Source organism: Mesoplodon bidens (assembly GCF_964165515.1).
Source record: "Mesoplodon bidens genome assembly, chromosome: 9".
Lineage (NCBI taxonomy): Eukaryota > Metazoa > Chordata > Mammalia > Artiodactyla > Ziphiidae > Mesoplodon > Mesoplodon bidens.
In genome coordinates, this window is record NC_138166.1 from 23,118,534 (window position 1) to 23,262,712 (window position 144,179).

The 144,179-nt window shown below is 43.7% G+C and overlaps 2 protein-coding genes and 1 pseudogene across 3 annotated transcripts in view; 1 reads left to right on the forward strand and 2 right to left on the reverse strand.

The window, feature by feature from the left end:
• VOPP1 (VOPP1 WW domain binding protein) overlaps window positions 1-13,569 on the forward strand; it is a 65,153-nt gene extending 51,584 nt beyond the window's left edge. Inside the window, exons 4-5 of the mRNA XM_081244823.1 lie at window positions 1,419-1,555; window positions 10,972-13,569. Of these exons, the coding sequence (XP_081100949.1) occupies window positions 1,419-1,555; window positions 10,972-11,162 (328 nt within the window). The 3' untranslated portion in view covers window positions 11,163-13,569. The remainder of the gene's footprint in view (window positions 1-1,418; window positions 1,556-10,971) is intronic.
• Window positions 13,570-24,925: 11,356 nt separating this feature from the next.
• Window positions 24,926-85,753, reverse strand: LANCL2 (LanC like glutathione S-transferase 2). Its single transcript, XM_081244820.1, has 9 exons — window positions 85,332-85,753; window positions 67,566-67,683; window positions 49,680-49,887; window positions 48,449-48,596; window positions 46,943-47,089; window positions 43,613-43,795; window positions 32,948-33,124; window positions 30,104-30,176; window positions 24,926-27,456 (listed from the first exon to the last, which is right to left on the reverse strand). The coding sequence occupies exons 1-9, from the start codon at window positions 85,518-85,520 to the stop codon at window positions 27,341-27,343; spliced, it is 1,359 nt and encodes a 452-aa protein (XP_081100946.1). The 5' UTR covers window positions 85,521-85,753; the 3' UTR covers window positions 24,926-27,340.
• Window positions 85,754-101,247: 15,494 nt separating this feature from the next.
• LOC308623072 (mitochondrial intermembrane space import and assembly protein 40-like) lies at window positions 101,248-101,617 on the reverse strand (annotated as a pseudogene). Its single transcript has one exon. The product of its transcript is annotated as a mitochondrial intermembrane space import and assembly protein 40-like (transcript).
• Between the last annotated feature and the right edge of the window lie 42,562 nt (window positions 101,618-144,179).

Consider the following 144,179-nt stretch of genomic DNA (forward strand, 5'->3'; position numbering starts at 1 on the left):
TTGCATTGAATTGTACCCTTGAAATGATGAACACAATTGTGTGTTATGTATATTTTACCCGCCACTCCCACCCCAAACCTATGTTGTATCCTTGCTTTTCTTGCTTAGCGCTATCAGAGTTGTAAATAAACACTTTTGTTAATTTGTTCTTTACTGTCCCCCTCCCCTATGAGAACTCAAGTTCAGTGAGGGGGAGGCCCCACCTGTCTTACGCCCTGGAATGCACAGACTGGTGCTGGGAGCATGGCAGGTGCTTAAAAATTTTTTTGTTGAATGAATAATGAATTAGATGAGAGGTCAGAAAGCCACAATTTCAGTCCTTTCCTGAATCATTTCCTGTGTGGTGCCCCTGATCTTTGTTCCTGTTCAGGTTCCAGGGTTGTCCGGTAAACGCTTACTGACTGACTAATGGACTTAATTTAACCCTTAACATTATGTTAATTATTCTTGAAGGCTTTATTGTCTACTCTTTTCTTAAATTTCATTTGTGTGTGGACAGGTGCCTTTGACCATGACATGGCCAGCTCTGCTGTGTGTGCATCCTTCACAAGAGTGTGTGTGCGAGTTGAGTGAGGTTCTGGAAGGTTCTATGAGTCCTGTCATCATATCAGTTTAGAGATGGGAAAGTTTCTCAGTTAGGTCTGTGTGGAACAGACAACTTGGCCCTTCTCAGAATGACTCCCCCTGTTTCTAGAAAAACAGGTATAGTGCAAATGTGAAGTGGGAAGAGTCATTCATTCATTCATTATTTATTGAATGCCAGTGATGCATCTGAGAATTCTTAGGTGATGTGGACAAAGGTCCAATCCTTAGCAGTCTGCTCTGTGTCCGTTAGACTGTAGGGTCATGGTAGAAGGTTCAGCCATACTTAGAACCTAGAGACTTAAAAACAGCCTGTTTATTGATTGTGAGCATTTTCTCTATTCCTATAGTTTCTCTATAATTAAGATGTGCTCTAGGAAGGGCACTTAAAAAATTTTTTTTAGGGATGTTCATATAATAATGGAGAGAAAACTGCTAGAAAGGATCACGTGCTTACTCTTCTTGCTTTAACAGTAAAGAAAAATGGGGGAAATAGACAGTGAGGACCAGCAGTAGCGTTCAAACTGGATTGAAAAGGCATCTCCCGTTTTGACTAAAATATCGAGTTTAGGTCAGAGCCATGCACAGGAAGGTAATTGCACCAGCCCTTTGAAGCCAGCAGCCATTTGGAGCTTTTGAAGCAGAAAGCTCACTTCGAGAGCTTCTCAGCATGAGTGGCCTCCAACCAGGGGCACCCAGGGCTCTGCAAGCCAGCTGTCTCCCTGGTGTGCTCCACCGGGCCCGTCCCGGGGGAAGGTGGTCGGGGAGGACCAGCCAGGGAGCCCTGCCATGTGCCCGGGCCTCTGCCTGGGGCCTCACCCTGTGCTCTCGCCCAGGTTCCTTCTGATGATGGGCGTGCTCTTCTGCTGTGGAGCCGGCTTCTTCATCCGGAGGCGCATGTACCCCCCGCCGCTGATCGAGGAGCCGGCGTTCAACGTGTCCTACACCAGGCAGCCCCCGAACCCCACTCCAGGTCAGCCAAGCCCTCTGTCCTTGTCTCTCCTCCTTTCAGTTTACATGTTCTCTGTAAGCATGTTCTCTGCCACGGAATATGCTGGAAGACAAAATTCAGGCCATGTTTCTTCATTTAAGTTCTGACGATCAACCTTACTGTGCAGTTGTGCTGATAATAAATGCGGTGTCTGCTGTGTTGTATGTCTGTCACCTCTTATTCTTACCTAATTATTGGTGCATCTTTTATGCATGTTTATGCAGCACATTATTTGCTCTTTTTTTCTTAAAAATTACTTCATGTGTAAATTTTTATGTAGAAACTGTATTGTCCATGACATTCTTAATGCTTCTGGACTAAATATTAATCATGTTACTAAATGGTGATTTGCTTAGATGGTCTGTCCTTGCTGATCATTTGTTTCCTTTTGTTTTGCTTTTCATTCGTTCATTCAATAAGCGTTTGCTGAGCGTTTATGAGTATTGTGAGTACTTATTAATTGTGCTGCTATAGACATGTCTGCACAAGTTACATTTGGCCTATTTAGGGAACATTACCCAGAGTGGTGCCCCAGGGTCAGAAAGAATTTGTGGTTTCCTAATTCTTATAAAACACTGCTTTAACTACCTAAACCTCAGACATACTGTAGTGGGTGAATTCAAGTTTCCCTCGGGACACGGGCCCATTCCTTTTTTTGAAATTACGTGTGCAATGTTTCCCTTCCCTTTGGGGGCAGGGGGCGCCAGGGACTCTGCAGGGCTGGGGAGGCACTGCTCCTTGAGCTCCTGTCTTTGGGCCCGTGTGGTGGGCCGGGGGCTGCGTGGCTCCCTGCGTTCCACTCTGCCCCGTCATGCTTCCCACCTCCAGAGTGTGGGCAGGCTCCCTCTCTATTCATCACACACCACAGGGAGACAGTCGGAGATCTAGAGTTCTGTTCCAGTTTTTACAGAGTTCCAGTTCTGTAAGATAAGTCCTAAGACCTGCTGTACAGCATGGGGCCTATAGTTAGTAACGCTGTGTCGTATACTCACGCCTTTGCTGAGTGGAGGTCTTATGTTGTGTCATCACAAATTCAGAGGGCAGCAGGAAATGCTTGGAGGGGATGGATAGGTTTATGGCATATATTGTGGCGATGGCTTCACGGTGTATCTGTATTTCTAAACTCATCAAGTTGTAGACGTTACATATGTTCACCTTTTTTTTTTTTTTTTTTTGCGGTACGCGGGCCTCTCACTGCTGTGGCCTCTCCCGCTGCGGAGCACAGGCTCCGGATGCACAGGCTCAGCGGCCATGGCTCACGGGCCCAGCTGCTCCGCGGCATGTGGGATCTTCCCAGACCGGGGCACGAACCTGTGTCCCCTGCATCGGCAGGCGGACTCTCAACCACTGCGCCACCAAGGAAGCCCTGTTCACCTGTTTGTATGTCGATCACACCTCAAAGAAAAAAGAAAGAAGTTGGGGGATTGAGTGTGGGAAGAGCTCTCTCTCATCTGCCCTTTAGACACAGAGATGCAGAGATGGGCATTTGCTGGTCTGTTTTTTATAGTTTTATTGCACCAAACACTCTGCCATGTTTTCTTTTATTATTTTTTAAAACGCTGCTAAAGATCTAAATATGTATTTTCCACAACAGTTCTGAGGTTGCTGTAACTTAAACTTTCTCTCAGGGTTAGTACCACTTTTCGTGCATAAGTGGATTTTTATTCTTTCATATTTGGAAAGATTTGAACAGCTTCAAATCTATGCTCCAGCCTAGGGCAAAGTGAAAATTTTCAGTTAAAATGGGAGGCCAAACCTAGATTTTATCTGGCTTACTCTGAGTTTTCAGTCCTTTGATTTTTTCTTTTTTTTTTTTTTTCAAGAAACAGACAGTAGATCAGAGAAATGGGTAAAAGACTAATGAATTTCCTTTTCCTTCTGTCTTCATGACATGGATTTTTAGTGTCCCGTGTGGCCACAGATGCAAGATGCCGTGTGTGCTTGGCCCACAGCGTCAGGCCTGGGCTGGGGCCCGGGCGCTGAGCTGCCTGCACACAGACCCTGCTGAAAGTCTGCAGCCTCTCAATATTGTGAAACAAGAACGCCCTGCATCCCCTGTCACCCTCTCTCCCTCACCCCCACCTCTTTTTTTCATCCCAGTGCACACATCTTTCTAACTGGAATCCTCGGCCCCCTTATAATAAATAGGGCATCAATCCTACAAGCCTTACTTCAGACTCTTACTCACCCCTGAGCAATGCCTGCTAAAAGCTTTCCCAGTCACTTGTCTCTGCCAGCTCTTCTCTGTCTTCCATGTTGCCACCAGAAAGTTCTTTGGGGGAAAAAAAAAAAGCACCTAGGTCATGTTGTTCTCCTGCTTAAGGGTCTCTGCCGTGTCAGTTTGCTCCCAGCAAGTCCAGACTCCTTAGCCAAGGACCCAGAGCTCTGTCCTTGCCCCTCCTGTGCCCCGTGTGAGCAGCCCGCTCCCCAAGCTGTGCCACCTCACACCTCACTGGGCCTAGCCCATGCCCTCCCTTTGTCCCAGGCCATTTCCTTTCATTCTCTTTCTCTCCTGGATTCTCTCTGCCAAGTACTTTAACTGTGTTTATTACGGTGATTTTTGTTGTTGTTTATTTTTTTATTGAGGTAACATCAGTTTATAACATTATATGTTTCATGTGTGCAACTTTCTATTTCTATTGCTGTATACCCTACAGTGCCCTTACCACAAAAAGTTTACATTCCATCCATCACCATACAGTTGATCCCCTTTACACATTTTACCTGCCCTTCCTTCACCCCTTCCCCACCCCCCCCCCATAACCACTACTCTCTTCTCTATATCTATGTGTTTGTTTTGGCTTGTTCATTGATTTTGTTTTTTATATTCCAAATATGAGTGAAATCATATAAATTTGTCTGTCTGACTTTCACTTAGCATAGTGCCCTCTAGAGCCATCCATGTTGTCACAAATGCTAGGATTTCGTTCTTTGTTTATGGCTGAGTAATATTCCATTCTGTATATTGACCACATCTTCTTTATTCATTCATCCACTGATGGACACTTAGGTTGCTTCTTATCTTGGCTTTTGTGAATAATGCTGCTATGAACATTGGGGTGCGTGTATCTTTTCAAATGAGTGTTTTCATATTCTTTGGAAAAATACCCAGAAGTGGGACTGCTGGATCATACAGTGGTTCTGTCTTAATTTTTGAGGCACTTCCATACTGTTTTCCACAGTGGGTGCACCAATTTACATTCCTAATGATAGTGCACAGGAGTGCTGTTTTCTCCACATCCTTGCCAGCGCTTGTTATTTCTTACCTTTTTGGTAATGGCCACTCTGACAGATGTGAGGTGATAGCTCATTGTGGTTTTTAATTGTCATTTCCCTGGTGATTAGTGGTGTTGGGCATCTTTTCTTGTATCTGTTGGTCATCTGATGTCTTCTTTGGGAAAATGTCTGTTCAGATCCTCCACCTATTTTTTAATCAGGTTTGTTGTTGTTGTTGAGTTGTATGAGTTCTTTATATACTTTGGATATTAACCCCTTAACAGATATATGATTTGCAAGTATTTTCTCCCAGTCAGAAGGTTGCCTTTTCGTTTTGATGATGGTTTCCTTCGCTGTGCAAAGACTACTACTACTATGACGTAGTCCATTTGTTTATCTTTCCTTTTGTTTCCCTTGCCTGAGGAGACATGTCCAGAAAGATATTGCTAAGACCAATGACAAAGAGCTTACTGTCTATATTTTTTTCTAGAAGTTTTATATTTTCAGGTCTTACAATCAAGTCTTTAATCCATGCTGAGTAAATTTTTATGTGTGGTATATGATAGTGGTCTAGTCTGATTCTTTTCCATGTGATTGTTCAGTTTTCCCAGCTCCATTTGTTGAAGAAACTGTTCTTTCTTCATTGTATGTTTTTTGCTCTTTTCTTGTAAATTAGTTCTTCATGTATGTGTGAATTTATTTCTGAGCTCTCAGTTCTGTACCATTGATCTGTGTGTCTGTTTTTCTGCCAGTACCATGCTGTTTTGATTACTATAGCTTTGTGGTATCATTTGAAGTCAAGGGGTGTGATACCTCCAGGTTTGTTCTTTTTTTCTCAGGATTGCTTTGGCTATTTGGGGTCTTTGTAGTTCCATATAAATTTGAGAATTTTTTTTTCTATTTCTGTGAAAAAAATGTCATTGGGATTCTGGTAGTGATTGCATTGAATTTGAAGATTGCTGTAGGTAATATGGACATTTTAACAATGTTATTCTTCTAATCCATGAGTTTGGAATATCTTTCAATTTCTTTGTGTCATCTTCAATTTCTTCCATCAGTGTCTTAACAGTTTTTCAGTGTATAGGCCTTTCACCTCCTTGGTTAAATGTATTCCTGGGTATTTTATTCTTTTTGTTGTAATTATAAATGGGATTGTTTTCTTAGTTTCTCTTTCTGTGAGCTCATTGTTAGTGTATAGAAACAACAGATTTTTGAGTATTGATTTTGTACCCGGCCACTTTACTGTATTTGTCTACTATTTCTAATAGTTTTTTTTGGTGGAGTCTTTAGGATTTTCTGTATATCATGGTGAGTCTTAATCCCTACGTATATTTTGGGTTCCCCACTGGGCTGAGTGCTTTCGCAGGACTCACATCTCAAGCACCAAGCAGACTTACATCTGCCAGCTGAGTGAACGGTAAACCTGGGGTAGGGATTTACCATGGCCACACTTGGAGCGTCACTTGACCCATATTTCACACCTGCTAAGGTGCTGCAGGTACTTGGGACACTGGAATGCAGCCTGGGTTCCAGCCCTCACTCACCCCCTTGTGCATTGCATGGTTTGCACAACCTTGTGTTGGAGCACTGTGTCATTGCACAAGTTACTGTACAGTCACCAACCATGTTGAGACGTACGTGGAAAAAGTTCAGGATGCTGGGAAGCCATGTAAGCGGGAAACTCATCCATACATCAAGTTGTATGGATGGAGGGGGCAGGAGAGTTTGTAAGTATATTTAAGTGGAAGTGAGGGCATGAGGGGTGGGGGACTGAGGAGCAGCCAGCGAGGCTCCTGTGTCTTCCTTTGCTGCCTGCCTTTCACACGCCTGCCCACCGAGACTCCTGAGCTGCAGAGGCCAAGCAGCTGCTGTCAGTCCCACAGCTATGGCGTCAACGGCAGGCGCTGTTGTAGGCATCTAGGGCAGCAGAGATGCCACATCAACTATATTGAGCCTCTCTGTGAACAGTGGAGACTGGGGGTTCTCCCACGACTAGGGTAGTGTGGTTTGACCCGATTCGGTTCTACCCTGCGTTTGGGGGCGTTCAGAGAAATGGGGGCTGTTTATTTTCTTCCAAGCCCTCTCCTAATGCAGTCACCAGTGGGGCCTGTGAAAAAGAGCCCGCTCACCTTCTGTTGGGAGACTCTGATGTGGGTATCCTCAGCTCTCTGCAGAGAGTCACAGCTGCTGCTTAATTTACCATCCTCCTCCATTTGTACCCTTCTTACAGGCCTGTAAAGTATGAAATGGTCAGTCCCCGACACACCAGAGCATCATATGAAGGCTTGCTTTGTTCCATGGGCGTATACATAATTTCACCACAAAATCCAGGATTGTGTCATTAATTAACAGCACTATGATTGGGAAGAATTTAATTACTTTGACTTTTTAGAATTAGTAATAATGAAGAAAAATAGGGTCTATTGGTTTCTCCATGATTTCGGCCTGGAGACCTGCCTCTTTCTGTGGGTGGGATTCACGCCCCTGCGGCTGCTTGCTGAGACCCTGTAGTGCTCAGGCCTGTGCCCATGGGGTGTGTGTGTATGTGTAAGGGAAGGCCGGGGGCCAGGCAGTCTGGGAAGGGAACAGGGTGCGCTGACCCTACGTGGTAGGTCCTCGGGCCCAGGAGGAGCCTTGCTGGTGCGGAGGGAGAGACAATACCTACGAATCGCGGGCAGCGCTTGCCCGTCTGCCAGGTGGCTCCGTTTTCCCTCTACTGCTGATCTGGAGGAGGGGAAGTGGATTCGGGTGAGTTTTGCTTATTCATGAAGAAGAAAGGGCAGGTTTTAAAGAATCAATACTCTTGCCCTGGAGGGCTGGGGAAGCGCGGCACTCGAGCCCGGTATGCAGAAGGGTACGCAGTGGTGTCCAGCTGGGACCAGCTCCCCAGCCCAGCAAGGCTTGAGTGCAGAAGAGCAGAGGCCTGCACATTATGAAGATGCTCAAAACTGGGTGGGGTGCCTGGCAGCATCACGGGTCTAGGGCACTGGTGTGGGTTGGAGCAGGACTGGGGGGAAGAGGCCAGCACAGTAGGCATGGAAGCTGAGGTTCAGAGGTGGGGCTCCAAGCCTGCCCAGGAACCAAAAGAAACAAGGGCTGAAGCTGCCGGTCAAAGGCCGTGGCTGAGAGCCAGCTCCCTTGGGCCTGTGCAGGGAAGTACCAGCACGGAGAGTGCAGAGAAGCTGGTCTGGGGACCGAGGAGAGGCACCTGGGCCGGGAGTCAGGAGGCCTGAGGTCTGTGGGCCCTGGGGTGGGCACTGTCTCTTCTGAGCCTCTGCATCTTATTGGCAAAATGAAAGTATATGAAGAAAGGCAGTCTCAATGATAGTCTTTATGTCCAGCGGTGGCCAGAGTAACTAAGTGCCTCAGCCTCCCCCGTCCTACCCGACACACCGCTGGCAGGGCCCTGGTTATGCCCTCCTCGGTAGAGAGGAAAGACAGACTTTGTTCGTTCAGAAAACAGCGGCTGGCTGGCTGCAGCACTGTGTTCACGCATTAGGAGGGTGTGAGGGATACGTGCTCACTGCCCTGCAAGAACTTGGAGAAAGGGGGCGATCGGTGTAGGGACAGTGGGTGCTAAGGTGTCAAACTTCCAGTTATAAGATACATAAGTCCTGGGGATGTCATGTACAGCATGGTGACCACAGGTAACTTTATATTTGAAAGCTGGTAAGAGAGTAGATCTTTTTTTTGCAGTACGCGGGCCTCTCACTGTTGCAGCCTCTCCTGTTGTGGAGCACAGGCTACGGACGCGCAGGCTCGGTGGCCATGGCTCACGGGCCCAGCCGCCCCGCGGCATGTGGGATCCCCCTGGACCGGGGCACGAACCCGTGTCCCCTGCATCGGCAGGCGGACTCTCAACCACTGTGCCACTAGGGAAGCCCGAGAGTAGATCTTAAAAGTTCTCATCACAAGGGAAAAAAATGTGGAACTATGTGCAACTATGAGGTGGTGGATGATAGCTCACTGTGGTGAGTATTTCATGGTGTGTGTATATCAAATCACCATGCCATACACTGTTATATGTCAGCTACAGCTCAGTAACACTGGAGAACTTTTAGAACGGGGAAGAATATAAAACCTTGGCTACAGCAGAGCTGTGAGTCTGGAGGAGAGTGGGGCTGGATTTCAGGGCTCTCTGAGCAGGGCCTCACTAAACTTGTGCACTTGAGGCTGAGTGTGGGGAGGGGGCTCGGGGCCACAAGGGAAAAGATGATGACATTATGGTCTCTCTTCTTTATGACGTATTATGTCGCGCTCAAGTTGATAGTCAAGGTCAAGGTCGTGTAACTGGCAGGACACGTGTGAAGCTGTATTTAGGGAAGGGGCGGGCTGCTGTGTTACAGCGTGGTCGTGAGTCTGACTGTGTGATCACACAGGTGCACAGAGACTGGAGAGAACAGTTGGTAGTGACATCTGAGATGTTAACATGATTTAAAGTGTCTTTAAAAATGGTTTCCTTTCATGTGACTAATACTGATTTTCAAAAAATAAAATAGAAGTAGATGGAGTATTCCCATTGGGAGATACATTTTTTTTTGTGTGTGTGTGTGTGGTACGCGGGCCTCTCACCGCTGTGGCCCCTCCCGTTGAGGAGCACAGGCTCGGGACGCGCAGGCTCAGCGGCCATGGCTCACGGGCCTAGCCGCTCCGCGGCATGTGGGATCTTCCCAGACCGGTGCACGAACCCGTGTCCCCTGCATCGGCAGGCGGACTCTCAACCATTGTGCCACCAGGGAAGCCCCCCGTCCCTATTCTTTTGTCTCGGTTTATTCTTTTTTCTTTTGCCCTACCCAGGTACGTGGGGGAGTTTCTTGCCTTTTGGGAGGTCTGAGGTCTTCTGCCAGCGTTCAGTAGGTGTTCTGTAGGAGTTGTTCCACGTGTAGATGTTTTTCTGGTGTATCTGCTAGTGTTGGAGGGTCTCCTGCAGAGGCGGTGTTGGGGGGCTGTGGCTCACGGTGGGGACAAGGACACTGGCAGTTCTGGGAAGTACTCCTTGGTGTGAGCCCTCCCAGAGTCTGTCATTAGCCCCACCAAAGAGCCTGAACTGACATTTAAAGGTAAATTCATAGCCTTATTCTTTGTTAAAAGCGTAAAATAAGAAAGTGTATTAGCTGACCTCTCCTTAAAAGAGGTTCAGAAATTAATAAAATAAACTCACAGAAAGCAGTAAGAAGTACATAATAAAAACTAAAAATTGGGCTTCCCTGGTGGCACAGTGGTTGAGAGTCCGCCTGCCGATGCAGGGGACACGGGTTCGTGCCCCAGTCCGGGAAGATCCCACATGCCATGGAGCGGCTGGGCCTGTGAGCCATGGCCGCTGAGCCTGCACGTCCGGAGCCTGTGCTCCGCAACGGGAGAGGCCACAACAGTGAGAGGCCCACATAGCACAAAAAAAAAAAAAAAAAAAAAAAGAGTTAGGGCCAGATTTGGGGCAGGGTGACCAGTATATTCCCTCTTGTCACCGTCTATGCTCTCTGGACCCCCGTGCCCTGCACCCTGGCCCGCAGCAGGGCTCAGCCTTCATCCTACAGCCTCTCCCTGAGACAAGAGCATCCTCCTCCTGCAGCATCCAGGGCAGGGAGAGAGTCCACAGACATGTCAGCCCACCCCACTGGCATCCGCCCCGTAGGTCGTCACCTTATCTGGGAATTGGGTTCACCTGGATGACAGGTAATCTGCCCTGATTAAATGTTAATCCAGCAGGAGGGAGTGGAGCTGATACTTCAGCAAACTGTTCTCAAAAAGTGTGTGGAGGTGCTGGTGATGATTCTGGCCGAGATTCGGGAACACAGGGTCCTCTTTTCAGTTCTCTCTGAGTTGACTTACCTTTCTACGCCCAGGCTTTTTAGGCTCTAAGGGACTCTCGGCCCTCTCTGTTGGTAATTTTTTGGTGCACCTCCCGAAGGTCTTGGCAGAGCTGCCCTGGTGTGTCACTCAGCTGCGGCTTGGTCCCTGCCACACCTGACCCCGCTAATGTCCCTCCATCACTCAGACACCCTCTCGGGTTGTGGTGCTTTCTGGCTGTCTGCATCCAGTAGAGGAGAAGCTCCAGGAGGCCGGGGCTGGCATGTTGCCTTTGCTCCTTACCTGATCCCAGGTGCCCTGCTGTGTTTGGGCCCTGGCTGTGATGGGCTGTGGGTTTTTTCTGCTGTGCTCACATCTGCTTTCCTGTCTTTCAGGAGCCCAGCAGCCGGGGCTGCCGTTTTACACCGACCCTGGAGGACCAGGGATGAATCCTGCTGGGAACCCTGTGGCGATGGCTTTCCAGGTCCAACCCAACTCACCCCAGGGAAGCATGGCCTACCCACCACCCCCTTCCTACTGCAACACGCCACCGCCCCCATATGAACAGGTGGTGAAGGCCAAGTAGCCGGGAGCTGCCTGGCACCTGCCTGTGCAACTGGCCGGGGAGGCCGGGAGAGGCTGTCACTCACCCTCCCTGTCCCCATCACTGTTCACCTCCAGGAATGGTCTTCTGAGCCACTAAGGGCAAATTCCTTTTTGATATCTTCAAAGCAAGCACAGCTTCCTTTCAAGTTTTCCTTGGAGGACCAGTATTTGAATTCACCCCGTGTCTCCTCTGTTGCTTCTGTTTGCAATGTAATCTGTGCTCTGGCCGAGTGGAGAGTCCTGAGGGTTGACCCCCTAGGGTGGCGCGCCCAGACCCTCAGGGGAGAAACCCCGGTGGAAGGTGAGGCAGGGTGCATGCAGGTGAGTACATGTGAACGTGAGGAGGGGCCCGGGCCGCCCAGAAGGCCCCGCACATGGCAGGCAGCCCGTCTGAAACGAGGCACCACAGGGCCAGCTGTGTGAGCCCCTTGCCCGTCAGTCTTCCTCTTCAAAAGGCTCTCAGAGAGACAGGCGGTGGCGGCACAGCCTAGTAGCCCTCTCTTCTCCATCCCCTTCCTGAAGACCAGAGCTGCCCTCTGCACAGCCAGGACTGGGAGAGCCCTGGGCACGACTTGCATCTCAAGGAGATGAGGATCCGGAATCAGACCAAGTTGCTGTCTATAGTTATCTGAAAGTCACTAAGGAAAGTTATTTAAATTCATGGGAAATTGCCCCCTGCCTCAAACCGGACATTGCATTTGATGAGCTCTTGGTCTGACTTGGGGAAAAAAATGTACGAGCCCTTTTCAGTGTGTCCTGTGGAAGGTGGTGTGGAGTCCTGTCCTGAGGTCAGACTCGGAGTCTTTCCTGGACATCGGCAGCTCTCTGGCCTGTGATCACGGCCAGGCACCTCTGTGCCCTCCCCTGAGGTAGCTCTGACGGTGCGTTGTGATGGACACTTTCAAAGCAGAGAGGCATGTCCGGCTGGGAAGCCACATCAGCCTCTGGAGAGAGGTGTCCCAGCAGGGCGCAGTCAGTGGCTCGAGCCTGGGTTGGGCAGGCCTGGGCCCTGGCTGGTTGACCTCAGCAGGTGTCCGCCGGGCTCTGAAGAGGAGCTTGTAAAGAAAAAGACGGAAACGCAAGACCCCAGCACTGCAGAGCGATCTCTTCAGAAAGGACCAAATAGATTTCACTGATGATGAGTTCATCAAAATTAGAATAAAGAAGATCTGGTTGGAAACGCAAAGCCTGGCTCAGAAACCTCTCTGGCCCTGGGATCACAGGTAGTCCTGGGGTTGTTAGGGGGCCCAGGTCCTTCTCCTCTGCGTTGTCAGGAATGCCCACGATCGCGTATTTAAACCCAGAGTGAGACCTGACAGGTCACGTATAGGAAGGGCAAAGCTGCGTAGCCAAGACATGTAGTAGACCCCTGTATATGTAGTGGTGGGGTGGAGTGCTTATTTTTGAAATGAACTCAACAGAGCCTCTTGAGGAGTTGTCACTCATTGAACCTGTGCATCAGGACATCTCACCGGAGTGGATACTAAGGGTTTTCATTCCCTAGCCCTAGTCTCTGTGTCCCTGCTCTTCTGGGACACGTCTGTGGCGTAGGGGTGAGGAATCAGGATGGGGCCACAGTGACTTACCTTTTCTAAGGGTGGGGAATCTGGGAGCCTCCCCGGGAATTCCATAGGATGCTCTTGAAGCCGGATGAACACCTTGGAAACAGTCTGTGAACACGGATGCTGCTGCCGGTGTCTTTGACCACCGAGTGTGACCTCTGAACTCCTGTGCCCAACTTCAGTACCTCCCCGCACTCAAGTCCTTGAATCGAATGAGACAACAAAGGGCAACACTTGCTGTTTACAACCCAGGATGACTACATGGGTCCAAAAGGTCCTCTTCCTCCAGGTCATTCATTTTGCATTTTCAGGTCCAGTTTCTCCCTTTATTGTTCTGATGAGGAAGCGCCCCGACAGCTGCCCCTGGAGTTGGATTGGGTGCAGCTGAGTTGCCACCCAAATGTCCACGACGAAATTTTGTTTATCTTTTTGATAGCAAATGATCTTGAGACTGAATGATTTCGGTAGCACTCAACCATTTTATATTCATGTTTGTGTGAGATAAATTTTGTTTTCCTTTGAACCGGGGTGAGAACCCACTACTGTGGGCACTGACACTGTGTGTGGAAATTCCACTCGCAGTGGCATTTCCTGCCCCTTCTGTTTCCCCCCGTGCTGTCGGTGGACAGTGCCCACTGCTTGGAGCCAGTCCAGCTCCTGGTGTGTGAAGTTGCATAGAGTTCCTTAGCGGGTGTGGCCAGGAGTGAACCGGGAGCAGATCGATGCATGCTTTTCCTCTTGTAACACTTGGCTCACTTCTCTTTTCTGTTCTTTTGATAGGGTCATGTTTCCTATGTATGCAAAATAAGAATAAATTTGGGTGTGTGCTTTGACTGTTTTGCTGGGGAGTGGGAAAGAGGGGAGAGATGAAGTTTCTAAAGAAGGATGGACAGTGGGCTCTCAGTTCAGCTGGGTGGGGTGGAGTGGGTGAGGAATGCACCCAACCTCAGCAGAACTGGAAATGAGATGCTATCCAAGAAGATAAGGGGGCTTCCCTGGTGGCACAATGGTTGAGAGTCCGCCTGCCGATGCAGGGGACGCGGGTTCGTGCCCCAGTCTGGGAAGATCCCACATGCCGCGGAGTGGCTGGGTCTGTGAGCCATGGCCACTGGGCCCGTGCGTCCGGAGCCTGTGCTCTGCAACGGGAGAGGCCACAACAGTGAGAGCCCCGCTTACCGCAAAAAAAAAAAAAAAAAAAAAAAAGATAAGGAACTTTTGTTTCACCAACACATTTAAAATATCTAGCTAAGGAAAAAATTACCGGAATAGGAAGACAGAAGCATTAATTATGTGGACTCACAGCTAATACTGATATTAGTTATCTGGCGGCCTGAGTGTGCTTTGCATAGGTAGGGGAGCCTTGATTTTAAAATCCAACTCTAGGGCTTCCCTCGTGGCTCAGTGGTTAAGAATCCGCCTCCCAATGCAGGGGACACGGGTTCGAGCCCTGGTCCGGGAAGATCCCACATGCCGCAGAGCTACTAAACCCATGTGCCACAAGTACTGAGCCCGCGTGCTGCAACTACTGAAGCCTGTGCACCTAGAGCCCATGCTTCACAACAAAGAGAAGCCACTGCAATGAGAAGCCCGCGCACCACAAAAAAGAGTAGCCCTTGCTCGCCTCAACTAGAGAAAGCCCGCGCGCAACAACGAAGACCCAATGCAGAAAAAAAAAAAAAAATCCAGCTCTATTTGGTCAGAAACTGTATTTCTCTCACGGATCTATAGCTGCTACAGTTAGGCTGTATTTTACATGAATCACCAACTGAGATAATGTTTATAAAGTAGTGTTTTATAATTTACTACCTTAAAACAGGACAGGAAATAAGGTAGAAGAGGCCAGACAGCCTGCTGGTGGGGAACTCAGGGCTGACTTACACGCCTCACTGGACAACCCGCTGGTCATCAGCTTCCCCCAGTGAAACGGGAGCAGGGTCATTTACACATCAAAGGTCATGACTGGAGATGGCAAACACAGTACTCACTCTTGTCTGTCCCTCCAAATTTCACTGAACTCCAAAAAGTCCATAATAGTTATCAAGGCAAAAAAGTGCAAGATCAGAAATTGTAATTTCTGAAATAGAAGGTGGCAGGTGGGATTGACAGGTGAAGAAACCAGATCTGAGAAAAGATGGGAGCTGACAACGTGCAGAGGAGTTTCAATGACTCAAATGATCTCCAATCTCAGTTTCCTCAACTGCAAAAATCACATTATGGTCACTCAACAAATGTTAGAAATCCTCTGTTCTTCCTCATTCCTCTTTTCCCTGAGCAAGAGGAATTGAAGCTGAGTGGGAGAGAGAATGAGTTCCCACCCAGTCCTTTGCCCGTCAGATGAGCTCCGTGGTGTGAGGGGAGCAAATTCCCCTTGAATACATCCAGGATGTGAAGATGGAAGCCGAACGGGTCCCATACACTGCCACTGCCCGCCATGTCACCTTACCGTCTTGAAATGTTGGCTGTGGGTGGCTCAGCAGTGGGTGTTGAGCCCACCAGAGCTGGGAAGGAGAAACCTCGGGCAACCATCTTTTTTCCCCACCACTGACGTTGAATGAGGTCTGTGCGTGCCCCAGGACCAGCCATGATTATAAGCAATCCGTCCTGTTACCTGGGTGTCTCTCTTGCCATTCCCTGACGCCCCCATTGCTGTTTGTTCCAATGCTCCTGCTTCCTTGGCTGTGCCGCGGTGTCCAGGGTGGATCCTGCTCCAAGCCTTCCTAAAACTGGTGTGGTTGGTGCAGGGACGATTATTGACACCTCCCATCCCCCGGTAGAGCTGGGTTCTGTTGCGTCTCCCGTTCTGACTCCAGCTTTGCTTTGTGAGGAAAGGCTCCTGATCCCCAGGGCCCGTGGTCTCAACGGTAGCAGGAATGCAGGGGGGCCCTGCTTTTTCTTCCTCTCTGGACTCGAAATCACAAACAGTCCTGAGGTCCTGAAAGCCCTGAGTCACATTTGCCACAGACCAGTGCTCATTGTACAGGAACAGGAGACCACGTACCTTTGTGTGTACAGAGTGTGTGCCTTTGAAAAGTGCCTGGTCACAGCCCTTCCAGACAATAACGATCCCTCATGTTTTTGAGGAAGAAAGGAATTTTTCATCTTGCTTTAAAGTTTATAAGGAGAAATGCTTTTAGATGTATGTTCTAGACCAGGCCTGTGCGTTAAAAAGATGTCAGCTAAGCATGTTATACTAAATTTTCACTAGTTACATCAAAAAAGATGAAATTTATTTTAATAATATTTAACCCAATGTATCAAAATATTATTTCAACATGTAGCAGTGTAAAATATATTAACAAGAAATGTTACATTCTTTTTTCCATACTGTCTTCCAAACCCAGTGTGGATTTTATATTCACCAGCACGGTGAACTTAAGGCAGCTGCATCTCAAGTGCACAGTAACTCCACCGCCAGTGGCTGCTTTATTGGACAGTGTGAGGGAAGTGCATAAGAAAATACTCCGCTCCTATGTTCTGGCCCGTCAGTCACAACAAAATCCAGTGAGGTTAAAAGGAAGTTAATCATTGAAAAGGTTGAAGGTAAAGTTCAACCTCAGGTGATACAGTCTACAGTTTTTAGGGACCCAACACATTCTCTAAATTAAACGTCTGATGTTGTAGAGTCTGTAACAAAACTCAGAGTCTTAAGGTTACAAGTCAACAGTCTTGGGAGGTATGGGGCGAATTCTTCCTGAGCTTCTGGGGACCGTGATGGGTGCTGCCCCCATTGCAGCTCAGCCTTTCATTCCAGTCCCCAAAGGCACTGCTAAGGAACACGCAGGTGGCGAGGCCGCAGGTCCAGCGGGACCTGGAGAGCATGCCCAGATCACGTGCTCGGGTCTGGTAGGTGGGGCTAGGACTGGCCCTGGGGTTTTCTGCCCCAAATGTCCCCCAGCCACCAGCTGTCACTCCTTTGTCCTCACCAGGTTCTCCAAGGAAACACAAATCTTGGGAGGAGTGAGTTGCTATCAAGCAAGGGAAGGGAGGGAAAGGCAGTAGTCGTTGGCTTCTTCATGCCTGTCACAGTCAGGAGGAAGTTAGCAGCGTGCCCCCACGCGGGTGCAGAAGAGTATGCGGATACAGATTGCAGAAGTCGTGTCCTCTCGCCAGAGCCCTCATCCCCCAAAACCTGCTAACCATCCGTGCCCTTGAATGAGTTTCTGCCATCAGAGGTGACAAGGTTGTACTCACAGGCAGCTAGGACCTTTCTCACCTGAGTCTAGGACTGGGCCCTAGGATGCAGGTACAGGAGTTGGATGGGTGGATGGGTGAGGGGGACAGGAAGAAGGTGACAGGATCTACCGAGAGCAGAGTCTGGTGGGCGGGAGGCCTCCTGTCTCCAGGACCCCGGGCAGGCAGTCCTGCTCTCCACGCCCCTTCTCTGCGCTCCCCTGGGGAGATACGAAGCCCGGTCCCTCCCCCCAGGCGGCCCGTCCACTCGTAGAGATGGCGGCGGAGCGGGGAGGGTCCGTGTGTCTCGCCCTCAAAAAGGCCCCAGTGCCCGGCACGTGTAGTTCGGTTCTGGGGAGCCCTGGGAAGGCACGTCCCCGCCTAGCTCAGGTTGGTGCCTGGCCAGCCGTGTCCCCAAGAACCTGGGGAGGACGCTCTGGGCGCGCTGACCTTGGAGAGCGGCTCCCTCTACCCACCTTCTGCTCTTGCTCGCGCCGTGCTGTCCTCGTCGCCCTGTGTTGTGGTGAGGGCCCTGGCTTACACTCGCGGTGGAGCCGGGTGAGCACGGAGGGACCATACGCGCACATGGACGGGCGTTCCGGACGCCCTGCCTCGGCGTCGCCCTGACGACTGGGCGCACGGGACGTCCTGGTGTCCTCGTTTCCCCATCTGGAAAGTGGGGCTACGGAGGCGCCCGGGGTGTGGTGCGAGTTGCACAGCCAACGACGCACGCGCCACCCCGCGATGAGCCCGGGACCGGGGACCGCGGCTTCTGCGCCCAGATCGCCCGCCCAGAGACGGGCCCGGGCCCCGCCCCGGCTCCGCCCCGCCCCGAGCCAGGTTGGGGCGCGGCACCTGCGCGAAGAGAGTGGGGCGGCCCCGGGGAGGCTCCAGGAGGGGACCCTGCTTAGCCCTTCTAGGCAAAGTCCCTGCTGATATTTTTTTTTACTCAAAACCCAACCCATGCCTTTATTTTTAATCTAAAATGTAGACCGTACAGGAAAGCACAAAGCAAAAGGTAAACAGAAATCACCTGCGACCCCAGTATCCCGAGACTGCAGCTGGGCGTGTTTCCGTCCCTTTCTAGGTCCCTTGCTCTGACGACACAGGTGCACCGCGGGATCCTTCGTAGCCCGCTTTCCTCTAGCATTTTTCCTGGCATTTAAATAGTCTCCTGCTTCTTCCCTGCAATGATTAAACAGCGCCCCACCACACGGCTGTCCACCCCCAAATACCTACGGCACTCTTCCCGAACGTCCTGCCTGTTTGTTATTCGGGTGACAGCATCGCTGTCTGGGGCAGCCTCTCCCCTGTTCCTTGAGGACACACACATCCTACCTCTTGAAGCGTTTGAACCAGCCCAGGCCTGGCAACATCAGAGTCCTCGTTGTCATTCTTCAGTGAGCACACTGTACTCATCGTCGGCTCTGGAGTCAAAGCATCTCTGCCACTTAACTCACTGGGTAACCCCCGGTGAGGGATTCTGCACTCTGAGCATCAGCTTCCTCAACTGAACCGTGAGGACAGGAACACCTCCACTGTTGCTTGGTTTAATCCAACCCCCATTGCCTTCCCTCTTTCTTCTGTAGAAGCCAGAAGAGCCACACATTTTCTTTGCAACGGGCACAGTCTTGGCCAATGATGGATACTATAGAAGTCTACTCTGGGCCTCTGGGAAAGATTTCACTTTTGTCATAAATGAGACTGGAGTTGCTGGCACCGCCACATGCAGGTTCACCCTGCTTTCAACATTGATGTGATATCTGGAGCCGCAGCAGCTACCTTGTGACCATGATGGAAAGGCCAAGATGATCACAGAGATACCAGCTTTCACTGGGTTGAACCAATTCTAGGTTTCTTATTACCTGAAAAAATAAATTCCTGTTAATCAGAGATTTTCTGTAAGTAACCTTCCTTGTGGGGTGGTTGTAAGAATCACGTGAAGTAATTTTTTTAAGGACTAAATATAGTACCTAATGCTGATAATACTCAATAAAAGGTATTTTATGGTTATTTTTAGTAGTGTGATCTCAGTTGCCACAGGGTATTTTCAACTCTGATACATGAATGGCCAGGAGTAAGAAGATGCTTGTTGAAGGTGATTCTCTGCTTCCAATTAGCATCAGTGACCTTGAGCAAGTCTTGAACCTCTATGGGCCTCAGTTTCCTCAGCTGCTTATAAAATAATATCAAACTTGCCTCTCAGCTCTAAAATTCTTTGATTTTCTTTTCTTTTCCCTAGAAATCTTTCCATCACAGGATGTAGCGTCCCGACTGACGACCAGAGAAGGATGTGGAGGGCGTGTGATATTCCTAGTGCAATTTACAAGTCCCTCAGGGCACCCTGGGACTCCCAACCAGGCCTCTGCATGTGATGCAGTACGGAGTACAAAATACCACCTAAGAAACAGTCTTGCCAAAAATGTCCAACCAGGATATAACCGCATCTGGAGCAGTGTTATCCGACAGAAATTTTTATGATGATGGAAATACTTGCACTGTCCAGTGCAGTAGACATGGGCTAAATGTGGATACTGGGCACTTGAAATGAGGCTAGGATACATATAGCTGATTCACCTTGTTATACAGCAGAAACTAACACAACATTGTAAAGCAATTATACTCCAATAAAGATGTTAAAAAAAAAAAGAAAAATGAGGCTAGGGAGATGCAGGGACTGGATTTTAAAATTTAACTTAATCTTCATTAAACTAATTTACATTCAGATACTCATCGGTGGCTAGTGGTTTCCATATTGGACAGTGTAGCTCCAGAGTCCAAATCTAACCTCCAAGTTACAGGAAGTGGGAGATGGCAGGACAAGTTTCCGTGGGGTAAGAATCAAACTCATGGGGGAGATTTATAAGACAACAGTCCTGGTGTCTTCAGAAAGTTGATGTCATTAAAAACAAAACAAAAAAGCAGGTGAGTGTCCTAGGTTATGAAAAGATTAACAAAATATATAAGCAGGAACCTAGATTGGATCCCGATGGAAAACAACAACAATACAGACTTAAAGCACTCCTGAGTTGGTCTGGGCACTGGACATGGCCTGGATGCAGCATAATATTACAGAATCATTGTTAGTTTTCTCAGGTGTGACACTGGTATTGTGATTATGCAGCACATTATTATTTTTATTTATTTTTTAAAATAAATTTATTTTATTTTTGGCTGCGTTGGGTCTTCATTGCTGCGCGCGGGCTTTTCTCTGATTGGGGCGAGCGGGGGCTACTCTGCTGCAGTGCGCAGGCTTCTCATTGCGGTGGTCTCTCTTGTTGCGGAGCACAGGCCCTAGAGCACAGAGGTTTCAGTGGTTGCAGCACGCAGGCTCAGTAGTTGTGGCTTGCGGGCTCTAGAGTGCAGGCTCAGTAGTTGTGGCTCACGGGCTCTAGAGTGCAGGCTCAGTAGTTGTGGCACACGGGCTTAGTTGCTCTGCAGCGTGTGGGATCTTCCCGGACCAGGGATTGAACCTGTGTCCCCTGTATTGGCAGGCGGATTCTTAACCACTGAGCCACCAGGGAAGTCCCTACATCATTTTTTTAAAAAGCTCCCATTAGATCACATTGGTTTACAAACATGCTGTTATTTTTCGGAAAAAAAAAAAAAGTTTTTTCTTGATCTTACTTCTCTTACCAACTATGGCCCCATTTCTTTCCTCTCTTTTGCAACCAAACTCCTTTTAGAGTTTTCTGTTCTGCTCACCAATTCACCAAGGACCTCCAGGCTGCTGAATGCAATGGCCAACTCCTAGGTTTTCTCTCACTTATCAGGATCATCTGAGACAGCCGGTCACTCCTCTGCACACGTAAAATTTCCTCACTGGCCTCCAGGAAAACAGACCTCCACCCAACGAGTGCTTCTTCTCATCCTCCTTTGCTGGAGCAAACTCCTCCCGATTCTTTGGTGTTACGTGGCCAAGGCTCTGCCTTAGCTCCTTCCTCCCCTATTCCTTTTCCCCTCACTTTCTGGGTGAGCTCTCCCAGCTCATAGCTGTAAATAATCAATATGCAAATGATTCCAAAGTGACAGTTCCCTCCCGGATTTCTCTCCAAACTCCAGCCGTCCGCGGTCACCTCAGACTCCACATGCCCTGACCCCCGACTGGCCTCTTCCACATCTCAGCTGCTGGCGACGCCCCTTCCAAGGCTAACTCTGCCCTCTCGTGCTCTGCACTGCCCATCAGGAATCCTACTGGCTCTAGGACACAGCTAGAGGCCGACCATTCTCGCCAAGCCCACATCATTTCTCTCCTGGACCAGCCTTCTGGTTTCCCTCATCCACCAGGCATTCTCTCAGGATGTCCCCTTCAACGCATAAATCAGATAACGTCCTTCCTTTGCTCAAACCCTCCAGTGGCTCTGTACTTCACCCAGAGCAAAAGCCAAACTCCTCCGAATGGCCTTCCAGGCCCGGGCCTTCCTTCCTCCTCCCCCCGTGTGGTCATTCACTCCGCTGTTGAACAGGGCACGGCCTCTGTCAGGTGCTCTTTCCACAGATACTCATCTGGCCAACTCCTTTAATTTCTTAAAGTCTTGGCTCAAATGTCACTGTCTCTAGTCTTACTCTGACCATCCTGTTTAAAACAGTAATTTGTGTTCTCTCCACCATCAGTCTCTCTTATTTTGTTTTATTCTATCTTTTTTTCCATATTATTTATTACCTTATAACATAGGAGAAAATTTGCCTATTTAGCCTTATTGTTTGTCTCTCGCTGCTATACCACAAACTCTACAAGATAAGACTTTTTGACTGTTTTGATCATTGATGGATTCCAAGTGCCCAGAATAATGTGTGGCATTGAATAAGCCCTTCATGACTATGTGTTGATAAATTAACATCCTCAGAGATAAAATATTGCAACAAGAAATAAGAAGAGGATATACACAAAAGATACCCTGAGAACAATAAAAACTCCTGGAACTAAACACACAATAGAAAGACTTGAAAATAAAGTTGAAATCTCTTGGAAAGGAAAGCAAAAAGGTGGAGGGAAAAAAAAACATTAAGAAATAATTCAAGAAAATTTCCTAGAATTGAAACACACGAGTTCCCAGATTGGTAGGGCCTACCAAGAACCCAGGACTACATCGACAGATGAATGGATAAAGAAGATGTGGCACATATATACAATGGAATCTTACTCAGCCATAAAAAGAAACGAAATTGAGTTATTTGTGGTGAGGTGGATGGACCTAGAGTCTGTCATACAAAGTGAAGTAAGTCAGAAAAAAAAATACCGTATGCTAATACATATATATGGAATCTAAAAAAAAAAAAAAGTTCTGAAGAACCCAGGGGCAGGACAGGAATAAAGATGCAGATGTAGAGAATGGACTTGAGGATATGGGGAGGGGGAAGGGTAAGCTGAGACAAAGTGAGAGTGGCATGGACATATATACACTACCAAACGTAAACTAGATAGCTAGTGGGAAGCAGCCGCGTAGCACAGGGAGATCAGCTCGGTGCTTTGTGACCACTTAGAGGGGTGGGATAGGGAGGTTGGGAGGGAGGGAGACGCAAGAGGTAGGAGATATGGGGATATATGTATACATATAGCTGATTCACACACCATTGCAAAGCAATTATACTCCAATAAAGATGTTAAAGTAAAAAAAAAAACAAAAACCCAGGACTAGGCTCATCATCATGACAGAGAAAAAACTGTACAATTTGCAAAGTGCTCACATCAGAACACAAGATGTGAGCACAAGGAAACAAGGATCACTGTGGCTCTGAGGTTCTCGGAGGTAACAGTGGAAGCCAGAAGTCAGTATGATGCCTCGCAATTTCAGGAGGAAAGTGACTTCCAGTGCAGAATTCTCTAAACAATCGCTGATTCAAGTGTCAGGGCAGAACGACGACACCCTTCAGGCAGGCAAGTTCTCAGAGCTTCCCGTTCAGCTGCAGGGAGCGTGGTCCTTCTTGCTACTGGAGAGCCTCTGGAGGCAGGACCATGCTGTTCATTCCCCCGTTAGTTCCCAGCAGCCAAGCATAAAGCGTTGGATAACTTCCCTGTGGCCTGACGAAATGGTTTGAAAAGCTGGCTTCCTCAGTTCTTGGGACCGTGGGGGACATTTATATGATTATGGGTGGATATGTGATCATGCTGCTTGCCACATGTTTTCTTCTCTCATGAACAATACTTTAAGGCGGGCGTAAGGTCCCTGTTAACATGTGACCAGCACTGCATCTGATGATGATCTTATGAAAGCCACAAGAATCTACCTGGTACAGAAGCGGGAAGACCTCCAGGAGCATTAAACAAAGAACAGGCCAGAGGACGGAGAACCCAGCCTCTGTGAACTTCTAGACTTTGTGCAAGCCTGAAACTGTGGCTTGGTTCCTCCTTGCCCCTGTGGCAGACTCTTCCCCTTGAAGGAGCCTGGTGCAGCTGGGCACACACACGCCCTCGCCCACGATGGCCGAAAGCTCGGGGCTGCCAGGCAGAGCAGTGGTGCGCAACGGTGGTGTGGCTTGGGGTTTTGGCGCTGGACAGACCTGGGTTTTCATTTCATGACTCAGGAGAGCCAGCCCGTTTCTTCACACAAGAGCACTACATGCACACCTTCAACTTCCCCATCACAGAGCACTTCCACCTGCTAGGTGCTTTCTCCACTTGTTATTCCGTTGTAATTCTCCCACTAACCAAATAAGGTTGTCCTGATTACACAGAGAAACTGTAGGAAACGGCTGATCCAAATTCACACAGGCTGGTCCAGCCTCTGCTCTGGACGCCCACTCCACAGGCTCCTTGATGACAGGGGCCAGCCTCAGCCTTGTGCCCGAGGTCATGGCGCCCTAAGGCTGAACCGGTCACACTCAGCCGTGGTGCCCTCCTACCATTAGCAGGAAGCGCGCGCCTGGAGGCCGGCCGCCCCGCCGGCGCTGCGGAGGAGCTGTCCGAGGTCCTGATAGAGGCGGGCCGGCCCTTCCGCAGGCGCCCGTCACGGGGCAGGCGAGCTGTAGGAGGGTGGGTGGCTGTCGGCCGTCACGCTCAGCACGGAGCACAAGGCCTGGCATGCTGGGTGGAGGACTGGAGCAAACTGGAGAGGGAGATGGGGGCAGGGGCGCTTTGTGCGGCCGACTGGATGTCGTCACTGCCTCAGTCATCCAGCGACCCAACCCCAAGGAGCAGGGGCTGTGAGGAGCCGGCGGCCTTCCTCTGATTAGAAGTGATGACGCAGCACAGCCTTCCGGGCCACCGGCCAGTTTGACAGAAGGCTGACAGGCGCTGGGGGTGACCGTCAGGTTGGAATGGACACCTGGCTCTCCTCCAGAAAACATGATGTGGAAAAACTGAGACCTGAAAGGAAGGGGCCCTTGAAGCTTAGCAGAGAGGCTGGGAAGGAGTAAAGACAGTCTGTACAAACGTTTGGGGGACCTGGACCTCACACCTGGGTCCTGCTTTTGTGAATTTAGCAAATCAAGTAATAGCGGTTGAGAACTGCCTCACGAAGTTACGAGTATGGAATTGCACTGAATGGTTCGAGGGACCCAGAAGGGCAGCGGTACAGATGACAGGGCCTCTCCGGGGTTTCACTTTCTCACCTTCCGTGTTGGGCACGTAGGGGAAGAGGTACTGAGTACAAGTCAGAAGTATGGCCACTGGCAAGAACTGTCGGGTCAGAAGCCTCACTGTCCCTCATTCCGGCTGTGACCCTGAGCAAGGCCATCAGCTTTCTCACTTGTAAGACAGTGATGAGAAGAGTGCCCACCGCCACGCACGCGGTGACCCCAGCCGTGCTGGGGCCATTCAGGGTGACTATGAGTATAAAGGCCTGTCACACGGGCAAGCTCAAGACAGGCTTCTCTTGGTACTGCCTAGGGCTCGGAGGCCCTTGGGATAGAGAGAGAAAGCCGTCATTCTAGTGAAGCACGTAGGACGCCATAACATGAGCAACAGCCACGTCTTCCGTGAGGAAGGCCATCTTCAGAACCGTGGCCGAGGCTTCCAACCATCGCTCTCAAAGGCAGACAGAGGTGAGAAGAGACAAAGACCCCGCAAGTGTCACAACAAAACCGTGTTTTTACTAAGTACCGAACCAGGGAACCCCACACACTTTCTGTGGACATCAACGTTTTCTCTTTCATATTTTAAAATGGCATTGTGCATACACATTATTTTAAACACTTAGACACATCTTGGATACACAAACAAACGTAAGAAATCACTGTGAGCCGCTCTGAGATCTGAAATCGCACTCATCAGAACCACTGGACCAGCTCCGGGACTCCTCTGTCCCGCTGCCTCTGGGGACTGAGAGCTGGACCCGGCACCGTGCAGCCGCCCGGGTCGCGCCCCAGGAGGTGGGTTACTGTGGAGTCACAGACTGCGTCTCTGCTGACATCTGGTGGGTAAGCGGGAGGGGTCAATCCAGCTGGCTTCTAAAAACAACCCTGCAAATACAATCTCATCCGTTTACCTTACAAGCGCTCCATCTTCCCTCAGTGTGCGAGGCAGAAACAAGCCAAACATACAAGGCATCGTGACGCCCAGGTGTCACGAAGGGTCACCCTCACTGCTTCCGGTCAGGAGACACGTGGCCAGGGCCAGGGCCTCCATGAGCTGCCCCCTCTTGCTGAGGGGGGTGAATCCTGTGCAGCCCCACTGGCCTCCCGTGAGAAATGAGACGGCTTGGGTAAAACTTTGGGCCGAAGCCCCGGGGGCTGCCGCTGAGCTTTGGCCGAGGTGGCAGCGGGGCAGCTGGGCTGAGCTGTGACACCGGGGGAGCTCTTCGGACAAACAGCCCCTCAGCTCACTCACGTCCCGCCTGCAGGTCCCGGGAACCGGGCTGCCTGAGACGCACATGAGCAGGCCCGGGAAGACGGTTAAAACACAACCGTGAGGATTTATACCCATGGAAGTCATCAACCTAACTTGAAAAGAACAGTCGTGACTGAGACTCACGAGGCATCACTTAGAAACCGAAGGGCACGTGTTAGGGAGTCAGCCCCACCACCAAGGCTCAGCCAGCATCCTAAGAACTGCACAGATTTACACCTGTGTGAAGGGATCTGTCTTCTACGTGGACGTTCTTTCACCTTTATGAAAGGAGTGGAAACGAGGGCTGATAAACATTTGACAATCGCTTGCAGATAAGGACCAGACCATCGGAGAGACCTATCTTGTCTTTTATGAACTGGCCTTAGCTCATAAGATGAGAAGTCTGTACAAAGTCCTAGACCACTCATACCATGACAGCAAAACTCTTCTAAAAACAGATTTACAGGGTAAAATTATTGAGGGTATGCTAAGCCAAATTAATGCCCAGTTTTAAAATAAAAAATGTCAGACAGTATCGTAATCTTCTTGGTTAGAAGACTGTTTTCCATATGCATAAATACAGACTAGTACTTTATGCTTAATACATTTCATCAAAGGTGAGACTTTTATCGCCCAAATAGTAGACAAAAATAAGGACTAAATTCGTTCCAAATTTGTACTTTGATAAACTTATTCCAAAATTTGGTAAGTTAAGTGGAGAGACATAGGAAGAGATGAATTATCTTTCTGCTTATTATGCATCTGGAATTGTATCCACTGTACTTTTAACACTAAGTTATTATGTTGATAGAACTGAGGTACAGCCTATTTTAATAATATACAATGAATCGAGACTTGCCAACCCTCAGTCACTGCTACATGATTTACAGTGTGGCCACGAAAACGGCTCCCTTGAATGGCCCTGGTGTCATAAGTCCACTCCCCAGGGCACGAGCTGCCTTGGATTGCGAGGAGGGTCCAGAACTTCACACAAAGAGCCTGAGAATGGGAGCCCCAGTAGAGCTGCAATGCACCCCCTTTGGCTTCTTAAAAACACTGAGGTGAGCACAAAACACAAAGAGGGAGCATTCGACTACCTGGTGGAAAGGCTCACCACCCCCTACTCTGGCAAACCCCCTCTACCTGTTCTATTTCTTTTCATTTCTGGGGTGGTCTTTCTCTCATGCTGATCTAAAAGGTACCCACAGAAAATGCTGTAAAGTCTTACCACTGGGACATCACTGCGGAGAATCTTCTGTTACACAGGAGAGACACAACCTGCCTATTTCCTGTTTGTCAGTACAGAAAACACCCCACTTTAAATATTATGTACAGAGAAGAGGCTGCCGCGTGCCCTCATGCACAGCCAGCTCGGGCTCATGGACAGAGAAGGGCTTCCGTTTACAACAACCTACACCTACAGACAGCAAACACCAAGACACATGCACACACTACAGAGAACTGGACATGAGGAATTCGTATTTTACACCAGTGAGGGGACACTGTTACAGATCGCTGATGGGACGGTCTGTCATCACACTCTGACACAGGGGGTCTGGGACGGTGCCTGCTTCTCCTTTTTCTCCCTCTTTCAGGATTCACACTTGGTTCTGTGTCAGGTACTAAGCAACCCGGTGGCTTCTGGTCCAGCTGGATCTCTCAGTTGTCTTTTTGCACCTTTGTATCACTCTGTGGAGAGCCGAGTTCAAATGCTGGAAACCGTGATGCCTCTGGGGCCAGGATGTCGGAGAGGAAGTGAACAGTGCCAGCCATACCTGCAACGCAAAACGCGGTCCTTCGTGAGAAAGTGTGCGTGGCGGGGTCCAGAACCAAGTGACCTCTGATCACTGCCTTTACTGGGGCTGTAAGGACGTGGGAAAAGGTGCGAAGGACTTTGAAAATAACTTCACACACACAAAAAGGAAATCTTCACATTAGCACCCAACAGGTAATACCAGTTTTCTTCATTATCTTAATTTTAAAAATTGGTTTCTGAGCTTTAATCTTGTATCTTGACACTTTAAGATGATTTCACAGAAGTGCTAACAAAAAAGTTAAGGGTGCTGCTACTGTGATATTCCAACATGTAAACTTCCTCTCAGAGCCTTTATGTTTTTATTCCAAACGGAAGGTTGCATTTTGGGTTTCAAAAAAATTTTTTTTTTTTTTTGCTGTACGCGGGCCTCTCACTGCTGTGGCCTCTCCCGTTGCGGAGCACAGGCTCCGGACGCGCAGGCTCAGGGGCCATAGCTCAGGGGCCCAGCCGCTCCGCGGCATGTGGGATCTTCCTGGACTGGGGCAAGAACCCGTGTCCCCTGCATCGGCAAGCGAACTCTCAACCACTGTGTCACCCACCAGGGAAGCCCTCAAAAATGTTATTTTAAAATGAACTCTACTTGCTTGGTCAAAATCCCCACCGCCACTCACTGCAGTAACTCAGCAGCCTACCCGAAGGATCCCTGGGCGGGAGGGAGCTCCTCCACAAAGGGTCCTGGGCGCTGTGGGCCCTTCCAGCCTAGTGGCCTCCACACCGGCACTCACCCATCCAACGAGAACCTAGTCAGTGTCTCCTGCCAGGCACTTGTGAGGCACAGGGGCCCAGAAGAATGCAAGAGCTTCCCAGCCTCTCGGGAGCGTACATTCAAAGATTTTCACCTGCTGGGGCTTTGAATTTGCCATCATAAACTTGAATTTATGAACCTGAATGAACTCCATTTAGAGTTCAGGTATTAACTGTGTTATATCTGATACAAATACACCTCATTTTTATGACACAAAAGACGAAAATTTTTTTCTGAGAAACATTTTTCCGTTACGGTTTCCTTGAATATTAAAAAGATCTTATTCTGCAAAAGATAATGACAAATGCTCTAATTTTTGCTCATTTATCTATTATATGATTAAAATATTATCAGTAGCAGAAATAAAACACGGCATAGCACTACAGACAATTCAGACATCAAGAAGATAATGAAGGACTACTACCAAAGCTTTATGCACATAAATTTAACCCCGCAGGTAAACTGGAGCAATATCTTGAAAACACGTACTAAAACTCACTGAATATGAAACAGATAACTTGAACAGCCTTGTAACCTATTAAACAAATTTAATTTGTAAATTTAAAACTCCCGAAAAAGAAATCTCTCGGCTAGGAAGGTTTCGCTGAAGAATGCTACCAGACATTTAAATGAGAATTCTCCCACCAATTAATATACAATCTATTACAGAAAACAGAGGAGAAGGTACTTCTCAGTACAGTTTATTAGGCCAGTATTACCCAGATATCAAAACCAGACAAACACAGTATAAGAAAGGAAAACTACAGGCCAATATTCCTCATGAATATAGACGCAAAAATCATCAACAACGTTTTAGCAAATATAATTCTGCAATACATAAAAAGAATTGTACACCATGGCCAAGTAAGGTTTATTCCAGAGACACAAGGTTGGCTTAATATTTGAAAATCAACCAATGTGATCCACAATGCTAGGGGCCTGAAGAAGAAAAACCACATGATCTTATCAACTGATGCAAGAAAAGCACCTGACAAAATTCAACACCTATCTATTATTTGATTTTTTAAAAAGTATTCATTTATTCCTTCTGAAATTTATTTTGGAATTACTATAAAAGGTGGCTCTAAAGTAATTAAAAAGTTACCATCCATTTATCGTAACACCATTTAACGTTTTGCCCTCTGGTTTCTGTGGCTTATGTTCCAAATTACCATTACACACACACACACACACACACACACACACACACACAAACACACACACACACACACACTCTCTCTCTCTCTCTCTCTCTCTCTCTCTCTCTCTCTCTCTAAACAAAGAATATCTGAGTCTCTGTAGGACTTCCATTTTGTTTTCCTGAATTATATTCTATGTATTGTGTGTGCCTGGAGCAGACTCGCAATGTGTTTGCTGGTTTCTTTCATTGCTCTTGTTTTTCAGAACTGTCTTCAATATTCTCATTATTTTTTCCAACTACTAACACTTGTATTTACTAATACTTTTAAATTACTAATATTAATTATTTACACTTCTTTACATGACTTAAATACATTTAAGTAACTAACAAGTTTGCTGTGAATAGATCAATACTATACGCACAATATTACCGATGAAACGCACAGGAGTAAACTTGTTATTTTCTTCCATTACTGCGCAGCAGACAGTCTATGCCTATACATGTCACAAAAGATCTAAAAATACTTGGAAGAAGTTCACAGGAGCACAATAACAGGCAAGGTAAAGAGACTTAATATAATTTTCAGCAATGAACGACTTTGCTCACGGTATTTACCAGCTGTGCAGCGATTACTAATTAAGATCGACTGTGATGGTGCAGTCAGGAGAACCAAATGCACACACCCAGATACTCAGACCTGGAGCTTTCCCTCACTCTTACCTTCAAAGAGAGAATAGGGTCTGTCAGGAATGCGGCAACCATGTGTTCCATATTCTAGGCACCATTCTGCAAACTAGGGAGAAAGACATTTCTTTAAGAGTGGGGATTTCACTCGGTGAAAATGGAACGCGTAAGACACTGCAGTGAATTCACCAAGAATCAAAGACAGCAGACTCCCAGGCAACAGAGTGTCAGGAGTGTGAGCTCCGAGGGACTCGGCACCACCTCTTCGGAGCAGGTGAGACCTGGCAAGCTGTCACCTGCCTAGGCCTGTTTCCTCCTCTGTAACGGGGAATTCACCTAGGAAGGTTGTTGGGAAGGCCGAAGTAAGAAATCTCACAACCCAACAACCTTCGGTCTTTTCTAAGCACCGCCTCCTGCCCCTGCAGGCGCTCCGCCCAGATTAAAACACTGGCTCTGAATCCGCTCGCGGAGCTCTGCTCTCTGGGCTCACCGCCAGCCCCTCTGCTGAACACGCAGCCCTCCCCCTTCTACTCTCCCCACCGCTCCCCAGCCAGCCCACCCCACTGCCCACTGACCACCCTGCTCATCTTGAAAACTCATCCCTTAGCTTTATCAGCAATTTCCTCTGAGCTCCCTGACCCTTGCTTCTTAAACCTCTTCAATGGATTTTTATAACATTATAATAAATTTCCCTTTTTTGCTTAAGGTAACTTACTTTTTGTCATATGTATATAAATAATCATAAATTCAGCACATATACAATAAAACTTTCCACCCTCCAAATCTGCTCACTTTTCTAGCTTGTTTGATGCACCACCATCTATCTGGTTTCCTTAGTCAGAGAGCAGAGAGACATTCATACATTTCTGTCTTCTCCACATTTAAAAAAACCCACTGAATTCTGCGGGCTCAGCTCAATATCTGGGTTTTTTTTAGTGTCTATCAAGAGGAATTTATTTTTTTAACATCTTTATTGGAGTATACTTCCTTTACAATGGTGTGTTACTTTCTACTTCGTAACAAAGTGAATCAGCGACATCAATATCTTAAGTGTTTCTGAATCTCTCCTCTTCAGTATCACAGCCAATGCTCTTGGGTTTATAACAACATTTCTTGCAGTAACTATTAAACAACAACTTGGAGAAACCCACATTGTTTACCTCCACCTCATCCATTCCGCCGTGGCCACGGCAATCCTGAGAGGAGTCTGGACATGAATCACAAACCTTTGGGAAGCCTCGCCTGCAGATGAGAACCACCCAGGAGCTGGCACCGGGGGGCCTGGGCTCCCGCAGAACTGGGCCCAGGGTGGGGTCCAGGCACTCTTTCAAAGCTCCAGTGATTCTAAGGTGTAACCAAGGCTCAGATCTACTGACTAAGGGGAAGGGCCAGCTTTCTTTGGCCTCGGCCCCTCTGACTTCACCCCTCGCCCTTGCACCCTCCCGTGCTGAGCGCTCGGGGTCAGGCTGCACTGTGCCGTGCCTGCCTCCGTGGCTCTGCAGGGGCTCTTCTCCTACTGGGGTGCACTTCGCCTCCCCATGCCCTGCCTTCCTGTCCCACCTGAAAAGCTCCACATCTTTAGAAAACTCGCTGTGCCTCAGCCCCCACGAAGCCTTCCCCAATCCCTGTATTTTCTTACCCATCTGCTACTGTGACTGCCATCCACCCGAACCGCCCCTTGCCTCGCTGACCCCAGCTCCTGCCCTGCTCTGCTCTGGCCAAGGGAACGCTGTGGGCCCCAGGGTGCTCACCCCGCCAGCTTCCTCGGCTGGCGGCACCACTCCCACCCGCCTGCTCGAGCTCCAGCTCTGCTCTGGGTCTCAGCCTATATGGCACCCCCGACGCCCGGCTCAGGCACCTGCCCTGTGCATCCCCACAATACCCTGCGCGGCCTCTGCTGAGTGGGGGCACGACGACTGCGTGCGTGTCTCGGGGCACCAGGTCGGAGGGCTCTGTTCCGTCTGGTGTGAGAAAAGGCTTCCGAACAGTAATAAATATACAGAATAAGCCACCCGAATGCCTCCATCTATCAAGGGTCACTGGACATTTTGGTGCATTTTCCTCCCACCTTTTTTTCTGTGTTCCTGTAACTTTATTTTGTGAAGTGTGTATAGTAATAAAAGCACCAGCAAGCATTTACTGAGTCTTGTTTTGTGTGTCCATTTTCGCACACCCGATGCATATTTATCAAGCCTGTCCTTGGTGCCAGCACTGCCCTAGGTACTGGGCACGTCGGGACGTCGACTAGGAAGACCACGCAGCTCGTGGTCTAGGCTGCGGCACACTCGGGAACGAGCAGAAGCGCACGGTGAGCGCCCTGGTGGCTCTGTCACCGAGGAGACCTCAGAGGTCGCCTCCCCCAGGCAGATTTCGGGGAAGCCCCAGGAACGCTGCGCCCCGTGGAGAGTGTGGGGCAAGGCGGGGGAGAGGCAGGCAGGGGCCGAGGTGCACGGGGCTGTCCACTTCAGGGCCGTGGGTGCCACTCCCGGGCAGTGGGAAACCACTGGAGGATTTTAAGCAGGGGCAACTACCGACGACCTGCCCATTACCTCAATTAATTCTTCCTGGAACAAATTTAGGAGGCGGGTAGTATTTTTACAGATGAGGAAACTGAGGCTCGAAGAAGGGGCGCCCCAAAGTCATGAAGCTAATAAATGCACAGGAGGGCATCCTAACAGGTCACGGGACTCCAGAACGCATTTCCACCCCTTAGTCCCATTGTGCAGGTGGAACGGCCAAGGCACGCGGCCGCCAGGGACAAGGCTCTGCGGAAGAAACCACAGAGCTGGGAGAAATGTGTCTGAAGCAGGAGAGAGCTGTATCTGGGCTCTGTGTGTGCCCTGGAGGGTTCAGAAGTGGTTTGGATAGAGACATCCTTACCTTGCAAGCGCGGTAGAGGTACTTTTTATCCCGTGTGAGGTGGTAAAGGGAAAGGAAGGAGTAGCCGTTCCCGGCGGTCCCGTGGCAGATCCCGTAGCCCTTCCGCAGCAGACCTCGCTGCCAAATCACATCGCTGCACTCCATGGCGTCCTTCAAGTACTTCTCCTCCTTAAACACCTGGGCGATGAGAAGCAAAGCAGTGTTCAACGGGTGTCTTACGCAGCGAGTCAGCGAAATACTTCCCCTTGCTGTTTAGAAAACTGCACGACATTCAGAAACCTGAAATGACGGGTGAACCAAGCCCAGAGGCAACAGCACTGCACCAGGTGCCGTGCAGCCCCATCCACTCCTCTCCTGCCTTTGCCTGCCTTCGAGGTCATGGTTTTGCAAAAGCAGTTCTAAAGTTCCAACAGTTATAAGGAAGGCTACCGGATCTCCCTGGTAAGATGCTCTTGTCGCCAATGAACCACCCTGTGCCTCCTGGGACCTGTAGGCTGCAGCTGTGACACTCCTACTTGTGCAGAGGGCAGTCGAGGATTCCACACTGTCCCGTCATCCAGGTCGGGAACATTCCACATCCTAGGTTAGCCACACATCCAACGCACCCGACGAGCTGTCATAAACCGTCACAAGGAACCCTGCAGAGAGTGTTCTCAGCCCCAGCGGCACCATCGCCATGCAATGGTTTACGGGACGGAGGGACAAACGTGCTCGGTGGAGGCAAGTGCGCCAGCATGAGGAAGCTTTCGCGCCCCCCAGATTCCCCTTGACACTCTTCTCTGTCTCCTCTCATTTCATTTATTTTCTTTCCCTGGTCCTCTCCTCTGAATCTGTTATTAGCAGTCTCCCCTGCTTAGCTCATTCCATTCTAGTGCAAATGCGTTTTGGACCACGGATTAGAGGCAAAAGGTCACTGGAGAAGAGCTCCTCAGGGCGGCAAAGGGGACACTCCTTGTGACTGCTGAGCGGTGACTCCTGGGCACCCGCCGAGGAGGCTCTGAGGTGCAGGGAAACCGAAGCGCCTGAAGTGTGATCAGCGTGTGCCGTGGCCAGCAGGGGAAGGAGGCGGATCCACACTGCAGTCACTGCTCCTGGTGCACGGCCTCGCCAGGGTCAGGAGCAGGCTTCTTGGTCGTGAAAGCAGCTGAGACGTGGACTCTGGGGTCCCTGAGTGTCAACCTCAGCTCTGTCACCTTTTAAATGTGATTGAGGACAAGTCACCTCTTACGTCTTCATGTACTATAAAAAGATACCCTGTCTTCATCTCAGCGGCTTGTTGTATTAAAATGAAATAACATACAAGAAGCTCTTAGAACACTGCCTGGCACACGGTTAGTGCTACTTCTGAGCTGTCATTAAGCACCATTCTTTCTGTGTTATCCTGCCAGCACAAATATGTCATCCTCTCATTTGCATCTTAACCCTCTTAAAATGAATTATAAAAGGGACCTTTTTCCCATCCTGAAAAAGATTAGGTCAAAGTCGACAGGTGAAAGGAGACTGTTTTGGAGGCTATGTCATAACATCACACTGAGAGTAAGGCCAGTCCCAGAGAAAACCTGACTGGCTCCTTTCTGATGGTCACCCAGGGGTACGTGAAATCAATTGGACTTCTTTCCCGTTGTCCCTGTCCCCCTGGTGAGACTGAGGCTGCTAGAGGCACCCCACACAGCGAGCTTTACCCTCCTTCCCCGGTGCGTGCCCGCAGCACACCCACCACGCCCACCACGCCCACTACTGTCACACACTCATGCTCCACATGAGGAGCTACTCTGAATAGTGGGACATTTGAGGGGCTTCCCTGGTGGCGCAGTGGTTAAGAGTCCGCCTGCCAATGCAGGAGACATGGGTTTGAGCCCTGGTCCAGGAAGATCCCACATGCCGCGGAGCAGCTAAGCCCGCGTGCCACAACTACTGAGCCTGTGCTCTAGAACCCACGAGCCACAACTACTGAGCCCACGAGCCACAACTACTGAGCCTGCACTCTAGAGCCCGTGAGCCACAACTACTGAGCCCACGTGCCACAACTACTGAGCCCACGTGCCACAACTACTGAGCCTGCGCTCTAGAGCCTGTGCTCTGCAACAAGAAGCCACTGCAATGAGAAGCCCATGCACTGCAAAAAAGAGTAGCTCCCACTTGCCCCAACTAGAGAAAGCCCACGCGCAGCAATGAAGACCCAACGCAGCTATAAATAAAACAAATAAATATTCCTTAAAAAAAATAAATAGTGGGACATTTGAAAATTTAATGAACACTGAAGCTCCCAGATTTGTCTTCTCTACATTGTAGCCATTATAACTTGGCCAGAAAATCTATTTACTGATCCACATTACCTCTCTCAAATCGTAAACTTCCCTGGGAAATGTCATGACAGAAAGTTTGAAGAGACAGTGCCATGCAGAGGAAGACGTAAGAGATCTGGAGTCGGAAGACATGGCTGGACTCCCTCTTCCACTACAACTGACCGAGTAACTTTGGGTGAGTCACTGTAACTTCTCTGAGTCTGTCTGCTCACATCAGAAAATGAAGTGATGCTGAGATGACCAAATGTTGAAAACAGAGACAAGCATTTGGGGCAGTTATTGAAAATCTTTAAGGATGAAAAAGAAACTAAACACATCATCAATGAATGGTTTGGAAATCTCAGAGAAACATTACTATAAAAAGAAATAGATATTCAGGAACTGAAAAAAGACCAACAGATAAAATTAAAAACTTATTGAGTAAGGCTTAATAAAGAAGAACTCATTAGTGAATATGAAGCTAAATAAATAGAAATTATACACTCTGAATTACAGAAAAGAAAAGAAATTAAAAACAAAAGCCTCAGAGACCTGTTGGAAAGTAAAGGCCTAACATTTACCAAATGTAGTGGAAGACATACAATTACAAGTTCAAGAAGCTTAAAGGCTCTCAAGCAGGATAAATACAAACAGATACACATGGGTACATGATAAAAATATTGAAAACCAAAAAGAGGAAATCCCGAAAGCTTCCAGAGAAAACACAGACTACTTATAAGAGAACAATATAAAGAATGACTAACATTCTAGAAATAGTGAAGGCCAGAAGACAGGGGAGCAGTATCTTTAAAGAACTGAAAGGAAAAAAAAAAACTGTCAGAGTAGATATTCAGCAAAAATATCTTCAAAGAATGAGGGTGAAATTTACAATAGCCAAGACATGAAGTAACCTAAATGTCCATAGACAGATGAATGGATGAAGAAGAGGTGGTACACATATACAATGGAATACTACTCAGCCATAAAAAATAAGAAAATAATGCCACTTGCAGCAACATGGATGGACCTAGAGATTATCACACTAAGTGAAGTAAGTTAGAAAGAGAAAGACAGATTTTATATGATATAGCTTATATGTGGAATCTAAAATATGACACAAATAAACTTATCTATGAAACAGAAACAGACTCACAGACATAGAAAACAAACTTATGGTTACCAAAGGGGAAAGGGGGGAGAGATAAATTAGGAGTTCAGGATTAACATACACACATTACTTCATATAAAATAGATAAACAACAAGGTCCTACTGTATAGCACAGGGAACTACAGTCAATATCTTGTAATAATCTATAAGGGAAAAGAATCTGAAAAAGGATGTATATAATATCTCTGAATCGCTTTGCTGTACACCTGAAACCAACACAACATTGTAAATCAACTAGACTTCAATAAAAAAAATAAAATAAGTGAGTGAAGAGTCGGAGCCAGTGGTACCACAGCCCTCTGAGACCACACACAGTTTCACATCTAACCCTTTGCAGAGTGAACCCAGCTAGCTCTTCTGCACTACTGTGGACTAGAACACACCCCGTCCCTTCCTCAGACCTGGTCACCGAGACCTTGCTCCTCTCTCTCCTCGGTATAACCCTCTTGTGGATTGCATGGTATGAAGTAGAGTTCAGAATTTTTTAATAGCTGGTGTAATTTTCCATTGAGCTGTAAGATTCTGACCTTACTCCCTCTGCCTCTTAAGCTTTTCCAAGGGAAAACTGGGTTGATTTTTTTCTTTTATGGCTTAATACATGACTACACGCAACAGCCTTTGGGATGCAAGTCATTATTTGCCTTACTGCCATGGTGTTTACCATTTCTGCATAAACACTATGAATAACAATGTCTGCTCCAAGGAAAGGAAGGGTTTTTTTTCCCTTCCTTCTTAATGCTTTCATCTTTTTATCTAATATTTCCTTTATCTTCTTTAAGATGAGTTCAACTACTAAAATTAAAGCCTTCAAGGAAAATATCAAAACAGGAAAAATGAGCTCATATTCAGTGAAAACTGGATTGGTAAGAGGGTTTGGACTTGCCAAGAAACAAACATGACAGGAAGTTAATAACACTACTTAACATTTTTTTTTATTCTCATAAGTAGAAGTGATGTTTCAGCTGATTCATTTACAAGACCTCTTCCAGTAACAATACTCAATTTATTAGGAGATTAAACTTACAGTATTTTAGTAGTTAATTAAAAAATTAATTCCTAAGAGGCATCCCCACTGTAGGTCTTGGAGAGAAGGAATCCTTCACAATTTTCCACTTCAATTTTTTTTACACCTTCCATTTAGACTTAGTAGCCAATGTGATGGGGCAGCAGAATTGAGTTTTCTTAAGTACAGGGTACTATTCACCTCTCTCATTGCTTTTGCTTATTATTAGGCATTCCTGAAGTGCAAGGGAATCTCTGGGTCAGTTATTAAAAAACCCCTGTTCTCTGCAGTTTTGGAGATAATAAAGAAATGTCCACAGAATTGATCTAGATGGTCACGGTAAGGATAGCATTCTTCACAAACCACCACAGGATGTGGAAGGAAGATTGAAGCACCACCCCCAGAGGGACTGTTTCGGATTTTGCCCATGGAAATCACCATTGTAGGAACAACCAGGAAGTAACCAAAACTTTCACCTATATTAGGAAAAGTTCCCTGGTATGTAAAGCAGATGTACTAGTAATCCCAAAATGTCAAGCTCACCTTGAAAACTATAAAGCAATTCGGTACAAACTGCACCAGTGCCACAGGAATATGTAACAGTAGGAATTCTACTGTTAGAATTGCATCAGTTCATCTGGATGTCAAGAACCACACATCATCATCACAGAGAACTGCAAGAAATTTTCTTAAATTAGAGGAAGACACAGAATTCTCGTTATCACAGATTCCACAATGATCTACAAACTAGAGGCTGTTTGCCACACATGCATTCCTTGCAAGAATCATCTCTTTGACAATGGATCATCCTCTAAGTAATCTGCTGAATCAATGAAAGCCAGGCCAAAGGAGTTCCCACTGGTGCATTCAAGTGGGTGGCTCCAGGCAGAACATGGTGTCCATATGGCACTCACCACCTGAGGCAGGGCCGGAGGCACGGGACTGTTTAGCAATGAGTTGGGATCCAAATGCATGCACTACAACTAAAATATACTGTCCTTTATTTTCCATTAAAAAAAAAAATGAATGGAAGTGAAATAAAGACAAATTTAAGATAAGTGATCAATCTGTTGTCACCAAACCTGGACTATAAGAAATGCTAAAGGAAGTTCTCTGGGCTGAAGGAAATGACACCTGATAGAAATCTGGACCTTCAAGAAGGAATGAAGAGCACTGAAAAGAGGAAATATCCAAATAAATATCAAAGACCATCTTCTTTGCTTGTCTTAATTTCTTTAAAATACATAGGGCTGTTTCAAAAGCAAAAATTATAAAACTATACTGGGGGTTTATAACATTTGTTGATACATCTTGACAGATGTAATAAAGATGTACAGAACTGCTGTCAAGAGAACTAGGCACTTACTATTTTCTTACATTTTATATGAAGTGTACAATGTTAATTCTAAGCAGACTGTGAAAAGTTAAGGAGGTATATTGCAATGATAAAGATGTATATTTAGCAACCACTAAAAAAATGTACAAATAGATACAGTTAAAAGAGTCAACAGAGAAATTAAAATGGAATTCCAGAAAATATTCAGTTACTCTCTCCTACCTCCCTAAAAAGGCAAGAAAGAAAAAACAGAGGAGGAAAAAAGAGTTCCAAGATGTAGCCAATAGAAACCGTATGGAAAAATGGCAGAGCTAAATCCAACCACAAAATAATTACATTAACAATATATGAACTAAACATTCCAAATTAAAGGCTGAGGTTGTTAGACTGCATTGCTAGACAACGCCCAACTATGAAGACACACACTTTAAATATAAGGACATCAAAAACTATAAAACATTGCTGACATAAATGAAAGAAAATGTAAAAAGTGGAGAGATATACCATATTTGTGGATAAGAACACTCAATATTGGTATCAATTCTACCAAAACTGTTCTACAGATTGAATGCAATCTCAGTCATAATCCCAATAGGCCCCTTTTGCTGACAAACTGATTTCTAAAACTTATACGGGAATGCAAAGGATCTAGAATATTTAAAGCAATTTTGAAAGAGAAGAACAAAGTTGAAGTCTTAAACTACCTGACGTCAAAACTTAGAGTAAAGCTAAAGTAATCCAAACAGCATGGTATCACAGTGACAGATAAAGAAGCCAAAGAAACAGAAGAGAGCCCAGAAATAAACCTACACTTACTAGGTCATTTGACTTTTGAACTAGTGCCTCTACAGGTACCAAAATCAATCAATGGGGAAATCAAATGATGTGGGAACAATCAGATACTCCTATGGTTAAAAAAAGTACTTCACTCCTTACTTCACATAATATACAAAACTTAATTTGAGACAGTTCTAAATGTAAAATCTAAATCCATGAAGCACGTAGGAGAATACTCTCTGTATAACGTGGGAGTAAGTAAAACTTCTCAGACAAGATACAGAAAGTAGTTACCATTACAAAAAACACACTGATAAGGCAGATTTTACCAGAATCTAAAACTCTATTCATTAGAAGATGCCATGAAGAACATGATCAGGCCAACTACAGACTGGGAGAAATTATTTCCAAAATGTATCTGACAAAAGGACTTACAACCAGAACATATGAAGAATTTTTATGACTCCATAATAAAAGGAAAACAATAAATACATAAAACAATGTGGGTAAAAGATATGAACAGACACTCAACAAAGAAACACAGTTGACCCTTGAACAACATGGGGGTTGGGGTGCCAGTCCCCACCTCGTTGAAAACCCTTGTGTAACTTTACAATGGGCTCTCTCTGTATGCCGTTCTGCATCCCCGTATTCACCACACTGCACACCGTGTGGTTCCACAGTACTGTATTTACTGGAAAAATCCATGTATAAGTGGCCCCACGCAGTTCAAACCCATGTTGTTCAAGGGTCAACTGTACAAACAACCCATGAGCACAAGCAAAACTGCTCGACATCATTAACCATCAGGAAGGCACAAATTAAAGCCACGATGAAATATTCACCAGAATAAAATCAAGATGACTTACAACACCAAGTGTTAGCAGAGATGTGGAGCGACTGGAACTCTGTTTACACTGCGGATGGAATGTAAACCGGTACAGCCCTTTGAGAAAAGGTCTGGCAGTGTCTTATGAAACTAAAAAAGCTACCTTCTGATCAAGCAGTTCTACTCCTAGTTATTAGCCCCAAAGAAATGCAAACATATGTCTACAAAAAGACCTGTACAAGAATGTTCACTATAGCTTATTCACAATAGCAAAAAAACCAGAAACAACTGAAAAACAAAGGCATAAACTGTGGTACGTTTATAAATGATGCTTAATATTAGGAAGGTACCAGAATGTTGAGGAGAAGGAAACAAAATATAGTTTGAAAATAATCTCTCCAGGTGATCCTGATATACACCACCTAGAAAGACATTCCACGTTAGAAATAATCAACTTACAAATGAGCTTTTGGAAAATAATTCATATGAAAACATTTTCTGATGGACAGTGAAGAGTTGACCATGAGGACACATTCTAACCCAGTTCTACTGTGGGAATTTCAGAGCAGGCTTGTGGGTGCAGGAGGGGAAGGTATGGTTGTTTCACACATTTGGCCCAGAATCAAAGGACTACTTTGATATCACTTTGGTATGACTTACCTGGTTTTCCTGGACAACATATTTACTTTTCCAAATATAATTTTATGTGGCCAATGCTAGCATTTGTTTATTAGTGGCTGAGCCCACACAAACTGCTAATGCCCTAAGGCCTAAATGTGTGGTTAGAAGGTGGTAGAATTTGTTACCGTAACCTGTAATTTACTGTCAGATAATTAAGAACTGATCGTAACTATTCATCAAAATGGTGTCCAGCTATGAGGTCCACAAATGTAATTGTTAGGAAATCATTTGCAAGTAACAAAATTCCTAATACAGCATAGAAATATTGTTAAAAATCTTGACATTTTTTTCCAAGACCATCTACAATACTACATAACTGCGAATAATACATGTTCAGACCAAGAAGAGTATACCCTATGTGAAATGTGATTAGCATCTATAGGAAGGGAGAACAAATTTAGTGTGAATCTGGACTCAAATTATAGTTTTATTTGTGAAAGATATTAATATATTTTTAAAATACTTGAACACCTTATGCCTTCCTAAGTGCTCCTGAAGAACTTACAACTTTATATGCCAGCATAAGAAACTGCTGAAAGGTCGTTATTACACAAAATTTAAACATTTCCTCATTTTGAGAGATGGCTTCAATGGACAAGGACCCTCTTAATCTGAGTTAACAATAACTTGAGAGAAAATAGAGTCTAGAGCTGTGTTCCTCTAGCTTTGTGACACCCCTGTCCTGGCCAAATACAAATTTCATACTCCACTAACTTATACTCTGAAGACATATTTTCACCCCCAACTATAAAACTACATGATTTATCTATGCTTCTTCAAACTACCATTGACACCTTCTGCCCCAGAAGATTCCGCTATTCCTCCCCTTCCTCAGGTTTGGGAATTTTGAAGTACATGGACAAAATTAAGTTTTAGTGACTAAGTATGGGATCTTATTGTCATTGTCCATGCTTCTAGAAAAGAGGAACTTCTGTTTTGGAATCAGTGTGTGTGTGTGTGGGGTGGGGGGCGGGGACAGGCACCCAGTGGTCTCTGAAGCGGAAGCCCTGCGGGCAGAGCTGGGCTGAGACGTGGCGGCCCTGCCACTGGCAGGGGTCTGTGGCGCTTGCTCCCTTGGTACCAGCAGTGGTGGAAGCAGATGGTGGCCACGGTCAGCATGGCTAATGGAAATGGAACTGCCCAGGACAAGGGCCCACAAGGACAGAGCCCTGGCTCCTGACCACTTCTTACTGCCCACAGCTCAGCTGCTAAAGCAGGAGTGGGGAGACCCCCAGAAGCCAAGACTACCAGCCACCAGGAGTGCCCACCTCTATAGCTGATCCTCTTTAAAGCAAAAGGGAAAAGGAATTTTGACAAATAGAAGCTTTCAGCTTTTAACAGTCAAACATCTGTTTTGAATACCAAAGGATTCCTGTTTGTGCTGTCAGTACTGTGCTCAGATACTATGGTTGGATATTTATAATATTACAGACTTATCTCTATGTCACTGAAGTTACATTTCCTCTAAAGCTCTAGAAAAGGGGAGGCAGTGATTTGAACAGAAGTCTGTTCTAATTTAAAAGCTGAGGTATTGTTAAGAAGACGAATCATTAAGCTCTTCAGATCTCCAAAAAGTATACTTCGCTGTGCTTTCCTCTCATCAAACATCATAACTTTCTGAGTTATTTTCCTGAATGCTCATACCTGACTTTTATATTATGTGAATATTTTTGGTGTTATTGTTGTAGGACTAAAAAATTCTGAGAAATCAGCCTAAATCATGAAAGGTTAATTCCCCATTATTTTTCTGAATAATTTATTATAGTTAATGACAAAAGGAAAGTAAAATTGATTCAGGGACCAGTTCTTCTGTAATTTTCAGGTAGACATATGAATTCTGCTCCAGTAAGTCTATTTCTGCAAAACTAAGAGACTTTGCCAAAACACCAATCACTGTGGTTACATTTGTATACTCTGGTATATAAGCAACAATCTCCAACATCAACTATTACAAACAAAGATGCATTAAAAGAAAAATTAAATTGCAAAAGAATTGTTTGCTTTCAACTTACATCATAATTCTAAGTCCAGGAGAGAAATCAACAGTATTCTTAATACTGTGCCCAGATAGATCTACAGAGTCTACTACAATTCATCAGTAAAGGTACTGCCTAATTTCCAGTAATACCTCGTATGTGTAAAAATTTGAATGCCACATCGATCTTTTGTAAATAATTTTATAATAATGTAAAACTCAAATTTAAAAGCTCCTGAATCATCAGCATTATCACCTAGCAATAAAGGCTTATTCAAGCAAGGAAATCAAATGATGTGAAGTCAAATAAAAAGCATTTTGGTTATAATACTACCTCCTGCCTTATTGGATATTCACACTTATGTCATCTAGGTTTTCTTTTACACATGAATATAATCCCTGTTAAAACACACACACATATACTTACAACTCTAATTATAGTGGTGATGAACAGTGAAATAAAAAGACTTTCTGTCTACTAGTAGAAATATTAACTCTAAAATGTTTTTAGTTTGCAAGCAAATGTGCTTACCAAAACCAAACTGAAAACTTGGTGGTGAAAACCGTGTCTGTGCACATCGGGTGCTAAGGACACGCCCTGCAGCACTGACCTTGTACGCCTGCATGAGCATGTGGATGACACCGGGGGCCCCGTGACACCAGTGCACCAGTCGGTCTGTCTCATTGCTTAGGGATGACGGATAATTCCCAGATCGGAATCTTTTGTGGCGCATATAGTCAATACTAGGTTTCACCATTTCTGTCAAGGTTTCTTGGTCCACTTTTGCCGCTGGCTTTTAAACAAACAAAAATAAAACATTTAATTTATGTTTCCATAAGCTTTTTTTTTAAACCTCTGCATTGTGGCTAATATAGTTAAGCATCAATTACCCAGAATACTGAGGAACACATAAAATTAGAATTAATCCACTTCTCTGGTTACTTAAGGCCTGGGCAGACCTTTGCATCAACCCTTGCTGATGCTGTGCATGAAACTGATGGCCAACCGCTGGGGAATTCCCTCTTGCTCAGGGGAGGCAACTGACTGGATGAGGCCCACCCACAATGCAGACAGCAAACTGCTTTACTACAAGTCCACCTGTTTAAATGAAAATATCACCCAAACTTCCTCAGAGACACACCCAGAATAATGTTTGACCAAATATCTGGGCAATGGTAGCCCAGCCAAGTGAACACATACAATTAACCACCACAGACAGCTAGCTACCTTTTTTTTTTTTTTTTGCGGTACGCGGGCCTCTCACTGTTGTGGCCTCTCCCGCTGCGGAGCACAGGCTCCGGACGCGCAGGCTCAGGGGCCATGGCTCACGGGCCCAGCCGCTCCGCGGCATGTGGGATCCTCCCGGACCAGGGCACGAACCCGTGTCCCCTGCATCGGCAGGCGGACTCTCAACCACTGCGCCACCAGGGAAGCCCTAGCTACCTTTTTTAATGGGGACTTCCATATACCTATAACTACAAATCTTTTATCTGAGCTGTTTCTCCAAAAGAGAGACTTCACTCCCCCAGGTGAGGTGGTGGCCGTGTTGCCGGCTGGGGCGGGGAAAGGTGCTGGTGCAAGGCTGGCTGTGGCAGCAGGGAGGTCTCCCGCTGACCGTGTGGACAGTCACCAAGCCCCGCTTTCAGGTCTGTGCTCCACTTCCACTCTCCTCTCCACCTGCTTCTCTGGAGTCAGAAGAACTGGTCTGACTGCTCCAGACCACGTACTGTTTCCTGCAGTCACCTCACCCTGCGCGGTGATCTCACTGCACAGGTCCAGCGGGGCTGCACAAGGATTTCCAAAGAAGCTCCCCTGCAGCCCAGACCTCACTCCCCACCTGAACACATGTCTGGCGCCGACATCGATGGCACCGTAAGTTCCCGAGTGCAGGGTCCTGCAGGACACCTGGCTTGCTTTTTGCTGGCATCCCCCTCCTCAGGCACCTTGTGCGGGCATCCCTGTCCCGTCAGGTCACCTGCTGTTCCTTTGTTCCTTTACCCGTTCTCAGTCCACTTGTCACGCAGGGCTCCAGAAGTCTCTGAGTCTCATCAGAGAAGCTGGGTGTCTGTTTTCTGTTTTCCTTGAGGTTTTGAAATGATTTTCCAGAAGGAGAACTGTGCTTTTATTCTTCATCGTGAGAGTGGAGTTCCCTTTAAGTGATATTTTGAAAGTTCTTGTGTATGTTGTTCTCACAGCTGTCCAGATGAAACCACACATGGAGCCCCCGCACAGCCAGGCTGGCACCGCTGGGGAGCGGTGTGTGCAGCCGGCCTCGTGAGACCAGCTCTGGCACACCGCTGCTATCAACCAGGAGAACGCTGACACCAATTTCTAAATAGGATCCTCACGAAAGAGTGTTTCCATGTTCTTCACTTTAAAAGCAGATGAGTTGTAAATTTTATGATTTGTGATTCTCTCCAGGAACCCCCCAGTATCTAGCAAAATTAAACTAAACACCTAAATCTAAATTATTTTTTATTGGTGTGATTCTCATATGATTATGTTTCCCTTAAGGGTCTAGTCACTTTTAAAACAGGGTTCAAAAGCCACTGTTAAAATCTTTTTCTGGGAGAATAGAGAAAAATGGACAATCTACCAACTGTCTAGAACAACACTGCCATTTTAAAATGAGACATGGAATTGATTATTTTGGAAACATGTCTGCACCTAAATTTACAAATTGGAATACATACGTGTTTTACTTTCTACAGTGATAACCAAAGACACCTACTAATCACCAGAGAAGGGAGTTCTAGTCCTGTGCAGATAGGAATCTCCTATTTTCCTTTAGTGAAGAGTGGCATGATGCAAAATGTAAAAATAAAAAAGGAATTTGTAAGTGAAAATTTAAAAAAGGAATATATGGGCTTTTAATTTAAAAGATCTAAATTCTAATCCATGATCCTTGACTTACTAGCGTTGTAATTTTGAACAAATTTATAAAGTACTGTTATGGGTGTAGTAGAATAAATAAAGGCTTAATTGGGGGAAAAAACAAACAAAAGGCACAGCCAGACCCTGTTTTACTGTTCTTTGCTTTAATGTGCTGCATTTGTGGTTTTTAAAAATTGAAGGCTTGCAGCACCATTTTTCCAATAGCATTCGCTCATTTTGTATCTCTGAAACATTTTGGTAATTCTCACAATATTTCAAACTTTTTCATCGTTACGTTTGTTATGGTGATCTGTGATCTGTGATCTTACTATTGCAAAAAGATTACAACTCAGTGAAGGCTCAGATGATGGTTAAGCGTTTTTTAGCAACAAAATATTTTTAATTTCAGGTATGTACACTTTTTTTTTTTAAGACAATGCTATTGCACGCTTAACAGACTACAGCATAGACTTGCTTCACCGAGATGTTTTGCTTTATTGCAGCAGTCTGGAACTGAACTCGCAATGTCACCGAGGTCTGCCTGCAGGCTGCATACAGCGTGTAAGAGGGACCCAGAGGCCATAAGGCTGGAAGCAGGTTGAAGCAATATTTGGGGTGAGGTCTTTGACTGCCTGACACAAGAGTCAGTACTTAATTCAGTAGATGTCAGGGATGATTCAGAGACAAAATCATAACCACAGCAATAAACTAGTTAAAAAAAATTTTGAACACAACTGGTAGTAAGTTGGGGGTATCTGAATATGAAAAGTCTCTGCCCTAGTCTGCATTCTGGAAGCCCTTTCTGCTCCCTGAAGGTTTTCCCCTACTAAAAGAGCAGGAGGACATGGACAGAAATAAAGTGTGGGCCACAGACACCTAATTCAACACGAAACCGCACACAGAATGTGCTCTCAGGAGGTCACTGCTTGGGGACCCATGATTCAAAGCAGGATCCTTATTTTCTTTCAGCCTGCTTGGTTTGTAGTAAAATTTCAGTACCCATTTCCGATTTGATCTAATATTTTACAATACGGTCACTGCACTAGTATTTCAGAGTATCACTCACCTGCATTAACATGTAGTAGATTCCGGCCATGCCATGGGCTGCTCCAACATACTGCTTCCTGTGCCACTGATACAACAGGGGACAGCGCTCAGCCTTCCTTTCTTCCCTTGACAAAGCCTTGCCCGATTCAATAATAGCATCGACTACCTACAGACATAATGAGATAGCATAAGTCTAAAAAACTTACATGTAACCTGTTTTGGTCTAATTAACAATAACAACATGCCTTTATATAGATAGATTACTTATTCTAAAAATCTTTAAGCAGTTAGTAGCCAACACTGTTATCTTTATTTTATAAATAAATAAATACAGGCAGAGAGAAACCAGAAGACAATCTCAGAGTAGAAAAAGATATTAAGAAGTAGAACCAAGAGATCAAAAGGTCTTTCCATGAACAGTTTATTGGAACCTGGAAAAACTTCCGATAAAAACTATCCTAGACTACTTAGTTGCTTTGTAGCTTCAGTGTTTTCCCCCAAACACTGGCAAGTACAGTCGGCCCTCCATATTTGCTGCAGGTTTCACACCCATGGATTCACCAACCTCAGATAAAAAATATTGGTAAAAAAACATTCCAGAAAGTTCCAAGAAGCAAAACTTGAATTTGCTGCACGTGGGCAACTTTTTACATAGCATTTACATGGTGTTAGGTATTATAAGTAATCTAGAGATGATTTAAAGTACATGGGAGGATGGGCACAGTTCATATGCAAATACTATACAACTTTATATAAGGGCCTTCAGCATCCTGGCATTCTAGTATCCAAGGGAGCTCCTGGAACCAATCTCCAACAGATACTAAAGGATAACTGTATATCTTCCAAGGCTGGAGGAACTGGCTTTATTTACGAAAGGCTAAGGAAGTGGGGTCTGCTGCAGGATTTTAGAATGACTATGCGGCAAAGACAGTAATTGTTTCCTCATATCCTCTCTCCCCTCACACTTTTGGTAACAGCGCCCCCAAGTTACAGCGAGGCATCTGGCCTCAGAGATACAAACAGCTGGACCCGGTCATCTGACTGAGCTCTGGAAGTGGGATGGGAGCAGAAGGGAGGTGGGCAACTTCTAGTTCTCAGGCTTAAAAAGGAAGCTGCTCATCTCCCACTTCCTCACCGCCCCCTGGGCTGGGGGTGCTCAGCGAGCTTTAGTCGTGCAGATAAGGGCACAGCCCTAGGATAAGGCAGAACAAGACAGAAGCTGGTGCCTAGCCATATTCGTCTGGTTTGCCTACCAGTTCTGATACCTCCTGAAAGAGAAATAAACATTCTATCTTCTTGACGCTGCTGTTTGATTCTAGTAAAGACAGCTAAATTAATACAGACCTAAAGTTTTTTAAAAAACATTCCTGGAAGAGAAGAAAGGAGCAATTTATTAATTTTATGAGTGGCCTTGGGAAGTTACTCCTACCTAGAAGCAGAGTCCAGCCACTACTGCTAGTCTCTGCTAGCAGACAGGCTGCGTGGCAGACAGGAGAGGACGCCCCGGGGCGGGACCCCACAGTACCTCTTTGACAGCTGACCCACACACGGCGCCCGGCCCCATCTCCGTGCTCACGTAGAGTAAGGCGTACAGATAGCCTGCCCGGCCCTGAAGCAGCTCGTCGGGAAGGTCTGAATCTCGGCAGACGATGGCTCTCTGGAGCTGCAAAAGTCTACCCAACAAGAAACATCCTGCTTTCCCAGAGAGAGAATGTCTAACATACCTCTTCTCACTTTAGGAACCATCTGTTACTATTTTTAATTTAAAACTAATTTTTAAAAATACCAAAAAAGAGGGAAAACAACGAAAACTTCCCCACTACAAAACCAAACAAAAACTTCTCTCTCAGATATCATCAACACGAATGATAAAACACCTTGCTGTTCAAAAGTTCTACATTTATATCTAAAATGTATAGGATATATGCATATAAGAGAAGATACTCTAAACCATATATGAGAAGATACTCAATTTTGTAATCCAGAATTACAAGAAAGTGATTTCAATTTTTATTTTTTATTTATTTATTTTTTTGTGGTACGCGGGCCTCTCACTGTTGTGGCCTCTCCCGTTGCGGAGCACAGGCTCCGGATGCGCAGGCTCAGCGGCCATGACTCATGGGTCCGGCCGCTCCGCAGCACGTGGGATCCTCCCGGACCAGGGCAAGAACCCACGTCCCCTGCATCGGCAGGCGGACTCTCAACCACTGCGCCACCAGGGAAGCCCGTGATTTCAATTTTTAACAAAAATGTTACTAAAATGTAGCCAATGCTTGAAAATTAGCTTGAGTCACCCCATCTTTAACAAACATTAACTGACCAGCACCTGCCAGACACTCCACCAGACCATGGCCATGAGCTCTGATTTCTACTGCTTCAAAAGAGAATATAAACCAATAGGTACCATAAAAGCTTACATTCTCTGTTTCCTAACAATTGAACCCCAAAATAACTGAGTTATTATAGAGAATCTAAGGCATATAAGGTAATTTTCATGCATTGAAGGCAAGCAAAAATTATTTAGGAAAAAACATGTCTATTCCTCCCTCAAATTAAGGCAAACGCATGCTTGGATAGAAAGGTAGCATACAATCCCACCATTATGCTCGAGATTAAAATACAAACTCTTCGCTTATTGGAGAGAACTGTCTGCAAGAGCAGGTGAATTAAAAGATAAATTCTTTTTCGTTTTTTGAGTTTCTTTCTACATCAAGACTGAGAATTTGGAGAAAATACTTCCAGTTGTAAAAACTCACTTTGTGATGCATTCCTGGGACTCGCAATCACTTTTGAGTTTATGATATACCACAGCTCCGACGGCCAAGGGCCCAGCATCTCCACAGAGGAAAGTGACCCTCCGGCCACTCAGATTCCGAAGTGTTCTCTTTACGTAATCCAGGGATCTGAGCAGATAGGTCTGGTCACATGTGACCCGATACAACTGCAGGTACAAAAGGGCTATGCCTGGAAAAATCACCCCCACCCCCGCAAAAGAAAAGCATTATTGTCCTTCCTTTTTACTGTCAGGACATTATTTCATGATTACGTGAAAAACCCACATAAAGACTACGTTTCTGAAGGAGTAACATCAAACAAGTTATATATGATATGTTTCTTAAAAATGGGAAAAAAAAGAACCCAGTGTAGAAAAAATTGCAAACAAGTTAAAATGTTGCTAACTGTTCTGACACAATGATTCACTACCTCCTAGATAAGGGAAATACAAGACTTCCCACTCATTCCCCTTTAATTTTCATTCGTTTCCAGGTTGTACTTATTCCCCTTTGTATTATAAGCTAATCTGGATCTTTTTCTTCTTTCTTCTCAGATAATAATGTCCTCCTATCTTATGCCAAATTACATGATTGCTTTTCTGAGCTTTATACCATCTTCTTTCTAATTTATCTATTTCTCACAATTTTTCAATTTTCTTTAGTGACCAACCAACCAGTGAGTCAACTCACCGTTTACAGAACAGCTATATGATGCAGAGTAAGGTAGTGAATTCAGAAGACACAGTTTATCACCTATCCACATTTCCTATTTTAGATTAAAGAACGGATCTGGTTACTCAAGGGAACCAGAGAGGGGTCTTTTTCTGAAAATCTATGGAGGATGACCTATATGACTTCTAAAAGAAGCATGCTATTATTCCTGGGCTCACAAAGTAATGTGACAGATAAGTAATAAAGGAATCTGTATAAATATATACCTAATAAAGTACACTGTAGGAAAAAATATTTAAAGAAATGATATGATGGTGAAAGGGCAAAAAAATCTATTAATGTTTGAATTGAGGTTCTCTAGTATTCTGTTCTTTGTCTGATATCCTACTCTCACTTTTATTATTTTTCATTTTGCTTTTCAAATTTCTCTAAATAGGTAGCTTCTTCTTTAATTCTCCTATTCAGGGTATCCTACTTGCCTTTCAAATTAATTCTTAACACCTACATATATTTTTTGAGAAGTCCTTCTTCTGTCATTATCCATTTTTTCTTTTAAAGACATTAAGTCAAACAGATATAAAAGCAGCATATTTGTAAGCCCTGAAAAAAACCCCTCCATGTGAATTGCTTATGATCTCCTTGAGTGTCTTCTGTACGCAAAAAATTGAAATGATTAACATACAGAAAACAAGTTAGAAGTTAAATACCTACAAATTTCAAACATAATAATCACTATAGAAGGTTTTTCAAGTACTTCATGATTGCCTCAGAAACCACTAAAAATAGGATGATGATCTGGTCAACCTGTGAACCTAAAAACCTATGGTTACATACATTCAAAGCTTAAGTATTTTAAAGTAAATGATGATGGGTAAAATATAAAAAAAAAAAGTCATCATGTCATTCTGCCCCTGAATACTTCAGTATGAAAATCTAAAATATATGAACCTTTTCTTACAAGCCAAAACAGCACCATAACTATCAAAATTAATAATTAGTGAGACTGCGCTGTGTTTTTTATATCAGTTTTGGTACCATTATTAACCTTGCTTCATAAAACAATGGGACGTATTCCTTATTTTCCTATTCTCTGAAACACTGTAAGAGGAGCACTGCGATTTCCTGTTCTTTAAAAAAAATTGTCTCTTTTTATTAGTTTATTGTTTCTTTTTCCCCAGTTTTACTGAGCTATAATTGACAAATAAAACTGTATATATTAAAGTGTACAACAGGATGATTTGACATACAATGTGGAAATATTACCACAATCAGGTTAACACATCCATCATCACACACAGTTATCATTGTGTGTTTGTGTGTGTGCGTGTATGAGAATGCTTAAAATCTACTCTCTTAGCAGATAACAAGTATACAAGTATACAATACAGTGTGTGTATGTATGAAAATGCTTAAAATCTACTCTCTCAGCAGATTACAAGTATACAAATTACAAGTATACAATATAGTCCCAGGTTGTACATTAGATCTATAGAACTGGTATATCTTATAACTGAAAGCTTATGCCCTTTGACCACCATTTCCCCATTTCCCCTACCACACAACCCCTGGTAATCACCATTCTATTGTTTCCATGAGTTTGACATTTTGTTTGTTTGTTTTAGAATTAATATGTATGTGAGATCATACAGTTTGTGTCCTTCTCTGTCAGGCTTTTCACTTAGCATAATATCCCCTAGGACCATCCATATTGTCAAAAATGACAGGATTTCATTTTTTTCTTGTGGCTGAACGTTCCATTCATAGACAGCATAACATTCCATTAGATATAGTTAGAGAGATCGATCAATCGATCACAACTTCTTTATCCATTCAAGGATGGATGGATATTAAGGTTGTTCCCATATCTTGGCTATTGGGGGTGCAGATGTCTCTTTGAGATACTGACTTCCCCAGAAGTGAGACTGCTGGATCATATGGTTCTATTTTTAGTTTTTTGAGGAACCTCCATACTGTTCTCCATAGTGGCTGCACCAATTTATGTTCCCACCATGTACTAGGGTCCCCTCTTCTCCACACCCTCACCAACACTTGTTCTCTCTTGTCTTTTTGACAAAAGCCTTCCTAATAGGTGTGAGGTGATATCTGTGGTTTTGATTTGCACTTTGCTGATAACTAGTGATGTTGAACACTTTTTCATATATGTGCCAGCCATATGTATGTCTTCTTTGGAAAAATGTCCACTCAGGTCCTTTGCCCATATTTTAATTGATTTTTTTCTATTGAGTTATGTAAGTTCCCAATATACTTTGGATGCTAACCTCTTAGAAGATATATGGCTTGCAAATATTTTCTCCTGTTCTATGAAGTTGCCTTTTCATTTCAACTGTTTCCCTTGCAGTGCAGAACTTTTTAGCTTGACCTACGCCTGCTTGCTTATTTTTTTATTTCATTGCCTGTACTGTTGGTGTCATATCCAAAAAGTCATTGCGAAGACCCAAGGAGCTTTTCCTTTGTTTTCTTCTAGGAGTTTCATGGTTTCAGGCCTTACATATTTAAGTCTTTAATCCATTTTGAGTTAATTTTTGAGAGCGGTGTAAGATAGGAATCCAGTTTGATTCTTTTGCACGTGGCAATCCAGTTTTCACCATTTATTGAAGAGGCAATTTTCCCCACTGTGTGTTCTTGGTTTCTCTGTCAAGAATTAATGAACCATTTACGCATGGATTTCCTCCTGGGCTCTCTATTCTGTTCCATTGGTCTCTGTGTCTGTTTTTATGCCAGTGCCATATTGCTTTGATTACTATACCTTTATAATATACTTTAAAATCAGGAAGTGTGATGCCACCAGCTTTGTTCTTCTTTCTCAAGATTGCTTTGGCTATTCTCAGTCTTTTGTAATTCTATATGAATTGTAGGACTGATTTTCAATTTCTCTGAAAAATACCATTAGAATTTTGATAAAGACCGTATTAAATCTATAGATCACTTTGGGTAGTATGGATATCTTAACAACATTAATGCTTCCAATCCATGAACAAAGAATATTTTTCCATTTATTTGCAGCTGCTTCAATTCCTTTCATCAATGTCTTATAATTTTCAGTGTACAGGTCTTTTACCTCTTTGATTAAATTTATTCCTAAGTATTTTTCTTTCATGCTATTGTAAATAGAATTGTTTTCTTAGTTTCTTTCTTCAATAGTTTGTTGTTAATGTATAGAAAAAACTGATTTTTGTATACTGATTTTATATACTGCAACTTTGCTGAATTTATCAGTTCTAACAAATTTTTTTGGTGGATCTTCAGGGTTCTTTACATATAAGATTATGTCATCTGCAAGCAGAAGCAATTTTACTTCTGATTTGGATGCTATCTATCTATCTATCTATCTATTTATTTATGGGCAGGCCTTAATTGCTCCCCCCTAGAATTTTCAGTACTATGTTAAATGGAAGTGGCAAGATTGAGCGTCCTTGTCTTGTTCTAGATCTTAGAGGAAACACTGAGTATTGTTAGCTGAGTACAAGTATCCTTGAGTATGACGATAGCTGTGGGCTTATCATATATTGCTTTTGTGATATTGAGGTACATTCTTTCTGTACCAAATTTGAGAGTTTTTATTATGAAAGTATGTTGAGTATTATCAAATGCTTTTTCTGCATCTATTGAGATGATCATGATTTTTATCCACCATTCTGTTAATGTTGTATATCATATTTATTGACTTGTGTATGTTGAAACATCCTAGCATCCCTGGGATAAAACCCATTGATCATGCATATTCTTTTAATGTGCTCTTGAATTGTGTTTGTTAGTATTTTGTTGAGGATTTTTGTATCTGTGGTTCATCAGAGATACTGCCCTTTAGTTTTCTTCTTTGCTTCAGCTTTTTTGGAACAGTGTGAGAGGGACTGGTATTAATTCTTTAAATGTCTGACAGAATTCACCGGTAAAATTGTCAGGTCCTAGGCTTTTGTTGGGAGGTTTTTGGTTACTGATTCCATCTCTTTACTCATTATTGGTCTGTTTAGATTTTCTATTTCTTCATGATTCGGTTTTGGTAAGCTGTATGTTTCTAGGAGCTGATCCATTTCTTCTGGGTTATCCAATTTGCTGGCTTATAATTGTTCATAGTAGTGTTTTATGATCCTTCGTATTTCTGTGGTATCAAGTATAATGTCTTCTCTTTTACTTCAGATTTTATTTACTTGGATCTTCTCTCTTGTTTTCTCAGCTAAGCTTGGTAAATTGCCTATTTTGTTTCTTTACTGAAAAACCAACTCTTAGTTTCACTGATCTTTTCCACTGCTTTCTGGTTTCTATTTCACTTATTTCTGCTCTGATCTTTCTTATCTCCTTTCTGCTATCTTTGGGTTTAGTTTGTTCTTGTTTTGCTAGTTCCTTGAGGTGTAAAGTTAGGTTCTTTATTTGAGACCTTTCTTTTCTCTTAATGTAGTTGTTTACTGCAAGGTACTTCCCTCTTAGAACTGCTTCTGCTACATCCTGTTAAGTTTTAATATGCCGTGCTCCCATCTTCATTTGTTTCAAGATATTTTTTGCTATTCCTTTGATTATTCTTTGACCCACTGGTTGTTCAGGAGCTTTCTGTTTTAATATCCACATAGTTATGAATTTTCCAGTTTTCCTACTATTACTGATTTCTAGTTTCTTACCATTGTGGCTGGAAAAGATACTTGATATAACTTCTATCTTCTTAAATTCGTTGAGACTTGTTCTGAGTTGTAACACATGATCATCTTGAGGAACGTTCTGTATGCACTTGGGAAGAATGTGTTCTGCTGCTACTGAATGCAGTATTCTGTATATGTCTGTTAGATCCATTTGGTCTAATGCATAGCTCAATTCTAATGTTTCCTATTGATAATGCAGATGACCTGTCCAATGTTGGAAGAGGGATCTTGAAGTCCCCTATTATTGTTGCATTGTTGTATATTTTCCCCTTCAGAACTGTTAGTATTCACTATATTTTTAGGTGCATATATATTTGCAACAGTTATATTCTCTTGATGAACTGACTCCTTTATCATTATATAAAGACCTTCTTTGCTTCTTGTTAAAGTTTTTGAAGTTAAAGTCTATTTGTTCTGACATAAGTATACCTACTCCTGCTCTATTTTGGTTTCTAGTTGCATGGAATATAATTTCCCATCTCTTCACTTTCAGCCTATGTTCATAAAGCTGACATGAGTCTCTTGTAAGCAGCATATAGTTTTTCTTATCCATTCAACCACTCTGTTTTTAATTTGAGAATTTAAGCCATTTAGATTTAAAGTACTTACTGATAATGTAAGGACTTACTAATGCTATCTTATTATTTTTCTGGCTGTTCCGTAGTTCCTTTCTTGCTCTCTAGCTGTCTTCCCTTGCAATTTGATGATCTTCTCTATTGGTATGCTTCAATTCCTTTTTTTAAAACAATTGCTTGTGTATCTACTACAGGTTTTTGCTTTGTAGTTACTATGAGATTTACATCAAACGTCTTACAACGTTCTATTTTAAGCTAGTACAAAAACTCTCCTCCCCTCCCCCAACATCTTATGTTTCTGACATCACAAATTTACGTATTTTATGTTGTATACCCAGTAAAAAATTATTGTAGCTATAGTTAATTTTAATACTTCTGTTAAAACCTTTGTAGTAAAATTAAGTACTACATGACCATATTACATTACTATAGGATTTGGATTTGACTACACACTTGCTTATAACAGTATGTTTTATATTTTCATGTTACTAATTAGCATCCTTTTGTTTCAGCTTGAAGAACTCATTTCAACATTTCTTGTAAGGCAGGTTTACTTGTGATGAACTCCCTCAGCTTTTGTTTGCTTGTGAAAGTATTTGTCCTTCATTTCTGAAGGACAGCGTGCCAGGTATAGTATTTTTGGTTGGCATTTTTTTTTTCTTTAAGTACCTAGACTACATCAACCCACTTTCTCCTCGCCTGTAAAGTTTCTGCTGAGAAATCTTCTGATAGCTTTCTTGAGGTTTCTTTGTATGTAAGGATATTTTTGTTTCCTGCTTTGGAAATTCTGTCTTTGGTTTTAGACAGTTTTATTATAACGTGTCTCAGTAAAGTCCTCTTTGGGATGAGTCTGTATGGGAAATTATGGACATCATAAACTCCCCAGATTTGAAAAATTGTCAGCCATTATTTCTTTAAATAAACTTTCTGCCCCTTTCTCCCTGTTTTTCCTTCTGTGACGCCTATAATGCATTAATTGCTTTACTCGATTATGTCCCTTAATTCATGTAGGCTTTCTTTACTTTTATTCATTCTTTTTACTTTTTTCTGCTCTGACTGGTTAATTACAAATGACCTGGCTTCGAGTTCACAGATTTTTTTATCTTGTTGATTCATTCTGCTGCTGCTGCTGCTCTCTATTGCACTTTTCATGTCATTCATTTATATTCTTCAGCTCTACACTTTGTTTTTGGTTCTCTCTCTTAATTCTTGTTTTGTTTATGTATGGTTTTCCTGATTTCATTAATATGTCCCCCGCACTGGAAGGCGGATTCTTAACCAATGGACCATCAGGGAAGTCCTCTAATTTGAGTTCTTTATCAGGCACACCATAAACCTCCATTTCTTTGGGGGTGGTTACTGGCAAATTATTTTATTATAAAATTATAAATTATTAGTGCTGTTATAAATTATTAGTGCTGTTATATTTCCTTGATCCTTCATTTTCCTTGAAGTCTTGTGTTGCTGTCTTAGCATTTGAAGATGCAGTCACCTCCTCCAGTCTTTACTGACAGCCTTCAGGAATGAAATGTCTTCTGTCAGCCTTACTACAGATTCTCAGGCTTTCTCAGGCCTTCTCTATGGATATGCCTGCTCCACACTTTTTGTTCCCTGTTAGGGGAGAATTCTTAAGACTGTATGCCTTCTCCTGATTCCACAAAGCCAGGCTGAGTGCTGACAGTCTCCTGTTTGCTTTCCCCAGGGCAGTGAGGATGCTCAAGTGTCTATGCCTTCTCCCAATTCTGCAGGGTTGGGCCAGCTTTCTGCCCATGCTAACTGTGCACTAAGGTTTGCACACACTACCCTCAAGGGCACACACAGTTATGGGGTGGGTCAGTGTGTGGGTGAGGAATGCAGAACGTTGGAGGTAACCATGGGCTAACTGGGGGATCCACTGGTGAGGTGTCCCCAGTGGCTCACAGGCAGGTTTCCTGATGGAGTCCTCAAAGTAGCTAGTAGACCTGCATCCCTTGTTGAATTCTGAGCCCTGGTTGCTATGCTCTTAATCTTTCCTTGCCCCTTGGTCATGCAGATCTCCTCTGTATTCTGAAAGGGATGAGAAAGAAGTGGGTATCCTTTGTAGCTTCCCACATAGCTGGGGAAGCTGGGCACTCATTCACATGTTCTCACTTTCCCCTGTAGGAGAAATCACAGGCTGAATGTGTCTCTCTTGGCACTAAGCTGTGCCACCTTGGGGATGGGGTGACACGGGTGAAGTGAAAATTTTCCTCTTACCCTTTTCAATGTGTCCAATCTCAGTTTTTGTTTTGTATCCCCCCCCCGCACCGCCCAATGGTATTGTGTAACTCCTCCACTGGACTCTTGGGTCCCAGAAAGGTACTCTCATCTGTGTATAATTATCAAAACCAGTGTTCTGTGGGGAGGAAGACAGTAGAAAACTCCTATTCCACCATTTTACTGTTGTCACTCCTAAGGATTTCCTGTCCTTTAGTAAAGGTTTGGTATAATTTCCCAGTGAAATTTTTGGGTAGATATTTGACATTCTCAAATTTTTATTTGAAATTTTGTCTGTTTACATGTCTTATCTCTTCTAGGGTCAGGTTTGGTAGATTATGCATTCACAGAGAATTATCCATTTCAGTTACATTGTGAAATAAATTTTTGTAGAGTAAAAAGTAGTCATGTGATTTCTAAAATTTCCTCTATTTTTTATTTATCTGGCTGCGTCGGGTCTTAGTTGCAGCATGTGGGATCTTCATTGTGGCATGTGGAAACTTTCGTTGTGGTGCGCGAGCTTCTATGTTGTGATGCTAGGGCTCTAGAGCACGTGGGCTCAGTGGTTGCAGCACGCGGGCTCTCTACTTGAGGCATGAGGGCTCCAGAGTGCACAGGCTCAGCAGTTGTTGTGTGTGGGCTCTCTAGCTGTGGTGCACAAACTCTAGAGCACACGGGCTCAGGAGTTGCAGCACATGGGCTTAGTTACCCTGTGACACGTGGGATCTTAGTTCCCCAACCTGGGATTGAACCCGTGTCCCCTGCATTGGAAGGTGGATTCTTAACCACTGGACCACCAGGGAAGTCCCTAAAATTTCCTCTCTTTTAAGGCTTCCCGATTTCATTTATGTTTTTGTGCCCTTCTTCCCCTATCTGCAAACTTCTGTTCCTAATTAATGTCACTATAAAATTATGCCCATTTCCTCAATCATATCTTGGCTAGTCCTCTAATATAGGAATCAGCAATTTTTTTTTCCATAAAAGGCCAGACAATAAACTTTAGGTTTGGCTTTAAGGGCCACATTTAGTCTCTGTTGGGTTTTCTTTTATTTCAAAATTCTTAAGAATATAAATAAAAACGCTTCTTGGTTCAAGGCCTGTGAACAAACAGGCTGTATCCCAGATTTGGGCCATGAGCCACTGTTGGTCAACTACTACACTAGTAGAGTCCTCTGGAATGCTCTTGATAAAAGTATTTCCTAGGTTCCTGTTATACCTTTTGTTATATTTCATATGCCTGTAGAGCAGTAACCTAGCTGAATTTAACATCTTATCTTCATATTTTCATTCCTTGAGTATCTTGTAGGATGCTAGTGAACTTCTTTTTTAAAAAATGTTTATTTATTTGGCTGTGCCAGGTCTTAGCTGCAGCACGTGGGATCTTAGTTGCGGCATGCAGGATCTAGTTCCCTGACCAGGGATTGAACCCCGGCCCCCTGTATTGGGAGCGTGGATACTTAACCACTGGTGAATTTCTGAATGTGGCCACTTAGAGGTTTGATACCAATGTGATTTTCTCCCTTGTTGATATTTCTGTCATATACCTCCTCCTCAACTACTGACATCCCACACCACAGTGGTACATTTATTACAATTGATGAATTGACACTGACACATCATTTTTCCCAAAAGCCCATAGTTTTTATTACGGTACACTCTTGGTGTTGTACGTTCTGTGGGTCTGGACAAATGTATAATGAGATGTATCCACTACTGTACAATGATCCAGAGCAGTTTCACTGTCCAGAATATCCTCTGTGCCCTACCTATTCATCTGTCCTTCACCCTCTAGCTCACTGAAACCACTAACCATTTTTATGGTCTTCACAGTTATACATTCTCCAGAATATCATATAGTTGGAATCACATAGTATGTAGCCTTTACAGAATGTCTTCTTTCAATCAGAAATATACAATTTAAAATTTTAATTAATTAATTTATTTTTTGGCTGCATTGGGTCTTCATTGCTGTGCATGGGCTTTCTCTAGTTGCTGCGAGTGGGGGCTGCTCTTTACTGCGGTGCGTGGGCTTCTCATTGTGGTAGCTTCTCTTGTTGTGGAGCACGGGCTTTAGGCACGTGGGCTTCAGTAGCTGTGGATCATGGGCTCTAGAGCACAGGGTCAGTAGTTGTGGCGCACGGGCTTAGTTGCTCTGCGGCATGCGGGATCTTCCCGGACCAGGGCTCGAACCCGTGTCCCCTGCACTGGCAGGCGGATTCTTAACCACCGCACCACCAGGGAAGCTCAGAAATATACATTTATGTTTCCTCCATGTCTTTTTGTGGCACACTTCCTTTTAAGTCTGTATAGTGTTTCCTTGTTTGGATGCACCATTTATTTATTCATGCACCCATTGAAGGACATCTTGGTTACTTCAAACTTTTGGCAATTATGAATACAGTTGCTATAAACATTCATGTGCAGGTTTTTTGGTGGGCCTAAGTTTTCAGTTCATTTGGGTAAAAAAGAGCACAACTGCTGGCACATATGGTAAGTGTATGTTTAGTTGTGTTAAAAACTTCTGAACTGTCTTCCAGTGTGTCTGACTATTTTGCATTTCCACCAGCAGTAAATGAGAGTTCTGGTTGTTCCACGTTGTCACCAGCATTTGGTACTGTCAGTGTTTTGAATTTTGGCAATTCTGTAATGACATAAGACGTTGAACATATTCTTATACACTTACTTGCCATCTGTATATCTTTTCTGGTGAGGTGTCTGCTCATGCATTTTGCCTATTCTGTAATAAGGTTGTTCATTTCTTATTGTTGAGTTTTAAGAGTTCTTTGTTTATGCTGGGTAAAAGTCCATTATCAGATATGTCTTTTGCAATTATTTTTTCCTTGTCAGTGGCTTGTCTCGTCCGCTTTCTCTTTTTTAATTAAAAAAAAAGCCCAGATTCATTTACAGGGATACCTCATTTCACTGTGCTTCATTTTATTGCACTTCCCAGATGTTGTGTTTTTTGCAAATTGTAGTTTTGTGGCAACTATGAATTGAGCTGAGTCTGTCAGAGTCATTTTTCCAATAGGATTTGCTCACTCTGTGTCTCTGTGTCACATTTTGGCAATTCTCACAATATTTCAAACCCTCAACCAGCAAAAAAGACTGACTCACTGAATGCTTAGATGATGGTTAGCATTTTTTAGCAATATTTTTAAATTAACATATGTACACTGTTCTTTTTGGACATGATACTATTGCACAATGTACTGTAAACATAACTTTTATATGCACTGAGAAACAAAAAAATTCATATGACTCACTTTACTGTGATACTCGCTTTATTGTGGTAGCCTGGAACTGAACCCACAATATCCCCAAGGTATGCCTGTATTTCACAGATCACATCTTTGGTGTTGTATCTAAAAAGTCAGTGCCATACCAAAGGCCACCTATGTTTTTTCCTGTGTTATCTTCTACGACTTTTATAGTCTTGAATTTTATGTTTAGGTCTATGATCCATTTTGAGCTAATTCTTTTGAAAGGTATCTAGATTCATTTGTTGCATGTGGATGCCCAGTTGCTCTAGGACCATTTGCTGAAATGACCATCTTCACTACACTGCATTGCCTTTGCTCCTTTGTCAAATATCAGTAGCTATATTTATGTGGGTCTATATCTGGGGCTCTCTATTCTGTTCTGTTCTTTCACCAGTACTACACTGGTTTGGTTATTGTAGCTTATAAGTCTTATAGTCTTATAAGTCTTAAAGTCAGATAGTGTCATGTCTCCAACTTTGTTCTTTTCCTTCAATATTGAGTGGGATATTCTGGGTCTCTTTCTTCTCCATACAAACTTTAGAATCAGCTTATTGATATCCAGAAAATAACCTGCTGGAATTTTGATTGGCACTGCATTGAATCTATAGATCAAGTTGGGAAGAATTGACATCTTGACAATATTAAGTCTTCCTATCCAAGAATATGGAATATTTCTCTTTAGTTCCCCTTTGATATCTTTCATAAGAGTTTTGTAGTTTACCTCACATAGATTTTGTATATATTTTGTTAGACTTATACCTAAGTATTTTGGGGGGATGCTAATGTAAACAGTATTGTGTTTTCTACTTCAAATTTCACTTATTCATTGCTGGTATATAATGAAGCAACTGACTTTTGTATATTTACCTCATATCCTGCAACCCTGCTATCACTGTTTATTAGTTCCAGGAGATTATTTCTGTTGATTCTTTCTGATTTTCTACATAGAACAGCATGTGATCTGCAAAGGCAGTTTTATTTCTTCCTTCCCCATCCATACACCTTTTATTTCCTTTTCTTATTACATTAGCTAGGCCTTCAAATATGATGCTGAGAGCAGTGGTGAGAGAGAACATCCTTACCTTGTTGCTGATCTTAGCAGGAAAGCTCTTGAGTGTTTTACCATTAAATACAATGTACCTTTTTTTGTGGATGTTCTTAACCAAGTTGAAGATGTTCCCATCTATTCATAGTTTGCTGAGATTTTAAAATCATGAATAGCCACTGGATTTTGTCAAATGCTTTTTCTGCATCTATTTATATGATGTGATTTTTTTCTTGTTTAATCCCACTCCACTTTCAAATATTACTGTACCACTTCATGGGTAGAGCAAGTATCTTATAATAATAAAATATTCCTAATTCCTTCCTCCTACCTCTTGTATCTTGCTGTCATTCATTTTACTTATATATAACATATACACATAAACATATATATGCATACATATAAACATATACTTAAGCATATGTAATTGAACACATTATTGCTATTATTTTGAACACACATTTTGATCTGTTAGATCATCTGAGAATAAGAAAAATAAAAGTTTTTATTTCACCTTCACTTGCTCATACTCTGAAGTTCTTCCCTTTTTTAACATAGATCCAAGTATCTAACCAATACCATTTTCCTTCTCAGAAGGATTTGGCTTACCATTTCTTGAAAATCAAGTCTAATGGCAACAAATTCCCTTGATTTTTGTTTGAGAAAGCTTTTATTTCTCCTTCACTTTTAAGGATAATTTTGCAGGGTACAAAATTCTAGGATTTTTCTTTTTTTTTTTTAACTCTCAATACTTTAAGTATTTCACTCCACTCTTATCTTGCTTACATTGTTGCTGAACAGAAGTCTGGTGTAATTCCTGATCCTTGCTTTTCTATAATAGGGCAGTTTTTTCGTGTTCTTTCAATATTTAAAAAAAATTTTATTGTAATATAGGTGATTCACAATGTTGTGTTAGTTTCAGTTGTACAGCAATGTGAATCAGTTATACATATATCCACACTTTTTTAGATTATTCTCCCATATAGGCCATTACAGAGTATTAAGTAGAGTTCCCTGTGCTATACAATACATCCTTATTAGTTATCTATTTTATATATAGTAGTGTGTATATGTCAACCCCAATCTCCCAATTTATCCCTCCCTCCCCCCTTTCCCCTCTGGTAACCATAAATTTGTTTTCTACATCTATGACTCTATTTGTTTTGTAAATAAGTTCATTTGTACCTGTTGTTTTTAGATTCCACATATAAGCAATAAGATATTTGTCTTTCTCTGTCTGAATTACTTCACTCAGTATGACAATCTCTAGGTCCATCCATGTTGCTGCAAAAGGCATTATTTCATTCTTTTTTATGGCTGAGTAATATTCCATCATATATATGTACCACATCCTCTTCATCCATTCCTCTGTCGATGGACATTTAGGTTGCTTCCATGTCCTGGCTATTGTAAATAGTGCTGCAATGAACACTGGGGAGCATGTATCTCTTTCAAGATTTTTAATCTTTGGTTTTATGAAGTTTGGATATTATATGCCTAGATGCAGGTTTTTTGTTTCTTTGTTCTTTGTTTTTGGCATTTATCCTCTTTGGTATTCTCTGAGCTTCCTGGACCTATGGTTTAGTGTATATTAATTTGGAAAAATTCCTGGTCATTATTGCTTCAAATATTGTTTCTGATTCTTTCTGTTTCTTTTCCTTCTGGTGTTACCATTTCACAAGTGTTGAACCTTTTGTCACTGTTCCCTATTTCTTGGATATTGGTTTTGGGTTCTTTTTTTTTCAGTTTTAGAAGTTTCTACTGCCATATCCTCAAGCTCAGTGATTCTTTCCCTAGCTGTGTCTAGTCTACTTACTAAATGAGCCCATCAAGGGAATTCTTCATTTGTTATAGCGTATTTGATTTCTAGCATTTATGTTCAATCCCTTCTTAGGATTTACATCTCTCTGCTTACATCATCCATGGGTTCTTGCATGTTGTCTACTTTTTTCATTAAATCCTTAGCATATCATCATAGTATTTAAAAACTCCTGGTTTGATAATTCCAACATTCCTGCCATATCTCATTCTGGTTCTGATGTTTGTTTAGTCTCCTCAAACTGGTTTGTTTTTGCCTTTCAGTATGTCTTGTAATTTTTTAATTGAAAGGTGGACATAATGTACTGGGTAAAAGAAACTGCAACAAATAGTCCTCTAGCAATGGAGAGGTAAGGAGTCGGGGAGTGGAAGCATTCTACGGTCCTATGACCAGGTCTCAGTGTTTTGATGAACATGTGCTCCTGGACCATGAACTCCACCAGTGCTTCTCAGTGTCTTCTTCCCCTTAGGTTGGACAGAATGGCTAGAGGGAGCTGGAGTTGGCTACTACCCTTCCTCCAGGTAGGTTAGTTTCTGATAAAACTCCAGTAGGCGAGGCTCTGGTAAAATAGTTTCTCCTGAAGGCTGGCCTTGTTAAGAACAGAATGCTCTAGCATATTTCAAAATGGTTCCTTTTCCCCTCCCCCAACCAGAGGCATGAGGGGATTTTTCTCCAATATTCACAGTGAGGACCTGGGATAACTCCGAAGTTAACCTCACAGAAGTGTGGATGCCTCCCTATGATTGGGTCCTCCTAGAGTTTTCTTAACTCTCATATTTGCCCACACTGAGCTTCTAGCAATTAATCAACTACAGTTTAGGCTCCTGTGGAGATCTCTCCTTGTAGGTCTCTGCTCCAGTAAATTGTGATTTTCTGAATCTTCCTGTCTACTGCTATTTTTGGTGTAGCCGTTTGTCATGTAACCCCACTTCTCTGATGGATCTTAGAAAAGTTATTGATTTTTCAGTTAGTTCAGCTTTTAACTTTTTAGGACAAAGTGGTGACTTCTAAACTCCTTACACATCAGACCAGAAACTGGACGTTTTTCTCCAGTTTGATTTTTTTCCTTTTATGGTACTGCTGTGTTTTCTGTGGTGCCAGTTCTTTCTTCAACTCCTTGCAATTTGGTCCTCATTTCTGAAGTGATTTTGCCTTTTCCTTTAATTTCTTTTCTGAGTTCTGTCAATTCTTATTCACATCACCTTTCTGTCTTGCCATCTCTTCTCTGAGTTACTTTATTTCTGCATTGTGACTATATTGCATAATTAACTTACAAAATTAATGTTGAAAGTGCTGCCCTTTTTCTCCATCTTGTAGTAGAATTTTCCTGGTGTGTTTTCTTCTGCTGACAAAATCTGATTTTCTTTTTTCTTTTTCCTAATATTATGTAAATAATTGTAGATTTTTTTTCTTAAATTCCAAACAGATGGATTTTTCTGGATCAACTATTAACAGGATGAGGAAAATGGTTAGGGTAGTTGTAATCTGAAAGGCATCCTCTTCTTAGTAAGTGATGAACAGTTTAGTTAATAAATGATGACTTTTGGTAGCCAGATTTCCTTTGAGTCTCATATTCTTTCTTGTTTGAGGAGGGCCCCTATCATTGCTGTTTCTCTCCTTACCTACACCATTAGCCAGTGCCACCAGGAATGCAGCTTCTGCTTTGTAAGTTAATCCCCTCTTTTTCAGAATAGTGCTTTTTTAGAAAGTCTAAAATAAAACCTGTTCCCTGTATACTCTAAATACCTTTTTTCTCTGCTTTGTCCAGCATTACTTGCCCACTTTGCACTTAGATACGCCCTCAAAAGATCCCCCTCAGGGTGTGTCTCACTCCTTCTGGGAAAAATTACTCGTTAATTGGGAAAGTGGGGAATGGTGGGACAGATTTTGCCACCCCTGGATCCTTTGTCTTTCTTCACTGGCTCTGCCACTGTGACTTTCCATAGTTATTCTGGATGCTATTTGTTTTTCATCCCTTATTATTTGTGTATATTTTCTACCTCACTTTTTGCTAAAGGGATAAACTTTGGGTGCTTCATTTATTCTTCTTATATTGTACAGTTTTAGGAGAAAAGACAGGGAGGTATGGGTGTAAGTGGATTCCACACTGCTACATGAACCCCAAAGCCCTAAATATTATTTGAAATCATTCAAACCAAATACTTCCATGATGGCTCTCTCAGTGATTCCAAAAAATGACAACAACCGGGGATTTTTAAGAAACAGTGATTCTTAGAATCCTCCCCCCAGAGTTCCTGATGTAACTGTCCTGGGGTGGAGGCTGATAGTCTTTGTTTATTATAAAGCTCTCTGGATAATTCTGATGAATAGCCAATTTGGGACCTAACAATCATGGAGTTAAAACCCCTTTTCAACAAGAAGAAATGCTTTAAGTAAAAGACTTTATAAGGGGAAAACTGTGCTACTAATAACTTGTTTTTTCTTTCAAGATAAACTTATTCTCTGTATTTTACTTCAAGTTAGCCAAAACTATTTACTTTTACATTTAGGGGACTTCCCTGGTGGTCTGGTGGCCAAGACTCTGCGCTCCCAATGCAGGGAGTCCGGGTTCGACCCCTGGTCAGGGAACTAGATCCCACATGCCACAACTAAGAGTTAGCATGCTTCAACTAAAGATCCCGCATGCTGCAACAAAGACCCAACCCAGCCAAGTAAACAAATAAATATTTTAAAAGAATTACATTTAGGATAAGTTTCTTTGGCTCTGTAAGAGAACTAGCTCTATGTCTGTCTGGGTATAAAACTTTGAAAAATTCAATTCTAATGTTACTATGTACTACTGTATTGATAACAGGCAAATAATAAATAAAGCATCGCATAAATGAGTACAAATATAAACACAAATAATAAAGTTTGGGCGTGCACTGCAAAAACAAATGCCAGCTCTTGGTGACTCCAACATGTACACTTGTGTCCATACTGTTCACTGATTAAACTATAAAAACTTAGCAAGAAAAGGCTATAACAATAGCAATGCTCATACTGCAGGCTAATCTCTCAGAACAAGGTCTGTCTCATTTCTTTTATATTCCCTAAATAGCTATGACAATATTATGGCTACATGGTAAAATAATAAAAAGAATGTAAAGATTAGTTAAGGCAAATTAATTTTGAAATTAAGTTTTTTGATGTGAAATGTATTACTGGTTGCTTGTTTAATTATTATTATCAGACTCAAAATCAAAATCTTTTGTGTACAAATGATGTAAATGAGTACAAAAAGTAGGTTAAATCGTTCATATGTATCGGGCCAGAGAAATCACACAAATTCATCTTGTTGCAAAGATCAAAGACCCAAAAGCGAACAAAAAAGCTGATCTTAACACATTTTCAAAAACAGCCATATATTAGGTCAGATAATTAATGTTACAAAAATATGACATACAAACTCATATGCCATTCAAACTTCAGGCAGAAAGAATTTCTTTAGAAATAAAATTACAAAGCATCTCACCAATGAAGATAGCTCAAGACTTCTTTTAAAAGGTATAAACCTTTGACTTTTAAAAGAAAAAGAATTCAGATCCAAGGCTTATATATCATAATCCAAAAATAAAACATATCAATTACTTATATCCCATAGTCTTACCTGTCCAACCAGTATAAGCAGAGCAATCATGTGGATCCGCTGTCTTCAGCCCTTCTTCCATTTGCTGTAGAAGGTCTTTAATTTTGGTCTGGATCCGCCTTGTGAAATTATTAATAATCTGAGAACCAAAAGAAGACATAAAATTAAATTGCACAAGAATAGGACAATGCTGTAGTAACTAACAGTCTAAGTTGTAAAAACAAACAGACAGAAATTATATTACCTGGACCATTTCAATGCTTCATTGGTTGGAGGGAGTCTACCTTGGTTTTACAAGGTAAGTTTTAAAATGAGAGAATGCCCTATACAGGCTCTAAGTCATAAGGAGAATTAGAATGCCCTATGTGGACTCTAAGTCATAAGTATTGTAGAATCACAAAAAATAAGTTGCAGAAATCAAAGGAAAAAACTAAAAAACATAAAAAGAGGAAAGAGATGTATTTGACCACACAAACATTTTAACTTCTTTAAGTTAAAAAACATGAGATGGTTTAAAAGTCAATGACAAGGGGAAATATGTGCAATATAAAATATTATAAATAAAAGAAGACTATATAACAATATAGAAATACACTTAAAATTATCAATGTACCTTATAAAAAGAAAAAAAATCAAATGGCAGGCATATGCAAAAATGTTCAATCACTTAGCAATTAATGAAATGCAAGTAAGTACAAATGCTATGGTTTGCCTATCAGATTAACAAATAATAAAAAAAAATTTAAATGTTAACTCCCAAGGCTGCCAGGAGCTAAGATAACAGGTATTCTTATTCACTACTGGTGATCTTTCTCAAGGGAAATTTATCAGTATTCTTAAACATGTAGTTGACAGTGTTGTCCAGATTTTGCTGTCTTTGATGATTTTTGAAGACTCCAGTTGCTACATCAATTGCTGAGGTGTATTAAAATCTCCAGTTGTGACTGTGAAATTGTCTGTTTCTCCCTTTAATTCTGCTTTTTTTTCCTTTAGTGTACTTGTAGTTCTGTCATTTGGCATAGACAAATCTAGGAATGCTAGATCTTCCTGACAGATTTTATCACAAAGAAACATCCCTCTGTGGGACTACAGGGAAAATGTTTTCATGTTACTGGACAGTTAGGGTTTTCAGGCTAAATTTTACTGAAATTTGGGATTCTGGACTAAAAGCAACCTTAGGAATTAAGTTACAATAGTATACATTGTAAAAGCCCTGGAGACGTTTTACTTAACCCCAGAGGGATGTGTCTACATTTCAAAGGGGATGAGAAGCTAGAGCAGGGAGACCCTTCCCAGTCATAGAACTGAAGACAAACGGGCCTGTCTTTTCACAGAGAGATTTATTTATATTCCAAAGACTTTGATATTTCCAATGAAACTCTCTCAGAAAGGGAAGGAGAGACAATTGTCTCCTTCCCTTGTATAAAAAGCATAGAAAACTTGTTTTTCTTCATTCTTTGCCTACAATACAGACTTTGTGTACGTAGGACATTTGACCTGGCTTTCACTGCCAAAGAGGTAAGACGTGAGACTGAGGGAACCACTCACTGGTTATTTTCTGTCTAGTAAATAAGAAATCTCTGATCCAGAAACCTCTTGTGTACATTCAGGAAAAAATTAATAAGTGTAAATATTCAAAACCTAAACCAGGATATTATCAACATCATGGCAGTACAACACATCCCTTGTTTTTGTTTTCCCCTTTAACAACAAAAATTAGGCATCCATCCACCAACGGAAGTGCCTTCGTGTGAGTTGTGGAATGCAGCACCATACACCAAGGGACCCACGGCAAATCTAGCCCACTAGAGAACTAGGTAATAAGCAGAGAGACTTCAGTACCAGCTGTGAAACCTACAGGAGACTGAATCGGTTCCAGCCCCTCAGCTACAGCCTGGGAGTGCAGGCAGAACAGTGACTTAGGCAGTCGCCTTCGGATGAGATAGCCTTTGTGGAAGTCCAGATTTCCCGAGGAGAAGTACCAACACTCCATTGGAGGAAAAAGAAAAAAAGGAGTTTGGATCCACTCAAGTGGGTAAGAGGAACAGCTTGTCTCTGCTGGCATCACCTAATGTTCAGGTATAGCATATGGCTAAATAGACGGCCCATTATTTCTCCAACTGGGGAAAGGGAGAGCCACTGAGCGACTGCCTGGTTTCTAAATCTGTGCAGGACTCTGATGAAGAGACCTATTTCTCTCATTTCTCATAATGTATCCAGAGCATTACATAGGGAGTCCAGGCCTGGGGAGAGGGAGCAAGTCAGAGAGCAGCATATAAGATTCCCAGGGCATTAAAGGAATGTAATTCCTGCCGGTCCATTTTGGACTCTACTAGGAACATGAAAAATCAAGAAGACATGACATCACCAAAAGATCACAATAATCTTCCAGTGACCAAACGTAAAGACATGAAAACCTAATATTTACACAATAAAGAATTCAAAATAGCTGCTGTAAGGAAACTCAGTGAGCTATAAAACACAGAAAGACAATTCAATGAAATTAAAAAACCAGTACGTGACGAAAATGAGAAATTTAACAAAGAAATAGAAATCACTGAAAAAAAAACAAATAGAAATTCTGGAGCTTAAGAATTTAATGAATGAAATGAAAAATGCAATAGAGAGCATCAAAAGCAGGCAGATCAAATAGAAGACAGAATCAACAATATAGACAGGAACTTAGAAAGAACCCAGTCTGAAGAGAAAAAAGAAAAAAGAATAAAAAAGAGTGAAGAAAGCCTACATGATCTATGAGACATCCTCAAAAAACCAACAGCCAAATCATTAGAGTTTCAGAAGGAAAAGTGAGGGAGAAAGGGGGCAGAAAACTTATTTAAAGAAATAATGGCTGAGAACTTGCCAAACCCGGGAAGAGATCTGCACATCAAGTTCATGAAGTTAATAAACAGACTACCCCGTTACTTCAACCCAAAATGTCCTTCTCCAAGACACATTTTAATAAACCTATCAAAAATCAGACACAAAAAGAGAAACCTAAAGATAGCAAGAGAAAAAGAAGACTGTAACCTACAAAGGAACCTCCAATGGGACACCAGTGAATTTCTCAGCAGAAATCTTACAGGCCAGGAGAGAGTGGGATGATATACTCAAAGTGATGAAACAAAAAATAAAAAAATAAAAAATACTCCATTTGGGGACTCCATGTGGGGACCTCCCTGGCGGCCCAGTGGTTAAGACTCTGCGCTTCCACTGCAGGGGGCACAGGTTCGATCCTTGATTGCGGAACTAAGATCCTGCATGCCATGCGGCGTGGCCAAAAATTTAAAAAAAACAGAAACAAAAAACTCCCTGTGGCAGTTATCCTTCCAGAATGAAGGAGAAATAAAGACTTCCCCAGACAAAGGCTGAGGTAATTCATCATCACTAGATCTGTCTAACAAGGAATGCTGAAGGAAGTTCTTCAAGCTGAAATGAGAGGAGGCTAACTAGTAATGTGAAACATAAAAAATACACTGATCAAGATAAATATAAAATCAAATTCAGAACACTGCAATATGATGGTGTGTTAACACTTAACACTAGTATAAAGATTAGAACTAGAGTATCAAAAGTAACTACAGCTACTGTAATTTGCTGATGAACACACAATATGGAAAGAGGCAAACTGTGACATAAAAAAACATAAAAGGTGGAAGAGTAAAAGGGTAGATGTTTCATATGAGATTAAAATTAAGCTGTTATCAGAGTAAAATAGACTGTTATAGCTATAAGATATTTTATGTATCTCATGAAAATCACAAAGCAAAAAATCTGAGTAGACTCCCAGAAGATAAAGATGAGGGAATCAGAAGCATACAACAGTGGGAAATCACCAATTCACAAAGGAATCCAGCAAGAGTCAAAAAGGAACAAGAAAACTACAAAACAGCCATAAAGCAGTTAAAAAGATGGCACTAGTAAGTCCTTACATATCCATAATCACTCTAAATATAAGTAGATTGAACTTCTAATCAAAAGGCAAAGAATGGCTGGATGAATAAATAACAAGACCCAACTATATGCTGCCTACAAAAGACTCACTTCAGCTTTAAGAACACACACAGCTCAAAGTGAAAGGATGGAAAAAGACATTCCACAAAGTGGAAACCAAAAGAAAGCAGGGGTAGCTGTATTTATATCAGACAAAATGACCTTAAGTAAAAAAGTCACATGAAACAAAGGTCATTATATAAAGATAAAGGGGTCAACTCCTCTGAAGAAGACATTAACAATCGGAAATACATATGTACTCAACACCAGAGCAACTAAATATATTAAGCAAATAATACCAGAGCTAAAGGGAGAAACAGACAACAATACAACAATAATAGAGGACTTTGACACCACACTGTCAGCAATGGGTAGGTCATCCAGTCAGAAAATCACTAAGGAAACACTGGACTTGAACCTTATGTTAGACCAAATGAACCCAATAGACATATATAAGACGTTCAATCCAACAACAGAATATACATTCTACTCAAGTACACACAGAATATTCTCAAGGATAGATCATATGACAGGGCACAGAACAGGTCTTAGCCAAATTTAGAAGACTGAGATCATACCAACTACCTTTACTGACACTGGTATAAAAATGGAAATCAACAACAAGAGGAAACTGGAAAATCCACATATATGAGGAAATTGAACAACATACTCCCGGACAACCAATGAGTCAAAGAAATCAAAAGGGAAATCAGACAATATCTTGAAACAAATGAAAACAGAAACACAACATTACCAAAACTATAGGATGTTGCAAAAGCAGTTCTAAGAGGGAAGTTTATAGTGATAAATACCTACAGTAAGGAAAAAGAAAGATCTTAGATAAATAAATAACCTAGCTTTATACCTCAAGGAACTAGAAAAAGAATAAACCAAGCTCAAAGTTAGTAGAAAAAAGGAAATAACAAAGATCACAGCAAAAATACATGAAATAGAAACTAGAGAAATAATAGAAAAGATTAACAAAACTAAGAGCTGTTTTCAATTAGTTAATTTATTTTTAATATTCATTTATTTATTTGGCTGCACCAGGTCTTAGTTGCAGCATGCAGGATCTTCATTGCAGCACGCAGGCTCTTTAGTTGCGGCATGCGGGCTCTTTTAGTTGCGGCATGCAGAATCTAGTTCCCCGACCAGGAAATGAACCTGGGCCCCTGCATTGGGAGCATGGAGTCTTAACCACTGGACCACCAGGGAAGTCCCTAAGAGCTGTTTTTTAAAAAGATTTTTTAAAAAATTGATAAACCCTTTAGCTAAACTAAGAAAAAGAGAAGACTCAATAAATAAAAACAGAAACTAAAGAAGAGATATTACAAGTGATACCACAGAAATACAGCTGACCCTTGAACAGCACGGATCTGAAATGCACAGGTCCACTTATATGCAGATACTTTTCAGTAGTAAATACTACAGTGCTACATGGTCCATGGTTGGTTGGATTCAGGGATGTGGAAGACTTGAGAATATGAAGGCTGACTGTAAGTTATATGCAGATTAACCCATATGCCAACAAAATGGATAACCTAGAAAACATGGATAAATTCCTAGAAACATACAACTAACCAAGGCCAAATCAGAAATAGTGGTCCAGTGGTGGTCCCTGGTGGTCCAGTGGCTAAGACTCTGTGCTCCCAACACAGGGGCCCAGGTTCAATTCCTGGTCGAGGAACTAGATCCCACATTCATGCTGCAACTAGGAGTTCGCATGCTGCAACTAAAGGTCCCACGTGCCGCAACTAAGACCCAGCTCAGCCAAATAAATAAATAAATATCTTTAAAAAGGAATAAATAGAAAGTATGAGTAAACTACTAATGTATAAGGAGATTGAATCAATAATACAAAACCTCCCAAAAAAGAAAACCCCAGACAAGATGGTTTCACTGGTGAATTCTATGAAACATTTAAAGAATAATTAGCATCAACCTTTTTCAAACTTTTTCAAATAATTGAAGAGGGAACACTCCTAAATACAAGACCAGCATTACCCTGATACCAAAGCCAGATAAGGACACTATGTGAAACAAAAGCTACACACCAATATCCCTGATGAACACGGATGCAAAAATTCTCAACAAGGTATTAGCAAAATGAATTCAAAAATACACTAAAAGGATCTTACACCATGATCAAGTGGGATTTTTCCCTGGGATACAAAGATGGTTCAATATATGCAAATCAATAAGTGTGACACAATCACATTAATAGAACAAGAGATAAAAATCATATGATCCCCTCAATAGATGCAGAAAAAGCATTTGACAAAATACAACATCCTTTCACGATAAAACTCTCAGCAAATTGGGAATAGAAGGAGAACACCTTAACATAATAAAGACCATATACTTACTATATGGTTATAGCTAACTTCATACTCAATAGTGAAAGGCTGAAAGCTTTTCCGCTACTATCAGGACCAAGACAAGGGTGCCACTCTAAGCACTCTTGTTCAACACAGTACTGGAAATCCTGGCTAGAGCAGTCAGGCAAGATAAAGAAATAAAAGGCACCCAAATTGGAAAGGAAAAAGTAAAACTGTTTATATTTACGGATATGATCTTATATACAGAAAACCCTAAAGACTCAACCAAAAAACTGATAGAACTAACCAATAAATTCAGTAAAGTTGCAGGATATAAAATCAATATACAGAAATCAGTTGTTTCTATACACTAACAACAAACTATCCAGAGAAAAAAATAAAAGTCTCATCACAATAGCATCAAAAACAACAAAATACTTAGGAATACATTTTACCAAAGAGGTGAAAGAGCTGTACTCTGAATAAGACTCTGATGAAAGAAAGTGAAGAGATAAACAAATGGAAAGATATCCTGTTTTCATGGATCAGAAAAATTAACATGTACTGCTGTTATGTGTCAAAGAGGATAGATGTCTGATTCTCCATCCAACTGTTTAACAAGTTTTTGACTCCAAGTTAGTAATTTAAGTCTCCCGTGTCTTGACCTTTGGTTTCCACCATTAATCAAAGAGATACAGAATAATTTTCATGAGAAGAAAAAAAACTACCACTTCATTACCTGATGTGGCAGAACCCATAAGGTAGTACCTAGCCCACACTTATTGCAGACACCCTTCTTCCTTATCAGAATCCTGATTAGATTCACAGCAGCAATGCATCCAACCCCAGAAGAGTTACTTGCTTTCCCAGACTGCCTTATGACCAGGGGCAGCCATATGACACAGTTCTAACCAGTGAGATGTAAGTGCAAGTCTTCTAAGGGCTCTTGGAAGGTTCTCATTTTTCTTGACAGAAGAGAAAGATACAGCTGGTACTCCCTTTTTTTTTTCTCCTTCATCCTATTGTAAAATTGGACAAGAAATCTGGGACTAGAGCAGCCATCTTATACTATAACACAAAAAATATGAGAGAAAGACCAACGTTAACTGCAGAAATCCTGAAATGAATCAACACCAAGAGTTGCCTACTTCTAGACTTCCTGTTATACAGGAAAAATAATCTAAGATACTTCCAAGTTGAGTCTTCTGTTTATTGTAGCTGAATGCAGGCCTAACACATTCATGTACAGTTTTAGCTCTGGCATGATAACTTTATTCCAAAGCATATGCTTTATTCCTCATAAATGATACTGGAGTATAGTTCTAAGGCTTACGATTACTCACTCTAATTCCTTTGAATACTTGACAAAATTCCATTGTGAAAATAATTTCTCTGCCTTCGCTTTAAGGTATTTTTTCTAGTTCCTAATTTTCTAACTCTCTGTCATCAAAGAGATTTCTAATTTGTTGATGTTGGAACCAAAGTCTCAAGAAAAAAACTTATTATGCTGTAATTCTATTTGGAGAAATTTTAACTGGTTCATCTCATTTAATAATGGTATTATTATAAAGATAACTAATAATTATTGAGCACTTTACCATATGCCTAGCACTAAGTGCTCTATGTGACATTTCAATTAATCTTCACATTACTGAATGATTCTTTTTTAGGTGAGAAACCTGAGGCCAGTCCAAGGTCACATGAGACAACAAGAGACCAAGCTTTTGGGGCTGTAGCTAGACTGTCTAATTCGAAAGTTCCTGGGCCTCCCTATGCTGAGCCCTTGTTGTGAAAATCTTTGCTTGATTTTCTATTTACAGTTTACCTTTAGATTTTTGAAAGGCTTACTACAGCTTTCACCCAATCACACCATATGAATACTATACACATCTTCCACAAAGTACAGAAACAGAACGAGTAGCTAAAGAATTTGGGAGGTTTTTCTCTGACTCAAAGATTAATTTTTAGTAATTGCACTGCAATTAGAAAGAAAATATTCTTTTCCTACATACTAGGCAATTTTCCCAAACAAGGATGCCCCAAAGTGCTATAAAGCAAAACGATGTTGGTATTTCTAATACTTACATGTTTTTCTGTATTTTTTTAATGAAAGCTGTGTTTGAGGAAATACAACCCTAAAATACAAAAATACAGAAATCGTAAAAGACATTGATCATTAATTTTAAAATTCATGATCTTAACTTCAAATAGAGGAGAGTGGAAACTCTCAAAATAGGTGTTTAACATGCACAAATAACTCCTAAAGCAAAAGGTAATGTTTGGAACAGGTATTTGTGAGCCAAACTTATGAGTCTGAATAATGCACCAGGAGAGCTTATGAATAAAATCATTTATTATACTCCTCACATAGGTGGGCACTTGTGACACTCCATCTAATTCAATCCTGATAACCCTATAACAACATTATCATCCCCGTGTTATAGACAAAGAAACTAAAGCTAACAATGACTTGTCTACATTTTTAAAGATAATAAAAATAGCTTTTTAACCCACATTTTGTGTATGTGCAATACACAGATTATACACTCCAGAATATGTGCAAATATATAGATATCAGTAATTATAAGTATATGTATACACAGGCACATATATATACATCAGCAAGTAATTCTTTTATAGGAGAGGTTTTAACAAATCTTTTTAATCCAGGGCACAGGTTGAGGAAAGTATATTTTGTAATCTCAGGTCTTGCAGGGGAAGATGCTCTGTGACAGTTTACACACATGAAGTAGATGGGCTTGGTTATTTTCAAACAAAAGTGAATAAGCAAAAGTACCCCAATCATTACCTCAAAGTGAATTACTAAAGGAGAAAAGGGGAAAAAAGTTGTATGTTTTGACAGTAAAGAATTAGATGGTGGGGGCACATCTACCCTCACTAGCAGTATTTTCAATAAACAGAAGAAGGATCATTACCTATACTGAATGTGTGTCAAGGAAATGCTGTTTGCTTAGATGTCTGAAAATAGTTCATTCTTTTAAAAATAGGTATATATTTACATAATCAGGTCTGTTTCTGTTTTTCTTGTTTCAAACTCAGTAACACTATTTAATAGAAAATATTCTAGACTACATATCCTAAACACACACATCTGTCCAATTCTGATGTACTTATTTTGTGTCATAAAAATTGATAATCTGCTGTGTATACTCTCTGGGGGATATATATATCTCATAACCACAAAAGAAGTTTATAATTGCCATAAAGAACCAAGGACAACTGCTTAGTAATGGTATATTAATAAACTGATTACAAGGGCTCAAAGCATACACAATTATAGTTAACATAAGGTTAATAGGACTTTGTGGTCAAATTATATTTATTTTTGGAAAGCTCTCGGTGAAAAACTAGGTTTCATTTTTGATTAAATAATTGTTGCACGGTATTAGCTAAAATCTAGGGAAGAGAAACGTTTTCTGAAAAGGAAACTCAGTTTGTTATATTCAATCCTATTCAAGTAAAATTGGCTCAAACCTATTCTGGCCCTAGCAGGCTCCTAGGTGGCTGCCCTACAGAATATACACCTCACCTGGGACACCCATGAAGTATATTACACAGTCTTATATTAGGCTAGAAGATTGTCTAGAGGACCTAGGTCATGACTCATATAACATTCTAGATACAGAAGAGATTTTAAAGATAAAATGATGCTATTAAATAATACATAAAAATGATTCTAATAAAAAAAAGTTTTTTATTTCAGTACATTTATTCATTCAACATTCACTGAGTATCTATTCTGTCCTAGCTCAGTATCAAGTGTGGAGATATTTTTTAAAATAATAATAATTATTATTAATAATTCAAAAATTATTAAATTAATAATTAAAATAATAATAATAATTCAAGCATATAATAATAATTCAAGCATAAGAAAAAATTCCTGTCTCAAAGAGTCAAGTGGGGAAGAGAAACAAAAATGAATCAGTCAGCCCTCACTAACCATGGATTAAACCTTCAGAGCTCCTGTTTGGGGGTTCAAGCATAAGCATGCGAATCTGAAGATCTATGTCATGATATACAACAGTTTTCAGTTTTGCTGAGGCCCCAATAAAAAGAGCAAGAGTTGACAGAACTGTGGGCAGAGAGTTTAGCTGACTTTCCAACGTCCAATAATCCTTTTTCACCTTCCCCACCATCAGCAGGCGTGTTAGTGTCCCCACTGCAGAGATGTGAGTGAGGAAAGTATGGTATGGAATTTATAAATCTGAGGACATACCCACAAGAATACTGCATGTTTGCCTATATTTTCCTCAGAAGGAAAAGGCACAAGAATAAGCATTTCTCTAAGAAGGAAAAAGTAAAGGATATGCAATATTTTTTTACATTCCACTAAAGATATAAACTTTTAAGCAATTTTTCATTACCACATTGTATGCTACAGTGACAAAAAACAGGATACGTAATAATGCTAATAGCTATCATTAACTGAACTTTTAAACTACTTACCTATATATTAGTAACTATGTGTAACAAGGTACTAATTGTATCAGTATTAGGCACCCTCTTGAGTGCTCTAAATGTATTAACTTAAACACCATAACAACCTAATGAGGAATGGGTTACTCTACAACTATATTATTATCAACTTTCAACCAATACATTATATTAAGAACTTCAATTACCTTTTCAACTTAACCGTTTACTACAAGCTGATGAGATAAATGCTATTATCCTATGTTAACGGGCATTGTTCTAAGCGTTTAAATGCATTAATTAAATAGTCATAACCTATTAGGAAGGTACTATCATTGCCCAAATTACTTGCCCAAAGGCCATAGCTAATAAGTGGCAGAAAAGTAGGAGTCAAACCCAGGTCTATCCAAGTTCTCCCCTGCTCTATACTCCACATCTTATTCCCAACCGATGGGAAACGCTGATTTGCAATATTTTTGTAGTCTCCCCTACATAACCTTCCCCTTATGCTTTTATGTCAGTATCTTTCCATATCAGGAATTGAAAACTGGCTGGAGGTTAAAATTAAAAGAAAATTCAACAAGCTGTAGAGCAGTGCTCCTCCAATATAATGGGCACATGGACTGTCTGGCCTGGGAATTTGGTTAAATGCAGGTTCCGGTTCTTTAGGTGTAGGGTGGAAGCTGCATTTTCTAACAAGCATTCAGGAAAGGCTGATGTTTTGGGTCCAAAAATCTCACTTTGAGGAGAAAGGCTGTAGAGTATATTCCCTCCCTTACCCCCATTTTAGCTCATCTGAATGAAAGAAAAATTATTGGGTTGGCAAAAAAGTTCGTTTGGGTTTTTCCGTTAGATGTTACCAAAAAACCCAAACGAACTTTTTGGCGGACCCAATATATTTTCTGGGCAACTGAAAAGTGCTATTTCCTTATGCTTCCATGATATATTATGACATTCAACAAATTTTGAAGTGAAAAGCAAAAATACAGAAAATTAAGGGAAAAGTATAAAATGAAGAATTTCCAACAGCTCAAGATAATGTCAAGTTATAGATTCCAAGTAAAAATTCTCTTTATCTTCATTTTTGTATGGAAAAAGTTTTAAAATCCTTAGGGCCCATCAAGTCCTTTAGAATTGGCTCCAATCTACCTTTTCAGCCCCGTTACCACCCAATGTTCTTCACGCTCCCTCCTCTGCAGTCAGATTCTACTCCCTGCCTTTCCCCTCACGCAGCGCTCCCCCTTAGCCTGGCAAAGCCCCACTGTTAGATTCAGTAGCAGAAGCCACTGGACTGAGGTGGCTCCAAAGCCCTGGGAGTGTAGTAAGCAAACCAAAACCTGAGCCCGTAGATGCCTCAAGGTTATGAAATCAAAACACCAAGGACAACCAACCACAAACAGCTAGGCTTTAAGCTACAGCCAATCAAGAATGTCCTTGCTTTGCTTCCACACTTCTTCTACAGAGCTGACCCTTAAAGAAGACAGGTTTGAACTGCTTGGGTCCACCCGCATGGGGATTTTTTTCAACAGTGAATACTACAGTACCACACAATCCCTAGTTGGTTGAATCCACGGATAAGGAACCACAGATGTGGAGGAAATTCAGTACAGAAGAACGACCTATGCAGAATTAAGTTATGGGGACATTCGACTGTTCGGAGGGTCAGGGGCCCAACCCCCTCACTGTTCCCCTGGCTCGTCGGAAAAATGCTCCTAACCACTTCCAGTTTGGCGCTGCCTGATTCAAATCCATTTGTGCTCACTAAACTCTTAACATTTGTAATATGCCTCAGTTTATCTTTTGACAGTTCCGCTGTCAGAAGAGGAAATCGAAGGAGACCCTTGACAGCCCCCAGGAGGTCCTCTCATTAAAACAGGCCAAGTTTACTGAGATGACTTATTTTGCAAACAAATTAGCCTTACTTTGATTATCTTTAATAGAAATGAGGGTGATTGTAGAGAAAAAAAATTGTTTCAGTAGAAAATTGTAACACAACCATGTGCATATGAGATTTTAGTCCTGTTCGTTGCCTTTGAGGTTTGCTATATACCTGTAAACTGGACTGGATCCTGAATTCTTCCAGCTTCTTCAAATACCTGGCTATGACTCTCCAAACTATCAATAATATTTCCAGTTTTCTCCCACCTTTCTGATCTGGAATCACTAAGAACAAAGATTGCCCTTGAACTTCCTTGAAGGGCCCCTCCTCAAACCCAGATGGAAGCCAAATTTCAGGACCCTGAACCTTAGATCCACATCCCTCAACTAAAAAGGGCTCCTCCAGACTCTTGGAATGCACACCAGGTGAAGATCTAAAGTGAAACTGACCAGGGAGGTTCCTCCCCAGAAGCAGATGGCATCTCCCAAGATCCCAGAACAAGATCTTTGTCTCCAATATAAAAACCTTTATTCCTTTTGCCACTTCACTACTTGCTTTTTCTCTCTGCTAATGCACAAGAAGATAATGCTCCTTAGCTCTGGCAACTATCACTGAATCTACTGCCAAGACCATAGCTGCACAACAAAAGTCTCTAGGCTTTCTTGCTAAGGTGGTTCTAGATAATAGAATTGCTTAGATCACTTACTGGCTAAGCAAGGAGTGGGCACCAAAGCAAATACTTCCTGCTGTACCTCGATCAACCCCTCTGATATTTTAGCAAATGTAAGAAATTAGCAAATAAGCTACTTGGCTAAAACAGGTTGATATCCCTTCAGGTATATTCTTTGATTTATTTGATACCAACTGGCTTGGTTCATGGGGGCCCTGGCTTAGGATTAGTCTTCAGTCTCTGTGTTATTGTCCTCATAGTTGCCAACAGTCTCCCTGGTGGGCGACATTCTCTCAACCGTCTTAAACGCATGTTCACAGCCATCAGCAGTACATCAAGCGGTCTCACTGCTCTTGGAGAAACAGAAACAAGTGAGCAAAGAGATGAACAGCAAAAGCAATTCTTCCATGGACCTGACACCACACCCTGTGAGTTTCACAATGAGACAAGAGCAACTTAACTCTGATGGTGACCGAGGGTGGCGCTTATACACCATCTGAGATCAATCTCTCATGTACGAGAGCGTGACCAAAAGGGGTATTGTTAGATTAATTAAACAAGGAGACCATTAGGCTGAGGTGGCTCTACTGCCTTGGCAGCCTCTGTAAGCAAACTAAAAGCTAAGGCTGTAAATGCCTCAAGGTTACAAAAGCAAAACCTAAGGACAACCAATCACAAAGCGCCAACTGGGCTTCAAGCTATAGCAACTGGATTCCTGACCCTCAGAAACTATGTGAGCTAATAAATTTTTATTAAATTATTAAGTTTGGGGATCATTTCTTACATAGCCATAGATGGATAGTAACAGTGGCTTCTCCCTTGAGTGCCCTCTTAGCCCTAGGAATGGGGCTGCGCCTCATATAGGCTATTCCTATATTCTTTAGAGTTCTCTTTACTTCTTATGAGGCAACCTCTCGTTACTCCAATCTCTTTATGGTTAGGAATAATTCTTTATATTAAACTTTCCCTATCAAATCACTGTGTGGTTTCTACCTCCTGAGTGCATCCTTGATGATACCGCAGATAAACGGGACGCTGCTCATCAGAGAAGCACTCTTTGAGAAACACTGGTGTACGTTAACCACGATTCAGCTCCTGAAGTTCATGGCCACGACGAAATCAAGCAAAAAGAAGGGAAGAAATGGCTGTTAGAGAAGTAGCCAACAGTGCTGACTTTAGATACCTTCCATAATTTAAAAAACAAGAACAAAAAAAGCTGCTATGACACTGGTTCACTGCTTTTCATAGTATCTGGACTGATGTTGTCAAAATGTTACAAAAGCCTACTTACAGAAACATAATTCAGTGAAGTAGACTTAATCTGGTTTTAGAATTTGAGGTGAATTTTACTGATTGATTACACCACAACATATACACAGCTAACCTAAACAGGATCAAATAAGTGACTTCAAGAATACTTAGTAATAAAGTTACTGTGTTGGTAGATTTTACGTAATCTTTTCTCACTAACAGCACACATCATCATGATAAAATTATTCCTCAGTGCCTAATTTACAAATTATACTCTGCATTAATTTCCTAGGGTGCCGAAACAAATTGAGTGGCTTAAAACAACAGAAATTTACAGTCTCACAGTTCCCGAGGCCATAAGTCCAAAATCAAGGGTTGGCAGGGCCATGTTCCCTCTGAGACTCTGGGCAGAATCCTTCCTTGCCTCTTCTAGTTTCTGGTGTTTGCTAGCAAGCTCTGACATTCCTTGGCTTACAAATGCATCACTCTAATCTCTGCTTCCATCATTCCATGGCCATTTTCTCTCTCCCTGTGTGTCTCTGTCTCTCTTCTAAGGACACTAGTTTATATTGGATTAAGAGCCTACCTTACTCCAGCATGACCTTACTTTAATTACACCTAACATAACCTTATTCCCAAGAGTCACATTCTGACATTCCACAGGTTAGGACTTCATCTATTGGGGAGACACAATTCAACTCATAACACCCTCATTTTCATGAAACTTCATGTATATCACAACAAATGCATAGTTTGACAACTTCTATTTGAATTATTCTTAATATTCTAAGAATTAAAGATGTAATAATCTGTTAATCACAATCTATCAATACAGAAGGCAGGGGAACTTAATTCATGTTCATTTCATTTTACGACTTCCCTAAATCTAAGCATTCTTTCTCTTACCTTAAGTGGGGTCTGGCTGCTTGCTGCTCTAAAACCAATACTCTAGAGGTAAGGCTAGTGGAAATGAAAGTTTGCTTTATTTTGGAGGCTGGCAAACCAAGGGAGGGGGTATTCGTGTCCAAAGGCTGACGCCCCCCGCCCCCAAGGATGACCAGTGGGTAAGAGCTTTTAAAGGTGAGTTTCTGGGGTGTGTACGTGGAAGCAGGGGGCTACATGCAGAAACAGCATGGTCAGCTCTGACAGTCATCTTGAAATTGGTCATGTGGTGGTCTGATCAACATCATCTTGATTGTTTTAACAACACTTAGTTTTCAGTTCCAGGGTCGGTTTGCTCCCATTTCTTTGAGGCCAGTTCTCAGAATTGTGGCAGCTGATGTCATGGCTACAGTCTGGTCATCATGTGGTTCACTTCTTCTACCTGGTGGGGCTTTCCATCTCTACAAAACAGCTCAAAGGCCATGGCCCAGAATACTATCTACAGCCCTTGAGGAGGAACTAAAGGTCCTTCACTTTGCTTCATGACTAAACTATTATTATTTTGTCCTGTTTCACTGCTTTCCTTTGCTTCTGCATTTTCTCACTTCTCTAATTCAACTTATTCTTTGACTGCAGGTTTTCTACAGACGAAAGGTGGGCTGAGGACATGGGCCGGGGGCAGCGGTGCGGGCCACAGGGTCCTGCTCTATTTCATGTCCACCTTTCAAAATCAGAAATCCCTCTCTCCCTTTAATGTGCTCTCATTTTTATGTTCAAGAACATGAAAAAACTCTTCCCCTTTCCTTTAGCATATAACAACGACCACTGGCATGGGTCCCCCACCCTGACTTATTTTAACTGTTTAACTGCATGGAGATATCACAAGCCTCATTAGTTATTTGTGGTTTAATTTTCTTTTACATAAGCCCGTTTGGTATGTAGTTGACGTCAACATTATGTTTACTGGATATAAAAGGTTAAGAAGAAAAACATGTCATTTCAGAACCAGTGTTTATCTCCTTCTCTGAGGTAGAAAATGAAACTCAACTGTTCTCACCTCTTCACTGTTCTCAGGGAGACTCAAATCGTGGTTCCTTTCACTTATCTTTAAACTGCAGTGGTTCCTTTCACTTATCTTCAAACTGTCTCCTTACTCTAAGGATAATATTGAGACAGCAACTGATAATATGTATGAATGACAGATTTTTCAAATGTTTGCCAGAGACTTATTTTTACTACAAAGGATTTAAACACCAAGTCACAAACACAACAGAAATGTATGTGAAAACAAAAGAAATCCAGAGAAAAATCAGTGCTGACATATGAATTCTAAACCACGAGCGCTGACTTTTCCAGAGGAAGAATGAGGATACAGTTATTGGGGGGCTTACCAGCTACCACGTAAGGCAGTTTGACAGACCATTTGATATACTTTAATTCAATCACTAACATCCCTATGAGTTAGGAATTGTTCTCCAGATTTGAATTACATACAAGAAGAGCGAGTTTAGAGAAGACACTTGCCTAAAATTCTATGTTCAGACCAATAACAGCTCTTTCAAAATTGCCTTCATTGGGGCGAACTAATACCTTTTCAAACACAAAATACATGGGGAGCCAGGGAGGTAAAGTGGGAGTTGGAACAGAGATCAGCGGAAACACAGGAACCTAACAGGTGAACGCGCGGTTTTACCAAAACGAGAACAGCTGTGCCGATATTCACGTATTCCTTCCTGTCCACCTTCCCCCTACCGAGTTAGCTTGTTCACACGTATCCCACTTCCGACTCCTGGGCGCACATACCAGAACCATTACAGTGACACTACTGTGCAGAAACAAGGCCTTTTGGTTGCTGTTCCCAAGCCCTACATTCCAAGGGCAGGGGACCGGAGGCCAGGGCTGACGATAACCTCGGCCCCAAGGAAAGTGCCAACAGGCGGTCAGCAGGTACGCTTTACAGCTCTGGGGGCGGGCCCTCGCTGGTAAACAAGTCTGCACCTCAACAGACCCCGGAGACCTGACCCGCACTTCCGAGAGCCCCGAAAGAGCGTATTTCAAAGGCACGGGGGGCCAGGAGGCGCCTACCAGGAGGAAAGCGGCTAACAACGCAGAGCTCCACAGCCTTCCAGGGCCACATCGCCCGGGAAGGACCGCAGCTCGGCGCCCGCGCGCTGGGAGCTCGCCGGCCCCGGACCGCCCAGCGGCGGAACCCAGGGCCTTGACCCAGGAGCAGCGCGCGGCGCGGGTGGGTGACTTCCGCGCGGCGAGGGGGCGGCGGGTGGACGCTACCACCGCCGGCGCTCTCCCTCCCCCAACGCCTGGCGCGGCCCGAGTCCGGCCGCCGGTCGCCGACTCACCTTCCCATCGCTGTCGAAGGGGAGGCCGAGCTCGTCGGGAGTGAGCTGGGGGCGAGCACTTGGCGGCTCCTCAGCCGGCACGGCGGCGGCGGCCTCGTAGTCCGGGAAGGGGTTGGGAAAAGCCCGCTCTTCCATATCCGCGTCCCCGCCCAACTGCAACTTAAGCCTCCGGGACATGGTCTCGCCCATGTCGGCCGCGCGCCCTGCCCTCCGCGGGGCCGCGCGGTACGGCGAGCGAGCGGGGACAAGCCTCCTCCGAGGCGCTTGGGCCCGGCCGCGGGCGGGTCTCAGGCAAGCCCTAAGGAAGGCGGCGGGCGCCCCGCCCCGCCCCGGCTCTAGACGGGCCCTCGGGGAGGCTGCGGCGGTTCGCAGTAACCGGGGCGCCGCGGTAGCGGGGTGCCCTCCGAGGAGTAGGCTTCGGCCAGCGGCGCCGCAAGGGCAGCGTCTCCGGGGAGGGCGCTGTCCCTCCCAGTCATCCCGCCGTCGGGGGGGAGGGGGGTCTGGAGGAGGAGCCACCGCCTTTTCTTTTTCCCTTTTAGGTTTTAAGCCCCTTTGTTTTGAATAATCGGGTATCTTTGGTAGCAGCACGTAATGTGAAGGCATCCTTAATCACCTAAATAGTTCATTGACTCCCCCAGGCTCGTCCAATATTAGTTTAATTGCCCAGGAGCATAACATGTATAATAATAAAAGGACACAAGCAAGTACATCTGCATTTATGTAATCACAACATAGTTAGCAGCCTTTATTGGTTCTCTTTGTTCTTCTTGTTGTTTCTTTAATTATTTGAAACTAAATAGATGTAATGATTTCTCCTCGAGGGAAATATATTATTCCCCCCCCCTTTTTTTTTCCATTTAAACATTGAATGCCAGATGGTACTAGGTGATGACAAAAGATAGTTTCTACCCTCGGGATTCCAAGTTAGTGGGTGAGAAAAGTAAGCATAGCTTAGCATGATGTGGATACTTTTCTGAAACCAAGCAAGGTATACATTAATATATCAAAAAGTGACATGATAGAGGAAAACAGTACCAAGCACTGGAAAGGCTCCATCCTCCTGCCTCTGTGGCCTGGCTTCCCACTCCTGTCTGTCCTGTTGTCTCCCCCAACTGTACAAGGATGCACATGTGAAACAGCCCCTACCTATAGGATGACCCTGGGAAATTCCACTGTTGGAAAAAATCATTATAAAGGGGTAAATATATATCCTTAGAGTTCAAGGAAACAGAACTGATATAACGGGGATGCCTTAAGGGGCCCGCTCCACTCTTCTGCTTCATTCGTTTGTCCCGGGGTCCATCTTTCTCCCACCCTCGGTCAAGGACATTTTCTAACTGCTCCTGAATTCTGATACTTTTACCATATCGGAAATTCAGTCCCCTTGTTAGGTAGTTAGTCAGACATTAGCAGCAAGGAGGTGACAGTGGCGAGAAAGACAAGGAGAAATCGAGTCACACACCTAGCCATCTGGGGACCCTCCCCTGACCCCCCCAGAACGGGCGAAACTATGGTCGTGTGGTGAGCAACTTATCCTGATAAAGAGAGGCACAGTGATACGAGGGCGACTTCCCTGGGCTGCGCATGCCCAGACCACACAGGCATATAACCTATAGTGAACCCGAACTCATTATACCATAATTATAATAAAATCTAATGTGAAAAAAAATCTACATGTGGTTTTGCCCCCCTGCCCCCCAGTGGGAGTTTCTTAGCGATTCAAGGGTGAGAGCATCCACAGCAGTAAACTTGTTCCATAGCTCGGGACTGTCAATCAAATAATGATCCCCTGTCACTCACCCCCGCCTCCCTGCAAAATGCTCCTTAAAAGCGCTCTTAAAAATAAAATAAAATAAATAAAAAGTTTAAAAATTAAAAAAAAAATTTAAAAAGCGTCCTTAAGCCTGTACAGGGATGCTGCTTTCAATTCACAGAAACAGCTTGCTCGCTCACTCTCTCTCTACTTTTGCTTCGATGAACTTTGCTTTGGGCTTCCTTCACTTCGCTGAAACAGCCCGCTCTCTCTCTCTCTCTCTCTCTCTCTCTCTCTCCCTCTCTGAGAGTGTACCTATGCTTAAATAAACTTTGCTTTGTGCTTAAGCTTAACGTGGTAGTTTGCAATTCTTTGCTTACTATCGTGAAACGAGATTGCTGCTCCGGGCCTTCCGTTGACCTCCTCGGTTGAAGCTACTTTGTTACAACGCAAGTCCTCACGGTGACACCCGAACCACTGAGGCTGACCTGTCTTAGGAGCCATCCCTCTCCCACCTCAGGGACTTTACTACACAGAATAACCCACAGCAGGCGTTTCCCAAAGCCTGCGTTATGTAGACCCTAACACCACAGGTAGGTGCAGCAGAAACATCCACTGCTGGCTTTGTTATGTTAAGCCTGGTGACCTTTGATCTCCCTCTACCCCTGTTGACTGAAAAAAAAAAAAAAAAAAAGCACAACCTAAAAGTTGAGAATTATGTTTTATTCGGTGGCCTTACTGAGGACTATAGCCTGGGATGGCAGCCCCTCAGAGAGCTCTGAGGAACTGTTCCAAAGAGGTAAGCTAGGAGCTGGCATATATAGGAGTTTGCTGAAAAAAACAAAACAGAACAAACCCTGTTGTTGAATATGAAAAGATTACTGCAAATCACACACACACACACAAACCCCAGACATCGCAAATTAATGATTTTAGGCTCATTGACATTATTCCTTTGGTCTGCAACTTAACTGTCTGGGGCCAGTATCCTGCTTTTCTCCATCCTGAATCCCCTCAGGGTGCACCATTGGGAACGGCTGCACTGGCTGAGGGCTTGATGGTCAGAACATTCCCCGTTTACTGGAATGGCAGGGCAACATTGTGTCCACAACCTGGTACGAGGTAAAGACAGGTTTTCTCATTCTTCTTAAAATCTTGGGCATAACCGTGGATAACTATTGGCAAGTACACAAACTTGTCCTAAGGACAACCGGTATGTTCGAAGACCGAAATATCTAAACCCAGTTTAAGGAATTGGCAAATTTTCCTAAATGCTGTCCGATATGCAGGTTCCTGCCCTCAGTGGAGATTTCACTTACTGATTACATTATTTTTCAAGAAGTGACTGTCTCCTTTCTTCACCTTCTTGTCTCCAAGAGGCTTCTTAATGCAGGAGGTATGGGGATCCGTTCTGCCCTTTCAAACCTCAGGACCATCCCCCTCTGGTGTACACTCTTTAGTAGTACAAAGACTCGGCCAGTGCTTTGAATTACAACATTTTAATTATTTTAGGCCAAAGCAAATTCTTAAACAGGGAGGGCATCCTCCCCAGCCCTTCTATGTAAGTGAGATGGAGACAGTACAAGGATTAGCTAAATGCCCATCCGAAACAAATCCCAGGAGTGGTAAGGACAATTTGCAAGTGACCTGTCCTTTCTTTCAAAGGAATCTAACTGGGAGAGGGGCGCCTCTGTGTTCCCTGGCTGAAACCTAGGGCACCACTCAAGGTTGGGAACTCTGAAAGGGCCCAGGGAGTGAGACTTCTCCCTGTCACAGCAGGTTTTCCTGAGGGAGGGCAGAGGGCTGCATGGCTGAGAAACTTCCAGATGGCATGCATGTTGGCAGGGGGTCAGGGGAAGGAACATTTGTTGATGACACATGAAGGCCTGAGGCTTTGTTTGTTTTTGATTTATTAAGTGTTTTTATTATATTTATTCTTCATGTTTGTCATCTGACAGGATTTAGATTTGCCCATGTTCCTCAGCTACCAGTGAGTCCTCTGGTCCCATTGCCAGAGCTGCCCAGGCTTTCATTAAGAAGGCTTTTCCTTTGGATGGTACGAGGGGAAGTCCCAGCAGGCAGACCAGCAAACTCCCTTTGTCTTTCACTGCATTTTCCTCTGAGATTTCCCTACACTTTGTCCATCCATCAGGGTCCAAGTTGTTAGCTAGTTGGGGAAAGAAACAAGCCCAGGGGTATAGGGGAGGGGTTTGCTTTAGCCCCTTTCTCTGTTGATACATAAGACGGTTCCTTCCAGCTGCAATCCATATATAGGACCTATGTATGCTCTACAGCCCCGATTTAAGACAAATTTGATCCCTTAAGCTGGCAGTTCTCAAAGTATGATCAGAGACCCTTTTGGGTGGCTATGAAGCCAACACTAGTTTTTGGTTTTTTCATTTTGAGAATAATTTAATATGTTAACTTTAACATAAACTATTATATCTTAATATCATTATTTTAAGTGTGAAGAAACAGATCCTTACAAGACCAAAATAACATACAAGCCATAAGGTGGGTTTCTCCCTTTTCCTTTTTTTAAAATTTAAACAAATGTTCACCAGGCCAGTTCAACAAGTAAGGCAAATAACATGGATATGAACGCTGCAGTTCGCAATATACCACATCTAGAACTTAGGGAGGTGCATTAGACAGAAGGGGTAGTCATTCTAATTAGACAATCAAGTAACATCATGACAAATGGATTTGCAGCATCAAAACTGTTCATTTAGATTTCTTATCTCTTAGTGACCAGAGGTCCCACATTGTCTCCAGTCTTTTTAATATCGACCAAGGTTAGGGGCCGTCCCCAAACAATAGAAATTGACTAGAGGCTGGTCAAGGCTTTATTGGGCCCCCTGCTGCAGCAGGAGGAAGAACAAGTATCAGGTTTCCCTGCTTGCTTCCCGGGGGGTTGGGGAGTGGGGGGCTCTGTGGTGCAAGCTGTTTCCTTATATGCGGAGCGAGCAAGGGTGTATCCAGGGGTCAGGCCAGAGGGACGGCTTAGGTTGTTTGCTCACCCCTTAGGTGGTATTGAGTGCAGGGGGCACGTGCAGTGCCCTGCTTTTGCTCCTGATACCCTGTTTTTGCTGCCAGCTCTTCAGAAGTGGCAGTTGGGCTTTTTTGGGTCTTTTGTATCTTTTGTCCAGAATTTGCCCCAACTGCACGTGCACACAGTTATTTTTAGTCCCATATAGTTTCTTTGTATCTTGTTGCTCTAGGAGCCGATTGTCCAGGTGCAAGCACGGCAGCCCTGCAGCAGAGGGTCCCAGGTCCCAGCCTGTCTCATTTTTGTTGTGTTTTGTGTGAAATCCGTTACAGAATGGAAACCTTTTGGACCTCCAACAATGGCAGGAGTACAGATCAGTGTTGTTTTTCTGGATATGAAAGCTGCAATGATCTTTAACATAAAATCTTTTGTAAGCTAGATAACCAACTGCAGCTGTCCCAGCAGCAATGGTAACTGGTGCTCTGGTAGTCAGACATGTCACTCATACACGTGCACAGGACACTGAGCTGGTGTCATCTGCGAGAGGAGTGCCCGTGAACTACCACCTCTCATGAGTGTACCGTGGGGTTTTCCAGAGGCAACATGATACATGATGTCATAGCGGATTAAGTAGAGAAGCAGCCAGGTGAAAAGATTTGCAAAAATATAAAACAATGCCCCTTTTCTCATGCATGTTATTTTTGTTAACATCTTTATTGGAGTATAATTGCTTTACAATGGTGTGTTATTTTCTGCTTTATAACAAAGTGAATCAGCTATACATATACATATATCCCCATATCTGTTATTTTGGTTTTGAAAATAGTTATCTTTCATAAAAATATGTTGTGTATGTTAACCTGTAGCATGTAATTTATGTTAATATATTGACAAATGAATAAATATTAAAATGTTTTCAGTTTGAATTTCTAATTTGGTACATATTGATAGATATTGCCCATACAGAAATTATTTTGGGTCCTCAATAAATTGTAAAGGTGTAAAGGGATTCTGATACCAAGCATTTGAGAACCACTGCCTTCAGCAAGCTGTTGCATCAGGCATATTTCACTTCAGGGACATGGAGCATTCAAAGCAGTACAATGTGTAGGTGAGCCCTGCAAAGAGCTGCACCCTCACCTGCTCATGTTTGTCACTTCCTGTAGTCTTTTTTTACTAGGTCTCCCTATGACACTAATGTATTTTGATGTCATTTGTATAATTTCTTGCTTTGTGGAACTCAATTTGTGATTGGAAAATTATGATCAAAGAAAGGCTAGGTGTCGGGCTTCCCTGGTGGCGCAGTGGTTGAGAGTCCGCCTGCCGATGCAGGGGACACGGGTTCGTGCCCCGGTCCAGGAAGATCCCACATGCCGTGGAGTGGCTGGGCCCGTGAGCCATGGCCACTGAGCCTGCGCGTCCAGAGCCTGTGCTCCACAACGGGAGAGGCCACAACAGTGAGAGGCCCGTGTACCGCAAAAAAAAATAGAAAAAAAAAAAAAAAAAAGAAAGGCTAGGTGTCAATTCAAACATGTAAAAGGAGAGTTAGGAGATCCTGATCCAAATTGTGTGTGTAGTCACGGATGTATCAATAGATTTAAAGCTTGTGCCAAAATTTAAAACGTAAGCTGGATGTTAGTTCTTCCATGATAGCTGTAGAAACCAGAAACAATTTAGATTGTAACCAATGTCGGGTTTTGCAAGCATTTGCAGGAAGAAGTGGTGGTGGATTGGAGGGCATCTTTCTCTGCTCCTGTCCCTGTGGCAGCTCTCAGCACTGGTCCTCTGTGGCAGTGCCCCTGGGTGCTGAGGACAGGGCCACTGTTCTCGTGGGGATGCTTCAGCGGCTCTCACCAGAGGAGGGCGTGGCGATCTTTGAAAACCTTTGAGTCAATGGGCAATTTCATGCTCTCTTTCTACATCAGATCAAAATCTATCATGACTGCCCCAAATATTTAATTTGCTTTCTAGATCTCTGCAGGAATCTGTGCGACGATTTCACTTGTTCTAGACTAACAGATAGATAAAAAGGCAAGGGTGAATCCAGCAGTTGGTTAGATCACAGAAAAGGCTAAGGAGCAGACAGCAGTGAAGTGGCCACAGGCTCTCAGCATGAGCTCATCTGGATATGAGACAGAAAGGTTGACTCAGCTCAGCCATCTCTGAGAAGGTCTGGGGACACGCAGTCAGCCCCAGCACAGTCTATTTGCAAGGAATGTGTCTTCCTTTACCCTCTGAGGGCCGGGTGCAACCATCGGGCCCAGGAACAAAGCCTCAGTTGCAGACGTGGTGGGATTCTGAGAACAATGCGGGGCAGGGGCTCATCCCCAGCTCAACCCGGATTGGTCCTTAGAAAAGAGAATGTCATCATTTCCCGCCCTCCCACAGGAAATGATGAATTTATTACATGAGGATGTTATTTGTACATTTAAATGAGCAATACTGAGGAATGAACTTCTAATTTAGCAACACAACATAGTTTTATATTATGTCAGTTCTACAGAATTTTACATTTCCTGTAAATACAAACTGTACGTCTGTTCCAAAATTTATTGCCTAGAGGTTACATTGTAGGTGTTCAAGTAAAAAATGAAATGAAGGGATACGTAAATAATTTAACTGAAACTGAAAACAGGTAAACTATAAGTAATCTAGACTGCATTTGAGACATGGTTCTTACTAACTGCACCTTGCATATAATAGTTTACTAAACATGCATTTATTTGACTTTTTAAAAATAAGAATTAGACATACATCTATATCACGATCTATAGAATTCTCTACCGACAGAACTGATTTCAAGTTTTTCTTATGTTGTAATGATTAAACTTTTCTTCCTGGCACTCAAGTACAAGGATAATCTCTATTCCCACAAGAGTTTTCGAATCAAATCTATCTATATATCTATATCTTTGAGTTGCTCTCTGAGCAAAACTGGGAGGACCCATGCCTCTGCATTTTGATCAATAACAGTGCTTCACAAAACACTGGAAGGAAGAATGGGCCTCATGGATAACTGTGCCCTTCCCCTTCCTTCCTCCAGACCAGGCACAGCCCATGAGGGTGGCAAAGGCAGCGTGGTGCCCTGCGAAGCAGATGCAGTGCCGGAGGAGCAGACCCCCCGTAGAACATAGGAGACACACTATAAAGATTCCCATAAATATTTGGTGGCGGGGTGTGGTTTGCAGGTAATGAGCCAGTGAACTGTGACTTCCAACTGTTCATGAGAAGTTCCTCATAAGCTAGGGGAACCTGGCCTACCTGGTGCACAGAGCAGTTGCAGAGATAAGTTCTTTCCAGGAAAAAATATAGGATTTTTCAGTAACGAGTACTACAAGATAGCTTTTCTACTCAGGTGGCTGCTGTGCCTCCATCTAGCTAATTATTTCCTTAGCTCTTCTCCATGCAAAAAAATAGGGCTCCTGGGCTTCCCTGGTGGTGCAATGGTTGAGAGTCTCCCTGCCGATGAAGGTGACACGGGTTCATGCCCTGGTCCGGGAAGATCCCACGTGCCACGGAGCGGCTGGGCCCGTGAGTCATGGCCGCTGAGCCTGTGCATCCGGAGCCTGTGCTCCGCAATGGGAGAGGCCACAACAGTGAGAGGCCCGCGTACCGAAAAAAAAAAAAAAAAAAAAGAAAGAAAGAAATAGGCCTCTTCTAATGCAAACTGGACTTCATTTGGGACAATCCTCCCATTCATAAGGAAAGAGCTGGCTTACTAGCTAGCTACCCGATCTCCTTAGCAGATAATGGCATGGAAAGATCCCCCTCCTACTCTACATATTGTGCTATATAAACTGTCCAGAATAGGCTAATCTGTAAAGACAGAAAATAGATGAGTGGTTTCCTGGGGCTGAGGGGAGAGGGGATTAGGAAGTGATGGTTAGGAGATATGGAGTTTTTTTTTGCGGTGATGAAAATGGTCTAAAATTGATTGTGGTGATACAATCAATTGCACAACTCTGTGATATACTAAAAACCATTGAATCATACACTTTCAATGAGTGAATTATATGCTGTATGAATTATATCTCAATAAAGCTGTTACACACACAAAAAAACAGTTGAGGGACTGATAGTCAGGCAGAAGAGTGCCATGATCCAACTCTCCACCAACACAGGTGGGTGCAGGACTGTGCTAACTTGTACCATTTGAGGTGGAGAAACTCAAGACACCTAGGCTCTATGTTGGGACACAGATTTATTATTGATTTTTGGCTAAAAAAAGGCTTTGGGAGTGACATCACATAGCATCACTCAAATGTGCTCTGATATGGTCTCCATGAGACTTAGTACGGTGACCAGAGGAAGAAAGAGAAGGAGAAAGAGAAAAAGAGAGAGATGGCGTAATACACCCTAGGCCCTTCCTTGGAATTTTCCAAGTTTCTTTCCTCTGCCCAGGATTCTTGAAGACTGGATGTGCCTTCTGGGTGGGGTGCCCCAGGCCCTGGTAGGACATACAAGGGTCCGTTCCCATTTCTTTTCTTCAGAGCACTTGCTCCCTGCAGGGTCCAAACCAGATGCCCCAGAAGCTCTGGGACTTGTGCCTCTGGAGATGCCCTAGGGTCCCCCTGGCTGGACCCAGGTTCTAGGAGAGTGGTCTGGAGAATGATTAGGCCTCAGAATGGGGCTGATACACTGACTTGGGGTGATTCAAATTGTTTGTGTAAATAATGGCCCTGCAAAACATTACTTGACTTGGGCCCTATACACCCTCCTGTATGTATTTGTCAATGAAAACTCAATGAGTCATCAAGCTAAGAAGGAAAAATTGAGAATTTTGAAATTGAGGATTATAACCTGGGAACTGTTCCGCCTGTTAGAAGTTGAAGGCACAGTCAAACACATTTTCGAGACAAAGGATCGTACATAAAAATGACATACTGATATTTTACATAAAATTCACCAAAGACACACTAGTCCAGGTAATCATGTACAAAGTGAGAAACAAGTCACCATGACCCCCTACAGACCTGGGAAAGAACATTAACCTTTTAAGACATTCCATTGCTAGCATCAGAAGAAAGGAAAAAAATTGATCTTTACCATCGAGCAGGCGCTCCCACTTTTGAGGAGGTCTGGTTAATGTATAACGCAGATACACACTGCACCTTAAAGGGGGAGGGAGGTCTCCCTCTCTCTCTCTCTCTCTCTCTTTTTCTCTCTTACTCCTCTTCCTCCTCCTCTTTCTCTTTTTCTTTCTCTGCTATGTGAGGACACAACACGAAAGCAACCATCTGCAAACCAAGAAGAGAGCTCTCCCCAGAGCCCAACCATGCTGGCACCTTGACCTCAGACTTCCAGCCTCTAGAACTGTAAGAAAATAAATTTCTTCTGTTTAAAAAAAAAAGGGGGGAGAGGGAGGAGGCCCAGAGAGAATTTTATGCTTAAATTTTCTTGTCTTGCCTTAAAATGTAAATTTTATTTCAGCACCTTCCCCTACTTCAGAAATAATGTTAGTAGAGAAGAAGGAACACCATGTTCACCCCTGTGACTGTCACAGTCTATTGTATGGTCAACTCTTCTTCAAAAGGGAGTCAAGAATACACAAGAGTACAGCATGGGGAATACAGCCAATATTTTTAAATAACATAAATGGAGTATAACCTTTAAAAATTGTGAATCACTATATGGTACACCTGCAACTTATAAAATATTGTACATCAACTATACTTCAATAAAAGAAAAAGAAAAGAAAATATGAGAAACAAAAAGAATACACAAGGATATACAATTTCTCTTCCAGAAATGGTGATGGGAAGACTGGGTATCTATAAGCAAAAGAATGAAATTGGACCCTTTTAAACCTGTTGACTGAAAAAAATGCACAAGCTAGAAGTTGAGAATTATGTTTTATTTGGTGCACAAAACTGAGGATTTAAGCTCGGGACACAGCCTCTCAGATCGCTCTGAGGGACTGCCCCGAAGAGGTAAGGGGGGAACCGGGATACAGAAGAGTTTTTGCAACAAAGACCAGGTAGTCATGACATCAAAAGATTACTGTTAATGAAAGAAAACCAGACATCTCAAGTTAAGGAATTTAGTGCTTTTCTATGTGTGGGAAGATGCAAGAGTCTGGGCTTACTGGAATCATTCCTTTGATGTGCACCTCAGCTATCTGGGGCCAGTGTCCTGTGCTTTCTCATCCTGAGTCTCTTCAGGGTGCAAGTCAGGGGGTGGCTGCAGTGGCTGACTCCTTGATGGTGGGCATCCTGTTTCTACCCTGAGTTCCCTTAGGGCTCACCACAGGGCGGGCTGTAATGTGATGGCTTGATTTGATCCTTTGTTTACTGATATGGGACGGAACTTTTTTTTTTCTTGTGGTACGCGGGCCTCTCACCGCTGTGGCCTCTCCCACTGCGGAGCACAGGCTCCGGACGCGCAGGCTCAGTGGCCATGGCTCACTGGCCCAGCCGCTCCGCGACATGTGGGATCTTCCCAGACTGGGGCACGAACCCGTGTCCCCTGCATCGGCAGGCGGACCCTCAACCACTGCGCCACCAGGGAAGCCCCTAACTCTTTTTTTTCTTTCAGGTTTTATCAGTGTTATCTGCAGGAGGATTTGACCTCCTGCAGATAGTTTGGTGAAATCGTTCCCCCATTGTAGAAGCCAGAACTCCTGTATATATTTTATGTTTTTCTTTAGCAATAAATCATGAATGTTTACCTCTGTCCTTAAATATCTCCTATAACATGATTTTATTGGCTGCATAGTATCCCACTGTATGACCTATCAGAACTTATTTTATCACGTCATTATGAGAGATTTAGTTGTTTCTGTTTGTTTTTATGAGTAACAAATAATAAGATATTAATGGCCACTGGTCATTCACCAAAGTTGAAAGCAGCTCTTTTGCCCCTTTCCTGTCTTCCCATTTCTGTTCCCTTCTAACCTTGAAAGAGCCTAATTAACCTGTTGATTCTTTTCCTAGATAAGAAGAAGTAAGAATGAAGAATTAAGTAAAGAATGACTAGCTCTCTACCCTCAAGAGACCTTCTTAGTAATCCTGCAGGCAGATCACACAGACAAGATAACATATGAAGAGAGGGTCAGCCAGTCTGCACACAATGGAGAAGGATGCAGAACCCAACCTCCTGCCTCGATGATTCACTGAGATTCTTCCCCTCCTTCTGTCCCTTCAAAAATTATAATGGCTGAGCAGAATCTTTGGAGTTGGTCTTGGGACATGAGTCCACCTTCTCCCCAGATTGCCAGCTTTTCTGATTAAAGCACCTTTCCTTCCTATTGACACATGCCTCTCGACTATTGGCTTTTGAGTGGCGAGCAGCTGAACTTGAGTTCAGTAACAAGGTGATCATGTGACAGTACATGGCACTGCCCAGCTTTGGGTGGCACCACTTACACTGTACTGTGCCTGAGACATCCATAGAAGCACATCTTAGAATACACATAGTTCTGTAGAGCTGTGCTGTGCTGGGGCCATGTCTAGGAGCACAGGGACACTGTCAGGGAAAAGGAGGATATGAAGCGCTAGAGAATCCCAAAGAAACTATGAGTTGAAGTCTTGGAACTAAATGATATCTTTTCTGCTAACCCTGAAATTACTAGTCATGCCTTTATGCGTCTGCCTGTGGTGCTGCTGAGAAAGTGTGGACTACATACTGTACCAAAGTCACTGGCTTCTTTCTACTTTCACACATCCCTGCTTTGTCTCTGAATCTCTTACTTTGTCTGACCCTTCCAGTCCCCTCCTTCTCCATTGCTCTCCATGCTCAGCTCCAGGAATTAGCGTGGATCTGTGTAGGTCTTGGTCCAGAGAGTGGCACCTTGACCACAGGGTGTTTGTGAAGACTTGCCCAGGGAAGAAGACAGCATTCTTTATTGCTGATTATTGAGGAGCTCTCCTGCTGAGAAGAACTTGGCTTAGAAGAGAGAGCATCTTTACAAAAAAATGACATAATTATAGTTTCTTTACTGACATGGGTATGTTAAAGATTCTTAATTAGCTAAGAGACCTTTGGAAATAACGAGACTTAAGAATTACATTTACTTTTGGCTGTATTGGGTCTTCCTTGCTATGCGTGGGCTTTCTCTAGTTGCAGTGAGCAGGGGCACAGGCTTCTCATTGTGGTGGTTTCTCTTTGTTGTGGAGCACAGGCTCTAGGTGTGTGGGCTTCAGTAGTTGTGGCACGTGGGCTCTAGAGTGCAGGCTCAGTAGTTGTGGCACACAGGCTTAGTTGCTCCGCAGCATGTGGGATCTTCCCGGACTAGGGCTCGAACCTGTGTCCCCTGCATTGGCAGGTGGATTCTTAACCACTGCGCCACCAGGGAGGTCCCACGTTTACTTTTCTTTATATTCCTTTCTAGGATTAGGGTAACATCTTGAACGAAATTTAAATATAAGGCTATAAAATAGAACAGTAAAATACTTTCTATTGGAAAGAAAGAAATAAGAAAGCAAGGAAGAAAGGGAAAGAGAAAGAAAGCAGAAAGGAAGGAAGAAAGGAAGAAAGGAGAAGGAAGGAGGGAGCAAGGGGAAAGAGCAAGAAGGAAAAAGGACAAAAGAAGGGTGGAGGGTGGAGTGAGGGGGAGGAAATACTTTGTGTGGCTTCTCAAATCAAAGCTCCTTCTGGGGGAAGCCAGTTGGGGTCCCATAAGCAAAATGCTTGATGTGTTGTCTTTTCAAATGATCATTAATATAATATTCCTACAAGTGACTACATTTTAGACTGTTAATTCTTACTATATACACAGTTTTAGGTCTTTTATCTCTCCATCTGTGAGGGAAAGAATTGGCAGGGGTAGGGGTGACTCATCTTGGTAATTTCTTCTAGTCCTGTATTATTTCTCTGGCAATATGAATATCATGGAATTCTATCTGATTGGGCAAAAAAATCTCTCTATGTTCTTTTATTATTATTTTTAGTAAGTTATATCTACCCAGAATTCATATCACTAGTGGAGGCTTCAGTTCTTAAAAAGAATTGATTAAGTAAGATTGATTCCATCTGTACTTGGTCCTGTTGAATATAGCATTCACCCTCCTCCTAGCACCAGGTTAATAAAGATAGTGAGAAAGTCCAATAGAACCCATTCAGATTAATAAGGAAAGATGCAAAAGAAAAGTTACAGTTTGGCCATCATGGATCTCATTAATGTAAAGTTTATTGTTACCACCACCAATACAATCAGATGTATCCTTATTAAGAGGGAAACAGAAGGAGATTTCACATACACAGAAGAGAAGGTAGTGTGACCCTGGAAGCAGAGACTGAGTGATGTGGCCCCTAGTCCAGGAATGCTGGCTGCCACCAGAAGCTGGGAAAGGCAAGGGATGGATCTCTCTTATAAGACAGAAGAAGTGCAGCTCTACTGACACCTTGACTAAGGCTCAGTGATATTATCTTTGGACTCCTGGCTCCAGAAACATGAGAGAATAAATTTCTATTGTAAGCCACTGTGTTTGTGGTAATTTGTTACAGCAGCACAGGAAAGGAATACACCATGCAATGGAATGCTATATGGCAATAAAAATAAATGAACTGCTCCACACATAACTCGGATAGATCTCAAAAACATAACACTGAACAAAAGGAGCCAGAGTCAAAAGACAACCCACTGTATAGTTCCATTTAGGTAAAGGTTAAAAACAGTCAGAACTCATCTCTGTTGTTAGAAGTCTGGTTGCCTTTGTGGAGTGGACAGTGACAGCGAGGGGCATGAGGGGTGCCTATGGCTTCAATGATGTTGTCTTTACATCTAGGGTTGTGTTCAACTTTGTGATGGTTCATTGAGCTGTAATCTTATAATTTAATTTTAATAATTGATTCTAATTTAGTTATAATTAATACACTTTCTATATGTGTATTTCACTTAAAAATTTATTTTAAAAAACTAAATGAAATCTGGTCCAGCTGCATCTGGTGTGAGTCTTCCCCACCATCGTCTCTATAGAGACTGTGGCTCAAGGGCTGGGATGGGAGTGTGGCTGCACCTGCTCTTTAATCCCCTTTCCCTTCTGGACCTACCTTGGTTTGGATTGTTTCAATCTGACGCTGGTGGCTTCTCTGCTATGCCATTCTCTGTGTAGATGGTATGTGTGTTTGATTTGGGAGGGGGCAGCATTCAGCTTCACCCTGACCTACCCTTTATCACAGAGTATTCCCTCAAAAGGGGGCAACTGTGTGTCCCGTTAGCCACACCAACAGTCCAGGTCTATAGCATCTGTTCAGGGCAGGGCTTGCTGTCTCTGGTCCTGTGCCTGGGTGACCCGAGGGCTCCTGTCTCCCCCCAGCATCTAAGCTCCACACTGGAATGCCTTATCCCCCCTTCATGTCTCCAAGAGCTTCAGAGATCTGGGCTGGGTGGAAGAGTAACTCCCTTTGGTTCTCTGGCACATCCCGCAGTGGGTCCCTCTCATCTTGCTGGCATGGGGGGCATCAACAGGGGAGAGAGAGAGACCAAACTTTTTTTTCTTTTTTTAAATCAGGTTTTTCTTTTAATTGACACCGTTTCTTCTCTCGGGTGCTACTTTGGTAATGATTAGGTCCCCACCTCTCAAGAACGCTGCATCTGAACAGGTTGAGACAGAGCCGGTGTGAACACAGACCCCAAACCAGGGCTTTCGGAATAAAAAGAACAGGAAAAAACAGCCGTTCTCTTCACTTACAAAGGGAGTCCCTCAGAGGGCCCAAAGCTCTGTTTTCCAAACGTAGAAAACCTGGAGCTCAATGTAAACTGGAAACCAAAATATATCAGAAAAGAAGCAGAACGCCCCATCATATACTCAAGGTCTGATCATCCCGTCTCTTCAACAGGAATGGCCCTGCTCCAGCATTTTTAAAGGAAGATGTTTGTTTCTCTTTCACTTTCCAAGTAGGTATAAAATCTACTAAAAGGGACACAATGAATCAGAATAAATCAGCTCACTCACAAGAGACACTCCCAGATAAAGAGTTTTGGTTGCTGAGATTATTCAGCACATTATTTCAAAGAGAATTCAGAAGTGGCAGCTACATTCGCTGATAGGTTATGTGAGACACACATACATACAGCCCATTTTTCAGTGTATATGTCAAGGGGCCGAGACCCCTGATCAGCTCAATAAGTTATTTTATACATTACAGTGCCCAGAACAACAGAGGGAAAGATAATTTCTTGGAGAGATTCATGTGCTCTGAAGGAGGCTGGAGCCCAGCGCCCCGCGCCTTCGTTAGCTGGACCCCTCCTTTTCTTTGGTTGTGATGGCCTCAGAGGCAGCCGATTCCTTTAATCGATCTGCTGGCTTCTCCTCCTCCTGGGGATAGAGGTCCGGGTACTGCTGCATGCACTCCTGCATGGCCCGGAACTGGTCTACACAGTCTGACCCCTTGACATCCTCTGTGCTGCAGTGGAAGCAGGAAAAGGTCACCCCCAAGGCACGGGCAGTTCCAGCTGATGTCTCCGTGGGGCAGGATAAGTCCATGCTCCTCATACGGATCACTGGGGTCGTCGGCCACCAGCTCCGCGTTGCTTGGAGTTTCATGGTTTTCTTTGGTCACAGATATGATTCGATCCTTCCCCTCCTGCCGGCAGGAGGCCATGGTGCAGCCGGGCGCTCTGACCTCACGCCATGACCTCTCCACTCCAGAGAGGACAATCTTTTTTTCAGGCACTTCTAATTCTCCTAAATAATTCTTCTAGCACCTCCTTCCTCTCCGGGCTCTGGGTGGGGATAGGTAGGGGAGAAGCACTTCCTGCTTCTCTGTAGAAGGAGAAGAGAGAAGCCTCTCATCATGAATGCTAGGCAAGATCACAAGGTAACTCAGGGACCTACCCACCCCACTCCTCCTCTGGTGAGGCAGGTGGAAGCCACAGGTCTCCTTTTTAGTTCAGGGCTGGGGGAGGCTATAGATGACCTTGACTATAGTGAGTATACTCAGCACCTTTCTGTCCTTGGTATTGGACTTTAGTCACTTATTCTGGGGCAACTGGAAAAATCCCGCTGGATCCGTTGTCCCAAGGACCACTGCCCCAATCTCTGCAGATAAAAGAAGACTCAAAAGATGGGTCCAAGCAAAGTGTGCAGGCAATATTCCTTCTCCCAGAAGTATCTAAGAATACTAGAAGATTGGCTCCAATCTTTGGTAACTTCTATATTTTTATAAGCTTGTATATTTTTGTCTGGTTGGACCCCCAACTATAGTTGTAACTAGAGGAATGAATTATCTTCATATTCCTTGATCCCTGAAAGTTTACTTGTAATTGAGAATAATAAACCCTCATTCTACCTGCATTCATCTATGTTGTTACACTGGGCAGGTAACACTTGCTTTTTTGTCATTTGCAATTCTTCTTTCATGCCAAGACTGTTCTTTCGCTCTAATCAAGTGGGTGATGTCCCATCATCATCCACTAGTTCCATGGTTTCCTGGAAGAACTCACTTGACTCAAGACACTGATTTGGACCAAGGTACATAAAATCATTGCAGAAGATACTTGGATTAGTTCTCTCAACTTCTGCTGTGTTCTCAGGGAAACATATTCTGACTTCTCTCTCCTCCCCCTTTCTGACCTTTAGTCAGTGCCTTCCACTGGCCAAATGCTTCAGGAAGCCAGAAGGTGAGAGAGCACCAGGAATCATGCCCATAAGGGTCAGCCTCCTGAGGCCCAGAGCAGAAGGCCGGGGTGGGGGGATGGATTGAGGGGTTAGAGCTGGGGAGGAATAGAGTGTAAACAGCACAGATGTCCCTTCTACTAGAGAAGCACAAAGAATCCAGGTCATTCCAGACCTTTAAGGAAGAGCCCATTGGCTTGTAGATTGCACTAGTCACCGTCATTTGCCCCTTGTCCAAGCCCTTGTGGTTCCTTGGAGGTGGGGCTTCCTTGGCTTCATCCTGTGCTATGGGGCTCCTGCCCAGGCGGGGCACCCTGACCACTCCCCCAGCTCCATTCTCCTCAGGTTTGCCCTGTGAATGTTCCTCTCTGAGCTCCTGCCAACTCTCCAGGGAAAGCAAAGGCATGGAGGATGGGTCCTGCCATTCTAGGGTCTACAAATAAAATAAAATAAAACTAGCTAACCCTTTTCAGTCAGTTTGGGAATAAACTTTTAGTAAAATTGGTCATGGTAAAGTTTATTTACCACATTTTAAAAGGAATTGATTCCTTGTGACAAAAATCTAGAAATTCAGAGTTTACCTACTGTTGCTTATTTCTACTAAGTCAAAATTTCCAGATTTTACAAGGTTCTTCTGTCAGTTCTACAAAATCTCTAACAAACGTTTTTTCTTGTGCGTAGAATTAATTGTTGCCAGTATTTTGTGTTGATTGTTTCTGATGGTGATATTATAATTTGGATGAAAAATTGATACTTGGTATTTATTTCTTTAATAATCTTTGAGAAAGTGTGTACAGTTTTGCCCAGGAATTTCAGGGCTGCAATATTCCTGATGATTGGTCTAATATTTTACTAATTCGGTTTCTGCCTATTCTTATCTTCCCTTTTCTGGCAATGTTCTAATTATCTATTAAAAAACATGCCTAGGGCTTCCCTGGTGGCGCAGTGGTTGAGAGTCCGCCTGCCGATGCAGGGGACACGGGTTCGTGCCCCGGTCCGGGAAGATCCCACATGCCGCGGAGCGGCTGGGCCCGTGAGCCATGGCCGCTGAGCCTGCGCATCCAGAGCGTGGGCTCCGCAACGGGAGAGGCCACAAAAGTGAGAAGCCCGCGTATCGCAAAAAAAAAAAAAAAAAAAAAAAAAAAAAAAAAAAAAAAAAAAAAAAAAAAAACATGCCTATATATATGTGTGTAGATAGATAGATATAGACCCTGACTTTTACCCATAAACATTTTATCATGAGCATTTCCTCAAACTATGCTATAGTCTGCCAAAATGTGATCTTATTGGCTGTGTAATATTCCACCTAAAGGAACCACCCTAACTTCTTCAGGAGGCCCCTATTTTTGGACTCTGAGTTATATCCAATTTGTCCATATTATTAATAACACTTGGAAAATATTCTTATTTGTAACTCTGCATGTCTGATTGTTCCACTATAACTATTCCTAGAAGTATAATCAGTGGATCAAATGATGTGAAATTTTAAAGCTTCTTGAATCATTTTTCCAAAAGATTTTCTTTGGGAAATAATTCAAACACAGAGAAAAGGGGAGAAAAACACCCAGTGTTATACATCATAGAGTATTACTATATTATTTTTCCCTGAAAAATGTTTAAAGTTGATGTTAGAAAATGCTCACTTAATCATAAAAATAAAAATCAGTGCAAACATTACATTCAACAGCACAATTCTCATAAAATAGACATTTCTCCAAAGAAGCCATAGAGATGGTCAAGAGGCATATGAAAAGATGCTCAGCATCACTAATTATTAGAGAAATGCAAATCAAAACTACAGTGAGGTATCACCTTATACCAGTTAGAATGGCCACCATCAAAGAAGTCTACAAACAATAAATTCTGGAGAGGGTGTGGAGAAAAGGGAACCCTCCTCCACTGTTGGTGGGAATGTAAACTGGTGCAGCAACTATGCAGAACAGTATGGAGATTCCTTAGAAAACTAAAAATAGAGCTATCATATGATCCAGCAATCGCATCCCTGGGCCTGTATCCTGAGAAAACCATAATTTGAAAGGATACATGCACCACAGTGTTCACTGTGGTGAACCATTGCACCATTTACAATAGCCAGGACATGGAAGCAACCTAAATGTCCATCGACAGAGTAATGGATAAAAAAGATGTGGTACACATATTAAATGGAACGTTACTCAGTCATAAAGACAAATGAAATAATGCCATTTACAGCAACATCGATGGACCTACAGATTATCATACTAAGTGAAGTAAGTCAGACAGAGAAAGACAAATACCATATGATATCGCTTATACGTGGAATCTAAAAAAAGGGTACAAATGAACTTATCTACAGATAATAGATTTACAGATGTTGAAAACAAACTCATGGTTACCAGGGGGTGAGGGATAAATTGGGAGATTGGGACTGACATGTACACACTACTGTATATAAAATAGATAACTAATATGAACCTACCATATAGCACAGGGAACTCTACTCAATACTCTGTAATGGCATATATGGGAATAGAATCTAAACAAGGGTAGAGATTGGTGTTTTTATAACTGACTCGCTTTGCTGTACAGCAGAAACTACCACAACATTGTAAATCAACTATACCCCAATAAAAATTAATTACTTAAAAAAATGGCCATGATTCTGTAACCCAACTGCCAGCTTGCCCCCCAACCACCACTCATCGCTCCTCCTGATGTCCTGGCGTGGCTTGCCTGCCGAGAAGTGGGGGTTGCTCAGTCTTGAGTCTGCACCTGTGCCATCCTCTCAGCTGTCCTCACTTCTCCAGCCTCTTCCTGCCCATCTGCTGGTCGCCTTCAACGGCTGGAGGGTGGGTGTGGGAGGGAGCACACCTCCCTTTATGCTCTACTCTTCCATTTTTTCTTAATGTCCTAATTCTTTTATTCCCTTTTGAAATTGCTATCTTTGCCTTCTCCTCCCTGTTTATTTTTTTCTCTATAGTCCTTATCAACATTTAAATATACTATCTTTTTTGGGGGGTCTGTATAACAAAATGATCTAAAGCAACAAACACCAGATCCTGTTTTTTTTAATTGAAGTATAGTTGATTTACAATATTGTGTTAATTACTGCTGTACAGCAAAGTGATTCAGTTATACAATATATACATTATTTTTAAAACAGTTTTTTCCATTATGGTTTATCATAGGATATTGAATACAGTTCTCTGTGCTGTAGAGTAGGACCTTGTTGTTTATCCATTCTGTATATAAAAGCTTGCATCTGCTAATCCCAGCCTCCCACGCCATCCCTCCCCCTTGGCAACCACCAGTCTGTTCTCTATATCCATGATTCTGTTTCTGTTTCATAGATAGGTTCATTTGTGTTATATTTTAGATTCCACAAGATAGGTTCATTTGTGTTATATTTTAGATTCCACATTAAGTGATATCGTATGGTATTTGTCTTTCTCTTCCTGACTTACTTCACTTAGTGTGATAATCTCTAGTTGCAAGAGCTTGTTTTCTAAATCCCATTTCTTACAAAAAGGAACCAGGACTCCTTGAAGAAATATTTGAAGCTAGGCCTGGGACTGGGGGAGTCTGAGGTGAGCCTGGGATATCATCTTGCTTTACCAGAAATCAAGGAAGAATTCAGTGAAGGATAAATCGGGTCAAAGGACACAGGATTTGCTTTTCTGTATTTATTGTATACCTCAATAACACTTACCAAAAACCCCAAAAAACCAACAAACACATGGTCTGGAAGAGGCTCCCACTGCCCCAAAATGGGTCAGTTTGTCAAAAAGAATAATGACAATAGTAAGTCATAATAGTAAAAAATTTGCAATTTTTCACGAGTCCATATAAAATTCAAAAGCAAAAAGAAAGAAAAGGCAGAAGAAGGCAAGTTCTTATTTACAAATGTCAGCGAATAAATTTAGAAAGAATGGTAGAATTTTAAACAGCACCCCTAAGTGATCATTAGATAGATGATAAAACAATGAGATAAAATGTTGTGGGAACAGGATGTTATACACAAAAACCCTTATCCCACAGATTACTTACAGATTACATAGGTTAATTACTAATTAGATAGGGGAAGATGTGGTTTTAGAATTGAGAGACTGGTTGGTTCCTTATCCAAGTGATCTAATTTAACAGCACCAACAGTGAGAAAACCTGACATTTTGGAATTCCTGACGTGGTACAGTAAGAAATATTCAATATCTTCTATTTATACTCTTACCAAAAGAATTTGGCTTGAATCTCATCACAAGGAAACCATCAGACAAATGCAGAATGTGGTTAATTTAAGAATCTGGCCCAGATTCTTAAAAAAACAGTCAATTATCATGAAAAGGAAGAAAAGGCAAGGGGTAAGTTTTAGACTAAAAGGAACTAACATTTAATAGCTTCAGTGTGTGAACCAAGTTGGATCTGGGGTGGGGCAGTACTTTAGATGACATCTTGGAGACAGTTGGGGAATATGAAAATGATTTCTCTCTTAGATGACATTATTGAATTATTTTTGTAGCTATGAGAATGGTATTGTGGTCATGCAAGAGAATGTCACTCTTAAGAGAAGAATGCTGAAGTATTTAGGAGTGAAGTGACATAACATCTGCAACTTACTTTCAAATCATCCAGAAGTTTTATATACATACTTATATACACATACAGATAGATATATACATATGGTTAATGAAAACCTGGCAAAACACTAACCATAGATGGAGTTAGGCAACTGTATGCAGATGTTTGATGCTAGCTAGAGAATATTGAAATGTTGAGCACTTCTGGGAAATACAAGTAGTCCCACAGTTCTTGGGAAAGCAAAGAAAACAAAGTAATAGGTAAACTTTCCATGGGAGATGCTCTCAGGATACTTCCCAGGTCCCAGACTAGCTCCCTGTCCTGAGAACTCAGCTTCCCTGCAGGCGCCTCTACAGTGGGAACTTCCACCACCTTCTAGAGAAACTCCATCCCCAGCTCCAGCCTTGCTTATGAAGCCCTCACCACAGGCCTTGGGCTCTCCAGGTTACAACCAGCAGTGGCTCTCAGACGCCCTGCCTCAGGGCTTGCTGTGAAGGCCTAGGAGGACACTCAGCCCCTGCCCAGGAGCAGTGGAGCTAGTGCCCCTGGGGGCAACCCAAGCCTCAGGAAGGTGGAAACCTGTGGACAGATGTTCCCATCTTCCTGTGAGGCCTTTCTGAGGCATTTTCCCCCAGGCTTTTCAGAGGCTCCCAGGTGGATGAAGCTCCACTCGCCTACAGCAAGTACAGCTCAAAATATAGCCTCTGTTGACTTTTCTCCCTTCCCTGCCTCTGCCCAGTCTCCTGCATCTGCTTCCCGAGACACTCTTTCCAAATAAACTACCAGCACCTATGAAACTGCATTTTGGGGAACCCAGACCAAGTTACCTACTCTGGGTGTTGGATTTATTTCCTCACCCACCGGTGCATTCCTATCCCACTGGTACATTCGTATTGTATAATAACCACTTTAGCATGCTTCCGAAAGTCTGATTTAATCAAACTATACCAATATCAAGTTGCAGAGGACGAGCTGTCAGTCCTGTTGGGCTCTTAGCCAACCGCTTCCTAGCTGTCCATCTGTGAACCCTTATACCCTGGCTTCAGTCACTGACCGTCCCCTGATATTTGCTTTAGCAAGATGGTTTTGGATGAAGGAAACTCCACTAACTACTATTTTATATTGAATTTTCAAGCAACTTTCAGGTTCCACAAGTTACATTTTTTCCTTCGGCCGCGGGTCTAAGAAAGGACAACAGAGCAAAGAGGAATGGACCGTCCTCTTCTTGGTAACAAAACCAGTAACTACTGGAACCCCAGGCCTCCCTCTAGTCCCACACCACTGCTGACCTCAGCGAAACCCTGAGGCCTGAGCACTGCAGCTGAGTCTCCAGGCCCCGCCGTCTGATCATGCTCGCTCAGCGACCGCGTGCAGGCTGAGGCACCATGGCTCGGTTTCCCTCAGAAATATTTTTTATTTTAGAATTCTGAAGAGTACAGTTAACACAATGCTCATATCACATTAGCCGTTATGTGATGGCACAGAGTCAGCTGTGCCCCTGTGGCCAGTGAGGGTCACTGTGTTGTTTCCTCATCTTCCCAAGTGCTGACCAATCTGTTTATTCCACTGCTGTGGTCCTGTTTTCTGCCATTGCTGTGTGTTCATCTGAGTGGTTTTGATCCATGTTGGTTGACAAAAGGCACTCAAGTGATGTTGCTGTACGTGCCCACCAGGTGCATGCCAGGGCCACTTGAAATGCAAGTGAAAATGTAAGTTTCATGGCACATTTATGGAGCTACTGGAGTGATGAGTTAGCATAAAATCAGAAATATACGATTGTTGGAAGTTGGACTTTTAAAACATTTTTATTGTATATTGGAGTATAGTTGATTACCAATGTTGTGTTAGTTTCAGGTGTACAGCAAAGTGGAAGTAGTTTCACTTTTGAGGGGGATTCTCATTCATCATACAACCTGTGAAGAAGTGACTAGCAGTTGTCTGGATAGTAACCGGAAGAAGCTATGGGGATGTATGTCCTTACTGCAGGGGATTTCAAGTGAAGGAGATACTGGGGAAGCACCTATGCTCCAGTGACCAATTTAGCAAGCACTCTCACTTCCAGCAGAGCAGTGCCTGGCTTAAAGGGATGTTTCTTGTAGTCAGAGCACATCCGTTGTCTGTCCTGACCTGCCAGGAATGACCCATCACCTCTTGCTGATGACCCCGCCCACCAGGTCAGCACCTCCTCACTCAGCAGGGCTCCACCCCCGCTGGCAGGCACCTTAAGTGGTCTCTAAACCAGCGAACTTCCTGCCTTTCTAACCTCTTTCTTTCTTTCACGCTTCCATAAAAGGATTTTGAAAAATTCTCCATACCTTTAAGTTGATATCTAATACTTTTCAATTTAGGTTTAAATAGTTGCAAAGGAAGTAATTTCCTAGGTACTGTAAATATTGACAGGATTTATTGACTCTTTGACCCCTGAGTCAAATAAGTGTGTTGTTGATCTTCCAGTTATGTGGTATCTTTTCGTTATTTATTTCTAATTTATTTGCACTGTAGTCAAAGAGTATTATCAGTCCTTTGACATTCCTTGAGATTTGCTTTCTGACTTTTCATACAGTAATTTTTCTTAAATGTTACAAATGTGATTGTAAAGAATATATCTTCAGGCAAATACATAGAGACAGAAAAGTAGATGAGGAGTTGCCAGGGGCTGGGTGGAGGGAGGAGTAGATAATGACCACTAATGATTATAGGGTGTTTTGGGAGAGGTTATAAAAATGTTCTGGGGCTTCCCTGGTGGTGCAGTGGTTGAGAGTCTGCCTGCCGATGCAGGGCACGTGGGTTCGTGCCCCGGTCCGGGAAGATCACACATGCCGCGGAGCGGTTGGGCCCGTGAGCCATGGCCGCTGAGCCTGCACGTCCGGAGCCTGTGCTCCGCAACGGGAGACGCCACAGCAGTGAGAGGCCCGTGTACCGGGAAAAAAAAAGTTCTGGAGTTAAATAATGGTGATGTTTGCATGATTTTGCGAATATACTAAAAGCTACTAAATTTATGCTTTATAAGGGTGGATTTTATGTCCGTGAATTATATTTCAATTAAAAATATATTTTCTTCAATTATGGATGTAAGCTTGTTAATTATTTTTCAAATCTTCTATTACCTTCTGATTTCATGATCTAGCAAATCTTAATTTGTGATCATCATGACACAAACACAAAAGAAACTTCGCTGATTACAGTTGCAGAATGCTAGTGAATAACCTCATTATTTTGAAAAGTGGTACATTGAAAATGATACATAAAGGAAGAAATCAAACAGTTGACCTACTTTTCCTCTATGAACTATACCAGTGGGTAACCAGATAGTAGAAGAGGGTGGTTTCTTTCTGTGGATGTAGTTTAGCTAACAGATAAAGAAGGAAAGACTGAATCAGAATGCCACCTTTTCACAACTGGTGATGAATGAAGGGAACTAGGCTTTGAATATTTAAATAGTAAACGGCAGATAACTTCAGAGAGAGAGAGAGACAGAAAAAGAGATGGAGAAAGAGAGATAACCTCCTGGAAGTAGACAGCACCACCTGTGAAGAAGTTTTCCAATAAAAGGTGGATCAAGCCCCCATTACCAGTTTGTAGGAAACACAGAGGCAGAGAAATAGGTTCAATGACATCTCAGGATTCAATCAGAAAAATCCATACTATGGTAAACTCTACAGGACAAATGACTTGGTTTCTTCAACAAGCAAATTGCAGGGAAAAAAATAATGTAGAAGGGGAAGTTATAGATTTAAGAGATATGTCAACCAATCCGAGTGTGTAGACCTTATTTGGATCCTATTAATTCAAATAAACCGAAAACAGATTTATGACATTTATGAGATCAATGGACATTTAAACGTTGACTGGATATTTGATGCTACTGGAAAATTAACTCTTTCTTAGGTATGAGATTGGTAATGTGGCTATGTTTAAAAAAGAGTTCTGATCATTCAGAGAGTCATACTAAACACTTCTAGATGAAATAATGTAACAGTTAGGATTTGCTTTAAAATAATATGAGAGAGGGGAAAGTGGATGTTGAAATAAGATGGGCCATGAATTGATAATTGTTGTAGTTGAGCAATGGGTCCATGGGTGTTCACTATATTATTCTCTCTACTTTGTATGTGTTTAACCTTTTAAATAATATTTTTAAAAAATAAAAAAATCATTTTTATGTAGGAGTCTTATTACTATTCTCTGGCCTGATCTTAAGTAAACTTAGTGCCCCTATGTCTCTCTTATAAAAAGGAAGATAATATTTACACCCACTTATCAAATATGACTGTTGTGAATCTTAAAAAGTATTCATGTAATAATGGCCTTGAAGAGCTCTGAGCCATCTGGAGTAGGCCAGGCATGTGACTTCTGTATTTATTCAGACTTTTCTAATGAGTGACTAAAGATGACATCCTAGGAGCTGCGACTTGCCATGGAGCTCTAGGCTGGAGTTCAGACCAGGCCCTGTGGGTGTATGCCTCTGAAGACCAGCCCGTGCCTGTTCTTCCTTGGGACAGCCAGCCTTGTTGTCCATGTCCCTGCCTCTCTTCCTTCCCAGCAAAACCAGACAGAGTTGAGGACTGAAAAGGTAGCTTTTCGAAGGCACTTCTGACCACAGAATTTCAACCAGTTTCTTAGATTTGAAAAGGCTAAGCCTGGGGGTAGGGTCAGCCCGGTTGGGAGAGCGAGGACATTAAAACAGCACCACTCCTGGTCTCTCTCTCTCTCAGGTGTTTTCGGACTTCTCCAGTCTTCCTCACGGTCTTTGTGTCTGTCATGATGACACATAACTTTTTTTTTTTTTTTTTTTGTGGTACACGGGCCTCTCACTGCTGTGGCCTCTCCCGCTGCGGAGCACAGGCTCCGGATGCGCAGGCTCAGCAGCCATGGCTCACGGGCCCAGCCGCTCCGCGGCATGTGGGATCTTCCGGGACCGGGGCACGAACCCGTGTCCCCTGCATCGGCAGGCGGACCCTCAACCACTGCGCCACCAGGGAAGCCCTGACACATAACTTTTAAGAAGATGCCACTGCCTGAGCATCCCTCTCCCTGGTTTCGCTTCTGACCCAAATAGAATCAGCTCAGAATGCTGGTTCCATGGCACACCTAACAGGTCTGAAAGGACCCCTGGCACTTGAAGGACACTCCTCTTGACTCGCTGGGAACCCATCCTTAGGGAACAGAATGAACGGGAGCACTGTGTGGGGAGTGAGAGGCTCTGCTTTCCCCCAGGATGAAAGAGTAGGGGGTGAGGAGGAAGGTGGCACCAGGACAGAGACCTCCTTGATTCTCATCACGTTTGCTGTAGGTTCAATGCCGGCTTTACGATGGGAAAATAGATGCCCTGAGCTGAGAGGATAGTCAGGAGGCACTGAGGGAGGGTGTCAGGGTCTCTCAGAACCTGCCTGGGTCTCTGACTGCACCGGGGGGACCTGTTCTGCCATCTGAGGAGGACCTTCTCTTCAGTATAAAGAATAAGTGACCACAGCTGGCAACAGAGTCACCTAGAAGGACACAACTTTATTCAGGCACTTCCCATCCTTTCTGGAACAAGGAGGGACCTACTGACAAGTGAATAAACACATTTAAATACTTCTTTAAGGAGGCTGAAGGTCCAATTTCAGACCGCTCCACGGTGCAGCTGTCAGATTTAGTAATAAAAGTGCAGGGTGCCCAGCTGAATTTCAGTTTTATATAGACGATGCCTATTTTTGTTTTTTTTTTAGTGTAAGTGTGTCTTATGCAATATTTGGGACATAAGTATACTAAAAACTTGGCTGTTTATCTGATATTTAAATTTAACTGAATGTTCTGTATCTTACCTGGCAACCCTACTCCATGCACAACGTTTTAGTTTTTTCACTTTTCAATTCAGTTGTGACCAAGTGACAGAAGAGACAGTGGATGAGCCATAGCGGTATTTTTTGGATTGATGAAAAGGGATGAGGTATAGTCTTGGTTCATAATGGGGGAAGCATTTTTCTTCCTAGAAATTTTTAAAATAAGTTTTCAAATTGACCTATTTTCATCTCCATTTCATACACGTTGCCAGCTTGCCGCATTTTACCAATTTATTTCATCCCTTGAAACGCCCTGAGCAATGTCTGCAGCGTAAGGAGTTCCCAGAGCCTCACAGAACGGGGTCGGCGCCATGGAGCTTGCAGTTCAGCTCAGCGGAAGTGCTGGAAACCTACACTAAATGTTCACAGAAGACGAGGCCTGAGCGGGCTGCGTGAGCGGCGAGGTAGAGGCTCAGCATCCCTCCAGGTGCAGCCCCGCCCCGCGGCGCCGGCCGAAAGCGGCTCCAGGTGAGTCCTCGGCGCTGACGCCGGAAGCGCTCCTGCTCCCAGTTCCGGCGTAGCGCAGACCCTCCGTCTCCCGGCCCGGACCCTGGCTGCTTCCACATGGAGACTGGTCCGAGGTGTACCAGGGCGGCGTTGGACATGGTGAGATGTAGGCAGCACCCGGCACCCCGGGGGAGGCGTGGGGAGTGGTGGGGGAGGACGTTGTTGGAAGGACCCCTGCTGGGGCCCGACTTCGCTCTGAAACAGGCCAGGGGTCTAGGAGCCTGGGGTCAGTGCGCTAGAGGCTGCTGCCGCTTGCCTGTCTCCCTCCCACCTCAAACTCTTTCCTAAACTCACACTAATATCTCCCAGGAAATCTAGTTCTCACCCTGAAGTCGCTGGCACAGCAGGGCCAGCCGGAGGTCATATGCTGGAGCCGCCCACCCTCTCGCCTCTTGAGGAATGGACCTCAGGAGACACCCCGTCCACAGTTTCACTCTCTTGGCAGAGGCCCTCATTTCAGCTGCTCTGGACCTTGTCTGAGTTCCTTAGGCTGCACCCTGCTGCACAGATTGTTCACATTGGCTTTCCTCTTCCCTTCTCTGTCTCTAACCAGTTTTTTTTTTTTTTTTTTTTCTTGCTGTACGTGGGCCTCTCACTGCTGTGGCCTCTCCCGTTGCGGAGCACAGGCTCCGGACGCGCAGGCTCAGCGGCCATGGCGCACGGGCCCAGCCGCTCCACCGCATGTGGGATCTTCCCAGACCGGGGCACGAACCCGCGTCTCCTGCATTGGCAGGCGGACTCCCAACCACTGCGCCACCAGGGAAGCCCTAACCAGTTTTTTTAAAACCAGCCTTTAAAAGCCACCCTGAGGTTCGTTTCTTTAAGAAGCCACCCTTGGCCTCCCTCTCCAGTTATATCTGGTTGCGTCTGTGTGTGTCTCGCTCCCGGCCACTCACGTGAGCACAACTAACACGGTGTTTGACCCGTTGCACTGCACTCATTAACGTATTTATCGGTCTCTCTAGATTCTAAACTCCTGGAAGACAGGCACTTTTTGTTTGTGTGTTTTTCTTTGCACTTCTTGCAGGTCTTAAGAGGCACTGTACATTCCACATACCCCAAATGGAACTCTTTCTCTTTTCCTTCAAACCTGGTCTTCATATTTTCTATCAATGGGTGCCATGCCATCCACCGGTAGCTTAAGTTAGAGTCATCCCTGATCCCACGCTCTGTGCATTTTCAAACCCATCATTAATTTCTTTTTTTCTAGTTCTTTTTTATTATTATTTATTATTTTTATTGATGTATAGTTGATGTACAATATTATGTAAGTTACAGTGTACAATTTTTAAAGGTTACACTCTATAGTTATTATAAAATATTGGCTATATTGCCCATGTGGTTCAGTATATCCTTGTAGCTTATTTTATACATAATAATCTGTATCTCTTAATCCCCTACTCCTATATTGCCCCTTCCCCCTTCCCTCCCCCTACTGTTAACCACTAGTTTGTTCTCTATATCTGTGACTCTGCTTTTTTGTTATATTCACTAGCTTTTTTTACTTTTTAGATTCCAGTATAAGTGATATCATACAGTATTTGTCTTTCTCTGTCTGACTTATTTCACTTCGCATAACGCCCTCCAATTCCATCCAAGTTGCTGCAGATGGCAACATGTACGTGTGTATGTATATGTGTGTGTATCTATCTATCTATCTATCTATCTATCTATCTATCTATATATGATGTGGTATATATACCACATCCATTCATTTGTTGTTGGACACTTAGGTTGCTTTCATATCTTGGCAATTGTAAATAATGCTGCTATGAACATTGGGGTGCATATATCATTTCTAATTAGTAGTTTGGGTTTTTTGGATATATACCCGAGTGGAATTTCTGGCTTTCTGGGTCATATGGTAGTTCTATTTTAAGTTTTTTGAGAGACCTCCATACTGTTTTCCACAGTGGCTGGAATTTACTTTCCCACCAACAATGAATGAGGAGTCCCTTTTCTCCACATCTTCACCAACATTTGTTATTTGTGTTCTTTTTGATGATAGCCACTCTGATGGGTGTGAGGTGATATCTCATTGAGGTTTTGATTTACATTCCTCTAATAATTAGGGATGTTGAGCATCTTTCCATGTTCCTGTTAGCCATCTGTATGTTTTCTTTGGGAAAATGTCTATTTAGGTCTTCTGTCATCTTTTAATTTTTTTTTATTGATACTGAGTTGTATGAACTGTTTATATATGTTGGATATTAACCCCTTGTTGGTCATATCATTTGCAAACATTTTCTCCCATTTCATAGGTTGTCTTTTCATTTTGTTGATGGTTTCCTTTGCTGGGCAGAAGCTTTTAAGTTTAATTAGGTCCCATTTGTTTATTTTTGCTTTTATTTCTTTTGACTGTGGATAGAGATGCAAAAAATATTGCTACGATTTATGTCAAAGAGTTTTCTGCCCACGTTCTCTTCTAGGCGTTTTATGGTTTCAGATCTTAACATTTAGGTCTTTAATACGTTTTGAGCTTATTTTTATATATGGTGTGAGGGAATGTTCTAATCTCATTTTTATTTAATGTAGCTGTCCAGTTTTCCCAGCACTACTTGTTGAAGAGACTTTTTTCCATTCTTGCCTCCTTTGTTATAGATTAATTGACCATAGGTGTGTGGGTTTATTTCTGGGCTCTCTATCCTGTTCCATTGATCTATGTGTCTTTTTCTTGTGCCAGTACCATACTGTTTTGTTTACTTTAGCTTTATAGTACAATCTGAAGTCAGGACGCGTGATTCCTTCAGCTCTGTTCTTCTTTCTCAAGATTGTTTAGGCTCTTTGGGGTCCTTTGTGGTTCCATACAAATTTTAGAATGATTTGTTCTAGTTCTGTGAAAAATGCCATTGGTAATTTGATAGGGATCACATTGAATCCATAGATTGCATTGAGTAGTATGGTCATTTTAACAACACTGATTCTTCCAATCCAGGAACACAGTATATCTTTCCATCTGTTTGTGTCATCTTTAATTTCTTTCATTGGTGTCTTGTAGTTTTCCAAGTACAGGCCTTTTACCCCCTTGGGTAGGTTTATTCCTAGGTATTTTATTCTTTTTAATGCATCATCATTAATTACTTTTGATTCAGCTTCAAGGTACATCTTGAATCTCTCCACATTTCTTCACCTCCCTTGTCACCACTTTAGTCTAAACCAGTGGTTCTCAACTGTGTGTGACTTTCCTCCCCAAGGGACATTTGACAATGTTGGGACATCTTTGATTGTCATGACAAAGGGAGGGTGCTACTGGCATCTAGTGGATGGAGGCCGGGGTTGCTGCTAAACATCCTGCAATGCACAGGACAGCCCCACAGCAAAGAAGCATCTAGTGTAGAATGCCAGTGGTGCTGCTGATGAGAAACTCAGCACTAACCCTGCACTTCTTTTTTATTTTTTTAATTAATTAATTAATTAATTAATTTTTGGCTGTGTTGGGTCTTTGTTGTGGCATGCAGTCTTTCTCTAGTTGCAGCAAGTGGAGGCTACTCTTCATTGCAGTGTGTGGGCTTCTCATTAAGGTGGCTTCTCTTGTCACGGAGCTCAGGCTCTAGAGCGCAGGCTCAGTCATTGTGGCACATGAGCTCAGTAGTTGTGGCTCCTGGGCTCTAGAGTGCAGGCTCAGTAGTTGTGGTGCGTGGGCTTAGTTGCTCCATGGCATGTGGGATCTTCCTGGACCATGGATCAAACCCGTGTCTCCTGCATTGGCAGGTGGATTCTTTTTTTTTTCCTGCGGTACGCGGGCCTCTCACTGTTGTGGCCTCTCCCGTTGCAGAGTACAGCCTCCAGATGCGCAGGCTCAGTGGCCATGGCTCATGGACCCAGCTGCTCCATGGCATGTGGGATCCTCCCGGACCGGGACACGAACCCGTGTCCCCTGCATTGGCAGGTGGACTCTCAACCACTGAGCCACCAGGGAAGCCCTGGCAGGTGGATTATTAACCACTGAGCCACCAGGGAAGTCCCTAACCCTGCACTCATTGCCTGCCCCACTGAGTTAGCCTGACCACTGACCCACAGCACCTGCTCTTCCATGCCTCTGACCTTTCTTCACATAATGGCATGCTGAACTTTAGGAATGCTAATTTGATCCTATCACCATCCTGCTTAAAATTCTACTGGTTTTCCAGTGCTTTTAGGATAAATCTCAAAATTCTTAACATGGTCCACCAGCTCTAGCTGGTGTGATCTTTGCCCAGATCACTGGTCCCACTCCGTACCTCTCCTCTCACTGCTTGTGCTCCATGTGTGCTGCTACTGGCCTTTTTCAGTTCCTTGAAGTCAAGGGCTCCTTCCCTCCTTAGGTCCTTGACACTTTCTCTTCCCTTTTCTCTTACTTCACTTCACTATTCCAACTCCTGCAGATTTCAGCTCAAATCTTACCTCACCAGGGGTTTTTTCCTTACTTCCCAGACTAGTTGTGGGGAACTAGATGATTGGGAACACCTAAGTTGGGGAGCGTTTTCTTTTTGCGGTGCTTGTAATTAACTACTTTGTGTAATTGGTTGTTGAAAGTCTGGCTCTTCTGCTAATACATAAGCTCCAGAGTTTGGGCTACATCCCAGAGCCTAATGTGGTGCTTGCACCTAGTAGGCCCACAAAAGAATATTAACGATTGGATGAAACTGTTGGTACCCACCTAGCACAGTTTCTGGCACATAGTAGGCACTTAATACGTACCTGATGAATTACTGACTACATGAATGTCCTTGAATCTAAATGCTCTCCTGCTTTACTGGGTGAGGTTTTTGGAGTCTGTGTGCAGTTCCTGCCCTAGTAGTCCAGGTCAGAGACACCATGCTCTTCTGAAACGTGTTTCTTCACTTTCCTTCCATTTCAGGTTTATTTACAATGGCAAGTGAAAGTGCTGAAACCACTTACTCACCAGATTGCAATGGTGACCCTCTAACCCTCTGACTTCAGAAAGTAAATTTAAAACTTCCCTGACTCATAAGGAATAATTACCATTCTCATCCACGCTTCATTTTCCCAGACCATTTACACACAGTTTTATCAGACAGTTTTACTGTTAAGCATTCTTAGTGGTGTATCCAAAACAATGACTTCATTTGTTTAACAGATTCCTATTTCCTGAAGCCCACAAAGAACATGAGCCAAGAAGACATGGGGGGAGTCATACTCAGATGAGCTCCAATTTAAAAGTGGGCAAGGGCTTCCCTGGTGGCGCAGTGGTTGAGACTCCGCCTGCCGATGCAGGGGACACGGATTCGTGCTCCAGTCCGGGAAGATCCCACATGCCGCGGAGCGGCTGGGCCCGTGAGCCATGGCTGCTGAGCCTGCGCATCCAGAGCCTGTGCTCTGCAACGGGAGAGGCCACAACAGTGAGAAGCCCACGTACTGAAAAAAAAAAAAAAAAAAGTGGGCAAACACAGAACATGAGAGAAGGGAGACTGAAGTATCACAGAGCTGGAAGAATAGTATCTGGAGGGCTAGCACCCTTACCCCCAAATATGCTGAGGAGAGCCCAAAATGTTGAGGTCAAGAAAAAAAAACCAGTCTGAATATTAGGTTCAGAGCAGAAAACATCCGTAGTGTAAGGGTTATTTGAACAGAAGATGTAGACATGACAGTTGCCTGAGAGCTCTGAGCCCCAGTGTCTCCACCTGTAAGGGCGGGTGGGGGTGATAGCACTTTCCACACAGGGTTGTTTTGAGTGTGACATGAACTAATAGTTCAGTGTCTGTGGTGCCTGGCAGGTGCTAGGTTGGTATTTGCCATTGCTCTCAACTCAAATTTTGCATCTTAGTTCTCATCTGGGGAGTATTAACCTCAGATAGGAAGGTTGTAACTGGAAGGGGGAAACCGAGTCCAGGGTGAATGTTGAAACTCTAAATCAGGGATCACAAACGCCACACCAAAAGGGGCCAGCAAGCCAATATGGAGGAGCAAGTGGGCCAGGTGGAGAGGCAAACTAGAAACGCGTGCTACCCCAAGACACCCGATGTACCATGTGGAAATCAGGGCCCAGGGGTGTCATAGCTTCCACATTTTCAAGAGAGGTCAGGAATCCTGATTTTATGTGATGTCTTCAATGTTCAACATTGGCAACTAATTCAAAGTTTTTAAAACCTTGTTTGAGTGCATCAAATACAGCTGTGGTCAGGATATGTCCGAGGTCTGCTGGTTGGTGAGCTCTACTGAGAGATTATCTGGTTGTTCTATAGGTCTGAGCCAAAGGAACCTCAGAGCAGCTGAACTCACCAAATCACAGGTATTTGGAGTACGTAAGAAGAACAGAGATGAAGAGGTGCTTCCATTTTCTCCAAGGGAAAGAAGGTACATCCTACATTCTATAGACTGTGGTCTTGTAGAATAGGTTAGCAAATGAATTGCTTGTCTATACTTGCACAAGCAAGAGGTGACTAGAATTTGGCAGTAGGTTCAATTAAAAACTATACTGAAGTAGCTTCATTTCCTTTTTTGATCCAGTTATAAAATTGAGAGATTGGCAAAGTGGTCAACGTTGCTACTGAAATTTAACAAGGCATATAATTTTTTTTTAAAGATTTTTTCCTTGAGAAGAGAATTTTTTTTAATATAAATTTATTTATTTATTTTTGGCTGTGTTGGGTCTTCGTTTCTGTGCGAGGGCTTTCTCTAGTTGCGGTGAGTGGGGGCCACTCTTCATCGCGGTGCGGGGGCCTTTCACTGTCGCGGCCTCTCGTTGCGGAGCACAGGCTCCAGACGCGCAGGCTCAGTAGTTGTGGCTCACGGGCCTAGTTGCTCCGCGGCATGAGGGATCTTCCCAGACCAGGGCTCGAACCCATGTCCCCTGCATTGGCGGGCAGATTCTCAACCACTGCGCCACCAGGGAAGCCCCTAATATTTTAAAAAACATTATCCCTTTGGATAAGAGGAAAATGCAGGTTAAATGCTAATGCAATTAGGCGTAAGTGCTGAGTACTGATACCTGATCCCTGATTATGTAACATATCTTCCTATTTAAGGGCCAAGTAACATCAGGAAAAAGTACAGGGGACATAGCTCTCAATGAAGTGAGATTTTAGAAAGAAATGGAGAAAACTACATAGAAGGAGAATTCAAAGTGAAGAGGATGAGAGTGGTGTGGCTGCAAGTGGGTGTTATGACCCTATCTCAGCCCAGTCCTCTTCTGCTCTTTCACTGGGGGCTTCAGTGATGGCACGGATATCTCATTTCCCAGTTTCTGCCTTCTCCGTTACTTGCAACTGTCTCTTGCTGGATTCATCCCCAGAACCACCCCCTTTCATCCCAGCCTCCAAACCAGTCCTGTCCAGGCAGGTCCATCAGCAAGTTGTCACTCCTGGACTCAGGTCAGGAAGTGCTCTTCCTGCCCCATGCCCTTGCCCAGCAGAAACTCTCCTTAGGCTCTGTTTGCTAGGACTGGGTTTCCATTGTGCTTCTTGTCCTGTTCTTGCTAGATCTACTTCCAGGGACCAAGCCTTTTCTTTGCACATTCCAAATAATTATAGCCCTTCGGAGAGCTCCCCTGGACCGTGGCTTTTTGCCAATCAGATTCTCAGTCCCTTCCATTGTAACCCCCCAGAACAGGATTTCACTATCTTCACTATCCTAGCACCAGTGGCCAGATTGAAGCCTAAGTTAGTCATATCCTTTGGCTGGCCGTACCTTGCTTGCCCCTCCAGGCACAGCATTCTCTGCAGAGGCTCCGTCTACTCCTCTTACTCTCTCGATAAAGGTTATCTCAGGTCCTGGCTCCCTCTTTGATCTCACCTGCTCCAGGGTGCTGTAAGAAAGCATCATGTCTCATGCCAATCCTGCAATATGGCGCAAAGAAGGCACAGTTTTCACACTTGTACATTACATTGAGCTGTGGAACAGAAATCAGGACTCAGAAAAATCTTGACAAGTAGAAGTTAGGAAAAGTCCTGGTCTTGATCCATATATACCCACTTGCTCAAATGCAGAATGTGGACTGTGTAGTTTTGTGGCATCTCCTGTTAAATAGACTTTTGGATTTTTAGTGCCTTTCTTAAAAAGTTATCTCAGTGTGAGTCATCAGTTTGTGAAGTGACTGCCAAAAAAATCCACAAAAAACAGAAGCCCTAGAATTAGCTCAGACTGCATTAATAGAAGTCTAGAAGTTGGGAAGAGGAAAGTGATAGGCCATTTTACTCTGTGCTGGTCAGCCACACCTGGAGTAGTGTGTTCATTTCTGAAAGCCACATGTTTGGAAAACTGTAAATAATCTGGAACATAGATGCAAGAGTCGGGATGAGGACAAGACTAAAAATGTACCCAAATGAGAATTTATCCAGGGACTAGAGAATGACAGCCTTGTGCATATGCAAGATGGGAACCCGTGTCTCCAGGATGATCCCGGAATCAAGAATCCTCAGTCTATGGAACTCAAAGAATAAACATGCTGCCCCCAGAGCCTTTTATGAAGCGAGAAGTCCTTCAATGGGGGAAAAATCTGGCTTCCAGCAGCATGAGTAGCTTATATGGACTGATTCAAGACTAGCCAATCAGCTTCCAAGTTTGAAACTCCCCTAACTCCTTTGTCCCTAACTCCTTTGTCCCAACCCTGGATTGGGAGAGAGCTTTGAGCCTTGCCTCCTGTCTCCTTGCTGGTCGACCTTGCAATAAAGCTCTTTCTTTGCTCAAAAGCCAGTACCACGATATTGGCTCCTATGCATGTCAGGCGGCGAGCCTTTGCTCGGTAACACTTGTATGGTGAATAGCCTTGGAAAATAGAGAACTCGTGTCCTTCTGGAGCAGAGAATAGGGTTTTGTTTGCTGTCTAGTATAATAACGTCTCCCTTCAAGGTAAAAGTCAGACAGGTTTGCTAGCAGCCTGTATAATAAATAAAAGATAAACAAATAAAAGATTAATGAAATATTTTGGTTTCCTAAGCTTGGTGTTCCTCAGTTGTGATACAGATGTCTAAGGCATTTGGACTTGTGACCCCTCTTGTGATTTTAGGTTGGTCTTTCTCATTCCAAGGATGTGTTTAGAGCTTTCCTCATGACTTTGGAAAGACAACACAGATAACTTCTTCCTTCTCTTTACTTTTTTTTCTCTTTCCTCCTCCTTCTTGTCTGAATCTTTTTTCTCTTAAATTTTTAACAGCTTTATTGAAATGTTATTCCCTTACCATAAATTCCTCCCTGTAAAGTGTACAATCCAGTGGTTTTTAGTTTATTTACAGAGTTGTGCAACCATTACCACAGTTTAATTATAGAGCATTTTCATGACTCCTGAAAGAAACCTTTTACCCGTTAGTAGTCACTCCTAATTCCATCCCCCCCCCACTAATCTCCTCTGGCTCTGAAGATTTGCCTATTCTGTAGATACAGTGTAAATGGGCTTACACATAAGTTAGTTGTTTGCATCTGGCTTCTTTTATGTGTTCAAGATTTATCCATGTTGTAGCACGTCAGTACACTATTCCTTTTTATTTATCCGTGTTGTAGCACATAAATATTTTATTCCTTTTCATTGACAAATAATATTCCCCTGTATGGATCTAACACATGTTATTCATACATTCATCAGTTTATAGACAATTTGGGTTGTTTCTGCCTTTTCTCTGTTATCAGTAATGCAGCTGTGAACATTCACCTGCAAGCCTTTGTGTGGACATATGCTTTTCATTTCTTTTGGGTATATAACCAGGAGTGGAATTACTGGATTGTATGGTAACTTTATGTTTAGCCTTTGAGAAACTGTTACACCGTTTTCCAAAGTGGCTGCTCAATTTTATATTCTCAGTAGCAGTGTATGGGGGTTTCAGTTTCTCCACATCTTCATCTACATTTGTTATTATCTATCTTTTTTGATTCCAGCTGTCCTAGGAGGCATGAAGTGGTTTTGTTTTGCATTTCCTTAAAGACTAAATGATATTAAACATCTTTTCATGTGGCCTTGTATATATTCTTCGGAGAATTGTCTGTTCAAACCCTTTGTCCATTTTCAGTTGGGTTACTTAACAACTCTTTCTTGAGTTGTAAGAGTTCTTCATATATTCTGAATCAGAGTCCCTTCTTCGATAACACGATTTACAAATATTTTCTCCTTTTTTTGTGAGTTGTCTTTTAACTTTCTTGATGGTATCATTTGTGGCACAAAAGGTTTAATTTTGATGAAGTCTAATTTGTATTTTTTTTCATCACACGTTTTTGGTGGTATACCTAGGAAACCGTTGCCTAACCCAGGGTCATTTTCTTCTAAGAGTTTTATAGTTTTGTTCTTACATTTATGTCTATGATCCATTTAGAGTTAATTTTTGTGTGTGGTGTAAGATAGGGGGTCCAAATTCATTCTTTTGTATGTGAATATCCAGTTGTCCCAGCAATATTTATTGGAAAGACTATTGTTTCCCATTTTATCTTGGCACCCTTATTGAAAATCAGTTGGCCATAAATGTAAAGGTTCATTTCTGACTCTTAATTCTATTCCATTGATTTATATTTCTATCCTTATGCTGGTATCACACTCTCTTGATTTCTATAAACTTATAAGTTTTGAAATTGGGAAATGTGACTATTCCAACTTTGTTTTTCTTTTTCAAGATTTATTTTGGATAATTTTTGATCCCTTGAGTTTTCATATAAATTTAGAATCAACTTATCAAAATTTCCAGCTAGGGGCTTCCCTGGTGGCACAGTGGTTGAGAGTCCACCTGCCGATGCAGGGGACACGGGTTCGTGCCCCGGTCCGGGAAGATCCCACATGCCGCGGAGTGGCTGGACCCGTGAGCCATGGCCGCTGAGCCTGTTTATTCGGAGCCTGTGCTCCGCAACGGGAGGGGCCACAACAGTGAGAGGCCCGCGTACCGCAAAAGAAAAAAAAAAATTTCCAGCTAGGAATTTGATAGGGTTGACATTGAATCTGCAGATCAGTTTGGGGAGTGTGGCCATCTTAGAGTCTTCTAATCATGTACATGGGGATTTTTCTACTTATTTAGATCTTTAATATCTTTTAAAAATGTTTTACAATTTTTAGTGTACAATTCTTGCACTACTTTTAAAAATTTATTCTTAAATATTTTATTCTCTTTGGTACTACTATAAGTGGAATTGTTTTCTGAATTTCATTTTTGGAATGTCCATTGCTAGTGTATAGAAATGGGCTTTTGTATATTAACCTTGCTGTGATGGTTAACTTTATGTGTCAACTTGGCTAGGTTTTGGTACTCAGTTGTTTGGTCAAACACCAGTCTGGATGTTACTGTGAAGATATTTTTTAGATGTTATTAATATTTAAATCAGTAGACTTTGAGTAAAGTGGATTACCCTCCACCATGTGGACTGCCTCATCCAGTCAGTTGAACACCTGAAAGAAAAAGACTGAGGTTTCTCAAGGGGGAAGGAATTCTGCTTCCAGACTGCCTTGACTCAAGACTGCAACATTAACTCTTCCCTGCTGGCCTGTCTTACAGATTTTGGACTTGCCAGTCCCCACAGTCGTGTGAGTCAGTTTCTCATAAATCTCAATCTTTCTCCTCTTTGTTCTGTCCTCTCTCTTCTCCCCTCTCCTCTCTTCTGCACCCTCCCCCTACGTTGGTCTTGTTTCTCTTGAGAACTGACTAATATATGTGTTGAACTCATTTATTAATAGTTTCTTAGTGGATTTATTAGGGTTTTCTATATACAAGAGTATGTCATCTATAAATAGGGATTTTACCCTTTCCTTTCCAGTCTCTATGACTTTTATTTCTTTTTCTTTCCTAATTGTCCTCCTAGCACCTCCAATACAGTGTTGAGTGGAAGTGGTGAGAGCAGACATCTTTGTCTTGTTCCTGATCTTAGGGGAAAACCATCTAGTCTTTCATCATTAAGTGTGATATTAATTGTTTTATTCATAGATGGTCTTTATCAGGTTGAAGAAATACCATCTATTCCTAGTTTGTTGGATATTTTTATCATGAAAGGGTGTTATATTTTGTCTAATGCTTTTTCTGAATCTATTGAGATGATCATGTGGACTTTGTCCTTCATTCTATTAATATGATCTATTATATTGAATGATTTTCATATGTTAAACTAACCTTGCATTGTTGTGACAAATTCCACTAGATCATTGTATATAATCCTTTTTAAATGTTGCTGGATTTGATTTGCAGTTGGTTAGCAATGTTGAGCATCTCTTCATGTGCCTGTTGGCCATTAGCCTTCCCTCTTTGGAAAAATGTCTATTCAGTTCTTTTGCCCATTTTTAAATTTTTTTTTTGATGTTGAATTGTAAGAGCTATTTATATATGTTGGATATTAACTCCTTATCGGTCATATCATTTGTTCTTTTTTCCTCAGGATTGCTTTGGAAATTCAGGGTCTTTTATGGTTTCATATAAATTTTAGGATTATTTATTTTAGTTCTGTGAAAAATGTCATATTTTGGTAGGGACTGAGTTAAATCTGTAGATAGCTTTGTGTAGTACACAGTAGTAATTTTAACAATATTAATTTTTCCATTCCAAGAGCACAGGATATCTTTCCATTTCTTTGTATCACGTTCAGTTTCCTTCATCAGTGTTTGACAGTTTACAGAGTATAGGTCTTTCGCCTCCTTGGTTAAGTTTATTCCTAGGTATTTTATTCTTTTTGGTATTTTTTTTTGTTTACTTTCTCTTTTTGGTAGTTCATTATTATTGTATAGAAATGCAGCAAATTTCTGCATATTAGTCTTGTATCCTGCTACTTTGCTGATTTCATTTAGTAATTCTAATTGTTTTTGGGTGGAAACTTTAGGGTTTTTATATAAAGTATCATGTCATCTGCAAATAGTGACAGTTTTACCTCTACCCTTCCAATTTGGATGCCTTTTATTTCTTTTTCTAGTCTTATTGCTGTGACTAGGACCTCCAATGCTATGTTAAATAGAAGTAGTGAGAGTGGGCATCCTTGTCTTGTTCCTGAATTTAGAGGAAAATCTTTCAGCTTTTTAAAAAAAATTTTTATTTATTTGGCTGCGTCAGGTCTTAGTTGCGGTGCTTCACAGGTCATAGTAAATGGGAGGTGGCGGCAGAATCTAGGACCAAGGGAGAGGCAGGTTCTGGGGAGGCTGTGGAGACTCCGGGAACGTCAGGGCTGCCTGGGCGCCGGGTGCGCTCTCCTCTGGGTCCCACCACAGCCCGGCGCTTGGTGGATGGACACATCCTGCCAAGGCCACAGTGCTGCTGGGGGACTGGGCAGGGCCCTGAGCCGGCTCTGAGGCCCCGGGCCCTGCTCCTGACACCCACTTGGCTCAGCCAAGCCTGGTCCCTGGGTCCCACAATGTGGAACCAGCTCCAGTCCTTTTGACCTGCTTGGCAGCTATCTAGAACATTAAAAAAGTCGATAATACTCCTTTTCTTCGGAAAGGGAGCTGCAGGCGACGCTGTCAGTTGCTGTCCCGTTGTCCTAGCTACGATTCTGTCAGGTCGTCCTTGTTCCCTGGTGGAACTGAAGGAACTGAAGCCCAGCGCAGGTTGGTGCCTTAGTGGAGGTACCAGGCACGCGGTGGCACCAGTAAGGCACGGGCTGGGAGTGGCCTGAGGCCTGGCGGGGGATGGAGGGGGGCTTTGGTCATCGAGAGGGCCTCTTCATTCCTTCCCTCAAACCCACCCTCATACGGAAAGGAAGGTCCGTGGTGTCCAGTGCACGAGCAGGTGTCCCTTGAGCCCTGTGCTGCTTTGAGTTCCTGTTTTCTGATCACGTGCTGTGGTGCAGTGCAGAGTCTTTGGACCAAGAAAGGATTGTTTCTTATCCTGGGCCCACCCATCGCTAGGAGTCCCCCACCCACCTCAAGGACACCCAGGCCCTCCCCTGCACCAGCCCTCAGACTCCCGGCCTGGGATTCTGGGATTCTGGGATTCCCGGGTCCCTCCCTGAGTTCTGGGATTCCGGGGTCCCTCCCCCACTGGACTGGGGGGAGGAGGAGCATCCTCCTCCCCCCAGTCCAGGCTTTGACTCTCCCTCCAGCGCCCCTCCTCCAGGCCACCAGGGGTCACGGCAGTCTGCGTGGGACTCTTGAGGTTGTGGCCTCCTGCAGAGTTTGGGATCTGATCCACACCCAGTGATCCGGTGAGGGTGGGGTGAGAGCTGTCAGGTTGTATGGTCTCCCTAAGCCAGCTGAGAACATTGTCGGGAGGTCAGGCATCTGGGCAGAATTTCCCGCAGCTCCCTGAGGGGTGCGGGCACAGGGGTTCACAGTGACAGCGCAATACTTGTCTTCTAATTCCACCTCATGGCCCAAAAGTGAGGGCAGAGGTGGGAATGTTTCTTGGGGGCTTCACAGGGTTAAACCCCTCTGTTGCAAAGGCAAATCTGGGATGCGTGCAAGCGGCTCTGCTCTGTGGGTTCAAACCTTATTCCAACTGCCTTCTTATGGGTTGTGGAAACTTGGCAATTCCTTAAACCTCTTTAAAACTCAGTGCACTGGGTTGAAATCCATGTTCAGCGGAGCCTGAGAATGTGCTCTTATTTGGAAATTAGGTCTTTGCAGATGTCGTTAGCTAAGGTGAGGTCCTCCTGGATGAGATGGGCCCTAACCCAATGGCAGGTGCTCTGAGAAGAGGAGGGGGGTCAGGAGAGGTGCACCCAGAGGAGACATGGCAGGAGGCGAGGCGTGGGGTGGGGTGGGTTAGGGGAGACAGGCAGGGCCTGGCGAGGTGCGTCCACAAGCCTGGGAACGCCAAGGACCGTAGGTGCCACCAAGAGCCAGGCGGAGGCTTGGAAGGGTCCTCCTTGAAGCCTTCAGTTGGAGCAGGCCCTGCCCACGCTGGGAGAGAACACCTTGCTCAGTTTGTGGTCGTTTCTTACAGCAGCACAGGAGAGGAATACACTTAGTTTCTTCAGATGCAGAGTGGGGATGACATCACTTCAGAGGCTGCCGGGAGATTGACGGATATGACGTCTAATGAATGGCTGTGTGGGCACATCTGACAGCCAAGCCACAGCTCTGGACGGGCCCATGCTTTGGCTTCTTGCCAGGCATATAGTAACCCCTTGAAACAGTCATCACTTGGGCTGCTTCTCTGTTCTTGAGGATCCTCGTAGTAACATCCTCCTGATCTTTGGGAATCCCCTCTCAGCTCATCTCAGGTCACCTTCCCTGTGGCCTTGTCATGCTTCACCCAGTTAGCAAATCCCTCTGGCTGACACCTTGATGGCAGCATTAGGGCGCTGTGTCCTGCTGCCCTAGCCACAGCTGAGGTTGCACCCTCCACCCCGTGGACTTCCTCCCATCTGCCCTCCCAAGTGACACCAGTTTAATGGATGCAAGAACAGGGTGACCTGTGGAAATTCCACGTACATTGTACTCTTGTTGTGAGGGCTGGAGGGGCCTCTGGGAGGAGTGCCCAGGGCCGGCACCTCTAACGAGTATCTGACGTCTGGTCACAGAGCCAGGCCACGGCAGCTGAAGGGCTGTAGCAGCCTTGAAAAGTTTGCCTGCGTTCCAGTACCACTGTGTCTTGTCATCCACATCTGAAACGAATTCCAGCATCTCAGCCCCAGCCTAATCCCCCTCACAGATTCCCACACTGTCTCCTCAGAGCAGAAATCTATCCCAATAACTACTTATAAACAGTCTCAGCCCTCTGCTGCTGGCTCCCATCTCTGTCACTGGGCGGCAGGTGGACACCTTGTCCTCTTAATGTCTTCTGTTCTCTTTTTAAAAATAATTAATTAATTAATTAATTTTTGGCTGTGCTGGGTCTTTGTTGTTGTGCGCAGGCTTTCTCTAGTTGCAGAGAGTGGGGGCTACTCTTGTTGTGGAGCACGGGCTCTAGGCATGCGGGCTTCAGTCGTTGTGGCACGCGGGCTTCAGTCGTTGTGGCTTGTGGGCTCTAGAGCGCAGGCTCAGTAGTTGTGGTGCACTGGCTTAGTTGCTCCGTGGCATGTGGGATCTTCCTGGACCAGGGCTCAAACCCATGTCCCCTGTATTGGCAGGCAGATTCTTAACCACTGTACCATCAGGGAAGCCCCACTTAATGTCTTCTGTTTCCCAACAGGCAGACCAATGCCAGACATAGGATGGAGATGATTCAAGCCCAGGGCCTTTCAGTTGGGCTCTCAAGGCTGTGACTGAGGTGGTGATTGAGAACCGAATTCATCCGTTCACCAAGTGTTTATTCTTCACCGCCCATGTGCTAGGCAGAGCACATGCGTTGGAATTTTTAAAATAAGTGAGAATCTCCTCTGTTGCTTTCCTGGTGAGACCACCAAGTCAACCTCTGTTCCTCCCATTTCGGCTAGAAAGGGTCTGGGAGCTGCAATTCCAGGAAATCTACGGATTACAAAATAGTTCTACCGCTGATCATCTATAAAATCCCAGAAACTTCTCAGCTTTAGACTCACCAGCATGAGGCTTGATGTGTCGTAGAGGTGTTGTTTATGTCCATTATATTTTAGGTGCTTTTAAAATATGCTTGCAAGTCCTTTAACACTCTTCCTAACAAGAGGTGGAGTCTTTTGTCTTAGACTGCTCAGGCTGCTATAACAAAATACCATAGACCAGGAGCTTAAACAGCATTTATTTTCACAGTTCTGGAGACTGGAAGTCTGAGGTCGAGGTGCCAGTGTGTTTGGTTCTGGTTAGGGTCTTCTTCCTGGCTTGCAGGTGCCCTCTTCTTGCTGTATCTTCACATGGCAGAGCCAGAGAGAGAGAGAGGGGACAAGCTCTCTGGTGTCTCTTACAAGGTCACTAATCCCACCATGGGGGCCCCACCCTCATGACCTCATATAAACCAAATCACCGCCCAAAGACCCCATCTCCAAATATCATTGGGGGTTAGGGCTTCAACCTACAGATTTTGGGAGGGACACAATGCAGTCTGTAGCACCTTTATCTTGTGCCTTTGTGACTACCTCGATGATACGATGTGGTGATGCTGCTTCACTCTCCCTTCTCTTCAACACAGTATTGGAAGTCCCAGCCACAACAATCAGACAAGAAAAAGAAATAAGAGGTATCCAGAAGGGAAGAGGTAAAATTGTCACCATATGCAGATGACATGATACTATATATAGAAAACCCTAAGTACTCCACACAAAAACTACTAGACCAAGTAAATGAATTCAGCAAAGTAGCAGGATACAAGATTAACATTCAGAAGTTGGTTGCATTCCTTTACACTAACAATGAAATATCAGAAAAAGAATGTAAAAAAATAATACCTTTTAAAATCTCACCAAAAAATAATACCTAGGAATAAACCTGACCAAGGAGGTGAAAGACTTATACACTGAGAACTGTAAAACATTTCTAAAGGAAATTAAGGAGGATTCAAAGAAATGGAAAGCTATCCCATGCTCTTGGATTGGAAGAATTAATATTGTTAAAATGGCAATATTACCCAAAGCAGTCTACAGATTTAATGTGATCCCTATCAAGTTACTCATGACATTTTTTACTGAACTAGAACAAATAATCCAAAAATTTATAAAAGACCCAGAATTTTTAGAGCAATCCTGAGGAAAGAAAACAAAGCAGGAGGCATAACTCTCCCAGACTTCAGACAATACTACAAAGCTACAGTAATCAAAACAGTGTGGTATTGGTACAAAAACAGGCATATGAGTCACTGGAACAGAATAGAGAGCCTAGAAATAAACCCACACACCTACAGTCAATTAATATTTGACAAAGGAGGCAAGAATGTAAAATGGGTAAAAGATGCTCTCTTCAGCAAGTGGTGCTGGGAAAGTTGGACAGCTGCATGTAAATCAGTGAAGTCAGAACACACCCTCACACTGTGCACAAAAATAAATTCAAAATGGCTTAAAAACTTAAACATAAGACATGACACTGTAAAACTCCTAGAGGAGAGCATAGGCAAAACATTCTCTGACGTAAATTGTACCAGTGTTTTCTTAGGCCAGTCTCCCAAGGCAATAGAAATAAAAACAAAAATAAATGAATGGGGCCTAATCAAACTTACAAGCTTTTGCGCAGCAAAGGAAATCATTAAAAAAAATCCACAAAATAGCAACCTATGGAATGGGAGAAAATATTTGCAAATGATGAGATAGACAAGTGTTTAATCTCCAAAATACATAAACAGCTCATACCATTCAACAACAAAAAAACAAACAACCCAGTCAAAAAATGGGCAGAAGACCTTAATAGGCATTTCTGACATATAGATGGCCAGTAAGCACATGAAAAGCTGCTCAACATCACTAATTATTAGAGAAATGCAAATCAAAACTACAACGAGGTATCACCTCACACCGGTCAGAATGGCCATCATTAAAAATTCTACAAATAACAAATGCTGGAGAGGGTGTGGAGAAAAGGGAACCCTCCTACACATTTGGTGGGAATGTTAGTTGGTGCAGACACTATGGAAAACAGTATGGAGGTTCCTCAGAAAACTAAAAATAGAATTACCGTATGATCCAGCAATCCCACTCCTGGGAATATACCCAGACAAAACTATAATTCAAAAAGATACATGCACTCCTATATTCATAGCAGCATTATTCACAATAGCCAAGACATGGAAACAACCTAAATGTCCATCAAAAGATGAATGGATAAAGAAGATGAGGTACATATATACAATGGAATACCACTCAGCCATAAAAAGGAACAAAATAATGCCATTTTCAGCAACATGGATGAAACTAGAGATTATCATACTAAGTGATGTAAGTCAGAAAGAGAAAGACAAATACCATATGATATCACTTACATGTGGAATCTAAAATATGGCACAAATGAACCTATCTACAAAACAGAAACAGAATCATGGACATAGAGAACAGACTTGTGGTTGCCAAGGGGGAGCAGGGAGAGGGAGAGGAATGGACTGGGAGTTTGGGGTTGGGAGATGCAAACTGTTACATTTAGAATGGATAAACAACAGGGTCCTAATATGTAGCACAGGGAACTATATTCAATTTCGTGTGATAAACCATATGGAAAAGAATATTAAAAAAAAAGAACGTCTCTGTGTATAACTGAGTCACTTTGCTGTACAGCAGAGATTGGCACAGCATTGTAAATCAACTATGTACTTCAATAAAAAAGAAAAAGAAAAAAAGATGTGGCGATGCTGCATGACTTCCAGGGCTGGCTTAGAAAAGGTCCAATAGCTTCTGATGGTTTCTTTTGTGAATCTTACTTTTGGAACTGGCCACCATGCTGTGAGGAGGTCCATGCCACATGGGAAGCCTGCATGTAGATGTTCCACCAATAGCCCTATATGAGATTCAGCTGATAGCCAGTGTCAACCATTGTGTGAAGCAGTCTTATAGAGGACTCCAGCCCAGCCACTGTCTGACTGTAACTACTTGAGAGTTCAGTAAGCACCATCTAGATGAATTCCATCAATCTCAGACCAAGCATGATAATTACAATAAACGCTTATTGTGGTTTACGCCACACAGCTATAGATAACCAGAGCAGCAATCCTCACTGGCTATTTGTTCAGTTATTACCCTTCATGGGAATTCCGCGGCGGTTCAGTGGTTAGGACTCTGCGCTTTCACTGCCGAGGACCCGTCTTCAATCCCTGGTCGGGGAACTAAGATCCTGCAAGCTGAGCAGCTTGGAAAAACAGAAAACAAACAAACAAAAAACAAACCCAAAAAACCAACCAAACAAAAACACACACAAAAAAACAATCCAAAAAACCCCCCAAACATATTAAAAAAAAAATTATTGCCCTTCAGAAGACCCTGACTTTAGTGTGCATGGTCCCAGCGCCCCTGCATACTGGGCTGCATTAGAACAAAGGTCCACAGTTTTCTGCCCACCCTTGCTGCATATATATTTAGCCCAGCTCTAGGAAGATGCTGAAGCTCTTTATCTACAGCAGTGGTCCTCAGCCAGAGCTGCATATCAGTCACCTGGAAAGATTTTAACGTTACCCATGCCCAGGCTACAGCCCACACCAGTTAAATCAGAATCTTTGGGAATATGGCCCAGGAGTCAATATTTTTTAAAGCTCCTCAGGTGATCTTAACATGCAACCCAGCTTGAGACCCATGGATGGCGTCAGTGAGGATCCAGGCCAGCTCCTTACAGAGCATCAAGATGCCAGCTCACCCCCCAGGCCCCGCCCCAGATCCTGGAGGAGAACTGTTAGTGTCACTGGGAAAGCAGGGTAATTTGGGCCCGGGGATAAGGGATAAGTTTATTCTTCTCTATTTGACTTCCAGTGAAATAGATCATTCCGGACCTAGATTACTCTTTAATGCCCTTCCCTTCTCTTCTTATCAGAGCCCAGAGTCCAATTTCCTTCACAAAATGTCTTGATCATTCCAGGCCTATTAATCTTCTCTTTCTGCTTAACAAATCACTCTAAAACTCAGCAGGTTAAAACAACAATAAACATTTATTATTTCATACTATTTTGTGGATCAGGAATTCAGGAGTGGCTTAGCTGGGTGGTTCTGACTTGTCTAGTAGCAGGACCCTGCTAGACATCTGAGATATTTGAGTTTGGATCTCAGAGAGTGTTTTTGAAGACTGGAAAAATGGCCTCATGACCGCCCACACCATGGATGGCCTGTATCCGTGGGAATGCGTGGGTGGGGTTTGAATATGTCCAACTCTCTCCAGCTGGGCAGTTCTTTAGGTGAGCTGGATGCTCTGCATGTCCAGTCCTCGTCTATATTTTAGAGCCCAGACTTTGGAGCCAGATTTCCTAGGTTCAAATCCTGCCTCTTCTACTTACTGTCTTGTGATTTAGGGCAAGTAATGACTGTTTCTGTGGCCCTGGTCCTGAGTGTGGTAGCTGGTGGGGATGTCCCTTGTCCCTGCTTATCTTTCACCACCTGTCCTGCCCCAGGGGCTGCAGCGCCCGTGGCCTGGCGGCTGTCAGCACAAGAGCTTAGAGAGGGGCCCCAAGCTGGGCCCTTGGGGCTGGCAGGCCCTGGTAGGGAGGGGTTGGATTTGGGATTCATGAAGGAGTGAGTATGACCCGCTGATGAATCCCAGAGTATGTGGGAAAGAGTACTTAGTGAGGATTCCTGGGGTTTTGATTTGAAAATGGGAGCAATGTGCGTGCCGTTTGCTAAAATGGGCATCTGCAAGTTTGAGGGGCGTTGGGAAGAGTTTTGTTTTGATTGTATTAATTTTGAGACACCTACTAGACATCTGAGTAAGCACTGAGATATTTGAGTCTGGATCTCAGGGAACATGTTGGGGCTGGAAATAGACATTTAATCATCATGAGCATTTTGGTGTCATTAAAGCCATGGCATGGACGAGCAGCTGCATACAGAAAAGAGGCTCAGTGTAGAGGGCAAGGGGCCGGCAGCGAGGGAGGCAGCACCTCAAGGGGAACATGCGTCCTAGAGAGAGAAGCTTTTAAAAGGTGGGAGATCCTAGAACATGTTGTACGTTCATGGTGATAAACCAGGAGACAAGGGTAAACCTCTGATGACAGAGGGAGAGGAGATAACCATAGGAGAAAAGTCCTTGAGTTGACATGAGGGGGTGAGGTCCTGAGCACAAACGGAGGGCAGGGGTTGCTTTAGAAGGAGCGAGGTCAGTTCACCAGCCGCCACGGGGAGGACACAGGGAACTGGTGGTTCTCGGTGCGGGGAGTTTTGCAGACAGGCTGTGGGAGATCGCTGCCTCTGTGTCCTCAGGGAAGCAGAAGGGGATGCTGTGGGTGGAGAGTGAGGAGGGGGAGGGGTGTGGGGTGTTCCCGCCAGGAGAAATCGTGAAATAACCTCTCAGGGAAGTGAGAGAGCAAAAGGATTCCAGAAATATGCTGGGATGACTGGGCGAGGCAGGTGCCCGTCTCATGCCCGGGGTGGTTATTGAAACGGAGCAGGACCCCGTGGTCCTTCCCCACCATGTCCTCTGTCTGTATAAAAGCTTTAGTCAAAGAATAAGTTTAATCAGAGAAGTGGGAAAATGCAGAAACAAAGGAAAACAGTCAAATGAGACCAAATAATAATAGTGTAATCGTTAAGCAAAGTCAGAGACCTTTAGGTCTCTGAGGGCTACAGATAAATATTCTGAGCCACATCCTGTGAGCTGTCTCGTAGACGGTGTCTCGTAGACACTGCAACCGCCACCAGGTGGAAGGAGTGAACTACATGATGACCAGAGTGTAGCCCTGACATCAGCTGCTGCAATTCTGAGAATCGGCCTCAAGGAAATGGGACCAAAGCAAGCCTGGAACTGAAGACTAACTGTACTAAAAGCAATCACGATGACGCTGGTCAGAGCACCGCAGGACCGATTTCAGGATGACTGTCAGAGCCGACTGTGCCATTTCCATGTGTAGCCCCCTCCCTCTGCCTGTGCAGCCCTGAAACTCTCCTGATAGTTGGGGGAGGGTGGAGTTGGCCTTGGGACACGAGTCCGCCCTCCCCGCCAGCAGCAGGGCTCTGGAATGAAGCAATCTTTCTTGCCACCAACCTTGCCTCTTGAGGACTGGCTTTCCAGGGACGAGCAGCCGGACTCCACCTTGGGTAACATCGTGAAGGGGAAGAGCCAGCGGACGCCTGGCCGCGTGATGGGTCTCACCTGCTGCTCGGCCCCTGTCCCTGACGGACGGCTGTGCTGTGCAGCAAGGGTGGAGCTGAGGCAGGGGATTTCCTCCGCTCTAAAGGCCCGGGTAGAGCCGCAGGGTGGGAATACCGTGCTGCGTATCCCAGGCAGACGGCCCCGTGGTGCTCAGAAGCAGCCACCGTGATGGCAAGGAGAGGGGAGCGGCTGGGCACTGTCCGTGGGCCCCAGCACTTCCCCCTGTCTGGGAGAGAGCTGGCCCGCCGGGTGCCTTCATCTGTGCTCAGCACAGGGCGAAGGTGGGCACAGCCAACACGGCCCTGCCCTCCCTGGGCTCGGAGCCCAGGGAGACTGTTTTGCACACTGTCCAGGGTGGCTGCTCTGCTGACCAGTCGTCAGTAGGGGGCCCCTGCCACCTGGCCTCGGATGCAGCTGAAGCATCTGGAATTGGAAGGCCCGCTTCATTCTGTGCCCACTCAGCGTCCAAACCGCGGGGCCAGTTGACGGAGCCCTGAGCCAGGACTTTGCCTGACCCCTCATTTTCTTCCAGGTTATGCAGCAGCCCTGACCTCCTCAGTGAGGAAACGGAGCTCCTGGCCAGAGTCCACCCTTCAGGTCTGTAGGCTCCATGGCCCAGCCGTGCTGGTTATCAGGGCAGGGGAGCTCCAGGCAGCAGCCCTGTCCTTAGCACGTGGAGCTCAGCATTATTGAGGTTTAGTCCAGGAAACCACAGGGTCGGGCGGGTGCGTATCTACCCAGAGATCTTCACAGTCCTCATCTTAGTCACCTCAGGGCAATGAAGCAAATGCCACAGGCTGGGGGCTTAACAACAGAAAGTTCTCTCTCCCCAGTTCCGGAGGCTGCAGAGTCCAGATTTAGGTGCTGGAGGATGTGGTGTCTGATGAGGACTCTTTTCCGGGCTCGCAGACGGCTGCCTTCCCACCGTGTGCTCGCCAGAGATCTCTGGTGCCTCTTCCTCTTTGCTGAGGACATTGGTTCCATGGGCTTAGGGCTCCACCCTTATCACCTCATATAACCTTCATCACCTCCTGAAAGGCTCTATCTCCTCTACAGCCACGTGAAGGGTTAGGGCTTCACCATATGAATTTTGAGGGGGCACAGTGCCGTCCAGAGCAATCCAAGGGCCCCACCTGGACCTGATGAGCCCCTTCCAGGGTCCCAAACCAGGCTGCAGCCAGGCACGTTCAGTGTGGCTCTACCGGGATTGCCCAGTCCCAGCTCTGGAAACAAAAAGAGCCAGTGAAGGTGGTCCCTGGTGGTTTGCACCCTGGAGGAGGAGTTTCTGACTCAGTGGCATCTGGACCAGCCTCGCCCTAGGGTCAGGGATTTTGCACCAGAGTGAGTGTACTCAGTGCGACATGCCTGGGCCCGAGGCTGCGGCCCCTTTGGAGGAGAACAGGCTTTATTTCTGCTCTCCTGGCTGTCCTGACACACTGTAAGGTCGCTGCCTCATCTTGGGCTCAGCTCTGGTGGGCGCCGCGCTTCCTGAAGGCTCTGTCTCCCTGATCCCTCCCGGGTCACACTGGTTAGCGGGCACCGGGGAGGGCAGGGGCTCTGCCGCTCAGTGTCTGTCCTCGTTTTAGGTATGGGCTCAGCCAGTTTCCCTTTGTTCTAGCTGGGAAGAGAGGCAGAAGCCCAAGTACAGCAACGGGAGGCTGCTGGTCCTCGGCCCCTGCTGTCAGGGGCCACTTCCTCTCGTCTGCAGGTCTGCGTTGCACCTGTGAGTTGGCAGGGACGATGCCTTGCAGGGGCTCCCGGTTACAGCATCCCTGCAGCTCCGAATTTGATAAGGAACAGCTCTCGTCACTCCGTGTCCTCTTCCATCTCCCTGAATATCCTGATTGGTTTTGCTGGGCTCATATCTCCCCCTTAACCCCTCGCAGTATCTGGAAGGATGGGGCAGTGATAGGCCAGCCTGGTCACGGGCGAGGCTACAACCTTCCGTTCTTGGCTCCGACAGCATTCCATATATCGAGTGCAGAAGTTTCTGTAAGAAAGCATGTGTGGCAGCGTCAGTACACCTCCACTGCACACCCTGAGGCGAAGAAGGCATGGCAGGGTGCGTTGACCCACACAAGAGCGCCAGGGTCACCCCCGCTGCACTCAGGATGGCAGGGGTGGAGGGGGCCACTCTGTTCCCCTCCACCTGGTTCTCATAGAGTCTCCATTCAGAAAACAGCTCAGCTTTGTTTCTCAGCCTTTGTTCATCGTATTTCTCCTGGAGTCCTCACTGCCTTTGGATATGGGCCAGCTCTGTCCTGAACAACGGGCCGTACAGGACGAGGCTCAGGGACACCCCATCTCACACACGCCAGAGGGCCGCGCTTGTGGGCTATGATCCTAGAGCGCTTACCACAAGCTGCCGATGCATTTGTGATTTCCTGGCAGTCTTCCTTGATTTATCCTTTTCTTTTCACATGTTCCCCATCATGTCCCCCACCCCCTCCCCAGATTCTAGCCCACCCAGCAAAGGGAGCCCAGGTAGATGGCAGCTGGGGTGACTTGGTTTGTTTGACATCTCATCCTTGACTTCATGGAGCTTGAGGAGAGGTTTTTTGGATTGTAAATATTTTTTGCTCTTTGGATGAAAACCCAGGGTCCCCTGAGTGTTCATCATCCTCCCAAAAGAGGGATAGTGTATGTCTTCTTTGGAGAAATGTCTATTTAGGTCTTCTACCCATTTTTGGATTGGGTTGTTTGTTTTTTGATATTGAGCTGCATGAGCTGCTTGTAAATTTTGGAGATTAATCCTTTGTCAGTTGCTTCATTTGCAAATATTTTCTCCCATTCTGAAGGTTGTCTTTTCGTTTTGTTTATGGTTTCCTTTGCTGTGCAAAACAAAATGGTTCTGAAGAACCTAGGGGCAGGACAGGAATAAAGATGCAGATGTAGAGAATGGACTTGAGGACACGGGGAGGGGGAATGGTAAGCTGGGACAAAGTGAGGGAGTGGCATGGACATATATACACTACCAAATGTAAAATAGCTAGCTAGTGGGAAGCAGCCGCATAGCACAGGGAGATCAGCTCGGTGCTTTGTGACCACCTAGAGGGGTGGGTCAGGGAGGGTGAGAGGGAGATGCAAGAGGGAGGGGCTATGGGAAATATATGTATACATATAGCTGATTCACTTTGTTATACAGCAGAAACTAACACACCATTGTAAAGCAATTCTACTGCAATAAAGATGTTAAAAAAAAAGAAAAAAAGAGGAATAGTGCAATGCATGAATAGTGTTTGTGAAAATAATTTTAAGACTGTTGCAAATTCAACAAGGTGATTATGGGAATGTAGCAATGAGTGATCGTCTTTAAGAATCATGGGGGGAAGGAGTAAATGTTCTCCTGTCAATCATCTGAGGTGACAGTGATGCTGGGACAAAACACGGTCGAGGAGGTGCGCTGAGACAGGAGTGAGGGGCCGTGCTGGTCTCCCCGGGCGGGTGTGTGGTTCAGGCTCGGCTGTCTGGGGGGCAGTGGCCTCAGCTCTGGCGCAAGAGTGCAGGATTCTGAAGGCAGGCCCCCGCGTTAGCGCTCAGGTTCCAGAGTCCGTGAGACCCAGGGCGACATGGGCACAGTGGTGGCCTGGACTGTACTGGACAGCACGCAACAGACCCTGGAGGAACCTCCAGGAATACTTGGGCCCGTTTTGAAGCGTGTTAATTTCTAAATGGAAGTGCCTCTGTGATGAGGGCCAGACACATCTGACCATCATGTTGGTCATTCTCTGGTTTTCCTTGTTTAATCCTTCTGCTCTGGCATTCAGCTATCTTTCTGGCTTCCAAATTATGGCTTTGCTTCTGAACCTCTAGTTCAGTCTTTCCCAAACATGGTTAGTGGTAGGCTTTGGGAAAAGAAGCCAAACTTCTCTGGGCTCCAAGTGTCAGCTGATGAGCAGGCAGCCTCAGGTGCCAATCAGAGAGTGACTTCTAGCTTCTGCTGCATAGCGTCATGGAACTTATCACTGCATGGGCGGCTGTGAGTGTTTCCTGAGTGTGTACATGAAGACCACCCACGTGAAAACAGGCAAAGGCTATTTATGCAGAGCTGGCTGCAGCGAGGGCGGCGACCACCATCACCTGGTTGGTCAGAGACTCAAAGACAAACAGAGGAGTGGGAAAGCTTCATGGTGGAAAAAAAGGGAAGGCTTCAGGCGTGCCCTGGCTGGAGGCGGCTACTAGACAGGGGCATCCTATGTGATTTTTTTTTTTGTGTGTGTGGTACGCGGGCCTCTCACTGTTGTGGCCTCTCCCGCTGTGGAGCACAGGCTCCGGATGCACAGGCTCAGCGGCCATGGCTCACGGGCCTAGCTGCTCCGCGGCATGTGGGATCTTCCCGGACTGGGGCACGAACCCATGTCCCCTGCATCGGCAGGCGGACTCTTCAACCACTTCGCCACCAGGGAAGCCCATCCTATGCGATTTGTCAGAGGGACATATTTGGCTTCTTCTGGTTGGTTCTAAGTTGGAAGTAGGGACAAAAGTATGCTATCAGTCTTTCATCAGGTCTTGGGCATTTGGGGCTGAATGCTGCAGGGGTTACTGTTTGGCTTTCTGCATTGTCACTAGAGATGGCAGGCTGATTCCTGGGCTGGTTTCCTGTGGAGGACTGTGGATGAGAGGTCAGTTCCCTGTGCGGGCTGCAGCGGGTGGGGGGTCAGAGCTCTATTCTTATATATGGTCTGGCCATTGTCTCTTTGTATATTCTGCCTCTCAAGTGCCTGGACATAGTAATAGGCTTCTAAAAAGTAGCTGTTATTATTATTGTCACCTCCACGGAGGGTGCCCAGATTGTTCACCTGGATGGTCTTAGAACCAGGTCCTGTTATTTCTGTGGCTTCTCTGAAGCGTGCCCACCCTGGGCCATTTCCAGATCTGGCTGACTGGCTTCCTGGTCTGGTCTTTCTAAGGCAGCTCAGCTGGGGGCGTTGGCGGTGTGGTCAGAGTCATGGATGCAAAGAGTTGCTGAATACACTGCTGGCCGCTTTTCCTAGAGGCTCAGGGTTCCACAACTGGTCTTATGGGCATTGAGTTTTAAATTCTTTCATATTATAATCTTCTCCAGGCCAGCACGTGTCCTCTGCAGGGCTGCCACTGTAGGCATCCTATGCTCTCTCCTGTTGCATTCCTTGATTTCTCTTTCCCCCTTTCTCCCCGTCCCTCATTTCCTTTGGTATTTTCCCTTGAACTCTAGTTTTTCATTACTTTTTGATTATCCTTCTGATTGTTTCCTCATTTTCACAGCTTCCAAAATATTTCCAGACTGGGAAGTTATATTAGTTTTCCTCTTGCTGCTGTAACAAATTCCTATAATCTTAGTGGCTCAAAACAACACAGATTTATTATCTCACAGTTCTGGAGGTGGGAAGTCTCCCTGAGCTAAAGCCAAGTGTCAGCAGGGCTGTGTTCCTTTGGAGGCTCTAGGGGAGAATCCATGTCCTCAATTTTTCTGGTTTCTGGAGGCACCTGTATCCCCGCGGCCCCTTCCTGTCTTCAAAGCCCGTGGAGCCTACCCCTGCAAGTCTGTCTTGTCTCCCTTTGACTTTTGCTTCTGTTGTCACACCCCCTTCTCTGACCCTGACCCTTCTGCCTCCTTCTAAGGACCCTGTGAGTACAGTGAGGCCACCTGCATGATTCAGAGTGAACCACTCCCCCTCACCAGATCCTTAAATTAACTTAACCACACCTGCAAAGTCGTTTTGCCATGTAAGGTAACACTCACTGGTTCTGGGGATTAGGACATGGACATCTGTTATAGGCTGAATTGTGTCCTCCGAATCACGTATGTTGAAGCCCTAACCCACAGTACCTCAGACTGTGACTGTTAATTAAGCTAACATGAAGTTTTTAGGGTGGCCCTAATGCAGTCTGACTGATGCCCTTATAAGAGGAGGAGATCAGGAGACACACACACAGAGGGAAGGTGATGCAAAGATCCGGGGCGGAGAGAGGGGGAAAGACGGCCTCTGCAGCCAAGGGGAGGGGCCTCAGGAGAAACCTGCTCTGCTGACACCTTGATCTCGACCTCCAGCCTCCAGAACTGTGAGAAAATAAATTCTGTTGTGTAATCACCCAATCCGAGATAATTTCTCTGTGCCAGTCTGTGGTATGGCAGCCTTAGCAAACCAGGGCAGCATCTTTGGGGGGCCATTATTCTGTCGGCCAGAGGTTTAGTCTAAATTTTGCCTAAGTTTAGTCTATTTTGGGAGCAGTAATATTTCTCATTTTACTCGAGACACATAAGAAACCAGAGGCCTACCTGCACTGAACGCTTGAATGAGCCAAGGTGATACGCCTCTCTCAATAACTGAAAGGCTCTGAGTTCAGAATCTTCCATGGACACTTTCAGAGCCAGCTGAGCCAGCAGGATTGTTTGGTGAACAGGACCAGAGCCGAGTTAGGGGTTCTGAGCACTGGTAGTTTGTCCACAGCAAAGAAGCTGCGGACCCAACTGGAGATGGTGGTAGAGAGGTAGTTGCATGGGGACGCGGTAGGGACGCAGCCCACCCGGCACACACTGTATGGGGCGTACTGCCACAGAGAGTCTACAGACAGTAATGCAAAGGACTGAAGTCTGCATGCTTTTTATAATCACCTTGGGCTGGACATTCTACACAATGTCAGAGATACGGCTCCTGCCCCCTGCTGGGGGGCGTGGGTGGGACCACCGTGGAGATGATCACATGGTGTTAGAGCTGATTGGGAAGCAAGAACATGGAAGAAAAGAGGTCTTTTCCCAGTGGGATCTTTACAGGATCACAAAAATATTTGTGTGGTTATTATTATTTTTTAATTAATATATTTTATTTATTTATTTTTGGCTGCGTTGGGTCTTTGTTGCTGCGCACAGGCTTTCTCTATTTGCGGCGAGCGGGGGCTACTCTTCGTTGCGGTGCGTGGGCTTCTCATTGCGGTGGCTTCTCTTGTTGTGGAGCATGGGCTCTAGGCACACGGACTTCAGTAGTTGTGGCTTGCGGGCTCTAGGCACGCGGGCTTCAGTAGTTGTGGTGCACGAGCTTAGTTGCTCCCCGGCATGTGGGATCTTCCTGGACCAGGGCTCGAACCCAGGTGCCCTGCATTGGCAGGTGGATTCTTAACCACTGTGCCACCAAGGAAGTCCCTATATTTTAAATTATCTTACAGCAGTTAATGCAGGTCATTATTTAATGTATGACAAATACTTTCTGGATATCTTTACTGATAGTAACAGTATTTGGGGAGTAGGTGAGAATTCACCCAAATGTAGATGAGAGTAGCACCTCTCTCCCTCCCTCTCTCTCTCTCTCTCTCTCCCTCTCCCTCTCCCTCCATAAATCAAAGAAAATAACAATCAAATGACATAAAATTTGATAATCTGGTCCACCTTCTTGTGTTATTGCACTCATTTCTGTGGGTTATGTAGATGTAAACTTTTCGTTCATTAATGAAGCATCTTAAGTTTTACTTTTCCTCATTTTTCTTAGGCTCCAAAGAGAGACTTAATTTTATGGGTATGGCTTGGCTTGGTTTTTAATTTATAGTCATGACATGATTGTTTATATAGAGAAATCCTAAGGAATCTACAAAGTTACTAGAACTGATAATAGATTGCAGGGTATATGGTTAATATACAAAAATCAACAGGTATTTAATATATAGCAGTACACAGTTGGAAAATGAAATTTAAAAAAACACCATATACCATAACAACAGAAACATCCAATACTTTGCAATAAATCAACAAAAACATGCAATACTTCTATAGTGAAAATTGCAAAATGGTGCTGAGACAAATTAAAGAAGACTTAAATGAAGGGAAAGATATACCATGTTTGTGGGTTGGAAGAAAGTATTATTGAGATATCAATTCTCCCCAAGTAGATATTCACTGCAATCTCAATCATAATCCCAGGAGGGCTTGTTGTAGAAATTGACAAAATGATTCTGAAATTTATATGGAAATGCAAAGGACCTAGAATATCCAAAGCCATCTTGAAAAAAAGAAAAGAACAAAATTGGAGGGCTTACATGGCCCAATTTCAAGACTCACTAATAAAGCCACAGTAATCAACACTGTGTGGTACAGGCGTGAGAACCCACAAACAGGCCAAAGGAGCGCATGGGGAGCTCAGCACTGGGTCCATGCCTGTATGATCACGACCCGACTGGGGAACAGTGGTTCTTCTGATCCTAGGTTCAGTGTTCTCAGGACAAGGGAGTGTGTGCTGGCTGAAAAAAGACCC

Bases quoted from the DNA above. Each gene is read 5' to 3' on its own strand.
- LANCL2 (XM_081244820.1), bottom strand. From the start codon at position 85,520: ATGGGCGAGACCATGTCCCGGAGGCTTAAGTTGCAGTTGGGCGGGGAC. The intron at 49,888-67,565 runs GTAAGACTATGG...TGATTTTTCCAG, and splicing joins TGCTTATACTGGTTGGACAG to GCATAGCCCTTTTGTACCTG. The intron at 47,090-48,448 runs GTACTGTGGGGT...TTATGTCTGTAG, and splicing joins GTGGGTCAGCTGTCAAAGAG to GTAGTCGATGCTATTATTGA.